A 121896-nucleotide genomic window follows, 5' to 3' on the forward strand; every position below is an offset into this window, starting at 1 on the left:
CCCAAATCCCCTGTATGGTAACAGATTAGTCTGCACAGCTGGTCCACATTGGCTGTGCTGAGACGGCCTCTAGAGTTACCTTGTTAAGGTACATTCCCTTCCTCAATGATAGTATTTATGAGATTTGTTTCATCCCTCTCGGCTGCTGACGGACCCACAGAGAGAGAGAGAGAGTAGGAATCTTTAAAGACATACTATGGTAACTTCACCATTTGATTACACATGGGTAATCACTGACACTTTGTAAGCACACACACACACACACACACACACACACACAGAGGAGGAAAAAATCTGAGGAATCCATCTGCAGATGTATTCATCTGAGTGTGTATTAACTTCTTATTAACAACACATGCTGTTTGGGGAGAGAAACTGATGTCTCATTTTTTGCGATGAAATGAAGTGATGGAATCTGCGCTGTGATGATGTCGGCTCTGTGTGTGTGTGTGTGTGAGTGTGTATGTGTGTGTGTGATATTTGATTAAAGGGGCTGAATGTGCTGTGTAGAGCTGGTGAAGCCTTTGTCCTCACTGTCATGCTGTTTGCTGTGGCATTATGTGAGCAAACAGATGGCATGACACCACTTACTACCGTCATTTGACCCTTAAATTGATAAACAATCAGCTCACATTCAACAATAATCTCAACCACTTTATTATTATTAACTACGGCTTTACTTATGTTGGGCGATATGATGATACACATTGCGAGAGGTTATAGATTTGCCAATCATTTGTATTAAAGCAGCTATAATGTTAATATCTCTCTGTGTATTAGGCCATTCAAATCAATATACTGGACTGCTTTATGGTAATTTATAGGGATTGTTTTGATTTAATATAGTAATTTGATTTCTGAGGTATTTATTCACAGCATTAGCCCAAATCATTTAGGCCTTTTGTGGTTATTTTAATTACTACTTAAAGAGAGTGATATCATATGAAAATGCATAAACAGTATAGATGGGAATCACCAAAGGCCTCATGATACATATTGTCACTATACTTAGCACTCAGTAGAATATTATTGCAATTTTAAACATTTAGCAATATGTTGAGCAATGCGAAAACATATATTGCCATATATATGTTTCAAATGGAAACAGTCTTCTCCCCCTTGCACGTCATCTGATAATACTTTCCCCATTGGTTAATAAAAAAAACTCACAATAAAAAAAGAATAAACTTGTATTTCTTACTTCGCTCGCCGTAAAAACAACTTTTGGGTTGCCAGGTTGCTTAAAAAACACACACAAAAAAACATGGGTTGGTCTGCACAACACCTGCTCCAACAGCAGCTGAAAATGCTTTTGTTGCTTGGATTTTTTTTAAAGTCTCCCTCACCTTCAGTGTACCCCTGGGTGTGTCAGTAAACCATGACATCACTACTGGGTGTGGTTACAGCAGGTGAGACAAGGTCAGTGATACAAAACAGGCTTGAAACATTCAACCACAGAGGGCAGTCAAACATTGCATTTTAGCCTGGACTTAATTTACTCTTCATTCACCAGGAAGATCCTTTGAATTGATTGTTTGACCTCCAGAGAGAGAGCTGAGGAGCATTTGGACCCAAATGTATTTATTTTTTTAACACTTACAACTTCAGCTGATGGTTTATTCAATGGTTTAGAGAAATGCACAACCTTAGATTGATAATATACTTTCTTTGTTTTTATTTTTTTCTCATTCATTGATGGTTAACAAAGTCAAAAGCCATTGCACTGTAAAATGTGACAAGTTGATCCTACTATTTTTTTTTAAGTTGTTGCAACTTAAAAATGACAACTGAAATTAACTTGTTCTTTCTAAATTGTGTTTACTGAGCAGAATTTGGGAAACTGAATGCCTTAGAATAATAAAGTAATCACAACAATGATTAGTTTGAAGGGATTATTTTCATGATTTGTATTTATATTATTTTCTTTATTTTAACAAAATGACATTCTTAACACCTTAAGACAAAGTCAAATAAAAAACAATACAATCTAAACAAATCCACTTTTAAGCTTGACAAAATAATCTGTAAAAATTTAAAGATAAATCTTTCACTTTGACTTTATTTAAGATTTCAACACACTTGAAAATAATAGCTGGATTTGTCAATGTCAATTTACATTGCAACTGCTTGACAAAATTAAGTAAATGCAACAAAATGTTAAGAATTTTTAAAAAATGAGATTTTAAAAGTAAACATAACTTAAAACTTTTATGTACATACTTTTTGCGAGGCAACCCGTTTTCAGTTGTTGTTTTTTGTTTGTTTTGTTGTTGTTTTTACAACTTGATTTTACAGAGCACTCTGTGAATAATAAGTCATCAAATCTGCAGTAATAAATCTTAATCAGTTCTATATGAATTAAATTCTTTACTGTACAGCTCTCACCTGGGAGACCAAATGGCTTTCTAACCCCCATTAATCTGTTTATTTCTGTCTACAGAACTTTAATAAACAGTTGTTTAACTTCCCATAAAGCCATTAATACAATGGATAGACATAAGCAATAACCTAAAATGGAGTTTAGAAAGAGTCCTGCCAACAGGCAATGCTCCTCTCTTCTGCCCTTATCTGTCGCTCACTCAGGGTCGACCTGCGTTCACCTGCTCTCTGCCTCTCTGAGGACATTCCAGCATGTAGTTTTATATGCATACCTGAGTGTGTGTGTTGTGTTTGTTGAGGGGTCTTGTTGACTTTGGGTGAATGGTTACCTCCTGGTGTTGTGTTGCGACAGGAACTGCCGCGGCCCGATCACGAAGCTGTGTGCTTATCAGAGAGAAAACCATCACGACAAGCACCTCGGCTGTCGATTCAGGGAGGTATCTGTGGTGATCGTTACTGACTAGCTGTTTTTGTGGCAGCGGAGGGGTTTCATGTGCTAATTATTGATCTTTTTCATGACCTGCATGTCAAGGAAGAAGGTGCTTCATTATTAATCATGAAAAAAGTGTTTCTCATATTTGGTGGAAAAATTGGAGTGTGTGTGTGTGTGTGTGTGTGTACGTGTGTGCATGTGTCCCTGTTGGCAGATGGTGATGCTTTCTCTCGTCACAGTGCAGCGTGGAACCTGCTCTCGTGTTTAAATGGTGATGAAGTTCAGGGTGTTTGCTTGTCATGAAAGATTCAACAAACTCTGTATTTTCTAAACAAACAATCCCACACTCCTCTTACAGAGGACAGAGGCTCAATGACTCTCTGCTACCGGCTAAAAACGGAAATATTCCTCATAATCTGACAACATATAATTTTTCCTGCAATATCTACTTATTACAACTAAAGCATGATTGGATGTTTTTCTGGTTATATTTAGGCATGCACAGCACTCAGTTAATGTTGGGGAATTGAGTTTTTCTCAAAATATATTCAGAGAAACCTGTTAATGCCATATCAATTTCTAGAAGATGTGATTGTATAAATAGGGGCCTTTTCATACAGCAAGATTAAATTAGAATACCTGTTAATCATTATGTCATTATGTTAAATCTTATAATCAAATATATGTGAGCTTGGTATAAACACCACCCAAAAACTTTTGCAACAACTAACATTAAATTGTAGCTCTATAATGACTTGAACAATAAACTGATGCTGTGTTTGATTACTGGATTGAGAGTTTTGAATTAATTGATATTTTAATAACATTTTGTCTTTTTACTACCAATTGCAATATATGAACCTGCGTATTAGCCAATACTCAGTATAAATCTGATACAATTGCCCTAAAAAGTCATTAAAAGCTGTATATTACTAACCTTAAAACTAAAGCCTTGCATACTGTACACATTGCCGTTTTAACGGTGGGACTTTACAAAAATATGTCAATATTGCTGACATCCTACCATGTAGGCTGCTGTTTTAAGATAAAGAAGTGTATTATTAAATAATATAGTATCGGATTGATGCTTAGTCTAGTATGCTCAGCCATACCCGATCCAGACTTGTAGGCAGTCTCGGAGGCATTTCTGAAACTGGCATCAGTATCAGAACAACTTTATTTGAACTGAAAAACTGAGCTAAACTAGACTGTCTCATTTTATCCATTGATTTTGATCAATTGTTTAGCTTTGTACATTGCTGTTTTTGTCGGCCCCACAGCCAAATCCAAAGATATTCACTAATGATTTCAAGTGTGCTAACAAATCCCGTTCTCAATCAAAAGTTTTCAAATACCACCAAGTGGTCAGCGATTTTGGCATCAGACAATGATGCCAAAAGCCACCTTTTGCTGCAACTATGATATAATATCGCCGCACAGCACCTTTCACAGCAGAATGACACATTGTTAGCCAGATTCCGCCTGACATGGCAGTAAGATACACAGGCAGGTGACGTCACATTATAATGCAGTCAGACGGAACCTGCTGTGGCAGTAGGATATGTCACTGGTCTGTGTGAGATTGAAATGCTGCCGGTAATGACATAATATAAAGAGGCTTCCCATATGAATCTTAAGCCAAACCATATTTTTCTAAACCTAACCACATGCTTTTGTTGCACAAGGTAATAAATTTAAATATCAGGTATATACCTGACATTGTGACTTAATTTTGAAAAAAGATTGGATGCATCTAACAAGCAAAACTGTACATTTCCTGTGCAAACAAAAGTGCATTTTGTTAAGACACAATGCCTACATGTAAATTGCCACTCCTTTGCAGAACATCAACAACAGCAGCAGAAGGATACCTAGTGCATTGTATGTAGACGTCAATGGCACTGACAAAGCGGCGATATTTGAAATCATCATGGCAACATTTGAGAAGCTCAAACTATCAAATGGTTGACAAATTACTTTTTGTAAATCATTAACTTTCTTTCAACGAAGAAATGTATTGACCCCTATAAAAATTACAATGAAACATGTTACACATTTTATTATTAATCAATAATAGTTTGAAATCAAACTGGTTGATTTCTTTTTCAAGATTGATGGACTTTTTACGCTAAATAAAGAGTTCAATTAGCTGACATGTTTTTTGTTGTTGTTGTTGTTGGTGGTGGGGGTTTTTTGGGGTTTTTTTGTAGTACTACTACATCACTGTCTACAGCTACTGTACACACATTGTGTTAACAAATCTCCAGCGTTCACATTGTCTCAATATTTTGCTGGTGCATCACAGCCTCTACAGGAAAGGTTAGCGGTGAAAATCAGGTCAGAGGAGGCTGTCTGTCAGCTGGACTGTTGCTTTTCCGCCCATATACTCCCCAAGGTGTTAAAACGGAGCTGACATGGGTGACATGTTAGCATGACATGTGTGGCGTCAGAAGGGGAGACACCGCTCCGGGGCGTCCGGCTGTTGCACCGTCTGAAAGCTTAAAGAGCTGAAGTTATGTGTCATTGTTCTAACATGACAGGGGGGATGTTGTAATGTGTGTGAGAAAGTGTGTGTGCCTATACTGTGTAAAGTCTAAAGCAATGTTAGTATTTTTTAATGAGTATTTATACAACCCTGAGGCCACTGTGTCAGACTTGAAGAGCTAATCTTTGATCCGTGTTCCTCCTTTCACTGTTTAAGAGATAATGTCACTGTGATGTTTTCTCATGTCATTTAGAGGCTCCAAATTTACACTTACATTGATAACAGGTTTTTCGAATGCGGAGGTAAGTTTTTCCTTCTTATGTCATTTATCAGAACAAAATCTTTAATTGTCCTTTTGATGTGAGACCCAGCAAACCTATTTAATGTGAATATCTGGGAAACATTACAACCATTTAGTGAATAAGACTATGAGTCTACAGCCATGTAAGCGGCTCTGTGAGGGTGTATTTAGACAGTGTTAGACTTTCGGATGAACACTAACGTCAACATACTAACACGCTTATGCTGAAAATGCTAATAGACTGATTTTAAGCATATTTAGAGTATAAGTATGATGATAACTTAATAAGCACAAAACACAAAGTCCAACCGATGATGGGACGTCATAAGTTTTACACATATTTGGTCATAAACACAATTTTACCAACACTACATAGAAAATGATGGGATCACCAATTGTTTGAACCAAATTTCAAGGCCATCCATCTAATAATTGAGATATTTGATCTTGAAAGAATCTATACTACCAAATATAGGGCGGGATTCCAGGCAGCTAATTAGCCAGAAGATTATTAGAAGATATTTTCCATGGTAGATGATGTATGACATCATGTGACATCACATCGCAGTGATGCACAGCCCAGTTGCCAGTACAAAATGTTGGCATTGTACCTGCCCACAAGCCACAGATACATTACATTTGTACGTCACTGATAATATCAATATATCAGTGTTTCTAAAGTTACTTCTCATTCCATGTATGTTAGTTCAGTTTCTTATCCAGCAGAGGAGTTAATAGCCGATGGCGTGACATCCAGGCAGAACGGCTGCCAAGCAGCAGATCACTGTTCAAAATCACAAACCAACAGAACCGGTTGTTTTTGGTTTGTTTGTAGTTAAGACATTGTACCACTTCCAGCAGCAATAGTGGCACCAACAAATGGTAGGTTAAGCCAAAAGATGATATTTACCCAATCATATCCAAGTGGTTTGTCCTAAACATAACAACACCTTAACCACAGGGTTGTAAAGAGGTAAAGAAATGTAAAGTTTCAACATAATGGGTACATTATATAATGTTATATACTTGTATATAAACTTATGGAAGCTGCAGGAGGCAACTTTGTACACAGACAGCTCCAAAGAGCAGCGTGAGGTAGTAAAAAATGTTACACCAGTACCCAAAAATCCTTTAATGTGATGTCAGGGGACTGCATACAATTAGCTTATGATCACCAGTCTGCCATTCTGGGATAAAGTGGAACAGAGTGGAACATGCTCACTCCCACTTAAGGAGTCAATCAGATTTCAGTCTGGATTTAATTAGGTCACTTTAAATTGGGGTCACCAAGGTCACTGAGGTCAATTTGACAAAAAAAAAAAAACGAAAAACAAAATCAGTTTTTAGTCAGTCAATTTGGCCGAATTTTGCAATTACAAATTGAATTTTGGCATCTTCTCTGCTTACAGAAACATTTTAGTTTAAATGACGCGTCATAAAGATGAGCTGGCAGACGATGTGTAGCGCCGCAGCTTCCCACTGCTGTCACTGTCTGAGTGGACAGATTTGTGAGTTACTGTTATCCAGAGTCTTAGTGAGGGCGGGAATGTTGTCCTTATCTGATCTGCATGTTAACATGGAGGAAACAATCCACTGTCAGCGGCTGCTTGTGTAAACCAGGCGTGGAGTGTAGGGCGAGAGGAAGTGTCAACTCATGCACAGAGCTGGCTTAAAAGTATTTAGTATTCACGCGAAAAGGTTTCAGTAAAATCAGCTGCTGATGTCTGTCATTTGCTGCTGAGGGGGTGACAGTAATATAAGGAGTTTGACTTTATTTCCATAGTATCCTCAAAAGTGATATGATATTTAATGAAAAGTCTAAGTATTTTTTAAGCAAAACATTGCAACAAGTCTATAGTCTATAATAGCAGACAAGATTGTAGTAAATGGAATATGTTTGGGTTTTGGAATGTTGGTTGTACCAAATGAGACAACTTTAAACTTCACCTCTGGAGCTTGTGTTGGGATTTTTTTGCTTTAGCAACTTATTTTTGAATATTGAGAAAATAATAAGTAGAAAAAGATACAATAAAACAATTCTTTGTTGATGCCCAGGACAACAAAAGAAAAGAAAAGGGAGCTAATATTTGGTGGCTGGCTACTTACAGTTAAAGTAAAATCAACATGTCTGAGCCTGAGCTGAGATTTCGACTTATTGCTAAACTGAGTGGTGTGTGTATTTTACAAATCCTTTTTGTTCTTTGTTTCAGATGATTGCGTCACAGGGCAATTTCAGTATTCAGGCAATAGGTGGAAAGTCCCTAAAAATTACAGTTTAGTGTAAATGTGTGTCTTTAACTTAATTGAACATCTTTAAAACAGATTTAAATGATTGCTCAGTTTGTAGGAAACAAAAGATCAGAGTTTTAAATAACTCCTTAGCGGCAAAAATCCAAACTCCTTAGACAGAAACCACTGTTATTCAGCTTTATCCCTCTTTTGAGATTCTTCACATGGCATCTGCTCTACAAATAGTTAAATATACTCTGTGATCCTGTGTAAATTTGGCCTAAAACAGCATAGTCAGCTTTCAACAGGCCCAGAGCTGTGTGAGAAAGTGCTCTTTATATTACTGCTGAGTGCCAGCTACCCATCACAACATGTCATTGTGAGAAGAGGCTTTTATCTATTATGGGCAGAAAGAGCAGCCATTAAAATAAAGTGTTGCTATACTGAATGTTTTCAAAATAATATTCAAACACTTGTATCATTAATTGGAAATTGTCATCTCCATTATTCCTTTGCTTTATGTATCTAAGCAACTAGCTAGTATTTTGTTTGTTTAGTTTATTTGACAAAGATAAAAAAGGCCTTAATTCTTCTCTGCCGATTCCTACCCCACCCCACCCCCCCTTCTTTTTTTCTTTCATTTTATTTGTAAAGCAACTTTGCTATTATTATTTATTTATTTATTATTATTATTATTATTATTATTATTATTATTATTATTATTATTATTATTATTATTAATTCAAACATAATTACAAAAATGTCAAAGACAACACAAGACTTATATTCATTTTGTTGCTCGATGTAAAGGTAATAGTAAGGATACCTGAGTCCAGATAACTAGACAACATTATTCTTCCAACAAACCAAAACAACACTTGGATCTGAGCTTCTAATCTAGCACCTGCTAATGAGTGCTTGCCAATTTTCTCTGATAACTTAAGATCCAGATGTTTACGAGGCTTTAACCAGGGGTCTGCAGGGGTCTCTTCCTCTCCAAAACAAACAAACTCAGTGATTTTAACCAGTAAAAACGCAGAATAAAGCAGTTTAACATTAATACAATTTGTATTTTTTCTGATACTGCTTGTCACAGAGGAGCTGCTAACTGCAGTGGCTGACGCGAAAACACAAAAATGCAAAAATGCAAATGGCCCTATCTGGTATGGTAGTGTTTGGTGTGTCCATTCTAGGCTACTGTAGAAACATGGCAGTGCAACATGGCAACCTTCGTGAATGAGGACCCACTTTCTACATATAAAAGGTTTTATTCTAAGGTGACAAAAACACATCAAGTCAACCATCACAGTGGACCTTAAAAAGAGCTACAATCAACTCCAGCATCTGTTCCATTTTGTTAATATTTTCTTCATATTTCTGCACGTCAGTTCCTCAGGTTTACAATTTAATGCTTATATAAGCGCTGCTGTTGACCCAAAATTCAACAACCACTGTAACAAGAGTAATAGTAATTTGTCGCGTCTGGATTTGCCTCAGTTACACAAGAGAGGCCATGTCTTCAGGAGGAGAAGAATGAGGAGGAGGAGGGTGTGAAGGTTGGCCTCCTCCCTCCTCATCCCTCGTTAGTTAGGAATTTGTTTACTCTCCGTCTAGAGCCGTGACCTGTAATGGACCACGAAGCCCTCTGGTCAACACAGGATTACCCAAGAGCCTCTCCTCAGGGCGAGGACCCTCACACACACACACACACACACACACACACACCTACACACACACTTCACACTGCGATAGGCCACCTAAGCCCCACTGATAACAACCATTACTAATGGCAATTAGCCCATTAGATCCTTGTTAATGCCCAATGACTTGGAGGTAGTTTGGGTGAATGAATCTGGGAGGATTTGGATGACATTGCCTATCTCTCTTTACCTCTTTGTCCTCTCTGTCTCTTTGGATAGAGATATGAATCCCTATTCAAACAAGAGCAAATGGCCATTTCCTCATAGTTTGTCAGCAGTGTTGTGGTTTTAGGAAGTTGGCTAATGAGTGATTTGAAGTTTATGACATGAATAAATTTGGAAATGAAGGCCATAAGCAGAAGATGAGGCACTGACTCTGAAAAACAATTAAGCAGCAGTTTCTTAAGCAGGTTAAAACCAGGCACAGAAGTAGATAAATTCAGGATTAAACTGGGATTAGAGCTAATTATAAATTAGCAGAAACAGACTCCTGATTTATTATAGATGTAGCCACAGCACTTAATTGAATAATTACCAAGAATTAAATCAACCCAGCAGTACTCAGACAGCTTCGCAGCTCCTAATGCCAATTTCCATTTTTAACAATCACTATTTAGCCATCAGCACATACACACTGACCACACTGCTGCTGCTGCTAAACACCAGGAGCCAGACTAGCTGAGTATCTAACCTAAGTACCTAGTGGTGATCTTTAAATTTTGTTGCTGTGTGCAGGGTCTCTGCACCTTGGGCTCCATTAGAGGACTTTGTGTTAATCCTGCAGGGATTCTGCCGTCCCCTTGCCGCCCCGGGCCTCTGTGTGGGAGATAGGACGGCTCAGGGATGGTATGAAGGCTTGGAGTGAAGCCCAAACACTGCTAAAATAACTCACCGGCCTCTTTTTTTTTCTCCTCTTTGCATCCCTCCTGTGAGCAAAGACAACACACACATACCTGTTTGATGAATGGGAGTTTCTGCCCGGTTTACTCTGCAGTGAAAACGCCTTGGAGTGACTCATTCTGCATACAAAAAAAAAAGAAAAGAAAAACCATGAAACAGCATGTAAATGTGGTAATGGGGATAGTTTTTGTTGCCATAAATACATAAAAACTGTAAGCAGTCTGTATGATACATGGAGCCCTTTAAATGCCAGGCTGCTGTCATTTCAGGTCTTGTTTTTTTTCCCAGCTGTAAAAATGTCTCCATAGACCTATTTTTGTACAAACCAGCATTGTAAGTGGAGAGCTTTTTGTTGTGTTCATGCCCTGATTTGTTTTTTGGCCTGAGGGATAACAGAAGTGTGAGGTTTTTGTTTTTTCTCTACTGTCTGCCAGCATATCTGCTCCTCCTTGGTCATAATTTTGACAGCTAACAGTACACCTCTGGATAACTGCTGTTTGTTTTATTGTGCCCAACAGTAAACGATACAGTTTTGAGCCCAAACTGAGAGCCATAAACCTTTAATTAATTCAACACATTCTGTTAAACCGAACCAAATCACCAAAGACTGTTTTCTTGCCACTAAAGCTTACTGGGTTTTTAAAACTTTATGTGATCGACCAGCATGTGACCTTTTTTAAAAAAGGGAATTGCACAGATTTTAAAGGGAAAACAAAGACAATAGGATGTCTAGTGTTGGGATATGTAAGGTTAAACAGTGGGCTAAACCCATGACAGGGAATAATTAGTTATTTGTAGCAAATAACATATTTAATAAAAAATACATGTAACTGTAATCCAGTCGAGTTATTGAGAAAAGATCGTTATTAAAGTACAGTTATGCAAAATGCCTGTGATTTTTTCTTTATTCTTTTTTTTAATGCAGAAAATAGTTTTGCATCTTTATGCTATGCAGGAATGTCTTCTTTTGGCAAATTTCCAAACAACATGGATCAGCGAAACTGTGGCAACAAATTTGATTTCAACATTTATGCACTTTTGGAATGTTCAGCCTACTTGTTTAAAACATTTGTTAGAATAGTAATCAAAATGTAATCAAATATACCAAGTTACATTACTTTGATGAAGTAATTTAAATAGTTACATTGCTTATTACATTTTTACAACTAGTAACTAGTATTCTGTAACCTATTCCAAAATAAGCACCCCAACACCCATAAAATTGTTAAAGAAGTTTGGCATTTTGCTTTTTAAAATGGCACTAAAAAGGTCACTTTACCCTCAATAATTTTCAGAGGTGGAAGACACATTTTATTTCAATAAAAGTAAGAAAATCAGTAAAATATTCCGTTACAAGTAAATGTTATAGATTGAACATTTTATCTGCAAAAAGTCCAAAAATTTTACCAGGAAAACGTAGTATCAAGAGTACTTGTTGTGCAGAATGTTCCCTTTAAAATAATTACTGATGCATTAATATGTGCCCCCTAATAAAAGCAAGGAACTAGCGGAGGACTCTTATTTCAGAAGTAAAGATATTAAGATCATAAACTGATGCTGAAAGGCATGAATTATTGCATAAAGATTCACCAGAGTGCAGGAATTTAGATGTTTCTTTCTTCTTTCTTACAGAGGAATTCATAGCATTATAATTTCAGAGTATTACAGTTTCACAGGCTGCACCTGAGCTGACAATGTGAGATATGTTAATTTTGCTGGATGGAAAAAGTGCTATTCACTGTTGACGCAATTTAGTCTGGGGTTAACTTTGTGACCTGACAGAGAGAAACTGTATATGTATAGAGGTGGACGCGGGGGGTGGAACCCATTGGGTGACAGCAGCCCTGTGACAGAGAAGTACCGACGGGTGGTACTGTTGCACGAAGTCAACTTTTACGAAGGGAGTTTCCCGTTAAAATGCAGCTCATTGGAAAAACAAGCTGTGTCTTAAACAAAGAGTAAACAAATGCAGATGAATAGGTGGCCTACATGTCTGTTTGGCAGGGCGAGAGGAGTGGCGAGTGAAACGCAAGACAAAAATGTTGTCAGACATTTTTTTTACTGTGTGCAAAGTTTGCTGTCATTTCATGCCAAGCGGTGGTGATGTATCATGTAAAAGTGGTCACGCTTTAGTCCAGAAAAAATGATTGATCCAGTATTTAGCAGTTACAGTGATGACTGAAGTGAGCCATTTTCAAACAGAACCAGCTTACAGAGAAAAAGTTGGAGATAAAAAGTTAAGTGGCAAAAATTCTCAGAAGTTTAAAGGTGTTAAAGGTAGACGTTGCACGGGGAACATGAAAGCATATGCATGCATGTAAATCATCATACAGCAACAGACTTTGGAGGAAATGCATGAACATAAAACATGATCAACTCTTGCACGGTGGCCTTACCATCCAGCCATTTACAACACTTAAAGTCACGATCAACTTTCTTGTGTACACTCTCCTGAGATGAAACTAATGCTGAGGAGGGGAAAAATGGTTTTTGAACAAAGCCCACAGTGTCTGTGAGCAGCCGTGGGTGCCGCTCTGTTTATCGAAGGACTTGGCTGTTGTCAAAAAGACAGATAGTTGCTCTTTGTCAACATGATTCTGTGTAATGACCCTCATTATTTATTTGGTTGCTGCCATGGCTACAGTTGGAGAGGCATGATGTATGGGGTTTCTCAGTGTTCTGACAACACCATTCTCTGTAATGACACATCCTGCGTTTCAGCAGGACTGTGCGCTGCATGAGAATCCGGGCATGAAACACACTAAGGCAACAATGGTTAAGCGGGGCTCTGCGTGACGCTTTGAAGTTCTTTTCATCAGAAGATTATCGACAGGAGAAGGAGGAAAAATAAAAGATTGCCTTGAAATTTACCTCAGTGTTTTTTGACACCTTAATTTAACAGAAATATTTTTCTAGTAACACAGAAATATCAAATAAACAACAAGAAAGAGCATTCCTGTTTTCTGTCCTGAAAACGGTTTAGTTTGACTGTAAAAAAACAAAATTGTGCTCATATGCAAACTGGTCAACAACACGTGAGCTTATTTAAGACTAAGACTGGATAGATTTTGTGGCTTTAGATAGTTTATTTTAATTATAAGTAACACTTAGAAAGTGTGATATGTAGTGTGTATTCTTTCTGAACTGCTGCCAGATCCCAGTGGAAGCCAAAAACTGACAAAGCACATTCTTCTTTACATTTTGGAGATAATTATGTGGACCTGAAAATTCTGCCGCTCTTCAAACACGGATTTCGAATGCTTTTGATCTCAATTTTTACTCTGCAAAGCTTGAAATTACATTAAAGCAAAGATGGAAATCATCAAACCTCCTCAGTAAAGCAATCAAATGCCAGTTTCCATGTCACACTACATGCATCCAGAATAAACACAAAAGCAGAACTTCCCTGAATCACTGGCATTACATGCAGCTGTAAAAAGTTCAGAGGTCAAAGCCTCAGTGCCCTGGTCTGGGTCCATGTTGTAACATCTCTACGCAGGTATTCTGATGTCAGGTCAGACATGATGCTCTGTGTTGCGGTGCTTCATCATCGTGCTGTGAGGCAGAGACGTTCATTTGACCAGAAAACTCTGGTCTGAGTGCGCTTTGATGTGAGCCTAATATGGCTTGTAAAAAGAGGGATCCTGCACTTTGAAGTGTTGCCTGACAATGTCCAGACACGTGTGTGTGTGTGTGTGTGTGTGTGGGTGTGTGTGTGTGTGTGTGTGTGTGTGCACGTGCACATGTGTCTGTGTGTCTGTGTAGTACTTGGGCCATAGTAGGTCTGCGTGTCTGTCATCCTGGAGTTATAAAAAGTGATGTGTAAACATTTGGAGAGGCCTGGAAAGAGAGAGGGGGGGGGGGTCTGGCAGGAGAGAAGAGAATATCTACCTGTCATAAAGACCGGCATTATTTGTGTTAGGCATCTTCCTAGTTTTTGTTTTTTTATTTATTCAAACTGTTACGTGTTGCTTAATGCATAATTTTAATTAATGCATAAATTTCTTTTGTTTCCCCTTGGGTTTTCTTTGTGCCCAAATTGAAGGTGCACATAAAAACAGATAAATGGAAATGTTTTTTCGCTCCATTTTCGATCCATTAGTCAGCAGTTTAGTGTTTCTGGTTTGTTAAAACTAGAACCTAATTTTTCCATCATTCCTGCCAGCATAATAACATTATACTCAACAAATTAATTGCTGAAATCTGGGAATGTGTCAACATTACTAAAAAGATGTCAGATGCAGCAAGAAGCAGGAGCTGAAAGGTATTTAACAAAAACCCCAGGTTAGCCAAAGTTAATCTGAAGACAAAACAAAGAAGAAGAATACATTTTTACATTTTAAACATCCAGTACAGTTTACAAAGTGACTTTTTATGCTACTACATGTGTAGTTTTTCTACACAATCAGGGATAAATAACAAAATCTGGAGTTTGCTCACTCTCAGTCTTACCTCCAAATAAAGTGGTTTAGATAATCTGGACCAAGTGCTCACAACCTGTTTGCACATTATTTCTTGTGGTGACACTTTGTTCCCAGATCTCATTAATTAAGGTGGTTGGAACAACTTCATAATATTTTCATAATGATAACAACAGTGCTAAAAGTAAGACAGATGTTTGTAAAAATAAATAAATAAATAAATAAAAATTTCCTTTAATAGCCTTACTTGGCTAATGTATTGCATTTACTTATTTACCTCATGCATAATGAATTTATTAAATAGTATGTATATAAAACAATGGCATTAACACTCAAACATGTACATATACTCCTATACATATATTGCCACTATCATCCAGCAACCCACAAAAATGTTATCTTTCCTGGAGCTTTACATTTGACATTTATGTTTTCACATACAAAAAATCTCACCTGCTTAAATTTGTCAAATTTTAAAGGGTCGTTTTGAGCTTGGCAATGACATACAAATCTTGATATGCTTAAACCTTCACTTGATGTGGACAGAAAGTCCAACAAATGGCACATAATAATTCAACACATGTAAACATTAAATTCTAAAAAGTCCAACAACAATTAATTGTTTTGATATATGATGGTCTAAAATAAATATATAAAACTTCTTAATGCCTAAACCAAGTGCTATTTTTGTTACTTTACAACTCAAACAAGTCTTAAATACACCAGGGATCCTTTCACTGTGTAATCAGCTTAAACAAAGATAAAGGGCGGTTACGACACACTTAAAAACCCAAAAGACCTTTAGATAACACATTAAAATGGGAGTAACTCGGCCTCTGCTCCGTGTCTTTACTGTTGCGTTATAGGAGACAAGATAAAGAGACAAAACCTCAGTATATCATGGCGTAGGGTGACAATTATTCTTAACAATTTGGTAATGAAACAGAAAATAAAATACTTTCTGTTCGCAAAAGTGTTAAAAACTCATCTTGAAGGAAAAGCGGAGAATAAAAACACACGTTTTCACGCAGATTTCTGACATGGGAGTTGGTGTTTTTGGCGGTTGTGGTGAAAAGGAGCTGGGGGGCTGGAGTGAATAGATCATGGTGTTAGTAAGGAGGAGGTCAGGGCCAGTGCATCTAACTCTTCTACTGATTGTTATGAAGGGCCATGTGTCAGCATCCACCCGACCACTTTATAACTCTTGGCCGTTCTCTGCGCCTCTCCTGCAAAAGGCCCTAATGCATTCTCTTTGACCCTGCCGGTGTAAATCAAATATCTGGCCTCAGATCTTGTTGAGCTGCACGGTGCAGTGTGTGTGTGTGTGTGTGTGTGTGTGTGTGAGTGAGAGAGAGAGACAGAGAGAGAGAGAGCGAGAGAGCATGGCAAAAGCTACGTGGGACTGAGAGAGTGAAAGACATAACACAGAGAGAATAAAAAAAGTAATAAAGAAATGTAAGAAAAACAAAGACAGGAGACTTTTTTAAAACACTTCTTACAGCCAGCAAACACATCAATATTATCAGTCATTATATATAAGTCCACTGCAAAGAGGCAATACGTGACAACTTGGAATAAGAGCGTGTTGGTACAGTTCTCATACCATAGAGACCAAAACCGGATTTTGTACCGGGCTGTAACGATGTTTATTTCTGCTGTAAAGTTGGGCATTTTAACATGGGGGTCTATAGGGATTTACTCACTATTGGAGTCAGCCTCAAGTGGCCACTCAAGGAACTGCAATTTTTGGCTCTTTAACATTGGCCTCAAGTGTTTGTATTTGCTCAAGAGTCTGGTTCAAAGAAGAGTGAAAAAAGTATACAAACAGAACTTTGCAATTAATGTCACAACTGAGCCACTGATGAAGTGATGGCAAAGCAAAAGGTGGAGAACAGCTACAAGCAATCAGTTGTTTGAGCGGATATCAGTGTCGACACTGGAGAATGTTAATGCCAGGTGTAAATGTAAGTTGATGGGAACTGCAAAATTGGATGATAATTCTTTTGCAGGTTCGTCACAACAAGCAACCACTTCCACATACAAGTATTCACATATATATGCAATATATTGTTAATATAGAAATATTTATCATAGCCATTTTACAGCAGACGTGTGGTTTTCCAACCTCTGTATACTGGATGTAAAGAGTTTAGAAATGGTGTGCCCCCCCACTTTGAATTTGGTGCCTCTATATACTATACTACTGTACTATACTATAATTGAACCCAGGATAAGCACGAGCAGTAAAGCCACCAAAGAGCAGCACTCTGAGAAACTCAAACTCCATCAACCAATGAGCTGATAGGAAGAGGAGCCCCTACAGTTTGATTGACAGATGATGTCATTATCTGGCAAGTGCTGAAACACAGCAAACTGAGCTGATGGCAAAATTAAGAAATTACATTGATGTGTATCATCGAGTAGGGCTTGATTTTTTTTATGTTGAAATGCTTCAAGCTTTACAACTAAACAGAGAACAGCGGCAGGTTCATATGTGCAGCTGCAAAATTAGAAGAAATCATCTCCAACACAGTCTGTCTCTTCCTGGCCAGTGTATCCAGTTTCTGTCCACATTCAACATCTGGGTCCATCAAACTCTGACTTTAATGTGCAATTTTTGTAGCTTTTTACACAATATATTCACAAATGTATCATGTAGCCACATCAACATATACAGCTTATAAAAGCTGGCCCCAACTTCCAGATAGTTGTCCAAGAGAAAAAGAAAAGGCTGCTACCTGAAATTTAACAGTAGGTGCAGATGAGATTATCCTCAAAGAGAGCAGCATTTTGAAAGACAAGGTAACAAGAGGCAAGAAATTGAAGTAAGAGTCAAGTGTATTTCCTAAATGACATCTCATTCAGGAAACAAACTCCTCAAGGACTCTAAGTTGCTAAAAATGTTTTTAGAATAACGACTTTGGCAAAAACAAAAAATGTTTGGACATGTTTGGATCTAGATTCTTGGGTATCTCCGTGTACTACTGGTCTGTAAGTTTGGGTGTGTCTTTCAATGACTCTCAGTAGATTAATACACTCCTGAACAACATGTCATGCACACAAAGCCCTCCTACTGAAACATACATCATACAGAATTTACTCCCAAAACAGGAAGGTAGCAGTGAAGCCATCACTACAGCAACTCTAATATAAAACTGGATAAACATATTAATAACAATAATGCTAAAAGCAACCTCTCCTGAGTGGTGGGTTTCCATATCATTATGTGTGTGATTGCCAGGGACTCCGCTCTCAACATTCCCAACATTCCCATGTAGCTCTTGACCCCTGAAAGCCTTAAATTATTAACATTCCCATATGGATTTAAACCCCCTGATCGCTGCTCGCAGCTAAATTTTTCATGTGTTTTTCATATTACCACAAGAATCACACAGGAGATAAATATCTATGTATAATTCACAGCCTTGTGTGTTTTTTGGTGTCTTCCTGTTTATTTGTCCTGGAAATATCACAAATCACTTACTAAATTTTACTTTTTGGAAGCCTGCAGCCAAAATACATATTGCATGCAGTGCTGTTTTCTTAATATGAGAGCCTCGAGCCAACAGGGGGCAGTAGTTTGCCTTTCTTTGCTGTAAAAACACTGACTGGACTCTGTCTTTGCTGCTTTTGTATCCAGCACCACTGACAGCACACAGGGCCAACTGCACAATGGGTTATGAATGAGCTCCCATTCATCACAATTAATCAGAGGGCCAAACCCATTAACTGTCAGGCGAGAGACGAGTTTGTCTTCGTAAGGATGATGGACTGTTCAAATGTATAAGACGGCCTCAGGTAGTCGAGAAAAAGTGTGTTTGAACAAGAGCTGGTTATACTTTATAATACTTTATTACTGAGCATTAACTCTTTGTGGGGTTTTTCACAGATGAGATGTTTTTTGTGTTTAAATATTTTGAAATTTTGCCTTGTAATTTGATTGAATTTTAATTTCCATCTATTCCATCTATTCTGTCTATTACTCTGTTGTTAAAATGGCATCACATCTGGTGAAGAGTGACTTATGACTTGTTTTGGACTTGAAACTCAAAGTTAAGACCTAGGACTTGTCAGTGTTGACTTGGGCAAAGACTTGAGACTTTCCTGTGATTTGAAAAACAATGACTTGGTCCTGTCTCTGCAAGCACTAAATATTCACATAAACACGTTTATGCTACTTTACACACTACAGAAACACATTCATACCACCACATTTATTTGATAGCCAATATTGTACAGATTTAAGTTGTAACCTTAAAATAATGGTATAGTTTAAACCACCAGTATATAAATTAGTTCAAATTAACTTCACCTCAAGCTACAACAATGCTACTTCACCTCAGTGCATCATTGTTATCAACCTTATATTAAATAATGTACTCTGAAAGGGTCATCCTGCTGGTAATGGAATGTATTTTTAATGAATGATTTATATACGCAAATGAGTATTTGGATAACGTATCTGCAACTTTAACTTAAGTAAATATCCTCAATACTTCGTCTTTCATGCAAAAAGCGTGGCAGTTAGTCGAGGTGTACTGCATGTTGCAAAGACATTCTCAGACCATTTTCCTCTGATCGCTCTTTAACCCAAACATTGTTTAAAAATGTGATGCAGTACAATATGATCTCAGTCAACAGGCTGCTGATAACAGTTTAAAGGGGGAAGTCGAATGTAAACATCTCAGTCAAGTTTGAAAGGACGTCTGTAACATGTCTGAGTGACCAAACTTCAAACCCTCAAAGTCCTCCTCAAACAAAAGTAAACCTTTCTCTTTTTTCCTTTTCTTTTCTCCTCACTTTTTCTCCCCCTCCATAACAAACACCACATAATGATTTTGGGTATCTGGTAGATCAAGCAGGGTTTTGCCGGCAGCTGTGTGGTGCTTGCAGGGTTGCCAAACCAAACAGAGGGGGGCTCCTGGAGTCACCTCTGCCCAAACATACACCTAATCCTCCCAGCATCGGCCAGAACGCAACTCCTGAGCGCACAAGACAGTTTAAAAATAACGGGGGAGGGGGGGCTTGTGGGGGACAAAGGTCAAATCTACAGAGGGATTTAAGGCCTTATCATTATCACGGAACAGCAGAGCCGAGCTGCAGCCCTGAGAAAGTGCCTCTGTGTCTAGCAGAGGACAGGAGGCCTCTGCATGACTAACAGCAGGCAGATACAGACACACAGTAGACATCCACTTCTTCACTGGTTCAAGTGTTTTCAAAGCTGCATGGGGAATTTTGCCTCAGAGAGAGAATCACAATTAAAAGCCCAAACATAAATCACAGGTATATTTGTGCCGATCTGCATATTTTAAAGAGTTTGACATTTCCTTTGCTAAAATGTTTGTTATTGTGCCGTGTCTTTGTTCTGATCTGCAAAGGGAGTGCAGATTCCAATTAGCTCTATGCTATGATATAGAAGGGTGCATCCAAGGGTTACATTTATGTTTTTAACTGTACATGGTCCCCTTTGAATAAATTACTTAATAAAATGTTTTGATCATTCATTAAATATAGGTCAACTGCTGTATTCACAATCATTATTGCTACCATTAGCAATCATTAGCTTACAAATAAAGCTAATGTAAATTTTATGGGTTTTTTTCACATGTGAACTATCTGAAAATCTATGGAAATCATGATGTAGTAAAATATGTTAATTTTTTCTTATTATGGTGTGATTTCTTACCAATTATGTGTACAATTATAATTTATAAAACACTTAATGTGCCTATAAATGTAGCATGTTGACATTAAAATAACAACTATTTAATAAACATGTAAAATGTGTGTGCACTTTTTGTTTTTTGATGTTTATCTCCTGAATTTTGGTGGTGGAGCGATGTGTTTGTTTTCATTAACTTTATGATTGTTACTTTAAGTTAAAATATAGAGAATAATGTGGAGCATGATTCCTCAGAATTATTTTAACTTTGCTTTTTGAGCAGCACACATGCTGCTTTAAACTAGAAGTATTAATTTAAAAGTATGCAATATTTTTGAGGGAAAATATAACAACAACAAAAGCAACCTGACGTGTGGAGAAAATAAGTTTAAGCTCGAATAACAAAAACTTAGAACGTCAAGATTTCAGCATTTTTAAAGTTGAAGAAAAAAATAACTGATAAGATTGTACAATATTGTAAAAAAAAATAAAACATTTTTAAAAATCTGTATGTTCGCTAGACCAACATGAGAAATATAAGCACATGTACTGTATAAATATCTGGTGTACTAACAGTATATTAGACTGATGGAAGTGTATGTTTTGCAAACTTTTAAAGTCAAAAGCCACAACACTTAAGGTTTTTTTTGTGTTGCCTTGTTGGATTTGAATTGTTGTCAGGATACAAAAGCCTCAGAAACAGCATGTAGAGCATCATAAGATTGAAATACAAGTAGAAATTCAAAATAATTAAATAATCTTTACAGCAGACTGATTCACAACATCCGAATGATTACAAAAATAAAGGCGCAGGGAAAATAAAGTCTATCAGCAGGTTTTACACACATCCTCCAGAGTTGAACACAATGCATCACTGTGACAGGTGGATATCTGATATTTAGTAAAAACAAATACGTCAAACCCTAAAGGAGACAACACGTTCACATGCTCATGTTCTAGTGTGTGTGTGTATGTGTGTCTGTGTGTGTGAGCTTCATGTTATCAACGATACTCGTGCATGAAGAGCACTTGAGGCCCGATGAAAAGCACTTGCACAGGCCATTGAGGACTGGATGAGAGGGATCCCTGCAGCAGTATCAGGTGTAATCAGTGGGCCTCAAAACATTGGCTCTGGGACCAGGGGAGGGACGCCTAGCTGCTGGTAGATGGCCGTGTGGGAGCAATACAGTCAATGGTCTGTTTTTGGCTTCTTTTTTTGTGGTAGATATCTGTATTAATAACAGTCTCTGCTGGGACGTTTTAGTACTTATTTATTAAGGTTTTCTGTGTGTCATTTTTGGTGGCATTAAATTGCATCAGGGACAATGTATAGACCATGACATGAAGTTTAAAACCTCACTGAAAACCAGAATGATTAACCTATTTTTAAGCCAAGTTGACTTACAGGGACTTTGATGAACTGTAATCAGCCAGCAGAGGTTCAAACTCTGGCTCTGAACCCAAAGCACGGATATGTTGGAAAAAAAAACATGAGGAATATGTCTATTACATATATATATATATATATATATATATATACACACATTTTTTTAAACAAAGTTAAGTTCAGTCTTTCAACTGATTTATTCAGCCAATTTTAATTGACTTACAGCATTTATTATTAAAAACAAACAAAAAAAACCCCCAAACTTTCAGCCTTTCCTAGGCCTCCCCCTTCCCACCAGGGCCCAATCAGTCCCACTTTTCCCCCCACTACAACACTCCTGCCAGTGAGTACTATTACCTTTTTAGGGCTTTTAAGAGACGAAAATGTGAAGCAATTGCAGACTGGAAAACGAATAACAAAAAAATAATAATAATAAAAAACAACAAAAAAAAAACCCTGAAGGTTCTGTTGCTGTAAATCGAGAGAATTAAAAAAAAACTCGGCATCAATCAGAGTTTTTTTCCTGCCTGATGACAGTGAAATCCCACACTGCTCCATTATAGTGAAGCTGCTGCACAACCTTAACTCCAACAAGTCGAGCAATTTGATTAAAATTGTCTGGTTTCCTGCTGTATTCAGCTGAACTGACCACAGCATGTTAAATCAAAACCTATGGACGTGCTGTCAATTTTATTTTCTTTATGAAATGTGTTGCAGGGCCAGTGTGCTAATTCTGCTGGGCTTTAGCCTCACCATGAGCAGTTAGCAGCCGGTTTATTATCACCTTGTTGTAGCTTAGTGTGTATACATACACTGTATACAAAGTTATTACAGACATGAAAGCACTTAAGCCCTCTGAAGGAAAAAGGGTGTTCAGAGGCTTGATAAAAAATCTCCGTTATTTCAAGGGGAGTTGAGGGCTTTATTGTTAGCTTTTGGCCACAAAGCTGGAGTCAGAGATGCTTTAAAAGAAAAACTCCAAAGCTGACCTTTAGGCCTCAATCAAAAACAGACCGTTTGGTTAAAAAAAATGGAGGGGAGAAGAATTTACCGCCCTTTTAGAGGAAGAAAAAGGACTTGGCCCTGTCTGTGGAAAGAGACTGAAATGTGCAGCAGAAAACAAAGGCAGGTGCGCTGCGGCAGATTTAAACCTCCTGCACCAAAACATCTGAATATTTCCAACTTAAACTGCTCTTGAATAATTAATCATTTCACTGCAAAGTCATATTTTCATAAAATAATTGTTCTCGCGCCTGCAGTCCATGCACTTTGAACCATAACTTCGTAATCCTTCGATGTTTTAATTTGGGGTAACACAAATTAAAAGGGGTTAGTCGGTCTATTTCCCTACAAGCAGGCTTCCCACAAAGCCCGTTAACTTTTCCATGTCAGCGCACTTATTTTGCCTCTAACTGAAAAGCCACGACTCCAATCTGAAAACTATTTGTGTCAGAGACGAACCTTTATGCGTCTTCATCCATTTTATAAGACTATAGTAGCAGCAGGAAAAACCGCACGCGACGTCGACACGAGTTAAACCTCGTGAGCTCATTTGCTTTGAATAAAAATCGGCTTTAATTTAAATGAGTCAGACAAGCAGAGAAGTAAAATCCGACGTTCATTTACATTCCGCTTGTTAATTTTCTGTTAAGGCCGAGAGGCTTAAAACGGCTTTAACTCTCAGAGGAGACACTTTTTTATCAAAGCAGAGAAGAAGTGTTAAAAACACATTTAGGTTGCTGTTTAAAACAAAGTCACTTGATAAAAAAGGATCTATAAGTTTAAATGACAAAGAAAACAGGAACGTAAGGGCATACAAAATAACAGACTATATCCAGGCTGAATTAGACCTATCTCCTAATTTAAAACGATTTTAATTATTCCCAGAACTTAGCCTAGAATAATGTTTTATTTACATTTATTTTAAACCCTTTTGAAATCGAAGGGGGGGAAACGTAGTGTAATAGGCTATTAAACCACGAACCGAAACAGCATTAATTTGTAAAAATCCGATTAGCCCTGAAGAAAAATAAATAAATTTAAATGTTAAATGTGAAAGGTTTATTCATATTGGTTCATGATAATAGAATGATAATATTGTGCATCCATTATTGATTATATGTTATTTGAAAAATATATACTAACCTATTTTAGACGCAAAAGAATAAATCTGAAATATATCCAACAATGCGTTAAAACTGTAAATATGTATATATTGTATAACAATAATATTTTTATTATTATTATCATTATAAAAAAAAGTCGGAGGATATTTGAAAAATGAATTGTTGTTCCACACTTGAACCTCTTAAAGACAAAGATTCCCCATGTTACCTAAAACGAATACCTCTCAGCCTCCTGACATCAAAAAACATCAACATGTATCAACAGTACAAATACTACACTAGAAAATAAATAAATAAAAGGAAAAAAAAACTCTAAACAGAAATTATGTGCTGTGCCAAGACACTCTTTGATTAAATATATTCCAAAAGAATCAAAAATACAAATTCTAAGCAACAACAACTTCCTCCTTTCACAGAAGCAGTGGAATACAGATAATCTTTGGTTAACATCAAAGAACAAAAACACATATTCTGTCTTAAAAAACGGGACACAAATGGCAGAAAACAGAAACCTTTCAGTTTGTTGGTTCTCACAGAAAGAAGAGGAGAGAGATTACGGTAGGACAACATGAGGCCAGAACAAGGAAGAAGATAAAAAGAGTGAAAAATATCAGAAGTGATCATCTAACAGGAGCCACAAGAGGCAGAAAATGTCACCTGATCTGATGGACACAGATCGATTTACAGCATTTAGACCACTGTCTCCAGCTGAGGACGCCTCACAGACATGAATCATCCCTGTGTGTGTGTGTGTGTGTGTGTGTGTGTGTGTGTGTGTGTGTGTGTGTGTGTGTGTCATGTTTGTCTGCTTTAATATTTGGCTCCTCTTAAATATATTGACATCTAAATTAAAACATCTTAACGGATGCTTTTAAGATGTAAAAATATTGTGCCAAAATTATTCTGCTGTGGCTCTAAATCATGGATGTGTGTTGTGATGATTAGAAACATTAAAAGTCTGCTCATGCTTCAGATATTTATCATTTAAAGTGCACGGACAAATATGTTGTGCTTCTCATTTTATAATCACAAAATCATGTTTTCTATCCCTACAATTTGAGCTCTGACGCTTGAAAAAAAATCTACTAGAAATGTAATTTTAATAAATAAATAAAGCTGACGTGCTATCAGGTCCTTGATTAGACCCATAACTGAAATCTATTTTTCCATTATTTCTTAGACATTTTGCAGAGATAAAAATACACAATAAATCATGTAAAATAAAAAAAAACATTCAACTTAGATGTGAGCTAATTAATCAACTAAAAATGAACAAATTCAGTGTAACTTTGTTTGTTCTGTTTATTTTTGCTTTGTGTTTTGTTTTGTTTCATTTCATTTCGTTCTTTTAATAAAAAATATTTAAATAAATTAGTCTGACTTCACCTTGCAAATTCAAGCTTTCCTTGTCTTGGCTTTTATAAATATGTAGAAAACATGGTTGTGGATCACTTATGAAGAACAGTGATGATTGCTGGAAAACATGCTTTCATGGGAGATACTATTTTGCTAAAACACTAAAACACTGCTAAACCACACTCCTGCAAAATACTTTACAGTGCAGTCACAGGAAAGAAATAAACAAGAAAAAAAATAAAGAGTAATTTGAATGATGTAATAAGGAGTTCAAAGCTTCCTACAGAGAGAACACACAGTGGTGCCTCCAAACAGGCAGACAGAGCGCTTTATAATAGAGTCCTTAGTGTCTTATAAAGCCTCGCAGGCTGTTCTCTGGGCCAGCAGAGCCATAAGCCTCTCTCTTGCTCTCTCACACACTCACACACACACACTACACACATTAAAGCTGTGCCTGGCTTCGATAGGGAGGCTTGTGCAGCAGATGTGGGGTCAGCCCTGCAGGGCCTCACATAAGGCCTTGCCTGAGCCCAGCTGAAACTTTTACTGCATTAAAGCCTCACGCTGGATCCTTTTATATTGTTTAATGAGTTATCAATTAAAGCAGCTATTAGATATTAATCCTAATTCAGACCGATAGTCTTAATGAGAATTATGAAAAATCTCAGAGATTAGCACGTGTGTCTGGGGAAAAGGCCACTTATGTGTGAAGAGGTTTATATGAGGAGGGAGAATGTGTTTGTTTGTGCATTTTAACTTGCTCACTTGTTTTTATGTGAGGGTATAAAAATCAAAACACTTCAGAATACCAGCACTTAAAGAGCAGCCAGAGTCTTTTGGGGGCTGTACACAAGATGTTTTTTTACTGTGCGCCTAAATCCTGTTGAGTTTCATAAGCTTTGAGAACACTTTTGAGATTAGGGGCACAATTAAGCACTATACAAAATGGAGAAATGTTTCGAAAATAAATAATGGAGGAACCAAAACATACACAATACTTTCTGTTCATTGTCATGGAGGGACCCTAACAATGCACTTTGTTCCCTTATTTCTCAAGCTAAATCTGTCTTTTGTCCCATTTTTGTTCTTCCTATGCCCATATCAGGCAAAATACCTCAAAAGAGTATCTACAGTGATGTAATTGCAAGAACGTTTTGGATTATCATTGTTTATCTGAAATTCATCAGTTTTCAAAAATTGTTTCTGTTTTTACCTGCGAACTAGTCTGTCAAAGACAGGCCAAAGCCCTCAGTGTGTATCTGACTCTGGGACGGGGCCTTTAAGATCACAGCTGCTGCAGAGCTGAGGGAGGCAGGCAGCTAATGCAGCCAATTACAGTCTAATCCAGTGATGAAGCATTGTCTCAGGGAGACAACAGAGCTGCTAAGTGGTGCTGCTAATGACAAGGAAGAGGTGGGGATCACTGCTGGATAATGCTGAACACCGATTCTTCATGGAGCATATGCAGAACAAAATGGAAAGCATTGTGTGATGGTGAAGAAAAGATCTGAATTCTGTTGGATACCGTTAACAGGAAGTGTGAAATGTGTAGAGAAGATATTAAGGAGATGGGAGCTTAAAACATTCCAATAAGTGTTTTCTCACCGCCATCAGATCTTGTAAAACCACAACTTTATATATCATATCTTCAAAATATTGTTCTCTGTTATTTCCAAAAAACAACAAAAGCCACCACACTTATCTGGTATTTTAGTTTTGTCTTCTTTTTTTGCAATTTAGGTTAAGTTTAAAAACATAAAGTTAGGGTAGTTTTTGTTTTATTTGGGAGCAAACTAGAGATATTGTTTTATTCAGGGGTCCAACTAATTTTAAAGCTTAAAAGTTAACAAAGTCTACTTTTTTTGCACATATACTCCCAAAAAGTGTGTTTTTTGTTTTGTTTTGTTTTTTTAAATGAGTATACAAATACCCACAAGATCAAATATGCAACATCATTTATTTTGTAAGAAATACAGACTTGTCACACACTACATTGAGCTTTTTAAATTTAAAATTTATATTTGTGCACGAAACCCTACTCACACAGAAAAGAGGCTGTGAACAAAGCGGCAATAATAAAACAAGGAGAGGTGGAGCTGTTGTGCAGCCTTCTGTTTTGTAATGTTGCTTTTTGAAAGGTAAGCATGTTATATTAGTTTACCTAATTTATATTTAGATTAAAATAAATTTTTAAAAAATCTCACGTGATGTGACACACTCTGGGTCCTCAAAAAAAACCTCACCTCACTAATATATGAAAGTGAATTGCGTGCAAAAGTGCTCTACAGAGAAAATGAAAGTATGTCTACGTACAGTGTCCACAAATGCACACACACCTCATCCAGAACATAACACTAACAATTCAGACATACTTACTAAGTTGCTAATTCAACAGGTTTTCTGAGGCTTAAGGGACCTTTGTCATGCGGATCACAACATAATGGTCTTTAGATGCATCAATAAGATTAGTTGCAACATTTCCACACTGTCCTGCTGGTACACAGCAGGCAGGCAGCAACAGAGCGCTGCGTTTGAACACGAGGCCACTGGAGGATAACTAATCACTGGCTTTGCATTAAATATTTTGTCTAATAAATGTGTTTAATAAATTTGGGAAATTTGTGGCAGTGGGAATGTGAGTGGGTCAGTATTTGCTAAAAAAAAAAGAAGAAGAAGAAGAAGAAAAATCAGTAAGTAAAAGTGTGCGAAGAGGGGCTATTGACAGGCAGTAAGAGACTCTCAATTAATATATAAAGAATGCCTTTAGAGCAAAATATTGTTTGTGATATTTTCTGGAATTATTCAAGAATCATTGTCTTTTTTGAAGGTTTGCCATTCATACAACACCCATAACAAGACATGGAAGCACTCTGCAGAAAACAGATCGATCTGTCCAAATAAGCAGGCTAAATCAAAGAAAGCAGATTCCTGCACTAAATGTATAGAAATAAATTATATATAGTGTCCAAATAATTCAAATTCCAAGTCTCCATGCTGCGACGCATCTGCTGTGAAACAAAGTCAGTGAGAACTCATCTGCAGAGTTGATGGAAACAATGGATGTGACAGTGCTCAACTTAAAGTAAAGAACTCATTGAGCAGAATTTGGTTTGCTAATACATCTAACCTTCTAAATACAAAAAGATCCTTTAAAAATGTTTGTATGGATTTCAAGCTACAGAGAAATGCTGGGAAATTAAAAATGTTGGTAAAAAAAAAAACACACTTTCAAAATTCTATTTAATCCATGTCTTCCATAATTCCAAAATAACATTGAAACATGTCAATCATATAATTATAATTAATTACAAGCTTAAAAATATGAAATATGCATGTAAAGTTTTAAGTTTTTGCTCTAGTCTATCCACGTCTATATTATGTTTTAACGTTTCATGCTCGGCTTCCAGTTCTGAACCAAGCTTTGAGAAATATTAATGCTCATACTGTATTTATGAAAGCATAAACATGTACTCCTAATTTGCAAAGAAGTTGTGTTATATCAATGCTGTTGATGTTTTAATTGTTACCTGCTTCATTTATTTATTTATATGCTACCCTATTGTTTCAATAAACTCCATCATTCTTGACCAAACTTTAACTGTATAGTAATGTTTATAATGTTGAAACAAAAAAAAAAAAAAAAAATGTAGGTACTTAAGAATGAGATCTTGGAGGCTTGACATTTTTGCCTGACAGCAACAATAACCACCTAAACTCATCTCATGACACTTAAAGAGATTTAGATTCCTGATTTCAGTGCATTGTTGTTAATTGTTTTAGGTAGTTGAGTCCTTCCTACTGTTACCAGCTTCAGGAGGTTAATCCTGCTGCCTGAGAGGCTTTGCGTGTGTGTGTGTGTGTGTGTGTGTGTGTGTGTGTGTGTGTGTGTGTGTGCGTGTGCATGTGTGTGTGCACGCAGACCCAGTACATGCATCTACTTTATCTTTCTCTATATGTCAGAACACCTATGAATTGCAGTCTTAATATATTGGCCAAGAACTCAAACTTACAGAGAGAAAACCCCTAAAAAAATTTAAAAAGTGGAATCTCCCTTTAAACATGTAACACAAGCTCAGTAATCATCCCTCGAAGTGCTTCCAGGCCCAGCACTGTACAATCAACTGAAATTTGCAGGAACGGAAAGCCCTGGCAGGGCCCAGGCTCCTGAGATCATGTCTGTTTTATTGGGGGATAAATGTTGCCATTGACATTATGGAGGGGGGAAAACGGAGCGTGGCCAGCCCAGCTCTAATTGGCTGCATTAGCATCATCATTGCTGTACGCCCGCCCCTCCCAATCTGGCTCTATTTCCTGCCATTTGATTGGCTGCATTGGCATTCCAGCACAATTTACAAGCTACCTCGGGGAAGGTTTTTTTCTCCCCCCTTTGCTACCTCAGTTTTTTTCCTTCTCTCTGCCAGTGCTTAACAAACCTCAGTGTGTGTATGTGTGTGTGTGTGTTTCTTGAGTCTGCTCCAACAGAGTGCCAATACAAAGAGGCTGAGAGCAGTGGAAGATATGATTGAAACCAAGAGAGGGAAAGAGAGAATTTGTATTTATGTAACACTTGGAAGGGAAAGAAAATTCTTCAGCTTTACATCAAAAACAGGACTGTGAGAGTATAATCTGATTCGCAAAAAGAAAAAACCTACAAGAATCAAGAATAGAGTAAAAAGCACACACATTGTCTGTTAAGACACTCAAAACATTACAGTATGCTTGGTTTTCGGCATTTACGGACCGTGTGAGATGAGCAGAAGCAACTCCTGTCATCCTCCACCTCAGTAGAATAATGATAATCCGGTTTTGTGATGATGGCAGCTTTAATGGACTCCCTGTTTTTAAAGTGTAATGTGTCTAAACATCAGCGTCACTGAGACCATTTCAGAAACATACTGTGTGTACACTGCAGTGAGGTACAAGCTAGGAAGGACTAATTACTTCAGTGCAGTAGGCTGCCATTTTGGTGCCTCTAACCCATTGTGCACTAATACCTCCTTCAAGCAATAACATATACACACACACACACACACACACACACACACACACACACACCTCAGCAGGTAAGCAGACAATCAGGAAGAGAGGTTATCAGTGCAACAGACAAAATTTAAATATATAAACAGATATACTTAGCCTACTGTCAGAGCACATTCAGTCATGTACACACACACACACACACAACTGCTTTACCTCCATCCCTCCCCCACTAAACCCACACCTATTCTCTCACACAAGCACAAAAAAAAAGCACAAAGCTTTGTGAATCATCTTTTTCTGCAGCCCAGCCATCTCTAATCCATGCACGGGGATTTAGGTAGTGGGCAGGGGAGGGAGGGTGTCTCCAGGGTGAGGGCTTCCCCGAGGTGCTCTCACCCCAGGAGAGGCAGCCTAATTGGGGCTGCTTAGGCGGTCTACCACAACATCCGCAGACAGACCTACAGGGGGAACTGCTTTTTACATTTTTTCTAACGTGTTAGATTTGTTTGGACCTCTTTCAAAATTTGTTTCATTGGAATGTAAAATTAATTAATGTGGTGCTTCACTGTCAAATGCTTCACTATTGCAGCAATGAGGAGCCCCAAAGCTATCAATATCTACAACATTGTCTGTTATCTGTGATTGATCTGTAAAACAAGTTTAAACCTGAACTTCATTAACTGTAATTCACAAATCAAACAGAACGTGTTACTTTACTTTCAAAATTAGAAGATACTAAAGAGCAGCTAGAACTCACTAGAACTCACTAGATCACAATTTTCCATATTTAGCATGTTCTAATGAAAAATATAACTATGAATAATTAAATGAAAGAGTCTACAGCCATGGTTGCGACTCTGTACTATGTATCCTTATAGAATGGTTCGTATAATATCCTCCAAATTATCCTCCCATGAATGACATTACATCCTCAGTGTACAGTTACGTAGGCCTACTTGACGGAAAGTTACTGTGGTTAGGTTTAGGAAAAGAAAGATGGTGAGCATGTGCCTTAAAATGACTCACTGAAAATTCACATGGTTCCATACATTGGTTTCCTTGAGTAGAGTTCTTGATTTTTTGACAGATTCTACTGCCTAAACCACTTGGGACCACTTCCTTCTTTAATCCTGCCAGCGCATCAGTCACATTAAATTACTTTGAAATTATGTGGGTTATGCACTAATTATTGTCCCTCCATTATGTAGGATATGTATGAATTTTGACGCATACATTTCACAGGAAAACATGAACGGTGCATGAGATCAGCCTGCTCTGTGAGGTGGTACTTATGCATAGCAGTGCTTTTAGCAAAATGGTAACATCTGCATATTAACATGCTCACAAAGCCCATGCTGATATTACACAGGTGTTACGTTTACCATGTTCCCCCTTTTATTTGCGTGCATTTGCATGCTAATATTTACTTATTAACACTTGCAGTCTGAAGCAAAGTGGTGGAGTGATCAACTGGCATTCCTATCCTGAGAGCTTGCTGCTAGCATGACTAAAAACTGCTTGATTAAAGCATTTAGTTTGATCAACCTGAAGTGACTTGATTTTCCAGATAAATATGTATATATATATATAAATTGATGTATATTGAAACAATATACATGTAGCTTAGCTCAGGGGGAAATCTTATCTGCACTAGCCTAATTGATAACAACCCCCTCTATCCAAATGTATATTTCTTTTCGTCACAGTTAAGTCATGCTGCTGTTGGATTTACAGCAGGGTCGTTCTGATGTTCTTGCCACATGTATATTCAATACGATGTAAGAAACTAGAATCAGATGTTTCAACAGTACACATAACAACAAATTAAATATGTGCCATAGAAAAATGATATTCAAATCAAGTCACCCTGAGCAATCTTATTAAGGTGCATGGTAGCTGCAATACCTCTAGAGTTACTTCATATGAATCAAATCATTAACGTGCATGTTACAAGAAGATGACAATGCAGGTTTTTAAGTAACACAAACGATGGCTGTGATAGTCTAAGAGGACCAGATTTGCATAATGTCTTTCAGACGCCATTTGTTGTTCATCAGCATTGGCAGAAAGTCTGAGATTTGCCACAATAAAACTCTAAATGTGACCACTGGCGATGTGTCTGAGGGGATGTTGGTTCTAAAAGCAGCGGCACAAAGTGAAAGCTTATTGTGTTTGGACTCTGTGTCTTATTTGGCTGCACTTCAGGGGGACTTGCTGTATAAAGAGGTTTGTTTTCTAAGTGCGAAAGCAAACACAATTTGGCGAAACACATTAATGCATGACCCAGAACCAGAATGTGTGGTTTTGGCACTGTAGCTGGACATAATTAACTTAAAACCTTAAGAAATGACATCCACATGAGGGACAGACATCAGAGAGCAACTAAAAATGGAAAGTTGCTTTTAGATTAAACTGAAAAGGATTTATAAACTGCAGGATTTAGAAAAATAACCACAGGAGGAAATGTGATACTGCTGAAGTCAGTTGTTACTTAAATTATGAGACAATAAATAAACAACACAGAGTTGGTGAACAAATTACTCTTCACTGACCTTTCACTCTCTACTTCACACTGTGAGTGTGTGTGTGTGTGTGTGTGTGTGTGTGTGTGTGTGTGTGTGTGACAGTCACACTGTGTGACAAACGTCAGCATCCACCTATTAAAGGATTAGATATTCTGCTGCTTCACAGATCAAAGCCTTGCCAAACTATCTTGTCTGTCCCAGTATGTCGCTTCTCCAGCCCAACATTTTCTTTATGATGTGTGATGAAGTCAGGCCAGGATAATAGCAGCAGAACAAAAAAAAATTGTTCATCAGCAATATGACATTAATATTTCCTATAAACTCCATTAATGTATGACTACAGTCTTACGACATGTATAATATATAATATAGATAGATAGATAGATAGATAGATATGTAATGCCACTTGAATTTGTTTTTTTTAATCAAAAATAATAAGAAAATGTTTTAAGTAACACACCAGCCATTTGACAAATGTTCATACAGAGCATATTATATATGCAAAGCACTTACTAAAAATGAATTGGATGTGCGAGCAGCTACAGCATGATGAATGGTTATTATTTGGGAAAGATTATGGTCCTCACTGAATACTATTAAAGTAAAATGTGACTTGTAGTACCGGGCAGAGCCATAGACATTCACCAATTGGTTTGCAGACTCCCACTTTAAACATAGATGTATATGGAGAGCTAGATACAGCGTTTGGAGCACCATACATTCATATGAAAGTTGCTATGAAGCCAAAAAAGTTCAACTGCTGTTTATAAAACTAACTGGATGATCATTAGTGATTCTGCACTGTGTGATCCATAGAACAGGTGCACCACAGACTCGGCCAACATTAATGGCCAGACTTTCCAAATGTTATCAGACCAAATCATATCTAGATAGTGAAACAAGGCATACATGGGGGTTCTGATGCTTGAAAAAATGTATCCACTGATTCCCACACACCTTCTTCGCCATGAAAGTCAATAGCAAATAGTCCTTTTGGGCCACATAGAATCCGTGACGGTATAATTACACTGTTTCGGCTTCAAAGCCTGGCGCACTTCCTGGGGGCCTGGTTTTGAAGCCTTGAGTTTGGCATTGTCTAGCCAGAAGTGACCACTGTTCGGAGAATTTGAACCTTTCTTTATTGTTTAGGTTTAGAGAAAAGATCGTGGTTTGCTTTAAAATGAAATTATTTCTGCTAGTGAGGACTCTGCCAGAAAGCCCTGAGGACTTAGTTCAACCATGTGCTAAGAAACCAAAGATGACCATATTTGGACAAATTTAAATGACTGAATAATATAAAAATTCAGCCCCTACAGTTGTCACAAATGGAGAAATTAGCTACAAAGACCAAAACTATTTTCTGTATCAGACTGTAAAAATATTTAATTTTTGACATGAGGATCTATGGAGATATATTTTATTTTGGTGCCAGTCCCAAGTGGCCATCTGAGGAACTGCAGTTTTTGGCATTTCTGTGTTGGCTTCATTTTTCAGTCCCAGGGGTCAGAGCTTGGAAATAACATATTATACTTAATATTTAACCAAAAAAAACAACTTTCATTTTGTTTACCTTAACCTTAAGGACTTTTGTTGCCTAAACATAACCACTCGTAGGATTCAAATTATGAATCATGCTGTAGTTGCTACAGGTGATCAAAGCTTTATGTGAAGATGTTAAACCGAGTTATGCACCCATCCACACCTAACTTTCTGCCTCTTTTCTAAATGGACAACTGCTTTGGTGCTGGATGTATATCGTGAGGTGCAAAATCGTCCAATATTGACATAATTCCAAGGAACACTGGTAGAAAAAGTCAAAGAGGAGGACATGGCGGCGGGGATAAAAGTCAGGTAGAGAGGAGGGAAGGGAGCGTGAGTCATTGAGATTATACAGGGGAGGAAGGATGGGAGATGGAGTCTGTAATTGGTTGCCAGGAGAGGATTAACCTGTCTGCCTCCAGCCTCTCCCTTCTACCTTAAACAACATGCTATATACCTGTGTTACCGTGGCAACTGTCTTCTCTCCCTTTAACCCCCCTGTCCTCCCTGCGGCCCCATCACGTTACAAAAAATATAAAATAATGAAGTCACCACCTTATCTTGGCTTCTCGCTCTCCGGCTTCATCTGTACTGCCTTCCACTCACGCTCTCCTAATGTAAATGATCAATCAATCTTGAGACTCAGTTCCCAACGAGGGAATTTTATTGTCTACTTGACCAGGTAAGCGGAACAGTGGCTACTATACGCTACATTAGCATCTGAGTTTCCTGACTCCTCCACCACAAACACTATAATTAAAAGACAGGGAAGGGCATCCCCTTCCTTTAATCTCTGGATTTATATGTGATTGACGCTTTGAGACTTCATACCACACACATACACATGTACACATCTCACACACACACCCACACTCCTAACCTCAGATGTGGCCGCAAGGCAAGCAGAAACTAGTTTGTGTGCGAAACCACAGCCAGCCAGACACACAGAAACACAGACAAACAGTTCTGTGAAAAGATGAGCGAGCCTTTGCGATGGTTCCCACCATTTCGCTGTATGACAACACACAATGGGACAGGAAATAACACCCAGACTACACACACCTTCATCCTGTATTCTGTCTGAACAAACACCTGATTGAGAATAGTAAGATTAATGGATGAAAGGTTTACTCAATAGCAACAATGAAATGTCTGACTAGTGCGGCCAAGTATGAGAACACAGGCTCATTAAATGAACAAACAGTGTAATTATGGCTCAAATTTTTAGGGATTGCAGACCTCAGATACCTATATATATTTATTAAACATTATGCCGATACACTGTGGGTTAAAGTTATACTATATACAATACAGATATAGTGTGCACTTTACAAAAAAACTATTGCTTTGCTCAACACTGCACATGCAAATACAATGTACAATAATCATAACTACTACTAGTACTACTACTACTATGATTATGATTATCATCATTGTCATTATTAGCTAAAATGATCACAAAAAAATTCAAGTACACAAATATCCCACACACATATATACACATGTACATACATACAAAGACATATGCACATTGTGACCAAAAAAATTCATAATTTAAATGCATAATCTTCAAATGAAGGTTTTCAAAGAGAATTCTCACTCTTTTTAAATCCCACTGTGTAAATTGCACTTTCCCCTAATTATTTATTCTGTAATGAATGAACTAATCATTTTTTGTTAAAACGACAATTGACAACTTTATTAGAATTAATTGTTTGAGAACATCATTTGATAATTTAATGACAAGCATAAATGATGGTCTGATAAAGTTAATGATTAATGTAGGATCTGACTGTGAGATAAGATTGTCCCCCCAAAATTGGGAGTAGAATCTGTTTTTTTACAAACTGATTTTTTTTGTTGTTTTTTTTTAACTTACTTTTTTGGTTGTAAAAGCTTGGGCAAAGCAATAAAATACCGTTGGTATAATATACATATCTTGCTTTGAAATGATTTTAGAAGGCCACCTGAAATCATTCTGTATAAGGACTGAAGCTTTTTGTGTTTAACCACAGTTTTTTCCTCCTGTGACTTTATGTCATATAAACCTTAACATGACTGCAGTGCATACACTGGCTTTCCTGGTGTGCTAATGGGAGCAGCTAAAGCTACACAGTGGCGATTGACAGCAACCCACCCATGAACTTCATGACTGATGTTGGATCAACTAAAGAGGCTACTGCTGATCCATGAAAGTCGGGCTTACCGGGATGAGTCTTAGTCATAACTGATAGTGAGTCTCTCTTCTGTTTTCCTGAGTAATGAGTTTTGCTCACCTGTGCTATTAAGAAGTGTCGAGGAGGAGGAGAGCAACAAATCTCAAATTAAACTCTTTACATTATGAATTTAATTGATTCAACTGATTAAATTATCATACTCTAATACCTAATTTTAATGTTTTATATCATAATTCATAATCAGTGACCTTCACAAGCTGGTTTTTCCCCTTTGTTTGGGTGTTTCGGTTTTGTGCATGTATGTGTGTGTGCGTGTGTGTACATTCATGTACATGCATGTACATACATGGGTGTACATGGGTGTGGTATGTAAACAAAGGAGTTTTATATTTTTAACTATTCCTTGCAGTTAGTACTTGATGTTATGCGTTGATATGTGTTAAATGCCGTCTTCTGCACTTTTTTTTTTACTTGTTGAAGAAATTAAAGAATAAAATTCAATTTCAAAAGAGAAATTTCCTCGGCAGGTAATGTTGTGTAATTTACATGCATCTTATCTTACATCTCAACATTTGCATCAATACATGTAGAGAAACTAACTTTATTTCATAGATTATACATGGATCACAGATGCAAACAAAAATTGCGAAAGTAAAAATAAATTTCCCAAAGCAGTGGTTGCCTTTTCTGTAAGGGACCCCTTCTCTATCACTAAGTAGTCTGATTACCCCTGACCATTGAAGTAACATATTTTGTGGATAATTATTTCTTATTATATTTAATGTACAACGGTAACTGTACAGAACAACTTCTAAACTGTATGATTAGCCCAAATAGTGCACCCAATAACTGCAGGAAGTTTGTGGGAAAAAAAGTGATTTGGAAGAATTTTGAGCCAATTATTTCCTGTGAATATTGCATCAGGGATGAGTTTTCCTGATATTTGAAGTAATGCTTCATACCATTATTTGTCTTTACTATGTTTTGTTGTTGTTGCTGTGTGTGTGTTTGTTGTTTTTTCACCAATCATACATACTTTATAGGCTTCTTTTTTGCCAAATTCAGCACTTTCTTCTCCTGGATACTTGGCCAGTGTTCTAGGAGCTCTTTGGTTGTTTGAATTGCATGCTTTTCTAATGAAGGATGGGCTGTGTAGTAGATGATCTGTAAATATAACTATTCAGATCTTCACTATGCCCATGAGAGATAATTTTTAAGTTTATACCTTGAATAATAATATAAAAATGACACTAAAAAGGTCCTCTTACAACCCTTAAAAAACGGGGAGGCAAGCTTGTGAACCACTGTTCTCGATATTTCAGTCATATTCAGTCGCTGTCATTTTGATGGCAAAGATGGTACATGAACAAACATGAAAATAAAGTTCTACAACAAAGAATAAAATCTTATAAAAAGATGTCTGTGGCTGAGCCTCAATTAAGCTGCCATACACTATTATAGCCTGAGCTGAGACAAACAGCAGAGCCACATACCCCATCACAGACCGGAGGATTATACGTTTTAAACAACATCTGTCTTTCCTTCTCTCCCTCCTCCTTCTCTCTCTCTCTCCCTCTCTGTCTTCAGTAGGATGGGATAAACCAGCCAATACACTTCCAGATCATAAAACATTATCTTGATCCTTTGCCTGTCTCCTGTGTATGTTGACAGAGATTACAAATTACCAAGTTTGTGTATTATTTTCCTTGGCTGCTTATGGTTTGGTTTTCCTGTGTATAACCAGATGTGGTTCACATCCCCGGGGCCAACTGTAGCTTGTGTTTTAAAGTTCTAAAGTGCATGAGTGGATGCCTGGAGGGAGTTGCCTTGTTGTGTGTGGTGATGCAGTCAGTCAAAAGACTAACAGGCAAACAAGCTGACCACTCAGTCAAATAGAAGAAGAGAAGAGACGAGAAGAGACGAGTCATGTCGAGACAAGTCGAGTCGAGTCGAGCCGAATTGAGTCCAGACAAGACAAAACAAGACAAGATTTGATGAAATGAGACGAAATGAAATGAAATGAAACGAGATGAAGACAAACAAGACAAAATGCAAATAATGTGCAATCCAAATATATACAATACAAAAATCAGGTTACCAGTATGAGTGATATATATGTTAGGAGTTGATAGATATGTTTGTATTGTATCAAATCTGAGGCAGTTAGTGTAAGAAATGACCAACTGGTGATCACACACATACTAAATACGGTGGGCTACATTTTGTATGTGGAATGATGCACAAGGCCTTTTTGCAGCAAGCTGATAATTGCTGTCCTTTGTTAAGGTTAGTAAAAGGGAATTTAAAGATCCAATTTCTAATGATTTGGGGAGGTTCTGCAGCATTTAGAGATGAGGATTGCAGATTGCAACCAGCTGAAACTCCTCCTGGTTAGATTTCCTGCAATGTTCATTCTTTAGGAGGTTTTTACAAGGAGCCAATATATTTACAGGTGATATAAACCACACACTGTATAAAGCAGTTTCAAGTTTTTTGGATGGTCTTGACACAGAGGGGCTGCTAACAGGAAAATGCAAATGTCCCTATCTACCTATGTCTGTAGACGAGAACCCAGAACTGCTCATACTAAGGTTACAAAAATACAATGATTCTTACTTTTCAGCAATGATACGCTAAAGAAAACATACTTATTATATTGTAATAGATAAAAAGGGGTTAATTAATTAATTCATTTCACCACCAAGTCACCCATTAGTGGCAAAATGGCTATTAGGCTCTATATTGTGTATTTTACAGACAACATATTGTTCTTTTTCCGGTCACTTCAGATCTAACTCAGTTCTTGCAGCTATCACAGGAAAAGCATCATACATCAAGTGTACTTCACCATCATTTACTATGAGCCAATAAACCAGCCACCAAAAACTTCTACAAAAACCATCACATAAACAAGACAATAGCTGAGCAAACAGTTATCACACAACATTAAAAAACAGTAATCTGAAGTGAAGAGAAACACAGCATGCATCGAACAAACAGTCAATCAGCTCAACAGACAACAAACCAAACCATCAATCAGACCACCACATTGCCAACTGACCAAAACACCAACCAAACAGCCATTTGGAGCGGAGGCGACCACACCCACACACACGCTTGGGTTGTCAACGTGTGGTCTTAGACAGAAACCACCGAGCCACGTTTGATGTTACAGTGTACAATTAAATGATGAAGATTAATTACATGTAGACCTGGAGGAGATTATGTGTATGTGTGTTGGTTTACTCTAATGTATGAATATTCTGTCTCTTTTCTGGTGTACACAGTTATTTTGCCCATTCCTTTTTGTACCCAGGTTTGTCTTGGACATTAAAATAGTCTCAAGAATTTTTGTAGTTTTTTTTAATTTTTTTTGTGTCGGCACACTTGGAGTTTATAATATAACAGACATTACATGTTACCTAAATTACTGTCAGTGTTGTTTTCTATGTTAACATTGAGAGACTATATGTAATCTAAGTAAATGTTTCTATGTCTTTATAAATTGTTTATAATATGGAAATAAAAAGGTTTTAGAAACAAAATCCCACTTAAACAAAAGCTGCAACACATTCTCATCCCAACCCATCAAATACCATCGTTTTGTTATTGGACATATCAAAATTGAACTGGCAAAGCTGCTGTATTTGACAATTTGGGAGTGACCACGGGCTGACCAAATCTGAGTTCTGTATCCACCAGTGACCATTACAACATAATAAAAGTCATATTGCCATTTAAATTTAAATTTAAATCATAAAGTTTAAATTTAAATACAGAGTTGCAAAAATGTTCAAATGTGAACCACTTAAAAAAAATGTAAATGCGGTACATGGCTGAATAAGGAATTTGACAGTCACCAGGTGTTCACAGGTGTTTACAAAGATTATTGTATAATTGTTTATTATGTAATGTTTTGCAGTATTGTTTCCTTTTCTGTGAAAAACAATGCAAATATATTTACATCTGGTTTACATAGCTTTAGAAAATTCAATTTATATAAAAATGAAGGTGGGTCAATTATTTGCAAACAACTGATGGAGAAGGGGTGGGATTTAATAAATTTTCAGTTCTTTTTGGGTACATCTGAATGTTTGTGAATGCTTATAAGTCGATTATTTCCTTTCCTTTTTTACATGTTTGAAATAAATTTCAATTCAAATTCTAATTTTTTAGAATATTTTTATGTTTTATGTAAGGGGGAAAAGACTGCATTAGCATGTACTACAACTTCATTTTAGAAGAAAATTTGTCACATAAAAAGAAGAGAAGGGTCAGACGCACTTTAAAAAGCACATAGGCTACAATACCATGAGCTATGTGTTTGTAACAGAACTGGAAATCAGACCTCCAAATCTGTCATTGTCAGTGATGATTAGATCTACCAGTCTGAGCTGTGCAGCAGAGCAAAGTTTAAAGGTAGGGATTATTATCTGCACTGCCACACCTGCATAAAGCAAACTAAACCACAGTTTTAACTGCCCAAAACGGTACAATAAAAGCATAGACAATCACTTTAGAATTGTGCAGCATCGCCCTTTCGATGATGACTCACTCGTCTGTCAGTTGTTTCTGTCAGATCTTAATCAATTTATCACCACTGTCTTATGAGAGCGTCTTCTGCTTAAAGAGTTTTAGTACAGCCAAGCGTGACCGCCAGGCTCAGACTGAGAAAATAACACCTTCTATGCAATCTTTCACGCCTGGTTTAACATTACTGACAAAATGCCATATCTCACACAATCATCAGATAGTTTTGTCTCACAGCAGATGTGGAATCCAGTGAAGCATGAGATACCAACTTCTGATGATAGTGCTGATGATGCGTCGCTCTCCCGCTCTGTTTAGATGAACGGTAAATTGCATCTTATGTCTCTTTGGTTATGTTTGGTGTCCTGTTTTAGGGGAGCAGAGAGCTGTGTGAGGTCCAATAATGAAAAATGGAGAACAAATAAGTCTCTCTCTGTACAGCCAAACTTCTGTGATGGTTTCTGTCCCTGTGACTCCATATCTAATGTAGATATACAGCCTGAACACATAGTGCACCACAGCAATGCATACACTCACAGAAATGCATGTATCAAATGACTTAATATGTGTGTTCAAAAAGATTCAAACTGCAAGTTATTAGTTATCAACTAGCTTCAGTCTTGTAATGTGTAATGACTGGACACATGCTCCATACTAATAAAGGGAGGCATTTCACCAAGAGAAGAACATAAGGGTCTGCAAAATTCAACCAAACTGCTATAACTATGTGAGCCAGTCAAGGTAACACTGCCATCTTACAAACTTCAGGTATGGCAGATTTGGTACGATCATAGTAGCAAAAAAAAACAAAAAAAAAAACAGCCAAATCGAAACCATGAAAGCGATTTGGAATATTTTTCTGGTCAAGTTTGTGTTAGCTTGTCTGTACTTCTTGTGTTACTCTGCTGTCTGCCTCCAAAACTTTGATTTTGGGTTTTGGATGTTGGGTAATCTGCCTCTGGATATATTTCAGCTTTGACCAGCGCCTTTATTGAGGCAACGGTTTAAGATCACGGACTAAAATAAGCAACAAAATGCTGTACACTGGCCTGAAATGGCTTACCTAACCATTGAAATTTGGACCTTGGAATATCTGATTGTTAGATTTTTAATAATGAAATAGGATATTATGAACATAAAAGATCTAACTGCAGGTATTTCAGAACAACAAAATCTAATATTAGATACTACCCCCAAGGGCCGACTGGACGCTACCATGAGACATTATTGCCTCTCGAGGTACAAGTGGTACTGCAAGACAAGAAGGGCCGGTGCTAGCTGGTTAACATGCCCATTTCAGTGTTCACTGTAAATTCTCAAGATGCTGGGCTGTCTGGCTGGCCATCTTTCATCTATGGAAAGTGAAAACTACCAGTAATAGGAATAATGACACTATTAAATCACCACATAGTATTTCTAGCCCTGCATCATTAGCGGTATTATCACAATACTGCAGGTTTCATGGGACAAAAAAGGAAAACTGCATGAAAATAAATATTTAAATGAAATAAATTACAAATGCAGGCAATGCTACAGAGGTAGCAGCCCCCTGGTAAGGTGCATCCATCTGTCATATTCGTGTGATTTTCCTTGACGCTTTGATCCATTCAGCTGTTTTTTTTGACCAGTGCACCTGTTAGGCCATATGTTGCTTTTAAACAAATCACATATTAAACTGCTGATTGGCTGTTAAACAGTTGCTCAGTTGGTGTTTGCATTAGTAATGCCATACTTCAATAATGAAATCCCTTTTGTTTGGTTAATGTTGTCAAACACCTGTATTAGCACTGTTATAGCAGCTACTAACAGTATCAAGGCTGTATAAATTAGCCATGTATGCCTCAATGAGCAGAACCGTGTTGTGAAAATAAAAAAGTCATGCCGAGAGTCATTGTGGATACAAGTGCTAATCAAATGTTAATTCTAACATTATTAAACACAACATCCGTAATAGTTACTAACCTCTCCCCTGGTTCCTCCTGCAGGCCCTGCCCTGTTTGATGTTCTGGATGAGAGGTAGTGTTTGTTAATGTTGCCACTGCAAGCAGAGACCCACCAAGTCAGCACTGCCACAGGTTGGGTCATGTCTGACTGACTGTGGGTGGGAAGCATCACTGAGGAAATATCTGCGGAGAGATGAAGGACAGACAGATATTCTCTGTTTAGTGTTGTGGTCTTTGTGTTTATTCAGTACCAAACTACTTCTGCTGCAAACATGGCTAATATTTCTAGCACTACAAATGTCACTACTTCAACTATTGCTGCCAATAATACCACTCACATACTGCTTTTACTTTCAATTTGCGTTTTGTCCAAATGTCTGATTTTTTTTCAATTCTAGAGGACACTTCAGCATGTGGATGAGGAGCCAAGGATCTAACCACAAACCGTATGATATCCAGTTTACCTGAACCATCCCACACCCACTGCTATGGTGTTGTATAATACTAACTTTAGTGCCACACTATGATATTGATATAAAATACAGTATTAGGCATTTTTAAAACAAGGTTTCTATAACTATCATTATAGATATCAGATTTATATTCATGTATTTCCATTTTTTCCAACATGGCACATCAATTTAGGACAAAATTGTTTTGAACAGTCTTGTCACCATTTAGACTAGTTTAGAGGCCACTAAAAGTATTGCCCCTCATATTGATAGTACTGCATTGCTACGACCAGCACTACTAACATTTCCTTTTCACTTTGTTATTGTTGATGTTGTTGTAGTTAATGTTGTTTTTGTTTGTTTTAAAGAATGACAGCAACATGACACATCCTCTTAATCTCCATCAGCCCTGAGTCAATGTCCACATCCTCTTTTTAATTCATAGCTTTTACAACCATAAGTGATAATTATTACTGTGCCAAACACAAATACTGTATTTATGTTTGGTTATAATAAAATGCATTTTTTGCAATGCACAAGTTACACATCATAAATCTCCACATATAATACAACAGAGCTGTCATACTGTACACACGCAAAGTATTTATGTATACTCATACACATACATAAACCCAAAGCTAAAATAACCAAAAAGTCTGAATGCATTTCCTTATGTCCTAAACTCTGCAGCTGTAGTGGAGGTTTACAAGGGATATTCAAAAAGGCTCTCCCAACCCAAGTAGATGTTTTTCACAGACACACAGATGGTCCAACAAATCTTCTCAACACTAAGACATCACACTGAGCCATTGAACCAGTTAGTGTACGTGGAAGGAGCAGCTTCCATAAGAGAAACACTATACCATTACATCTGCCTGAACCACTCAGCTTTTGTAATTTTTCCACAGTCATCACAACTACTTATTTACTATGACTGTACAAAACTTATTGATCATATCACTGATATTATGACTCTCTTATCAACCTAAATTTAGGCTACTTATGTCTCAGTTTGCATGTAATGAATAAATACTGATCACCTGTATGGAAAAACTGACATCAAACCAATGTTGAGTAGCGCTGATCAATAAGTCAAAAGTTCAGTTCAGAAGATGGGGTCAAAACACAACAACATTTCATAAAATATAAAACAAAACATTTTCAAAAACTCTACTCTCCAAGTGTTTGGAGAAATGTTTTGGGGTTTTTTTTTAAATGTTGTAGTGATTTGAGAAGTGCTGTTTTGTTTTCTGAAATGTTGTAGTGTTTCCTGAAATGTTGTTGTGTGGACCCTCAGGGCTGCCGTAGAAAACTGTTTGATGCTCAGACTTTTAGTAATCAGGACTAACATCAGTAGGATCCTGTACTGGTTATTATTGTCCCATTTATTTTAAAGGTATTCATTTTAAAATGTTCAGGTTGTAAAATGTTTAAATAATTACTCCGTCATCTACTCACAGCAGTTTGTAGAATCACGCAAACACACACACACACACACAATAAGCATAACAAATAACTTCACCTGCTGTGGCCTCATTTGCCCCCTTGCCCTTTACAGCGCAGCTAATCCACAGATACACCAGAGATCCCTCTATGCATTCTCCATGAGTGGAGGTCCGCAGCTCTGAATACAAGCAGCCTAACGGCCCCCTGTGAGACCAGCCTAAACAAGGGAGGCTGAGCCTGTCAATTACCCCCAGGAGTCTGTACACCAAAGCATATTGGATGCTGCTAACATACACATGCACACCACCATTCTTACATGTTGGCAGTAGAGCAGTGGCATCATGGATATGTATGACACATGCGTACACACAATCACACACCCAGACAGCTGTGATTTCCCCAGGTAGCTGCTCTAAGCCTGCACATGGAGGATTTGTCGGAGCCCTTGTTTAACACAGATGTCAAAATGAGAGCAGCACGGCACAATGGGAGAGACCGAAGGGGGGTTGAAGTTGATTTTTGACAGAGATGTTGATCTCATGCTGCTTTGATTGACAAGAAGACAAGCCCTCAGTTTAACCCTCCATGTCTGACAGGACGTCTCCTGAATGATCAAGTGGTAACAACTCAATTTAAGCAGCTGTTCATGTTCAAGAGGTTTCATGGGGTCAAAGGGGGTTTTGCATTTGAATTTGCCACAGTTTTCGGTGTCCCCCTGGCTTGGCAGGTTGCATGCTGGGAATTTTTAGCCATGCAAGCAGCGTGACTAACGACCAAAATGGATACGAGGCACAGCAACATGCAACATGTCTGCAGCAGCGTACCTGCAGTAGAGTGCATTCGTTATAATCAACTGAAGCTGCAACACTGACCATAAAAGCCACACACACGTGGGGGCATTGCATGGCTAATCTTTATTTTTTTCTTCTCTACACTTGGCTATGCAGCCCACAAATAGGTAAACACTAAATAAACTTGTTTAAAAAATGAGTGCAACCTGTTTAAAAATGTTTTTTAAAAAAACAACCTCATTGTACCAGAGACAATGCACCACAGCAGAGCACATCCATGCTCATTATATTTTGGCTTTAAGGATTGCAACATCAGTCTTTGGGTTGGTCCACCACTTTGGTCCAGACAGAAATATCTTAACAACTACTGGATGAATTGGCATGAAAATTTGTAGGTATTTGTCATTTGGTTTATGTCACACCAGCAAAACTAATGACATTCCAATCATACTTGTGCCAAAAGTAAAGTGATGCAGGAATGAGTCCTAAACTTGAAAATGAGTTCGAATTTTTGCATTAAGGTCCATGGTTAACACAAATGCAAGAGATTTTCACGTTTTGTGCGATGAAAAAAGTATGTCAGTAAATACCCCACTCGTAAATTTTGAAACTTGTGTTTGTCTTTCAAAAAGCAGCTGCTGAAAAGTGGCTAAATGAGACTGCAGAGTAATTTTATTTTATTTTATTTGAAAAGGGACCATGTGCAATATTAAACATAAATGTTGCCATTTGATGTACAGTACCAGAGTTAGCTTTAATCAAATTTACATCTGTGCCATCATAATGAACACAGCTTTACAGACTTGTTTTGGCAATGCTAAGTCATGTGACCATAGTGTAGTTAGTTTATAGCCTAACATTAGCTGTCATACATTAGCGATTGTATGTGCACTTCAAAAATAATAATTTTGAAGATTATCTTGCTGAACAAAACAAGTAAATGGCACACTGTTGTTTGCCTCACAGCTTATTGTCTGCAATAATCCAAACTCCAATGGAAAGAATGCCTTTAGGTCTTTCAAAAGGGAACCACTGCGATACTAACTGATGATGTTAGCTTTTAGCTTCACTGTACCTAACAGAGCCCTCAGCATGGCTGTAGACTTGTTAACATTTGTCTTTGTAGTTTTTGGTTTGTTTGTTTGTTTGTTTTTAATAAAAGTTATTAGTCTAATGAGAGTGTCCTCACCAAAACAAAAGAGGATTTCTTTTTTTTAATTTTTCTATTTTCTTACTAAAACAAACTATGTTTATTTGCAACATCAGGGCAGGAAGCATGAATGCTTGTTGTCCAAAGCACATTAGAGTCATAAATTTAACATTTTATCTTTAATCCCTTGAAGCCTGGATCGACATTAGTTTCTTGTGTGGCATTGAGGTATCTGTTATTAGGTTGTTAGATTTTTTTTTTTCAAATGGGATAATATCTTAGAATAAGTTAGAATTACAATTTGCAGGCTTCAAATGGTTTACTTGCTTGCTTGCTTGCTTGCTTGCTTGCTTGCTTGTATATGCCTATCCTCATATGGAAGAAAAATGTGACTTTTCTTCCTTTACCTGTAAAAGATTTGTATTTGTGTCTTTGTCAAACAGGTAGAAAGTTTTTGACCTGTTACCTACCAGGCTGCTATGAGGAACTTTCACTAAATAAACTCCTCTGACTGTCTGGAGTTTGGGACACATGAGAAATGTCAAAAAGAAAGATGTAATCTCCTCTCCTGAACCTGTCTGCTTCTTTTTGGTTAGACTTGCAAACAAACAGTGCGTGGAGGCAAAAAAAAACTCAGGCCCTCGGGAGGGGAAGACAACCCAGACAATGATTGGCAGCAGCTTAACAAAGCACCTGTCTGACAAAGACAGATAGACGGCACACACAAACATGCAAACAAACACCAGAACCTGCCCTGTTCAATGCCTCCACAAATGAGGCAGAAAGAGAAAAAGTCTTTAACTCGCTGCTGCCCATCCAAATTGGAGTGAAAGGAGAAAAGGCGAGGAGGAAGCATAACAGCGCAAAAAAAAAAATGAGTGTGGGAAATTATGCAGGGGCAAACAGAGAGCGTTTCTGTGAGAAGAGAAGAAGATGGGGTGACATCATACTTAAAGCCCAGAGATGGGGCTTGTTAGCAGGAAGCTCTATTAGGTTTGCCTCCTGCCCTCTTCTCCTTTGTCCTTCACACCTCTCCCCGCCAGGCCTAAATTGGCCTCCAGAACTCCACCTGACTCCCCTCCCAGCCTGCAGCGCTCATGTATATGCATCTCAAATCCCCTCTGGACACGGGCAGATAGGCAGACCAGGCGTAGCACTGGGTTCACCTAACAAAAGCAATTTGGCACGATTCACCGTTTGGGTCAAGCACCCCGCGTGTTCCCCCTCAATTGTTTTAATCAGACCAAGGTAGCAGGAACGAGAGAGCTTGGAGGCACCTAAAGGCACCTTTCCTCCTGGCCATTATCCTCCGGTGGGTGAATTGGGGATGTGATTGTTAAGAGAGACGGACGTGACAGCCGTCTTGTAGACGGGTCAATTAAGGGAGACTCGAACTTTTTAAGGGTGAAAGATGCATATAGACATATATGTTTTCAGGGAAATTAAAGGACGAGTTTGACACCAGAGACATGGAAGTGATTGTCAAGAGGGAAAAACACTTGTTAAATGGAGACCTTGACATTTGTTATTGGAGTTGTTAGAGTTCTCTGGACCAGACAAATTATCACACAGTGAAGTAAAGTTTTCACATTCGTCCATTGGTTCCTTTAACCCTTTGAAACCTGGATCGACCACTTTCAAACATTCAAACGCCTTACAGAAGTATTCAAATCTCTAAAACCTGAACAAAATGGTTTTCTTGTGAAATCATGGGGGGAAAGGCAATTAGCAAATTGGCAAGAAATTATCTGCAAATTGCTGGGAATTAGTAGATGTAGATTTTTTTTAAGACTAGGAAAAATTATGTCCAGAAATTTACACTTATTATTATCACAATTGTATATTTAAATTTACTGTATACTATTATTAAGATATATTGTAAACTGTTAAGTATGCTTTTTTTAAAACATCAGCACCATTATCATTTTAGCACCAGTATCAGTGAAACCCAAATGATGTCTAATCCCAATTTTGACAGAAATTACATAATGTAAGAATATGTATTCTTATCCTTAACTCTTTTTTTAGTGAGGATTGCTTAAACTTTCTAATTAGGATTCACTAAACTCTCTTAACTGGCCAAGTTGTCATAAATCACTTGTTTTAGCCTGATGAACACCTCCTGTTCATGAGATGTATTATTAACATACTCAGCACTCCTAAATTAGCCACATAAAGCTACCTGTTCAGCTCGGCGTGCCAAACAGGAAGCTCGAGAAGTACATTCATTTCAAACTGTAAGACAGTGAGGCGATGTGTGTATTTTTCATCCTGTGATGTGTGTCATTTGCTTGGCTCTCATCCTGATGATTCAGGTCAACACAGAATAAACAACAGCTGACGAGTCAAAAGAGGATAAAAATGCAGATAGATTCCACTGATCAAAAAAACAAAACAAACTTTCATGTACCGAGGCAGCCGTGCCCAAGATTCACCTTCACAAGGACTGTAAATGTTTTGATATCTGAAAATCCACAGGTGTCGATTCTTCGTAGTGTAAGCTGTCACCGGTTAATGTGTTTGATATCTGTTTGGCCTCAGGCTGCTCTACTTGAATCACTACTGACAGACAACCTCTGTGTGTAGATTTCAGATCCATATTTTGACGGGTGAAGTTTGACAGCAGCAATATTTGTTCAATGATAACATGACATTCACTTGACCTCATTTGTGATAGTAAAGTTTTCCGTAAAGCTTCTATGACTAAAATACAAAAACCGTCCAGAGTGCTTCATACTCTCAGAGTCAGTCTGTGTTAGTGTGATGTATTTACACCATACTCACAAACACAGCGGTAAAAAGTCACAAGAACAACACAAAAGTATCTGCAGTGGTTAAGGAGGTTAAATTGATCTGAAGTCAGACTCACATTTATCTCTCTTAAAGTCCTGATGTTGTGATTTAGGATGTCACTCGACACTCGACGGCTGCAGCTGAAATATGACAGCAGTTGTTGAGTTTTGGGTAGCATAAAGATCCAAACACTGATAGTCCAACTGACAGAGGAGGAGAGGTGTCTGTAAGATAGTATCTGGTGCAACGATCAGTTTGATCATCAGTGGCACCCTCAGAAATGTTTCATAGGGCTGGCCAGATGGGGCCTCTGATAGTCTAGGGGTGGCACACTGAAACCAAAAGTCACAAACGAATTTCAGGATCTATTTTGCTATTGAAGTTTATAGACTTGTTGAAAAATATGCTAGTATGAGAGTGAAGGAATTACATACGTTCATACTGTGGGTTCTTATTTTAACCACCCAATTTCACTCCCAGCTCGTCAAATACTATCACACAGGTGGTGGCATTAGTGGCATTATGAGATGCATGGGCCAGTGGTATAGAGGAAATAGACCTCTGGACCCCAGGAGCCCACTGATTGTATCCTATGTGAAACCAAAAGTCAGTTGAGTTATTGAGTTATGATAGATGAGCATACAAGCACAGTTAACATTTTGAGCACCAATCCTATTTTAATGTGCTATGTATCTGAAGGCAATTTCATTGGTATTAAATAGGCTGGTTGTCCTTTTCCTTAAAAAAAACCCCAAATAAACAGCTTTAATCTGATGGGGTGCATTTATTGTGAGGTACAAAACATTTACTGGGATTAGGCCTACTTATGTCTGAATAAAACACACGGGCCCTTGTTGATTACTTCCGTGACTGGGGGTCATTTGGAGCAGCAGTCATTAGCCATCAGCGTGGCCCTCCCTGACCACCTCTCGCCAGCACCACTTTTAACCATACAGGAACATTATTACATGTCATTGTATTTGTGACAAGAAGAAGCATTTATAAAATAAAAAACACAAACTTCAAAGGACACTCTAAAGACAACACTGACACTTCAAAGTCCCGAAAGCGTCAAGTCAAAACAAACACCAGAAAACCTGCAGTAAGAACAACATGGGAAGCCATGAGTTGACCTTTAAAACAGACTTGGCACTACTTGTTAAAGTGCTACAGTTGTGGAGCTCTTACAGTTTGCATTGACAGACGAATGACTCATAAAGAAGTCTGAGAGGCAGACGTCGACCATGCATGTCCAGTAGAGCTGCATGTTACTCAGAGAATTGGCACAGACCATTTTATATAACAACGTGGGAGGGTTTGTTTGACAGCTAATCGTCTGTACCCTTAACCACGAGCCATCCTTCATCTGTCAGCAGGTTAGGAAATCAGACTAATCTTATACATGTGGATGGCACTGTTGATCTGTTATGATCCCCTGACTTTTACTCTAGCACCACCATCAAAAGTTTTCCAAAAACTTTTGTTTGAAGACAAACATCTACAAAACTATTGTCATCCCTATCGGCTTTAGTTGTAGTTCATCAGAGAACCATATTTGTAATTATCATAATTATATATTTAGTCATTTTTTCTCTCTTTTTTTATTTGTTTGTTTGTTTGTTTGTTTTTATTCGATGTGTTTTGGTTTTCCTGATATCTTGACAGGAATCACAATGTAGCCATGTAACATTTATTTATATTCCTATATTAAACAGTATTTCTGTACCTAAAATATAATGCAGTTTGTGTAGAAGTGACTGTTTTTTATCCAGAGTTTTGTTTTATTTATCTAAGATTAAGTGATTTGAATACAAAGTAACCACAAAAACATAATTAACAAACTGTTGCATTTGCACTAAATGGGTGAGGCCTAAAAATAAACTCAGCATACTATTTGTGTCATTCACATTTGCTCAGTTGTAGTTCACTCCACCCCTGTTTTCTTGTGTAGGTTCAACACTAATGCTGATTTTAAGCTGCACATTTGACTCGACTACAACTGCTTGTCGAAGCTGTGTACGAGCAGAACAGTGTTATGTAAAAAAGAAAAAGGAGGATGATATTTGAGAGGGGTTATTACAAGAATCTGTCTGTCTGATGAAGTGCAGATGGCGTCTCTGTGAATAGCTGACAGGCTACCGTCCATGTCACAGGCAGAAAACACAAGCCGGTTTAACCTGTGGAGAACCTGCAGGGCAGACTATACAAGGAATATGTGTGCTGTATAAATTAAAAGTCACAGAGATTATTTTAGCAGTTTGATCACAAGTTTCAGAATAAAGGAGATTTGCTTTTGGGAATGCTACATACACGTTTTGGGAAATATCCATATATAGCTTTAAGTTTATGCCAGGGAGAAAGTAATTGTTAACCCTTTAAAACCTGACCAAATTGGCTTGATTTACTTTCTTTTTAAATGGAAAGAAGGCAATAAGAAATAAAAGAAGTAATGACCCCAAAATTAGCAAGAAATTAGTTACAAGTAAAAAAAAAAAAAAAATTACCTGAAAATTTCAAGAAAGAAAATTAAATTAAATTTTAAAAAATCTAAGAAAGTAAAAATTAAAGTTAATTTTTTTAAAAAATGTGAGGTATTATAATTATAAGTGTATTATCTCCATAGTGGGTTTTTTCTGTCCCTAGATTTTTTCCCCATCATTTTTTAAAACAGTTTTCTAAATCTCCAAATTTCTTGCAATTTCTTTCATAGTTACACATTGTCTTTTTTCCCCATGTTTTTGAAAGAAATGCTCAGGATTCAAAGGTTTAAGTACTTGTGAAAGGGATGATGAATATAAAAATATCATTGATAATACTTGTGCACCCTAGCAAGTCAAAAAATCCCCCAAACATCCAAAAACCTAGGAACTTCCTACATTTATAGAAACATCCTTAAATACAGAAACATCCTAAAATCCTAGAAATGTCCTAAAAGCTTACAAACATCCTAAAATCTTCAAAATGTCCTACAATCCTAGAAACGTCCCTAAACCCTAGAAACATCAAGAAATCCTAGGAACGTCCTAAAATCCTAGAAATATCCTAAAATCAGAAAAACATTCCAAAATCTGAGAAATGTCCTAAAAATTCTAGAAATGTCCTAAAATCCTAATAACTTTCTAAAATCCTCGAAACATCCTAAAATCCTAGAAATGTCCTAAAATCTTAGAAATATGTGTGAGAATGCTGCAACTGGCCCTTGGCCCCTGGCCGACTTTTATTTTGCAAAAATGTCCCTCAAGCAAAGCAAGCTAAGTATCCCTGGTCTACAGTATATTTGATGTGTTGTTGATGAATGCACTGAATACAGTTTTACTCATCATTCCTATTAAACAGAAAACCAAACTTTCACAAAACTCTCTCTGTCTTCTTCAAAAGTGACGTTATGTTGCAGTTTAAACAGTCCCGCCTCTCTGTTCCTCCCATCAAAATAAACTGCCTTCCTCCGTCCAGCTCATATCTTACTGGTGCATTATGTCCCGCCCCAACATTACACCACTCTCCTCCATTATTATTTTTGCTGATTTGTCTAATTAACATTGGACATAGGAGGAGCATGGCAAACCCCAGAGACGGCTGAATTTCTCTCAGCCTGACAGGCTCCCCACTCCTTCTAAGAAACTTTAATTTCCTGATTCGATCTCCTCAGGCAGCAGCAAACTAACAAAAGATCATTTACAGTTTTCCGATGTCATGAGTCATTTGGGTGTGTTTTTATTTCCGTTGCTTCACAAAAAAAAAGTTCAAAGCTGATCACTGCGCTTTGTCTTTGCATGTGCACGTTCCTGCACATTTCCATTTGACTGTGTGCATATCATAGAAAAACACTAACGTCACAAACTCCTACATCAATGTGTTTCTCTGCATGTGTGACAATTAAACTCTTTTCATGTCACAGCAACATTTCTACTGACACGCATATAATGCCTCTCGTCCATGTGTGTGGCTGTGTGCGTGTTACTGTGACTCGATTGACAGGTCACCCTGCAGGGTATTCTGTAATGCTGAGAAGGGAAACACAGACAGTGAGAGAGACAGTGAAGAGGACTGGAGGGAAAACGTATGTGGTGATAATTGCACCGTCCTTCACCTCCTCTACTTAACCGTGACACGATGTAGATCAAAATCATTCCTGTCGCTCTACAGGAAGCACTTTCTGAGAGGTATTGATGGTTAAATCTAAATTATCACAGGAGGCTGACCTGTAGTTTGAAAGGAGCTCCATACCATGATAGTGTTTTTGAGTTATTTTACCCTTAGGATTTCTTTCCTACACTATCAAACTTATATCTTTTATCATCAACTTAGAGTAATACACTGTTACCTGATTTAAAGTGAAATTAACTTAAGAAAATGGTCTACTATTTCTAGAACAAAAATTGGACATGTGCTTTTAAGCCAGCATGGATGGGAAGTCCTAAAAAGGCTCCAAAAACTGGATGAGTGAATATCTACAATTGCATAATCTCACTCACTGTATTTAGTCTGTGGCTATAAGCCTGCCATTGGCTGGTTATTTAGGCCAGTATCTGTGTATCAGTATCAGTATAAGATATGCCTGCTTTGTTATTTAGTGAGCAACAACTTGTGAACACAACTCAGAAAAGCAAGACGATGTAGCAGGACTCTCATGGTCAATGTTAGTCTGTCTGTCAAAAGTTGATTTGCCTCATTCTTCCAAACATCTCCAGTCACGCATCACCTGAATGAGATTGTTTTTTGCACCAGGGGTCTGATCTCAGACCATCATGGCTTTTCATCAAACGCTAAACTTTCTGTTGCAGCTGTCAAAGGACCTGCTCTCCTCCCAGACAGTTTTCCCAGTTAAAACACCAGCAGCACTAACACCCAACACTGAGCCATTAAATTACACCAACAAACACACATCAATGTTGAAACGGCTTAACTCTGACATTAAACCCATTATGACCATTAGGTAACATTAGCCTTGTGACGCTGACAGTTAGCCATGTCACTGTTTGTGTCTCCTACCACTGTGTAAAGCACTGTGATCTTGCTGCGAAAGACTAACAATTTAATAATAATTGGAAAAATCTGCTGATAAAGATCACACATTGTGATCAAAAGCTTTAGAACTGCCGATGGACCTTGTGGTGACTTTTTTTTTTTTTACCTTGAAGGGTCTGGAGTGTTGTTTTGAATCTTCAGCAAGTCAAGTTGAGTAATTTTTTTACGGTGTCAAGAAACAAGAACAGTACTGCTTGATACATCAAGTGCATACAAAAAAACCTATGATATGACATCAGCAAACAGTTCAATACCATTCAACTCAGCGGCATATTTCAAGTCTTGAACTTGGAGGCATTTCAGCACCAATTAAATTCTTCAGTGTTTTACACAAGCACGCCCGTCTTAATCTTTGCGAAAAGCTTTCCCAACTCAGCCAGAACTCATTACCCTCTTCTGACTTGTCGGGGCTATCATCATCCCTCATTACATCCTTGCAGCGTGTAGTTTACCACGTGCAGCTCACCAGAGGGTTACAGGTTCATGAAACATTCACCAGCACGCTACATTTACTCCCACTTTCCTACTGTAAACACAATGAGGGTGTAAAATATCCCTATGAATCTTTCAGAGTGGAAATTATGCGGGCTGCCTGTGGGGCAGATTTCGTCTAAAGACTTTTTTTTGGGGGGGGGGTGGAGCTAGTTCTGTTTTGACTCATCAAACAACATGGTGGCTGATTGAGGCAAACCACAACTAGAGTCAGTACAGTAATTACAGGTCGTAAATCTCTGCTGTTTGCAAAAGCAAATGAAAAGATTTAACCATAGTTCAACACATCAAAATTGTTCTCGGAGAAGTTTTCCTACTTCCAGCCAGAAGGCTTATTGAAGATCATTTACCCTGATTTCACGCCATGATACTTCATCCAGCGTTCTGCACACTTGAGGAGAATCTAAAAATCTTTGGCGACATCATACAGCCAATATTTTGCTATATCAATATCCCAAGATTGATTCAGAAAGCCCATTTTAATCTCCCCCTGACTCACCTCTGGGCCTCAGCCCAGATGCTGAAAAACACAGCTATACTTTACAGTGAATTTACAAACTATTAAGAACATCTTTCCAATATTGAGTTGCAGCCTCTTCACATGCCCCATCCAAATCTTCTTAGGGCTCGAAAATCCTTTTATAAACTTCACTTTTTTGTCTCCTTCCCTTCACGCTGGAAGTGGATTTAACAGGTGAAATCAATAGGAAATAAGGGCTTTCACCTGGATTCAGGGGTCTTTTGATTTCATGAGAACAGCATGTTGTTTTTGTGCTCTCTGTGTGGATACAACAAATAAGCATTGTGTGTGGAGGAGGAGAGCTTTTTGGCCAATGCAGAGTGTGTGAACAGTGCACTTTGTTTTGACTAGCATCGTGAGAGAATTGTTGCCCTGCCAGTGAGGCAGCTCATGTGTGTTGATGGAGGCAGGTTAAGAGTGTCAGTGTTGCGTCTCGCTGATGCCCTGCCTTAACTGTTATTACTACAGCTTTTCAAATGCTCCTCTGACACTTTGACACTCCAATTGTGCCGGGACGAAAGAGAGTGTGTAAGCATGTGTGTCTGTGTGTGTATTCTGGGTCCATTTCTATGTATGCACATGCCTGTATGCATGCAGATTGTGTGTGTGTGTGCGTGACCTTTTCTTGTCAGTGTGACCCTGTGACAAACAGGTGAAACATTTGACCCAAGGCTATGATGTCACCGAGCGACATCTCCATTGTTTTCTTGCAACTCGGATTTACCTGCCTTTCGAAGGCACTGAACTCGTACTAAATAGTTTGGGAAGTTATTACTGCCATTAGCTGTGTTGCTGTTGTTGGACTAGATGAGCTCTGCTGATACAAACAAGAGTCAACAGGATTTGTTTGATGTTGCTGTAACTTAAATCAAATTCGGCTTATTTTGAATAAGCCTTGTCAGTTCATGTTAGTAAAACCAAGCCACTTAGTGACCAACTTGTCAGCCCCAGCTGGGAATCTGACTCAGTTACAGCACAGCAATATTGATCTTTAATAAATCCACACTTGAGTTGAATTACTTTCTATAAGCCTGAAAGTGTGTAAGAATACTGACGGCTTCATGAAGCGATAATACTCACTATGCACCAGAAACTAGAAAGCATTTTTGTGGGTTTGATAATAAAAAAAATAAAAAAAAATGGAGCAACAAACTCTACATAGAACTACACATCAGAAAAACTTAATTAAATAAATAATGAAATGTCCTTTCTGTGCCGGCATTGCAAAAAATAAAAAGGTAACTGCTATTGTGTTTGGGTCCCATAATTAACCGTCAACATTTTGTAGTTCTGTAACTGATACTACAGCACTATGTTTAGATATTCACATCACAAAATGTCCTCACTTTTGTCTTCTTGGCACAAGTAATATGGACCCTTGGTATGCATATTATAAAAAATATATTGGTATTGCTTTGATCGCTACAGGGAAGTGCATTACAGTCCTATTTATATTGGTTAAATGAAACGTTCAACCCATCAGATAAAATCTATAACAACATATGCTGTAAGAGTCAGGACATATGACAATTTCATGTGAGTTTTATGGCACAAAGGGCAGCTTCTGATGCTATTGGCTGATATCATGAATGTGTTGTCCATGGATATATATTGAAATGTTTAGTTTCCAAACTGTAATGTAATATGGCAAAACTTGGTTTTTTTGGGTTTTTTTTTTTTTAACAAAGGTTTTTATTCACGTCTCAAGCTTCACCTTCTGTACATACTGTTTGTCTTACAGAGACATTAAAAAAAAAGAAAAAGAAAACAATGAACATCTCGGCAAACAGGCACCTTGATAATACACTAATACACAAAGGTTCAAAGCACACTACAATGTCAGGTTCAAATAAGATATTAGCGGGCTCCACCTCTTTTCAAACAAATCAATAGTAAGATTTAGCTTTGCCGTTATTTTTTCCATTGTATACACCTTCACTATTCTTTCCTTCCACTGACATACTGTGGGAGGTAGCGGTTTATACCATAATACGGTTATTATTTTTTAGGCCACCAGTACAAGTACTTTAAAAAGATACATTTTTTCTTTGCTTAACAAATCGCATGGGAGCATTCCAAAGACAAAGGCAAGTGGGTTCCACTCAATGTAAATACGTAATATATCAGAAAGTTCCCCCCTGATTCCTTCCCAGAATGTTTTGAGTTTTGGGCAGTCCCAGAAAATATGCGTGTGTGTTTGTTTTTTTTAATACATTTATTTATGTTCTTTCTTACTTATTATGAACTGGGTTTTTTTTGTGCCATGGGGGTAAAAACAACATCAAATCTGATCTTTTGGTGGGCAGAATAAAGGTCATGTTGTTACTTAAATCAAATAACTATATTTTCATTGGAGGCCGTTTTAAAGTGAATCATTGTACCATTTGAAGTATTCATGGTAGACGAGATTTTGGCTTTTGTAATAACCCAAATAACAAAAATCTATTGCTTTTGAACAGATCCTAGTTTTTGGCAGCCTTAAATGAGCACTACTTCCCTTGAACCCGAGACCAATACAGGTTAAATGTCAAAGTGGTATGTCAGCGACTCAAAGTGGCAGGTTAATTTCCATGACATCTAGACATTAAGGGACAGTGTTGGCATTTTTGTAATCAATAGTGGATTTACTAGAAAAACTGTGTAAAAAATATAACATTAGAAGAGTACGTGGGCGGAAATTTATTATAGCTATTAAAGAAACCAAAAACACGCTGCTGTGCTGTTAAATCTGAATGTGAAATATAGTTTTTTTTACAAACAAACAAAATATTCTTTCTCTTTTTTTATAAAACCACAAAGGTTCAAAACTTTGAAAGCAAGTGCTGCAGATTCTATTTTAGCTTAAGATATGGACACGAACCTTAAGAACACGTTTAATTATTTCAAAGACATTTACAACATAAATTGATGCAAAAAAGGCATAATTGAGTGAGAAAAAAAAATCACCAGAATGCAGAAAATTATGCTCAAAGTTTTCTGGTGGATGCCCCCCTTCCCCCATTTAATATGTGTCCCTTTAACTGTCTTCAACAAAACCTGTACCCTTTAAACAGCAGATGGACAGCAGGACTTCGACTCCCTTTAAGGTGGCATACCTGAGTTGGTGACATTAATCTGGCATGTGAGCTTACAAAGAAAACAAAGGGTGCAGGAGTTTTGATACACATTGTACACTGCCAGTGTTGCTTTAAGGAATTCTCAGACTCAACAAAGTCAACCATGTTTCAAAAAACTCCTCATTGATATCTGTCTGCTTCACACTGCAGGACTGAACCACCAATCACATTAGATAATAAACCACAAACCTTTATTATCAGCAATGGTGATATTCATCCTGTTGCAACCTTTAGTTTGAAAAAATCCAGAACATGATGAGCAGGTATTACAGAGTAATAATGGCATCATCACTGTCCTTTTTCAAGAATGCATATTTTGCAGAACATTATTATTGTAATGACACTGCTTGATAAAAAATGAATCAAAACTATTTTGTCTAAACACTAATTATTCTTTAAGCTGTTCAAACAGACAAAGAACCATAATCACTGAGTCTTTTCATCTAGCCATTGATCTAAAAATCCATCATCTAATTACAAACTAAAGAGCAGCTCAGTGTTGGTACAGTTGCAGTTAGGGGAACAGTGTTAATGTATCATCTCAGGGACTTCTAAGGGTGGGCCATATTTACTATCTTGCGATAATACCCTATCATCAATTCCCTTTGTACTAGCGGATTGTGGAGGCTCACAGGATTACAGCAGGCAGTTTCAGTGAGCTACATTTACAGGTGTAAGATCAGCTTTTGTCTGCACTTTGTGTGTGTGTGTGTGTGTAGCCTGTGCGAAGGCTGCTAAGACAGTGAAGCTGTGTGTTTTCCTCTGCTGTTGCTTTAAACACACAGCCAGGACCTCAAGCTGAGCAGTGAGGAAACCAAAATCTCCCCAGAGGGAGTTGGAAGCATTCAACAGGGACCCAGATGTAAACTCTCTCTTCCTCAACACACCGTGTCTCCGTCCTGTAGCAAATTGGCGGCACAGTCTCTTGAAACAAATTCAAAGATGCAGCATCTTCATGTTTGGAAACAAATCTCCGCATAGGTTCATAAACAGAGGTCGAATCTCAAGCAGCGAGGAGACCGGATTACATCTGCACTGCACCAAATCCAGCCAATCCCCACTTTAACCCCCACATCCCCTCCTCTCCTGTATCGGCTTCCATCGCACTCACACATGCTGACCAGGATGGCTCCTAACAGACTAATGAGGGCCACTTAGGTGTCAGCATTAGGCTTAGATAGCAGAGTGACAGGGCGAGGACTTACAGTAAGTCCACTGTAAGTCCTTGCTCTCTCGTTGTATCTCTGTCTTTCAATCTCTTTCTACTATGTTTTTTTTCTGATTTTTCCAATTGTTCTTCACCATCTCTGTCTCTTTCTATTTTTTGTTTTTTTTTCACTTATTCTTCCTTGAATTCGTTGTTTCCCTCTTTCTTTTTGTCCTCTCTCCAGTCAGGGCTTACAAAGGGCTCATAGGGAGTCTGTGTGCAATGACTTCAGTGGACACGTTTGAATAATTCAGGTGGGACTTCACCTTAAAATGCTGTCAAAACAACGGTGTCGCTGTCACACCTGTATCCCCCCTGGATTTACTCCACAATCATTGTATCACAACATCTCTGAATTTCTTAATAAAAAAGATGCAGAAGAAGAAAGTTTATGTGGAATGACTGCATATGGATAAAAACTATAGATTTTAAACACAACCATATCAGGCAATTTATGTATTTTTACTATAAAAAAGTGACGTTTAGGTGGATTACACCAGGAGCCGAATTATCTGCAGAGGTGTTTTAAAAAATTGTTTTCTCCAGTGCTCTCGTCAGAGCGGCAGCTGCGAACTATGGTTATGATGATGAAAATGCGATTGGTCCTATCTAGAGCCAGTGTTTGATTTGTCCTTTCTGTAGAGACATGGCAGTGGCATATGGTGAACTCCCGAGATGAAGATCCACTCCCTAAAAACACAACAATTCTATTTTTAGGTGATAAGACACTAACGAAAACATTTATTTTATTATATTCCATTTCTTTAATGTTTAATTGTTTTATGTGTTAAATCCCAGTAAAGTAACTATAGCTGCGAAATAAATGTAGGGGAGTAAAACATACATTATTTGCCTCTAAAAAATAGTAAGTTAGAAGTATAAAATAACAAAATAGAAGTCCTTACAGTGCTTAAAGATTGTACTTGAGTACAGTATTTAACTAAAATATTTCACCCATGGCTAGATCCTATAAAATGTAATACTCTCATTACTGAGTAATAGATGTTGAGGAATCTCAGTTGCAAATAGTGTGAGATGTTGTTTAGTCTCTTTGTTAGATATAATTTATGTTCCCATTTCTATTGTACAGCAACTTTTTTAGATCATAATTTTTGTTTTTTATCAGGGTTATAAAGCTCAAGATGTAGCAGCGGGTTACCAGCTGGCAGCAAATGTTGACATTTCTCTTTAATCATGTACAATTTTCTCTTTAAGAGAGAAAAGCAACCTAAGCAGGATCAAGTCACACACTTATGGCTCTCAAAAGCCTGCAGAGTGTGACATCAAAGGGAAACGAGAAGTCACAGGGAAAGGCAGAGCTAATGATACAGGTATATAATCAGTTTTAATTATATGTGTGGTGGAGAATCACTATCTCGCGGCAACCATCTCCTGCAGCCCGACAATTGTTGGCACAGGAAATCAAAGTATAACCTCTTCATGAAGTTAAGGTTCAGCGAGCAAGTTTGACGCTATCGTTCCTTAATGCTACATAAATACAGCGTGATTGAAAAGAACCAGATCACACAAATTTTCTCACAAAAGTAATTTAAGGTGTCATGTGGGACAGAAGACCTCTCTAATTTCAAAAGCCTTGAAAAAAACAAAGCAGTTATTCTGCTGCACACACAACATCAACCGTCATACTGCTCACAACTCCCAATACGATTAAGCGTAACCCCTCGTTTTATTTTTCTTACATAACAAGACCTGTCAAAACCTGCATGTTGACTCTTTAGGTCTGACATGTGCAGCCTTACACATGCTATAGGCATGTTTCTCCCAGGCATGTTCTTTATATTTTTGCTTGTTTAAACCAAAAAGCTCCACAGAAATCCTGCAGAATGGATACAAATTTGCACTTTAGCCCAAACACCTGGCCTCTAGACATGGAGAAACAGTTTTCTCCTCTCTGGTGGTTGGACATCATGACAAATTTACTTTCAAATTCACTTCAGGCATGCAGACATTTTTCATATGACTCTGTTAGCTCAAGTTGTTGGTCATTAATCTCGAAATGTAAGACCCATGGAAAGCCATTTATCTAAAGATTCTGAATGATAACCATCCACAGGGACCCATGTCCAGACATGGAAGATGTATTCAGACACCTTACTCCAATACAAATACTGCAAAGCAAAATACTCCATTATTCTAGAGTCTTTCCTTCAGTATCTTATTATTTCACTTGTCTTGACTAACACTACTTTCAGAAAAATATACTCAAAGCAGCTGAAAACTTGGAATTTGTTGATTTTTGGGGCACTTGGCAGTTGCGCAACATGCTGTTAACACACCTCTCTTTGCACATATAGCAGACATGGAGTGACCTCAGCTTTCATTTGGAGCTGTGTTTCTATCCACAATACATTTCTATTTTAAAATGCCATCTCAAAATGAAAACGATGTCAGTGCGTACAAGCTTTTTAGCACTATCTAAGAAATAATCTTCAACCATGCTAACAAGCTGCTCAGTCAAGCGGCAACCTATGACGTTCTAGGTATCCATGTGCATCAGCTGTTTACGCTCTGGATGCCGTTATGGGGATGTCAACAAATGCACGTGGTGGGAAGACGTCATGGTGGGATGACACAACCCGTTACAGTAATGTAAAAAAAATGCTTGTGTGGTGCGATGAAACAGCACGGTCCCCATGTTCACACAACACAACTGTCACATGGTTTGGATTAGGCAGCAAAGTCACAAATGGTTTGGTTTAGCCAAAAAGAAGCAAATGGTAAGGTGTAGAAAAAAAACACACACACACACATACACACATCTACACGGGAAGCAAACTCTGGATTCTCACACGAAGGTTACTTATTTTTGGGACCCATCTACCTCCCAACCTCCAGTCATATAAGCGCACTTGTGCATCTTATACTATGTGGTTACCGGCTGCGTTATTACTTGACGCTGTCCTTTAACGCCACCGGTTCTGCCCAACCACTTTATCATCTGATGCGTTCGTTGCACGTTGTGGACATGCAAGGTAGCCTATAAAGACACACTCTCAAGCCAAAAGCATTGACCTAGTGGCGCTACTTGACGAGTTCAGAATGAGAACAGATTGCACATGACAATTCATGTAAACTGGGCATGGGCATGCCGATATCAACAGGAAGTAGGTTGTCAACACTATGTTTGGTTTATTACAGAAAATACAGAATAAGACCAGAGACTTCTTTGCTCTGACAGATGATGAGGTGGAACTGTTACTAACATAACTTGAGTATAAGACAGTCAAGGCGGAGGAAAACTGATCAGGAGTTGTTTCAATGAAAATAAGGTGACATATTACCAAGAGCATTATTCATCGCTGGAGAAACCCATGTCCATGGAATTAATAAGACCCAATTGGGAAGTTAACATGGGTGTCTGCATCCCCATTTCTTAAGTCTTTTTTTTTCCACCCACCCAGGCCAGCGGTGTTCTCAAAGGTCTCCTATTTAGGGATGGATGCATGGTTCATAAAAGAAAAGTTATGCATTTTAAAACAAAAACATGTCACCATGGATGTAGCTGTCTCTGTCTCCTCTTTGATGCTTAAAACGCCCTTACATGCCAACATACACTTATTTTTTCTGTCTTTATCCATCTGACAGAATCCACAGATACAAACACTTGAGCCACAAAAACACATGCACAGAGAACAGAACCAGATTTCACGTGCACCCTCTTCCACTTCTAAGTTGGGTGGATTTTTCTGATTCTGTTGAGCTTTTGGGGTGCAAAGAACAGCTTTGATGTCACCATATATCTTCTTGATCTCTCTGGCTCCACTCCGGCCTCTGCTACCTTCAGGTTTTACTTAGAGCACCACCAAACGTCTAATTTAAGGCCAGGCTTATGGAAATTGGACTTAATATACTGCTTGCCCCTTTCTCCCTGAGTACCTTAACAGTCCCTCTGACTTGGGGAACATAATTCACCACTAAAGGTGTTTGGCCAAAACCAGGATTGAGAAATGTGATGTGATGTCTGGCTACGTAATGAGGATGCATTTGAAAATGTTAAAATAGAAGTATGTCAGGATGTTTCCAGCTGGTTGTGTATTTTTCTGAGATCTTAACAGAGAGAGGTGGGAGTTTAAGTACAGTCCTAATTTTAGCAAATAAGCACCTTGCTTCAAAAGCACTTGAATATTTTGGATTTGTTTAAGACGATTGCTGCAGTGAATGAGTAGTTGTATTAATGATTTATTCTAAAGTAGAACGTTATAATTTGCATGGGAGAAAGCAAATAAGGATTTTACATCAAGAAAGACTTTGATATTAAAAAAATACAATACCTTAAGTGACATGTATTTTGGAGAATAGTAATTAAACATTGACTTAGTCAACATGCACAAATATTCCAGTTTTTGCTCTTTAACTAACATGGCTAATAGAAATGAATATTTCACTGATATATCCGTTTACATGCAGTCGTGCATACGCCGAATAACGTGCCCAAACATGTCATTTATCAAGTCAAAATGTGGAAAAGTGGAACAGCTGGAGCTGTTTGTGGCGTTTTGCTTGGTTGCATCAAAAAATGGATTCTTTAAATGTTTGACCCCACCTCAAAGGTCAATGTTGCAATTCTCCCACATATCCAGAAACATGGTGATATCCAAGTCTTTTATAATGTCTAAAATTCGGTATGTATTTCCTTATGACCAGAAATGAGGGCTTTTTTTGTTGGCATACATCTCTACCCCAGCCTTGCTCAGTGATTGTTTGTGTACAATGCATCCATGACAGTGTATAGAGCTGACTGTAGACAGGCAATATTTCTGTATTCCTCTTTACAGCCATGTTACACTATGTTATCAGGTATTTATTATACCAACAAATCTACTAACCCATACAACCACATAGGTCTTTCGATCCAACCCTCTAACACGACCCACAGGTGCTTTTCCTAAATTAGTGTCCCTTCTGGTTAGGTTAGGTTAGGTTAGGTTAGGTTAGGTTAGAAAAGGAAGATGGTTTCAGTTTTTAAAAATCTGTTTGTTACATTTTTTTTTATAATGTCACAATGTGATATTAAGTGTCCAATGTGATGTTAAGGTAAACTGATCATGAACATGTTGTTTGGTTTCACACAGGATACAAACAGCTTTACACAGGATGAAAAGTCCTGTGTTTGTTTAACCCATCCATCCACCCCAATATCATCCCGACACTGACTTTGTCGCCCCTTATACTAGCCATCTGACAATCACTGCCATTACTCTATGGCCATTACACTGTTCCACCAATAAACGTCAATATGGTTTGTAATAAGCTACTTACACAAGTGACCATATAGTGTCAATGTCTTGATAGGACGATCACAAACAACCTATTTGGATGCTTCGGGGAAGTTATAATCGTTGACAAATACATTGATGAACAAATATCTTACTAGGTCTCTATTCTCATTCACTGCTGCACGATATAAAAACCTTGAAACTTACATAAGCTAGCATCAAAGTGAACACAAAGTCAGCATTTTTTCTCTCAAATTTACATAGTTATGGAATAATATCATGCAGATTTTTTACAGTCATTCTGCACTACTAAAATACAGCTGATGGACATGGAGTGGACATGGGAGTTCAAAGTTGTACATTTTGCATGTTGTCATTGCTCAAGTACTTCCTCAAACACTGTGCTTTACAACAGCACAACCAATGAGCGTACAGGTCTGGCACTACACCAGCCTATGTATAAAAGAGAAAACAGGAGACTTAACATTAGTAAGTGCTATGAATGAACTCTGAACAGTTCATTTATGTATTAAACCATGATTTGTGGTTCACTGTATATCTTCTCTGCCCCACACCACAACCCAGTTATGCAAAGGGTGATCTTTTATAGACAAAGGCAACTGATGTGCGCAAATGCTTTGCTTTGCATCAAATCACCTTAACAAAACATGTGCACCAGGCCAACGGTCTCTCATCCTCTCTGTGCATTTGAATAAAAATGTACCTTGACACTGAAAGAACAAGAGCGAAAAGAAAAAAAGAAGAAGCCCTGAAATGTAAGCTCGTCTCTCCTTGATATCCCCACCAATTTATTCCGCCTGTCTGTCAGCACTGCCATCCATCTGTAACATGAAGACAATGATGAAGCTGTCTCTCATTCGGCAGCTGTGGCCTCTTGTCAGGAGCCGAGCAACTCCTTTGCATGCGATGCGAATGTCCCAGCGTACCTTGCAAGCGGGGCCAGTTTTCATATTAAGCAGGTAAAGCTGGTTGGAGACAATCAGTAGTAGAAGTGTGAAGCTAGTTGTAGCGGTAGAAAAGGGAGGGGTGAGCATGAATAATTCCAACTGTGCTTCTGAACAGTGTTGATATCTGCATACAACAATGCAATCAGCCCAGCCCAGAGCAGCGCAAAGACAGGTAGACAAAAATGCAAGTGTGTGCATCTGAAAAAATGCCCCGAAACCACTGACGTGCCAAAAAAGGAGGAACAACAATAAAAAACGCACCATTAAGGTGACACATCCCCTGTGCAGGAAAAACAACAGCAAGGGTTTGGAAAACTAACAAAAGAGCAGCAATTTATTACACCTACTAATGAATACGCCCAAAGGAAGAAAAAGTGCACACCTACTGTAGCAATGTGTCTGAGAACAATTGCCACATCCGCATGTGCTTAAGTCCGCAACAGTAACAAATAGGACATTTGGAGCGTTGAACTTTTGTTGACCTGTATTTATTCAGAAGGGTTTGCCGTCTCCTTGCTGCACTGCTTCAACATTTATACAGTATTTTACACATTGTTTTCTATTGTTCTGCACTGATATTTGATTAATACACAACTACTTTGTTACTTACATCAATAAAACCACAACTGTGCGCTGCTGACCGTTGAGCAGCTGAGCGCAAAGGCTTTGTTCAAGGGCACCTTCATGATGTTTATAAAGGGAGGAGAGAGATTTACACTTTCCTGCATGAAACCAAAAGCCAAAACACCTGTTTTGTCCTTTGAGTTTATCACCACATTAACATTATCCGCCTGCCTTCTCTTCAGCTATTTAAATGTAATATCACATTAAGTGCTAAATGTCACATACTCAAGTTACACTAGGACATAAAAAAACATACTTTTAGTGACTCAAATCATTATTCTTCTCCTGAACCTAACATAATCAGAACAGGAGCTACAAGCTACAAACTACAAACACAGGACTTTCACCCAAGAAACTGCTGTGTGTGTCCTGTGAAAAACCAAAAGTCAGTGTTAAGTCATTTTAACAACAAAGAAGCTTAGCTTATGTTAGTAACAGACGTATTTACTTTAAGATAAACTATGATCTTTATTATTAAAACCTGACCAAGTAGTTTTGTTGCCTCAATAGGCATGAGGACATGTTGAAAAGCTTTGGTCAAGGGCATCTTCATGATGTTTATAAATGGAGACGAGAGATTTACACTTTCCCTCTCCTGCCATGATTTTCCAGGTGGAAGATTTACACCCCAGCTTCCAACCATAACCCTACGTCTCACACCCTCCAGTCCTGCAAATGGCCCTTTGAGATGGCGCAAACATACTGACATAACACCTCGTCTCATCTGCCCTGCTGAGGCTTCCCACAGATTTTTGGGGATGTACAACTTGCCCTCTGACACTTAAAGGAGGAAGTGGTGATGGATGGAGTCCGAGCAACTGACAAAACTGATGAAGACATTTTCATCAACCGGAGGAGGTGTCTGTCTGGACCAGGGAAGACGACACCCAAGGGGATAAGTGGACTCTCCTCCACAAACTCAACTGGAGCAGAAATACTCTCCAGTGTGTACTTCAGATGACACAGACACTCATGCAAACAAAAAAATATAAGACCAACTATTTCCTGTGCACAAATACACACTACACAAATACATGTTCATTGACATCATAATCTTCTTGACTAGAGGGGGAACCCTTGGAAAGAACACTTTTATTGACTGTCCAAGGTGTCTGCTTCTGCTCATTACAGAACCACTCAGAGATCTCAACTTAAGAGCAAAGAGATTTGTGGGAATCAGAGTAGGTCTTTAGGATCTATTTTAGTGTACATGTGTGTTCAGTCATAAGTGGAAACTGTCAGAGTAACCTTGGGTTGAGGGTTAAAGAGAGGCCAACACTGAGAAAGGTAAAATCCGCTCTCATTCCCAGGTCATCAAATACCAATGTTTTGTCACATCCCTTTTGAGTCTCATACCAATGAGCAAGGCATCCTTTAGCGTCTGTATGTGATGCACAGCTGTCTACTTGGTGAAAAGCAATGTAATGTGTGGTTAATATTGTCAAACGGTCGCAGTTAGATTTAGGCCATGAAACTTCTTGGTTAAGTTGAAAAAAACATGTTTTGGGTTAAAATATCATGAATCATTAATCAATAATCTGTGTTTGTTTGACTCATCCAACACACCTACCTTGAGTTTGTTGCTTTTTATACTACGTCAGTTGTTTTCAGCATCCAATAGTGCCGTGGATGGGTTTACATTGGAGTTAGTTGAAAGCACAGACGCCAAAAGGTACCTTCAGTGTTAGTATTACATGCCAATGGGGCCTGGTATGAGAACGAGCTGAAATTATTTTGGTCAAGTTAGTTGTTGGTGTTCAGGAAAAAACACTGGGAATATACCTTTCTGTCTTTTCCAATATTAGCCCACCTGCTCATGAACCGCTAATATCAGAAAAACTAAGTCAACGAAACATCTATTGAATGGACTGCTATAAAATTCAGTGTATACATTCATGCTCCCCTCAAAATGAATTGTAGTAACTTAAGTTATACTATATATTATTAAGTGCCACAATCAGGTCAATTTGTTAAATACTTTGGCTTTTGACCAAATATTTGCAAAACTAGTGGCATCAGTGTCCGTTGGGCTTTGTCTTTAGTGCCAATTAGCAAATGTTAGCATACTACTACTCAAAATTAATTGGTGAACATGATAAGCAATACACAGTATCACAAAAATGTTAAAAATGTCTTTGCGAGCATGGCAGCATGTTAAAATGTCTTCCTACAAAATCTGACTGCATAGGTTGTTGCATAGCAGCTTATAACGATTCATATTTACATTTATTGTTAGGGGGTGAATTCTAGTGGCCAAAGTTATTATGATGAGAACAAAGGAGGAAGTCAGGTGATGCAGTAACAAGAAAAAATACAAAAACAAGAAAGACTTAGCAGGGAGAAGGTCATGATAGGTCAAGCAAGCACAATACTTTAACCCAAAGTTCACTGTTTGTGTCCTGCATGAAATCAAAAGTCACCATTGATTTATCAAAACTTAATATCACATTATGTACTTAACATCATGTTGTCAGATTACACCATGACATAATAAACACACTTATTTTAACCCTAACCACAACTCTTTTCCTACACCTACCCTAACTAGAAGGAGTGCTACAAAAAACAAGCACGGGACCCCCACCCAGGAGACTGCTGTTCATGTCCTGTGTGAAACCAAAACTCAGTTTTGAGTAAATTTAATTACCTAACATGGTATGTTACATTGGCAACAAACATTTCCAAACTATGATCTTTTTTCAAAACCTAACCAAGTAGTCTTGTTGACTAAAATAGGTATGAGTGCGTGTTGATCTCCTGGTACTGGTAAAGACACACATTTAGGAAACACTCCTATGGGCCATATTAGATGGTTTAAACAACTGACTTATGTGGCCTTATAGGATGGAGGACTTGTTGTAGCATGCTTATTCTAGCATTTAGTATGTTGGCTAATTCTTCACATGGACACTTGTCTGATAATGACCTTGCAGTTCAAAAAGTTTTTTTGAAGCTTGCAAATTTCATTGTGCAGACAACTTTTCTTTTCCCAAAAAAAAACCTTCATTGCTGATTGTGTTAACTGTGCCAAAATCACATCAGCCCACAGCTGGTCCTGGGTGGTGGCTATGTGAACAAGTCATATCTATTAAAAAGGTTATCCCAGTTGGGTGAGGAAGACCTTGACTACATAGAGCCCTGACCTCAAAAAGCAGAGGCTATTATAGCAGCATGCTAATACACATGGATTTGGAATAGGATGTCCAACACTAACATATGGGTGTAAAGTTCAGGTGTCCACATACTTTTGACCATATAGCAGATAGACAGACCTCTGACAAGGTCACAGATGAAAAGGCAGACAAAAGAGACAGAAGAGGCTGATTTATTGATAACAATGTGGAGACGTGATGGATCTGGGCATCGAGGGAGCATTCCTCCCCGAGCAGACGTGACGGAGAGACGGCGAGAGAGAAAAACAAAGATGTGGCAAAGAGCAGAACAAGAAAGGAAACAGGAGAGACAGTCAGACGTGAAAATCACGGCAAATGTTTTAAGGTGAGAAAATGCAGTGATGACAGATGAGACTAGAGGAAACAAAAGAGAAGAAATTACAAAAAGAAGAGGACAAGGGGATAAAAGGCTGGGAAGAGAGAGATGACCAAAAGGAGAGAGGGGATTAGAAAAGTTGCAAAAGAAAGAAGAGACAGAGGGAGAAAGAAAGATCACAAGGGAGACAGAAGTGAGACAAAATAGGACTGACACAGATAGACGAGGAAGGGGAGGATAAAGAAAGAGAGAGAGGAGGAGAAAAAAAGGGGGGAAACAGCTTTTCTAAGCCTGCCAGGAGGAGAGTGCCAGCTGTGTTTATCTGACCTTTGACCTCAAGGCCACTCCAATCTCTACAAGTCTGACTAGCAGGCACACACACACACTCATATCCACCCCACAGTTCAGATGCAAACAGTGGATTATTGAAGCTCTTTTTTACCTGATTAAAACAGAAAAGGTTAGACCCACTGGCCAAGTAAGAGACACACCTGGAGGAAAACTATCCAGTCATTTCCACTCTTTTCCTTAATATTAAGACATTAATATAGTTTACCGACCTCACCAAACACACAGTTGTCTCTGTCATTGTTTTTTCTCTAAAGTCTTTCTGCTTTTTTGTGCCAGAAAAGTAGAGTAGCTCCCTAATCCTGCAGTCCTGGCCTCTGGCAATCAGCTCCTCTCAAAGGCCAGACGCACACAAATACACACTTACACACACACAACGTGTAGGCCAGATCAAAGCCTGACAGCCTCCACAGACCCCCACTACACACTGAAATATGTCTCTGGGCCTCTTTTTTTTCTCATTTTTCACCATTTCTCCTCATCTTCTCCCTCATTTCTTGCCCTCTCATCCTTTATCTTCTCTGTCCCCAAACCTTGTGTTTTTGTCCTCTCTCCTAGTTTTCTTTGTCTTTAAGCTCCATGTCTCTCATTCTGTCCCTGTGAAATATGTCCAGCTGGACTGGGCTTCTTCCTCCTCAGCACTCAGCTCACCAGCCCAAGAGAGAGAAGGAGAAGCAGCTGGTTTTACACAACACGAGGAAGGGATGGATGGATGGGGGATTTGGGGGTAGGGCAAGGAGGTAGATGGGAAAAGAGATATGGGGAGTGAGAGATAGAGAAATATGGGAGAAGGTGACGGAGGAAGAGTTGGAGATGGCGAGAGACAATGGATGGAGAGAAGTAGAGTAACAGGAGATATTTGCTGAAGGTAGATCTCAAATGACTACCCAACTCTATACTAGATGAATCCACACTTCACAATGTACTTTTAAGTGGTTTCATGTGCACATACAAAGTTTTACATTTTAAAACATAAAAATGGCTGTAAATAACACTGGAGTTTTGCTGAATTGTTCCATATCATGGGGATCATATTTTTTATTGATTTACAGGTAAACATCAAATCTTTGTTTTTAATAGAAAAATATTCCAAATTGAAACAGTTTAAAGACCATGCACTGTGCATGCTAGTCAGCTGTCACACAATCATGACTTACTTGGACAGCTGAATACAACAGACCTATCACAACACCTGCGCTTTTCTAACTGTAATAAGTCAAAAAGGCCACCATAAAAAAGGACTGTTATTGGTTATATGTAAATGTAATTTTGAGGAAACAGAAAAAAATGAAAACTTGCTTGTTTGTATGTTTTAGGGGTGTTGCAATATACCAGTATTGACAATAATCATGATTTAAAAAAAAAAAAAAAAAAAAAATTATAGAATTTATGCACATACGACATACGCCTTACACATAAGACAATATCGTGTAAATTATCCCATGCCTCTTAAGTCATTTAAATTTCCATTCTCACTTTGTCTCCCTCCAATAATGCCATCATGTTGCAATTTCACTAAGTTAACTATGTGTAATTGCTCTTTTTGTACACTTTTGTACAGTAATGATTAAAGACTAAAGAAGTTATGTTTCATTTTTCAATTATATTTTGCGAAAACACTGTGGTTAATGTTCGGTTGGGTTCAAGCACAAAAACCACTTGGTTAAGGTTAAGAAAACATCAAATTAAAATACCCAGTTTGGTCGCCACAAACACAGCTGTTGCTAAAAACATGTCGCTATAAATACCTCCTCCTGATGATAAACTCATCTCATATGTGATCTAAAACACATGACTGTAAAAATCTTTATATAATACATATGAAATGTACAAATGTAACATATTCATAGTTTGCAGAAACGTACAATGGCAACATATTGCTCTGGCGATTAAGCTGGATACATTCATTAATTTTGTCAGCATTTTAATTAAAAAATGTAGGTAGGCCATTGTTACTTTTTGGTGTACCTGCCACACAGGAAGTTACATGTTTATCATTTTGTCTCTGTTTTTTTTTATAAAAAAAAAAAACATCAAATACTCATTAGAGCTCCTGACGTGCCGAAATCAAGCACACACAGAGGTAAAGATAAGGATAAGCAGCTGAAATATGCAGACAGGAACCGGTGATAGGGTTAAAGCTAAGTGCTCCTCCTCAGGCGGCAGAACAAGCACTTTGTTTGGTTTAAACACAACACAAACTACATTGTTAGCGCTGCCAACAACAACAATCATGGCTCGAGAGAAAAGAGCGCCACCTCTCACCAACATTAATTCCAAGAAAAAAGAGACAGCATCGCCCACGCTGTCCTGAATGAAAGAAAAAGCAGAGATCTCTGAGGATTACCACATTAAACTCACCCTCACTCACCACAGATGAGAACACTGACTAAACATTTGGAGTCTACAGACATCTTTCACATCATTTAATCACATCTATACTTAACATATTAATTTGGCATTTGAGGATTAGTTCAGTAAATTACAGTGGCGACTGTTGATTTCTATGATAGATAGAGTGCTTTGGGTTTTAGCACACCCGTTCTGGGAATGAGTCACAGCATTATACTTCTCAGACTGAGACAAACAGAGATTACTAGGCTTACCTACTGCCACACAGGTAGACACTCTGTCAAACACACATGCATGACACACAAGGACTCACACACACAGCAGCAGACAGAAGCTAAAGCTTTAAGATACACACAATTAAACACAAGCAACAAAGGCAAGAAAATGGATCCAATTCTGTTGCAATCAATTTCAGGAATAAAATCTGGAACTGCCACTTTGCTGCTTTACTGATCAGAACTTAAGGCGGTGTTTGAGTTTAATTCAGCCTGTGAAAAGAGCCTTTGTATCACTTCCAAAGATGCATCAGTGAAAAATGTAGTTTTGGCTTTTACTGTCATATGAAAAACATTTTGCAACTGTGTGGTTTTCATAAGCGTCTGCAGCTTGAGTAAGAGGTGTATATTTCAAAATGAGCATATGTAAGCCTTTTGATTCTGATTAATTGTTTGTAGATGTTATAAGAAACAGACAGAACAATGTACTTTAGGCTTATAGATATGATACATTTGATGGCTTTTTCCCCTTCCCACATGGGGCTCAAGACAAAGCTGCAATATTTAAGCACAAGCTGCCCTGCAAAAAGAAATTCATGTGCAATTTTTGAAACATGAATCTGTTAAAAGTCTGAACAGAGAAAAATATACAGCATTTATCTTGAGTTCTTGTTTTTTTTTGGGTTTTTTTTACTGGCAGAGCAATCTGTGTTAGAAATTGTTCAACATTCCTACCCAACAGCTTCATAAAACTATCTATAAAACCTGATGACATATTACGGTGCACATTTATAATTCATTCTTTTCATGGCTGAGTAATGTCCTGTAAATTAATTTTTCATTTGAAGCTAGGACTGCATGCCAGAGTTTCTTCTATTATTGGACAGGTGGGGTCATCCTGCCTTACTGACAAGATTTTTACTAGTCTGAGTTTAAATGAAAGTTTTAGTGTCCCGAGATGATCTCAGTGTTATTCAGAGCATTTGCTGCCGCAGCAATAATAATAAACATCTGGACGAAACAGATTAATATTATTATTTATTATTATTATTATTATTATTATTATTATTATTATTACTATTAACATTATTGTTGTTGTTGTGGCCGTTGCTGCTGCTGCTGTTGTTGTTATTATTATTATTGTGCAATAAATAACTTTAAATTATCCTGCCAGATTTTGCACATAACCTTTCAAATGTAGTGTTTTATATACTGTAAAAAAAACTATACAAGCAAGCATAGTCATAGTGTAAAGGATTCTCCTTTTAAATGAGCTAAAAGCAATTAAATAAATAAAAATAAGTTAATATAGCATATATATGCGCAAACATCTGTTCTCCTGTAGTGTGTTTTACTGTCATATTCATTTACTCTATATCCTGTGAATCGTGTACATCTAGGCCACCATACTTTTTTCCAGTTAAATTCCTTAAATTCCTTCATTGTATCAAAATAATTATTTGATTTAATGAATGATAATATTTTTTAGTGTAATAAACACAAAAGAGAATTTTTTTTTTTGTTTACATTTGAAGCCCTACTTAAGATGAAACACATTTTTGATATCACAGATCATCAACAGAATAATTCCTGTACTGATTAAAGCAGCCCTTGCCACAAATTGCCGAAATATCTGTATGGTGTGGTCTATACATTTTACAGCATTTACCAGAGCAAACAGTTTCTAAAAACTGTTTGTTATCACATGACCAAAGAAACTTCAGTCACATGATAACAGGTGGTTGTATAAGGAGGGGGATCTTGGTTCGAACATGTTTTGTGGTGTTAAATGTGGACAGTTTGCTTTATCTTTCTTCTAGCCGTGGATGATCACCTGTCATCTGTTAGATTAATATTAGGTTAAAATGCATCTTTATTGAACTCTAGTGGGGAAAATATGATTGATAATTTTAAGATTTATTTGTCAAACTGTTTCCCAGTTGAATTTACTTTTAGACCATTGCGCCCATTATGTCTGCATGACACCATATACTGCCGGCTACAGTAAGTCAGTGGGATGACTCCATAATAAATGTGCTTGTTTGAGTGACGGTGCTCAAATTACAACACACATACCCTAACATATGTAGACAGACAAAGAAACACACACACACACACACACACACACACACACACACACACACACACACACCCTTATACACAAACACACACCCCTCACACTAAACCCAATTCCACAGCCGTCTACTGCGTACATTGTCTGCTGCTCCCGAAAACTACACAAACCCGCCCACCAACAAACACAACAGAGGCTCAGGGTCAAACACACATGTGAACACACATACATTTATGAACACACACATGCATGTGCATAACTACACACAGAAACCTGTGAGGATGTATTAACCATCACACGTGAAGACATGCACACCAGTATGAGTGCACTCCGCTGTAACACAAACACACACACACACACACACACACACACACACACACTACACTGGTGGTCCCGCTTGGAGAGGAGCTAAAGCTCCGTCTCTTTGTCTCTCGTGGGAGGCCGGGACAAAAGCAACAACCTGACAGGTAAACAAGCTGTCATGTTTGGGCAGACCTACCTGAGAAAGGCTCTCACCCTTCACAGCCTCACCCGACACACCCTCCTCCCACCTCTCTCCCACCGTCACCAGCTCCTGTCTGCGGCTTTTCCTCCTTGACGTTCCTAACTGTGCCTCCTAGTCTACGTCTCTTACCCGATTTTTACTGTAGATGATATTTGATTATCTGAAGATATTTGTTGCATATTTGTAATGCAACCTATCTTACCATACTTTAGGATACTATGCCTGCCTTGACTACTACTTTTGACTCTATGGTGCGTCCGATGTGTGTGACAGGTGTCAGTAAATGATGCAACGCTTTGCTACATGGAGACTTGGCAAGACAAGATGGCAGAGTCTGGACCAAGTCATTGTTTTGCAAGTCTCATGTTAGTCTCAAGTCTTTGCACTTAAGTCCCAAATCAAGTCCCAAAACAAGACTAACAACTCCCAGGGCAAGAGCCAAGTCTTAAACTTTGAGTTGCGAGTTGTAAAAGTCACAATGCACTTTCCAGCAAATGTAATGCCTTTTTAACAATGGAGAAGAAATAATTACTTTAATGGAAGTCTATTGTTTTTGACCAACACATTTTGCATACTGCAACTGGTTTATTGTTGAGCAGAGATTAGTTTTAATGCAAATTAAATCATCTCTGCTGTCATTTTTTCCAACTGGTGCTCAGGAACGTAATGTTAGCTCTTCATGGTTCTCTCCTGCAACAGGATGCTGTCGGATTGATTCAGACAAAGTGGATCTGGGAAGTTAACTAATGACTTGCTGGGAATAAATAGTGCTAACATTAGTTGATTTCAGGAAATAAATTGATGCATGGCATTTTTTTAAATAACATGGGCTACTTTAAATCTTTGGGCTTGGGGAAATATATTTTCGGTCAAATGGCTCAAGTGAAGTCATGAGTCACTGATGTTAAAGTCCAAGTCAGGTTGCAAGTCTTTTTTGAGTTTGTCAAGTCGAGTCAAAGGTCAAATATGTGAATTGAGTCTGACTCCAGTCCAAATCATGTGATTTATAGCCACACCTCTGCGAGATGGTGCTTGATGCTTTCACAACAGCCAAAATTTGATTGTGTTCATTGTTTCACACACCACACAAAAAATCTCCTTACAGGATGCAGAAAAGCAGGCAATAAAGACATGTTTCATAGGACAGAAAAAGAGCAAAGAAATTTCAGACTGAATTGCTACGCAGCAAGTATTTGTGCATAATGTCATGCAAAGTGACTTAAAGTTTATCCATGGTTGGTAAAAGAGGTTAATAAATGTCATAGATGACTTAATGGCCCTTTCAAAATGTATCAAAGGCTCTAATGCACCATAATGCGCCTCCAGACCACAGAGCACAGAATTTAAATGTTGTTTCTGAGGTTTTTCTACCCAAGAATAACATTTGTACAGCGATGCTGAATATAAGGATTTTTTTTCCCAGCAGCTTCAGTTCGAAATTAGCAGCATTATGTTTCTATATTGGACAGATCTGTATTATTTTTATTATAATGAGTTCAAAATTCTTGGGTATGTTTTACTTTTGGCATGGAACCTGAAATGTATCATCCTGATTAACAAATATCGGTCAAACCAAAATTATCAGAGCATTAGGCCAACGACATTTGGTTTGATATGTGTATAACACACCTCACACAGTTATCTTAAGTGCGTGCGCACACACACACACACACACACACACACACACACACACAACCACTGAAGTAGCAAATCCCTGCCAAGTCCAGCCTTTCCAAACAATTCAAAACATTTGGGAATAAAGTCCCCTAAGACTAGAGTCTAACAAAAGCCACCCACACCTGCTTTATCACTGGAGTGTATTTCTAGTGTTCCCCTCCAACTAAACATTTGGGAACTAGTTTGTTCATCGCAGATGTCAGATGGTGGAAGATCACGACCACAGGGACAGAGAAGGAGGGAGGGGGAGATACGACCAACAAAACAGACAATGAAACACGGATAAAGAGTGCACAGAAAAAAAGAAGCTTGGGGAGAGATTTGTTGACCCAATTTGTATGTGTAATAATAGAGCTTAAACACCTTTATATTTTAGCAAGGTAGGACAATATTATTTAAAAGCCATTACATATATAACAAATTCTTTTGCTTGCAGATTTAATTTCATTTATGAGCAATAAAATGTTCCCTTGTTCAATTCAATTCACAAAGGAGTTTTTCTGCTACAACTTTACTTGGTCTGGTATGACCAACAGTAACCTTAGATAAATTTTAATGTATATTATTGAGTCAATTTGCAGACTTAAGGACTCCTTACTACTTGTGCTTCTCTTATTCCAATTTTTAGCATTAATCCTACTTGTTGCATGTTCAGAAAAATAAATGACATAATGAGCTTCTTCTCTATAAAGTGTCTTCTGATCTGAAGCTTCTCTCAACAAAACAACATCATTAGTCTGTGCTTTCCAAAAACACTGCAAATCACTGCAGAAAAATAAATGCGTTCAATGATGCAACAATGCTATGATTGAGGTTTAGACACAAAAATGACTTAGTTAGGTTTTGGAAATTTAACTTTTTGGAATAAAACAGTACATGAGGGAGTTTTGTCATAATGGTAACAATATCAAACACCTGGTTGAGGTTATGTTAAGGAAATATGCCATGTACTTTAAAGCAGGAGAGCTTGCTACATCTCCCCCACCTCTGGGAGCGCTCTCCTCAAGTCTCCTTTTCACCTTAATCCTTCTTCTGAATGCAGAGTTTCTTTTTTTAGCTCAAGCATCTACTCAAGAAATTTTTCTTGGACACCTAGGATTTTCCGCTAAAGCTCCCACCATACTCAAAGTTGCTGCTCCGTTCCTATGGTTTCTTATCTCTCCCCACCTTTCCTTTTTTTCAAATTCTTTTTTTTTTTCAAACTATCATCACACATAGTATCAGAAGAATACATTTGCAGATCCAGATGAAGCATTGAGAATACCGAATATATAGAGACAGATAGAGATGAAGCATTGAGGAAACAAAATAGTGCCAATCAGAAAAAGACTACAAAAGCAAAATAAATCCAATGTAAAATAAAGTCAAATTAATTAATTAATCTTTCCATTTCACTTCGGTTGGTTGACATCAAACAAATGAATCACTTCCTGTGCGCCTATTTGGGGAAGTGGCTACAGTCCTCCAACACCACAACTCCTGTATACTGAGAAATACAGAGAGCTTTCTCTAGTGACAGTAGGCCTTATCAGAATGGTGTTAACTCTTTTGGCTGGACTTTAATGTCACTGACTGATGTCACCCACTCTAATTTTAGCTCCTAAAACTTTAAATACCTGTGATTTTAACCATTTCAGAAAAAAACAACAAACAGTGTCATCCTCTTGATGGGGGCTTATTTTGTTCTTGAGGACAAACAATGTATTTTGCGGTTAAATTTGAAGGACTTATTGAATCGTAGACTGCGCACAGGTCAGAACTTTACAGCAGAGCCAAACTGTATATACAGACGAAATTCAGCTGATTCTATATTGCACTGGGGGCCAATATAGTGATATCTGTACTTAAATATGCTCAGCTTTGCATGTTTAGTATGGGTGCCTTTTCATGACTTTCTGATATAAATTCATAGTACAGTATTAACTCAAACTATTGTGAAGAATATTGAAGATAAGGGTTGCAAGAAAGAAAATTGCATAATTTAATGCTTTTTTGTAAGCATAATAGACTTTCTACACTACAGCATTTGGGCTGTGCTTCATGATAATCACCAGCAAGAGGTCATAGGTCACTCTTTTTATTGGAAACTACATCATCAGATAAGACTGACAGAGGAGGAGCTGTAAAGACACAAGAGCCAAACGCTGCATTACACGAGAAGCCATGTGAAGGCGTTTGCGTGCGCTGCTGTGGGAAAACACTCTTTCCTGACTGAGGATAACCAGAGTCCCTGCAGTTCCTCCTCCTCCTCCCTAACTCCTCTTTAACCTGGTCTGCTCGGTCAGGCTACTGTGTGTATGTGTTTGCATTAGTGTGTGTGTGTGTGTGTGTGTGTGTGTGTGTGTGTGTGTGTGTGTGTGTGTGTGTGTGTATACATATATATATATATATACCTGTGTTAATCCATACCTGTGTCTGCGTGTCTGGCTTGGTGTGCAGCATGGGAAAGAATGAAGAAGATGAAATAGAGCAGAGGGGGAAATAAGTTGCTCCCTTTGGAGCTAAAATTTATAGAAGCTTCGCATTACCAACATTTGAACAACATTTGGGCTTAAGTGCAAATCTTAGCCATTGAAAAATATGATGTTGATGCCAAAGTTGCCATATTTTGGATTTTTTTGTGGTGGTTCAAAACTGGTTTTAAAATTCAAAATCAGTATTTGGATGACAATAGGCATCTGGTACAAATGCAGCCATAGATCAAACCTTTTTGCAAATCATAGTTATGATAGTCCTATTTCTTTATGGACAGTTAAATCATCATACTGCATATGCAATGCTTATATTTGAAGAAGTTTAGTATTTATGAGATTCTAATTGATGAACTTAAAAAAAAGAAAGAAAAGGTTTTTATTTTTCCACAAGTCTGTTGCTGCTTTAGAGGGAGTCTTCAGAAGAAGCTCCAGGCCTCTCTGCACTTTTATTGGCCTTGCTAATGACACAGTTTGAGCGATTTTTATCAGAAACCAGAACGTGAGAAGGAGCTAAAGTGCTTCTTGCTAAAGACTCATGTACAGCTTTAGAGCAGCACGTACTGTTTTATCTGACAATCAAGATAAAACTGCCACAGTGAGTTCACTGCTTCAGCTTTTCCCACTCTCCATTCCCATACCTGGATCATGTGGAATTCCCAGAGAAGGGCAGTAAATTGTCCAGCGGGGCGACGTTGTCCTCTCCCTCCTGAATACCTCTGACTCTGAGAAAAAGAGACAAGAGAGGAGGCATGTTGAGTTTCACCTACGTGTCCTTTCTGAAAAACACATACATCACTTTTTTTTTTCTTTTTTCTAAGGGAGCATGTGAGCCTGAGGTGGAGCAGCGTGTGTGTGAATGCATTCAGTCCACGACTTTCTCAGGCCAAACAACTTCCCAGATCAAGTGAATAGGGAGCGCAGTGCTTTGTAAGAAATTAAATACATTGTTGACCTTTTGTTGATGGACAAACATGGCTGAAGTTCCTGAGCAAATATGTAAAGGAGGCTCATTAATCCTCAGCGGTTTCTCTTGATCAATATGTGATGTTTACTTGCCGCAGAAAAGTTCGAACCTCGCCAAGAACATGTCACCTTGACTGGCTAGTGGCCAGAATGCTGTTTTGATGTATCAGCCACTATGAGAGAAATGAAATCCACCAGTGGTTTTATAAAGCGATGCTGTGGTCAATTCAGGACGTTATACGTCAGTTCTCTGAAAGCTGAGGTGTAAGTCAATGTGCCGTATGCATTCATTATTGGATCTGAGGCCTATGTTTAAATCCATAATAGTCTGCCATAAGTGTGATGGTGCTTCAGGTTTTCTAATCTTCATAACTCAAGTAATAATGCAGCAAAACTGTGGAAAACAAGTGCTCTAACAAGATGCACAGTGGACTTTTAAGTACAAACATTTTGTCTATTTATCACAAAAGCAACGATCCTAAGCTCAGTATTTCAGTATTTTGGGTAATATGCTCATTCACTGTGATGACATGACTTCAGTGGATCACTGGGACGCCAAGAAATAACACCTCGAAATCCACAAATTGAAGTTTTTAAACTTTGGTTTTTTGGGTGTTTTTTGTTTTTGGGGGGGGGATTTGATGTGTAAATGTTGTTTGATCTTTAAGCAGGCAGAGTTTATACCACAAATGGTTGGAGCTTAAAGCAAAATAGGTTTGGACCTACCATCATTTTTTATTTCAAGCCTGAAATTGATATTTATTTATCACGTATTAGAAAATATTTACAGAACAATTTCAGAATTGAGCTTCAGATACATACATTTTTGATCACAAGAGTAAGAGAATGAACACATGCCTAAATGAGGATTTTCCTTACTCACTAGTATGGATATTGACACATTTTACTCCGTTAATATGCGTAAAAAGCATATTATCCATACTGGATGCTCATGTCATGCAAGAATTCGGCTCAACCCTTTTAATAAGTAAGCTTTGGAGGAGCTCGTAGGTGTTTTTTTTTTCCCTTCAGGCAGAACTGGGCTAACCATTTCCCCCTATTCACGTTTCTTAGAGTGATTAGGGTGACAGCAAAGAGGACAGAAAAAGGATTTGCTAGAATCGGTAGAGCTCATTTGTTCTAACATTTTTTGTCCCTGAGACAACACTGGAAAAGGAGTTGGTGTATTAGCTACTTTCACTCCAAATTCATTTCATTTGAGCACAACAGTTGTGACCAGTTGTTGCTGTTACTAAAATTTGATGCACATATTCGCACGTCAAAAAAATAGCATCCTGCAAAAACACACTGGAGAGATTTTATATCCCATTTGGCCAGGGAACGCCTTGAGATCCTCCAGAAGGAGCCAAAGGATCTTGTTGGGGAGATGAACATCCAGGTTACCTTGCTTACTCTCCAGTCAAGACAACTGGACTCAAATACACAGCAGAGCATCTATAGATGGATGGTTGACTTCTGAGGGGGCGGCACTGTAGAGCCAAAATAAAAGGTGAAAGCTATCCTTCTATCACTTATTTCAGTTTACACAGTTCTTGCAAAATAAAATTTGCAATGCCAAAATTTTGCCTATTTGCCACCTGTCGTGACAAAGTGGGAAGTAAATGTTTCTTACTTGTGATTTGCTTTTTGTTGTTGATTTAGCAAAAAAGCAACTAAATACTTCTTTTTTTGCAGCAACATCTGACAGAATCTCACTGTCCCTTTCTGGTGTGACCATTAGAGGAAGTAAGAGGTAACATGAGGCAGCAGAAGCTGCACAATCACATTTTCCTACTGTTTGCATAGCTTGAATAACCTATTTTTGAAAAGGTGAATCACAATTACTCACCATACCTGCAGAGCCACCACAGGCACCTGTGGAACAGGTACCACACTGATTCAATTCAGCAGAATAAACCAGCACAGAGCCAGCAGTAAATGACCTCAAAGCTGCAGCGATACATACATGTGTGAGTGCATGTGCCTTGAGGACATACAGCTGTACAAGTTGGGGTGTGTGTGTGTGTGTGTGTGTGTGTGTGTGTGTGTGTGTGTGTGTGTGTGTGTGTGTGTGTGTGTGTGTGTGTGTGTGTCCATGCACATGTATATGGGAGTGTGTTTATAACTGTTTACACTCTCTGGGTTCAAGCCTTTGCTCAGCCTGGTTCCACTGAGCAGGCAGGTACACACTGACAGGCAGGGAGGCCGTGGCAGCTTCTTAATCATTTCTCCCTCCTTTTTGTTTCTCTTTTGACAGTCCTTCGCTCTTGTGTGACGGCCCACATCCCCGCCCCGGCCTGCTTCCCTTTTCAGGGCTCCTGAAGCGAGACTACTAATGCACTTGCTGCTCTCCCTACAGCCTCACCGCCTCGCCCTGAGCTCCAAACTCCCATGACAGCGCAGGACGCTCACTTTGTCTCCTGTGTTTGTCCAAAAATTGTTTCAATATGTATTTTTGGGAACGGTAATGTTTGCATAATAAATCTTTGTGTCAGGGGAATACAAAGAGAGCTATAGGTCGAAACCTGGGTGGGTCGGATTGGACACTCTCTCTCTCTCTTTTCCTGGTTTACTCTCCACTCTACTTTCCATTCTCTCTCTCTCTGCCAGGTTGTTTTTCCAGCCTGCTGTCAGTAGGTTTATATAGACATGTATCAGGCCCAGTGCAGAGGCTGGAGCTGCCTTCCTCTGAGTAACCTTTGGCAGTTCTCATGCCCTACATTTTGCTACCTTCACATGCCCATTCAGAGCAAGGCACTGAGAATCCGCAGAGTTATACATCATGCTATAAACATTTTGTTGTCACACATTTCTAACATGATCCATCGCCTGTGGCCATGTGCCAAAAAATCCAATTATAGAGCTATGTGCTGAGTAAGCTACGAGCTCTTGGTCCATCTGCCAAAAACAACATATCTAGAAATCACTCCTCAAGTACAATGTCATTATATTTAAACTGATCTCTTGTTATGGGAACCCTTTACAAAAGGCCAAAGGGATTTTACAGACACTCTGGGCAGCCCTGATGAAGTTCAGTCAAAAAGACAAAGAGGGGAGGGAAAGTTATGCACCTCAAATGATGAAAAAAATGGACATGCTTGCCTCTCTCAGCCCAAAAACAAGGAAGTGGAGCAGCAAAAACTGACATAGGCAAGAGAAATGGAGAGATTTGAGCCAGAGAAGAAGTACAAGATCTTCACAGCAATAGCCAAAAAGTCATTATGACCTCCAGCACTAACTTAAACATCAGCTTTACTAAAAAATAACCTTAACCAGATAATAATCTGTCCATTTCATGCTGCTTATCTGAACCTCCATTTTAGTAAGAATCTACAGACATGAGGTAAAAGTTCATAGGTTTGTTAAGAGGTGCATGAGCCTCCACATTCAAATGACTATTACAAAATTAAATAATATGACTTCTTTTTTTATCAATCTTCCACCTATATAGGTTTAGCTAAGTTTGATGCAATTAAATCTTCCTCATCACAGCAAAAGTTTGATATTTTCAGAAATATGATTGCTTTCTTTCTGGCAAAGTTTAAGATGAAAGATTGACACCACTCTCACATTTGCCTGTTATATACGTCTATAGTCAGCCACCAGTTAGCTTAGCTTAGCATAAATACCAGACCCTGGGGCAAACAGACTGGCTCTGTCCAAAGGTAGCAAAATCCAAAAACTGCACATCTAAAGCTCACTAATTAACAAGTTATGTCTTGTTTGATTAATCCCTACAAAAGCAATGACTCAGGGTTATGTGGTTGACTATTTCTTAGCTCTAATGCAGTCACTTTCTGGAATCTGCTGGTTGCTTTGCAACTGCGTTGCAATAATCCAGCCTATTTCTTGCCACAAAACAGCAAATTATCATTTTTACACTTTTGCTTTTTAGTTAAACAAACAAAATGTTACATGCTAGTTATTGAGCAAGCCGGACACTAAAGGATTTGAGCCCATTTCTGAACAGACTTTTGATGTGCACAACTCATTTTATGCTCTCGCACAAGTGAAGCAGGGCCACGAGTCGAATCCCGAGGTTTTTGCTTTTTTTCTCACTTGATCAATTGTACAGTGTAGCCAAACCAAGCTAGTTTGCAGGTGCTGCTAACTTTCTAACAAGCTCAAGATTCAAGATTCAAGATTCATTTTATTGTCATTTCCCAGAGCATTCACATGCACAGAATGAAACAAAATACCGTTTCTTACCGGCTCCTATCAGTGCATTTTAAAAAAGGCAGTAATAATATTATAAAAACAACTATAAATATAATAATACAAACAATATCAAATTGCTAAGATAAAAACTAAACAGACATATCAGACACACAAAAATATTTAAAACACACAGCATCACAACAGTTTAGCAGTAAGTTCAAGCAAAGTTGAGAAAAGTGCATGAGTGTTCTTTGTAAAGTGCTGTTTCAGTCCAATTGGAGGTTCATCTTGACAGGTGGCTCGCCTGTCAAGGGATGACTAACTGTGAACCATACCTCAATTAGCAAACAAACTTCTACCCACAGCACCAGAGCTTTCAAATTAATCTTTACGGACAACTGTCAATAAACAAAACAGTCCACAATAGCCGATGGACCATTTTATTTGCTAAATTTCACACTTTCAGTGTGGGCACCTTAGTCATGGTTTGACAATCAGACCGCACAGTTTCTGCACATAAATCATGAATTTTGGTTTAACATTACAAATGTTTTAATCGTACAGTGGGAATTGGAATTAAGCAACAACGATTCTAAAATGCACTCAAATCATACAGTGTATGCCCAGCTTTAGCCAGAATTTGTTTCCTTGGAGCCAGGCTAGCAGTTTTAACCTGTTTCCAGTCAGTATGCTAACCAACTGCTGACTGTAAATTTATATTTTACAGAGAGACATCAGAGTGGTGTGAATCCGATCGTAACTTCCACAAAGCGAAAACATGTAAATCCCAAAATATCAGACAATTTCTTTAAGGTTTGAGAAAAGATCCTGATTAGGGTTAGAAGAAACCGTAAACCAAAGAACAGTAATGTCATGCTACTTTCGTCTTCACTCCTCACTGACAACACTGTTATTCGTGCTACTGAAAGTTGTCCATTACAGGGAAACGTAAAAGTTGGTCATTTGAATGTTTGACCAGTCAACCGGTGCTGTCTGTTCTCTGATGTGCCAAAGTGAAGTTTATCCCTCAATAAAAACTTGGAATTTGAGGTCTCTTGGGTTTATTCTATCAAAAGACAATTAATAATGAGGTAAGGTGGATCTATTTTGCTGTTTTTATTGCTTAAAAATCCCTTAAATCACCCAAATGTGATTGTGAAAAGAAGCACGCGGCCTACTTGAGCCTCTTCGCTACAAACCCAACAGTCAACAGCCTCTTGTAATCAGAGCAGCCACGTGACCTTATGGTTTTTATTGTCCCTCACTGGTGACAGAAGCAGACTGAGAGGGGAAAGGGGGGGGGGGGTTTCCTTGATGAGCCAGAGGCTGGATTGAAAGCGGGGAAGCAGGGGAGGAGAGCGTATGGTGATCTGAGTGGGACGACGAAAGGCTACGCTATCCCAAACACAGCCTAGTGCTGTAAGCCTCTGCCATAAATCTCCGAGCTCGCCGAGCCACAGCCAAGCTTGTTCAGTGCTGTGTGCCGCTCCAGAGGCCAGAATCCAGATGTTGGAGAGAGACGGTAAATAAAACAATCTATCAAAACTGAAGAACCAAAAAGAAAAAAAAAAAAAAGAGGGGAGTTTTTTTTTTCCTGCAGATGATATTGGAAATCTGTTTTAAGCAATTATCAATGAGGCTGTGTCCAATACAAACTGCCTCAGTGAGTGGAATCAGTCCTTTAATCCCAACTGGGACAACACACATATTACAGCAGCGTGCACTCCATGCAGCTCAAGGTGTTTCTGAATACAAAACAGGCCTGTTCCTCTGGATTAGTTTTTATCATTTATAGATGCAGGTGGATTGAAGGGATAAACAGATATGGAAACCTCATTGTGGAAAAAATATCCGCGGCTTAAAATCTCATTGTGCTGAGCATAGTGATGGTTTATTGTTTAAGACCTCTGCCTCTGGACATGAACTCCTGCTGGCCCGGGACTGAATCCTGGAGGACCTATTTGTATCCCGTGTCCCGGCTGCTGTTTTGTCTTTCTCAGCTTTCAGTTGGTGTGATAAACAAAACACGGCAAAGGGGGCGGACTACTCAGATTCCAACTTCACATTTTAATGGTAAAGCTCTTGGATTGCCATGTCGTGCCACAGAGGAAGCAGAGAATTGGGGGATTTACAGCTTCTGTAGTAGGGATTTTTATATAAAACACACGTGTATGCCCATTTTATCTTGCCTCAGTCTCAGTTGTGAACAGTGAACAGTGAACAACAGATTAACCTAATCTGCCCAAATGAACTTCTGGTGTCAGGTTGAAGTAAATCAAGTGGCAGGAAGTGGAAAACTGAGTGCTCGTTTCACTATGTTTGATCTCTGGCTCTTTGCTTTGGTTCATACTGGGCTGATAAACACAAAAACACCATGTGCATTTTAAAGACGTCACATTACAGGATTTTAGGGATTTCTGGGTATTGAGGTTCACTGAGTTTTTAAACATTACCTGTTGCTGCCATTTGGAGCCGCCACCGTGCACAATAGCATGGTGCAGCCTTGGTTCTCAGTTCAAGAATTGGTACATGAAGTGATATTCTTGTGGTTATAAAATCATAGACAGATCAAGCAGATAGTTTTCTGTTTTTTTGTCTTTGTTGGAGGGTTCTTAATGCACCCAAATCCCCCCTAAAACACAGACAGAGACTAAATTACCTGAATTATGTAGTTTGTGCTTGTGACTATATCACAAAGTACACATGATTTTAGTCTTGCAAATGACTTGATCCCTTGTCTCTTGGAAACCTGCCATCACTGTAATATTCAACATACATTCTGTTGAAATGGTTTCACATCAAACGGAAATACTCTTGATGTCTTGGGCAACATTTTTATACATGTTTGTCCCAATTTCACTCTGGTATATTTGGTATCTTTGGGAATGTTTGTGCCTTGATCTTGAAAAGGATCCCTTGTGAGGGACCCCTATCACTGAGTAAACTCATGCCTATGTCACATATTCTATGGTTATTTTGCATTATATTGGGTGCATATCAATAACAGTACAGAAGGACTGATAAACTGTACAATAAGCCAAAACAGTGAACACAATAATTGTAGGAAGTTTGTGTAAAATAATTTTGGTGCATTTTGAGCATATCTGCTCTAACTATGGAATCAGAGATGGGTTTTATTGCTGGTAACATTTTATACAATGTTACCAGCAATAAAATGTTACCAGCAATAAAACCCATCTCTGATAACATTGTATAAAATGTTACCAGCAATAAAACCCATCTCTGATAACATTTTATACAATTCTCTGTCTGAATTGGGGGTTTTTTTATGCTTGTTTTTTTAACAGCCATGCACATTTAATAGGATTACTTTTGACAAAGTCAGTGTTTTCTTCTCCCTCACACTTGGCCATTGTTCTGTCAGCTCTTTGGTTGTTTTTAAACTGCATACTTTTCTATGCAGGATGGGGCTGCTAAGCAGAAAGTCAAGGCTCTGTGAATATGACTTGTGTTCAAGTCTTCACCATGCCCTCATTCGGTAAGATTTTCTTTCAGTTTATGTTTTGAATAATAATCTAAACAATAAAAATTACAATTTAATGCAGTTTTTTAAAACAGAAATAATGAAATGCTTTGCTATAGGCCTACTGTATAATATTTTTAAAGGTTTTCTTACACCGTTTAAAAACCAAAAAAGGCCTTGGGGCCCCCAGTGAAGCTTTGGCAACTCCTAATGGAGGATAGCAACCAGGTTGGAAACCAGTCTCCTAAGAGACGACTCTAAACTTCAACTTCAACTGTGCTGCATTTTCACACCAGTAGTCAATAAGTGAATAATGAGTGAGTGGAGTAAGGTTGTTACATTTACACTGTTACATTTAGTGTTGAGACCAGGAGTGTTAAGCCACTAAACGTCTCCTGGATTCATCAAAATCCGACCAGAGGAACAATTTCTTGAAGAGATGATAAAATCTAGAGTGAAAGAAGATGATACTGTATTGATAACTTGCCTGTTTTTACTTATTAAGTCAAAGAAAGTAATGGAAATGAAATATGTTGGCTTGGTCCAAGTATGGTACTCAAGCTGCCCGTTTTGGTGGTCGCCCATTTAAATGTTCCACCAAAAGGAAATATCACTTTAGCCAGCATTAGGTTTATGCTCAGATGAAAATCTGGAAGCTGGACGTCCGCTTCTCATCAGCACTAAGCCAAAGAGGCCCACCGAGTTTGGATTAAGTGGAAAAAAGGGATGATGCCTCCTCTTGAAATGATGATCTATGCACCAGACCTGTTTACGTTGGTAATCTCCGAGCCCTGCGCAATCAAAACATCACTAATTTCACTGCCGATTGGAAACTGTGACATCTGCGTTTTCAACACACTTCAAGGGGGACTGCTTCAAAGAAAAAAAATAGGCAACTGGGAAGCATCCATTCCTCATAATAGCCCCAGTGATGAGAGGGTGACTTCATCCTCGTCCCCTCACATGTTTTGAAGTGGATGGATATCCATAGTGGAAACTTTATGCAGTAAATATCAGGGCTGTCTTTCTAACAGACTGTTGTGTGTCTGTCTGGGCAGGCTGGCTGGTGGAGTGTTTGGCTTGTTGACATGCAGGCGGACTCTCCGGCTCTGCACCCAGTTAGAAACACGGCTTCAACGTTACAAAGAGGCTTTCCATCCTGTCGAGCTGCCCAGCGTCAAGCTCACAAAACCCTCCTGATTGATTCTACAGAGTCTGGACGACATACAGTTCAAAAGCACTTCTTCTGCTCTTCGCTCAGCGGAAGCAGGCCTTACATACTAATGCCACCAGCTCGGCTTTATTACAGTTGTCCAGGATGGGGAGCTCACTGGTTGAAGAGATGAAGAACATTAAATAGAAGTCCTCTTTTCTTTGGGTTGGACCTGATTTAAACAGCTGATTCTTAGATTAACATGATTCAGAAAAACACATGAATCTGCAAGTGTGTGATGCTTGTGTGTGTGTGTCCAATGTAACACACACACACACACACACACACACACACACACACACACACACACACACACACACCTCCAAACCCTTATCCTGAAGGGGTGTGAGCTTGTTTTCCAATTTTCTTTGCAGTGTGCATCAGCCCTGCTGTTATTTAGGAATAACTATTTACGCTGTGGGGTGGGTGACCATCAGACAGGTCCTGGCCACAGACACACACCTCCTCCTCCTCCCCCTCCCACACACACACACACACACACACACACACACACACACACACACACACACACACACACACACACACACACACACACACACACACACACACACACACACCAAACGGGCTAAATAATCCCTCCACCTATTTACACAGGAGAGATGAGGCCACGGCCTCACCTGCAGGGCACTACTTAACTCCTCGAGTCACTCGTTGAGTAATCACAGCATTCTCCTACCTGCCTGCCTACTACCTAATTATAGAGAGTGTGCGTACATGTGTGAAAGACTCATTATTTAGCAATGCAGGCCTCACAGGTAGACAATTACACTGATTTTTGCATATTATTGCTATTTTGTGGATACAGTTGCTAAGGTGCTGGGGTCAGTATCGCAGCCTGCAAGAACACACTTGTAATGTGGCCCCAATTAAGCAGGATGACCTGCATGCTTTAGGCTTTAAGTGCAGACTTTTTGCATTTGCAGCAATTGAATACTGTCACATTATTTGGTCGAATGTAACTTTTAATATTTAATTTTAGATGTTACAAGTGTTTGTAGCTCTCTTGTGGTACAATTTAGTTAGATTTTCACTTTATTTGACTCAAAAAATGGTTCCTGACTATGGCTGATAACAATTAATCAACAACTGGTTCATCTACTGTTAAGAAATTAATCGAACATGTGATATTTAATCAAATAATCGATCAGATATGCAATGCTGTATGCAATATGTCACTGTGAGCTTTGATTGTGAAAAAAACGCATTTGGTATTGTTTGAAATCACGAACGTTTTATGGTGTTTGATTAATCGATCGTTCATTTTACCAATAATCAGTTAAGGAAAGTGCTTACATATGCAGCCCTGTTGCTGACTATAAATGTAAACATCTGGTTGTTCCAAAAATCTGGATTTTTCGTGCACAGATTCAAGCCTCAGTCTTGCATCACTGCATCTCACCTGGATGCGCAGTGCGCATATTTACACTTCCATTTTGTTACAGGAGTAACCCGATGTACTCCTTGGAAAGAAAAACAGCTGACGTGAGGATAGGTGAGAGAGCCTCCGAGTGTCTCAGAGAGGCACCATGGGAAGGAGGCCTGTCCGTGTCCTGGAGGGAGGCCCGCAGCTCCCCTTTAATCCCTCCAGGATCCCTCTCTCAGAGCCCGGCTTTGCTTCGTGCGCAGCTCTTGGCCGAGTTAAAAAGGAAAGTGTAAGGGTGGGACAAATTTCACACTTTCTCCCATGTCTCAGGCCAAAAGAAGGAGCTCGTAAACCAAAAATGTGAAGCTGGAAATATTCTTTGCCACACAGACGCTGTGGTGGTTTAGTGGTGGAACTGGCTTGTGCGTGGGCTGCATATTTTGGCCGTGGACGTTTAAAAACCGGCCTGGGAGCGCGTTTTTGTCTCTGTTCAAAGATCAGTTCTGCAGTTGAGATGGTGATAAGGACATGAAAAAAATCAAAAGACCTACAATAAATGAAATTATTCTTTAAATATTCTATTGTGTGATTTTTACATGCATGGATTTATTTATTAAAAGTCTTCATGTCTGATCCTGTCCGCCCACGGCTTACAGTCTAAACCCACTTTAATCTCGGCTACTTGTGGCCTACTTTGTTACTTTGCCTTTTAGGCTGGGTTATCTATTAACAGCCGTGCTGCAACGCTTTAGATTTGACCCAAATCATTGGTTTATTTGCTGTAGCAGAAGGATTTATAAAAGTGTTGTGTCTCCGTCGCTTTCGTTGTGTTTTGTTTCTTTGTGTCTCTCTTTGCCATCGGAATATTTTTTTAATCCAGAAGATATTATTTTCTAAATTGTTTTACTTTTTAACGCAAGAAATTCAATTCAGCCCTGTTTACAGCATTTAAGCCCAGAACAAATGGAATGTTGACGCAATTAAATGTTTTGATACCAAAAGCAGAAAAAAATGTATCTTAAACGTGCTTGTAAATATTCATATATGAACAATTAATTGTTGAAATAATCATCCGTTGACAAGGGCTTTACAATGTAATTAGACAGCCCTCAAACAATCTGCAAAAACAGCTGTTAATAGCTATAACGACACTATTTAAAGAAATGAACTGCTGCCAACCGTAGGATTAAAACATTGTGATTTTTCGTGTGTGAGACGCACATTCAGAAACGACGCTGGATAAATGAGTAAATATATTAGCTAAATCTAACACAGTAAAAATAATAATAATTAAATTAAATTAAATAGGCTATCAGATGTGTGTTTCATTCCTCAACATGTGTGAGACGGCAGATTATACCTGAGAAGAAATTATCATCATCATTATCACAATCGTATTATTATTATTATTATTATTATTATTATTATTATTATTATTATTATTATTATTATTATTATGTCGCATTTTTTTCCATGTCCAATGCAATCTGTGTAAATTTAAAGAAAAGCGGCTAAAAGGTAGCTTGCACACAAATGATGAGCTCATAAAAATTCTTAAGCCTTAACATTTTTCACAGCCGCTGTCACAGCTCACATACAAATAATAGAGGACAATATGAGAAACGTATTGTTAAAATCATACATTTAAATAAAGCGGCATTATTATTCTTATTATAATTATAATAATAAATTATTATTATTATTATTATTATTATTATCATCAGCAGCAGCGGCACCGTCATCATTGGGCTATATGTTTGAATTTTAGGTATTTTTAGCAATAGTTGTATTTTTTCTGCTCCTTGCTCATATTGGAGATGAGAAATGAGGATAAGAATAAAACTTTGAATTGAATATCAGAAACTGAGATACATTTTGGCATGAAGACAATGAAGGTGAATTTGAGGGTTGAAATTGGGGTGAAAACGTTGTGGAATTCGATGAGGATTAAAAAGTGATGAATCTCAAATCAAAAGCACTGGGATGGAGAGGAGATTGGAGGTGCAGGAGGATAAAGAGGATGACAACGGGGGGAGGTGGGAGGGGGTTGTGGCGGCGGCGAGGGGCGGAGATGGGGGTTGAGGTGTCGTGACGTCACCGCGAGGCGTGCTGCAGAGCGCTGGTGAAGAAAACCAAAGCATCACCGAAGAGACGCAACCAAAGCGTTGATTATCGCGGACGCAGCGTTTACGCGCAGCCGACGCATAAAGTGGATTTACTGAACACCTGCATGGGGAAACTCTGAGGCTTTATTCCTTTTTTCTGTCGTCTGCCTCTGCTGGGGACCAACTGGTGAGTAAAACACACACCTCGTCTGTCGGGTTGCTGAATTGTAGCTCGGGGGATCGGTCAGAGGGCTGGCTGGCATCTCCCTCTTGGCCGTTTTATGCTTCAGATGTAGCAAATATGAGTCATACAAAAGCCCTTGTTAAGAATGATAAAGAAATAATTAGCACAGTCCATTAAACCAGTGCATGTTGTCAGCTTGTCGGGGTCAGAGAGGCTGTAGTGGCCGTAGAGAGGCCATGAGACCGAGGATATGCAGCTTTACGCACATTTTTGGAGTTAAACAGCAGCGTCTCTGGAAAATATCAGTTAGCAGCCAAAACACAGTGAGTGCTATTCAGGGTGTTTGAGCATCATTGTCAGCCAGATATAGAACGAAGACCACTTTATTATTTCCAAGTGCACTCCTGCATTAATCTCTGACTGACTCCTTAAATGAACCAAATGAATATAAAGTGCAGGCTGGTGCGCGCCACTGAAGCGTGTGAACACGGAGGACAGAAGAGAGCTGAGCGAAGATTTACTGAGGACAGAGAAGCAGCAAATGGATTCCTGTAGATAAGAGGGGATCTGTGTGTGTGTGTGTGTGTGTGTGTGTGTGTGTGTGTGTGTGTGTGTGTGCGCGCGCGCGCGCGCGCGTGTACACACTATCATGGCAAAGGTAAACTTTGTGATGTTGGGTTAGGGTTGTTACTGAGGGTCCAAAACATGGAGCGCTACATGGAAATGTTTCATAATAAAATAGAATGACAATTTTAATCATGATGCATTGGTGAAATGTTTTGGGTTACTGCTTAATAATATTTTTTTATTGTTGTGCTTTGGCTGCACTGCCTTGGATTCATTGCTTGGTGGTGGTTATATATATATATATATATATATATATATATATATATATATATATATATATATATATATAATAAAGTGTTTGAGAAGAAGACAAGGACGCAAAGAGAATTTTACATTAATTCAAAGTTTGCTGTGTAAAAAAAATGTATGGCAAGATCACTGATTGTTGGTTTTGAACGATTAAAAAAAAAATTTTAACTGTATATTATGTGTATCCGAAAAAAAACAGAGATTATAATTTTCGCACTGTTTGGTTAAAGTGGGTTAAAGAAAGTAAAATAAATGTATACGACTTCTTAATTTAAAAAGTGTGATAAGCAGAAAATGTTTCCTCTAATGTAACTTTCTTCTTCTGATTTTCAGGTAACTGGAATGGAACTGAATCTGTCAAAAAATGTGATTTCTTGTGGGGACCCAGGTATGACTTGTTCTCTTCACAGCTGTTGAATTATTATATTGAGAAAATCACTATAATTTAAAGCAAAAATGATGCTGCAGTCTAAGGTCGGACCTACTCTTGATTTTGGCGCAATGTCAAAACTTGTTTTTGGTAAATCTCGCAGCATAAAAGCTGTGCGTGTTCACAGACATCTGTTTTTAGACGCAATATGTTCGATATGTGATGAATTAATGCGCATGGCATTTACGACATGATGATATGCGGAAATATCAGATAATGAAATGCAAATGCCAGCGTGCGGACAGAAAATGAAAGCAGACTGAAACAACATTTTCAGCAATGCAGCATATAGTTAATGTTTATTTATTTGCACACCGTCTTCTGCTTTATTTGTGTGTGTCTGGTTTCTGATGATTAATTCCTTGTGAGTAGTTTTGCCTTTGAACAACAAAAAAATAGAAAAACAACAAGCTAGATAAACAGCAAGCAATAAAAAAGCTTGGAATGGATATTGTTTCCAAAAGCAGAGGTTGGCATGTAATATTTTTTTTGTAATACTTTTTTTTTTAAAATGAGGTTTTCTGTGAACCCGGATTAAGTCCCAACCCAAAAAGCGTCCAATGTGAAAACTTTGGAAAAAATCCACTGTTTTTATGACATTAAAATGCCAGACATACACGTGAGGCAGAGACTGTCTGTGTACAATCCTTTTAAATGTACTTTAGGAAATACTTATTTATAATAATAATGGTGCAACTTCAACTTAAAGGTTGGAAAAAATAATTATGTTAAAGTAAAACCGACTGAAAGAGGTTTGGACCGTTTGGTTGGAAACTAAATGGAGCTTCATTAAAGTTACAGTGGAATCTATGTTGGTAATAAACATGTGCGTTTTATTGTTTTGTTTTGTTTTTCTTTTCCTCTTTTTTAAATACTCTATGATTCGTGACTAGGGAATTCTTTTTCATGTGTGACTTTTTTTGAGGACTAATTCCATCTGAAGTCACCATTTTTTATTTTTCTATAAAACCACAATAAAGCGCTGCTTTTGGGGAAAAACATACTGTAATGTACAGTATGCATGCCGAACTGGCTTAATCCGAAAAAACGGCATTTTACAGCATTTTATAGCCGTTTCTTCCGAGTCTTCCCTGTGATGGCCATTCGAGGTTATTGTTTTATTTACACCTGCGTCCCTTCTGCCAGGTTGTTTGTTGGCTGTGAGGCTTCAGGTCAAACAGGCCTTGGACTAAGCAGGGAAACCATCACCAAGGAAATAATCAGCTCTGTACTTCTCCAGTTACCCACCGTGTCCTGTTACATCTCCACTGCTGCCCTGCCTTTGAATCTGCTCGCCAGCTTTAATTTTCTATATGCTTTGTTTTTTTCGCCCCCCGCGCTTCCAGCTTTACGTTGTTTGGTTGCTTTACAGTTAGGAGAGTTTTAAAAGAAAATACACCCGGACTGTATTTTTATGTGTGTTTGGTGTGTGATTAACGGCGGTCGCCGAGTTTGTTTTCACTTCTTGGAGGAAAAATATGAGTGTTTGCATTTCCACTGGCCTTTAACCTGTCCTGCCGGATGGAAAGGCTTTTTAAGTCATCCATCACACGCAAGTGCCCTCGAGAGCAGAGGAGAAGCAGGACGCGGGCAGGGACGCAGGCTGAGGAGGCTGGGTATTTAGATTACCCCCATCTATCAGCCTGTAATATCTGCTGGAGGACAGAGGAAGGTAGAATCACAGGAGCCCCTCCATGGAAAATCTCCATGTGCTGTAAATCCTTTAATATTCCTGTGGGGAATTCAAGGGTCAGTGGGTTTATTGTGAATTTTATTCTACGGGTGTTGCTGTAATATTGATGTAATATTAGGAAAAAGTATTTTTAAACAACAGTGTCCAAGTTGTAACTTACATTAAACTGACCTGTATAGGATTCCCCGTTTTAATTGATTTTTGTTACCCTAAAGTTCTTTAAGAAAGACTTAAATTCTTTTTTAAGGACACAGTTACACTACTGCTTTTAAAATCATCTTGCATTGACCCGAGCAGAGCCATACATTTCACGCAGTGTCCCTATACCCCCAACTAACGCGCACCATTTTCACTTCATTCAGTTTTCCCAGTCTGCATAGTAAATACCACCTGCTGGCACAATGGGATCACCAGGTCCTCGAGGTCACTTTTTACAAAATGCATCATTTATCATTCACAGCGCATCCCACTTCCACTTACTACCCGCTTGGGCCAAACGCCGCAGTTCAGTTTGTCTTTTTTTGCGCCAAATATCTGTTCAAAACCATTTTACGCACCTGCCCACAGCTAAAACAATGAGAAAACAGGTAGGCAACAGTGGTTCTCTGGAAGAGAGATACAAGCCTGTACTGCGCACAACAGGCCACCATGACGCATGCTGGAGCTGGATAGTCTAACAATGACATCATTATGATATAAAAAAAAAAAAAAAAAAAAACACTTAAACTACTTAATTCAATTTGTAGTTAGTCTGATTTTTTAATACGGTACGCCTTTTATTAATGTTCAGGAATATAATACAGGCCCTTAAATGAGCCTCATTATCTTCGGAACACGCACTGTGTAGAAAGAGGTTGAACAAATATAAAATGGAAAAAGCCAAGTGATTGTTGAGAGCTTGCACAATTGTCTTTTGAAAGGGCCTTCGGGGGACTTTTCCAGTCTTACAGGGATCTCATGTCAGAAGTCACTGTCATACAAAGGCCAAAAATGCTCGAGACTGGCGCCGGTGACAGTCCGAGCCTCAGACTGAAGGTGAGGCCTGAGCCGGTGCGCATTTACCCGACACATGTAGTCTGCAGGCCGAGACAGCGAGTCAGCAGGTCAGCCGCTCTCATGTTGCAGGAGAGACTTAAAGGTAACAGTGTGTAAGCAACAAAAATGGTTAAATTGACATAATTTGTTTTGCACTTGGTTTTCTGTTTTGGCGTATATTTGCGCAAAGACACCGTAAAATATGTCTTGTGCGTCACTCGCGATCACTCGAGCTGTTTTTCCTCAAAAGGTTAATTTTCCAGTTGTGCTTGGACTCATTGGTTGTTTCATTATTTGGCAAAAACAGTGCACTTAATTCAAGAGAAACATATAGGTTTAATGGAGACAAGTTTATGTCTCCATTGGCAAAGTTTGCCTCATTTTTAGGGGAGAATATATTATTTTAAGACTTTATAGAACTGCAGAAAACTATTCAAGCCTGAAATTTGGCTGTTGGTCAACAGAGCGCAATCACACTAAAAGAGAGCTTAGCACACACAAGGGTCAATTATACTATAAGCAGAACACGTAGTGTGTCCGGGAAAATGTTGCGTGAAAACACACACAACATAAGTTCTTATAGGTTTTAAATAAAAAAATAAAAATAAAAAAACCCATTCCTGCCCTCCCAGGGTGCAAAGATGCACCAGATCTGCTCATATGTGATTAAGGTCTCACCTGGCGCCAACCTGACTACAAACTAATTAAAAATAAGACGTTTGGCCCACGTGCTCCAGCAGGCTGCTGCGTTTTCTAACAAAGAAATTAGTTTGTAAAAGAAAAAAAAATGAACTCATTTCTCCTGCAGCTATTGTAGTCTATTACTGCAAGTTTTTTACTGCATGTTTTACTCCAGTGCAGCACACACTGAGATCAGAAAGTCTACATCTGGACGAAGCTCTGCACTTCTCCACACAGGCCTATGAATGTTCATAGGGGTTACAGTGCGCTGGGAGTGAGCGCACGCGCTGAGCATGCGTGCGAGGGATGACAGATTCTAATCAGACCAGAAAACACTCTGATAAGATAACATCTGATTGGAATTTTCATTTTCAGATTTTAGTTATAGCTCTTCCACAACTCGAAATGATACCACAGGGCTTGATTGGGTTCCAAATTGACTCTGCTAGCTCACATTCAGTCTCCACAGCCGTCAACTACATAATAAACGCAATCTCGCCTATTCTGTGATGACGGCGCGCCTGCAACTGGTCACCACTGCCATTTGTGCGTCAACAAAACGGGCTGAAGGCAAACGTGTCACCGTCAGATAGCACAGTTTTTTGTAAACAGATTATTATTTCGGACCATCAATCATAATGTGTAATGTTTTGTGTAATGTATTTTGTGATGAGAGATTAAGATCTACCACTGTAGTAGTCAGACCATTGAGTTTAGAAGTTGTTAATCATGTTTATATCACGCTGTTTGTGGGGAGGTGCAGCGCAGAGGGATGCGCTGCTGTCAACAGATTATTATTCCCTAATTTATTTGCTAGAAAAAAGCCTGGTGTTTGTGTGTGAAGTAATGAGCGCGCTGTTGTGCCTGGCTTTTACTAGTGCTGACTGTTTGTCAAAGTGAATCAATGAGCTGATAGAGCGACACTTGTCAGTTTACAGTGCGTGTCCTTATTCATAAACACAATAATCTTCATATCGCCGTGCACTATTCATACTGAGAAAAAAACAGTAACTGGGCAGGCCCGTGTTAGATGGCAAATGTTTATTCAGCTCAGTACATATCCGAGGCATACATTGTGTGGGTGCGTGTGTGTATAAGCGCACCCAGCTGCGCTGCGCTGGACACATTTCAAACATGCCTGCACGAATAAAAGGTCCATTTTACTCCTAAAGAGCAAAACGCTGCACTGCGCGCTCCCGACAACCGAAAAAAATCAAATGAACGCTGCAAAAAATGTCTGATGAAATGAACCACACATCCAGCCAAATACAGAGCCTTGTATGCATATTAACAATGGCCAGTAAATCCAGTTGCTAAAAAATAGCCTAATTGGGTCAGAAAGGACGCTTTTTACGTTTTTACTTCACTTAAATTGGATAGGAGATAATTAATTTGCGTATGTACACCAAACGTCTGATAAAATCACAGCCTTTTTAAAAAAAAAAAATGCTTTAGCTCGACGTCAGACTTGTTTGGGTGGATGTTTTCTTGCAGCGGGCAGGCTTAGTGGGTGGGACTCTCATTTTGGGGAGGTTAAACGCAGCAGATGGGTGGATCTCATGTGTGGGTTGGCGAGCCGGAGCTTCCTCGCGGTCACAGCGGGCAGAAGCTTTCCCCAGCAGCGGAGAGAAGGAGAGCGCACTGGCCGTCACTGCTGTAGAGGAGGGAGAGTGGGCTGTGTGATTTTTTTCCCTTTAACACTTCGTGGAGGAACCTAACTCTCGTGGAAATCCTCCCTGCACGATTCATCCTCTCATGTCGTGGTGTGTGTCAGGCATCGGGTGGATTTTTTAGCAGTTGAGGTGAAGCTTTGTGCACTCCCGGGATTCACCCTCGTTTCCTCTTTGTACGCATCCTTCTCTTCAAGGTGGGATGAATTTGGACAGAATCGCAGAGGCAGTGAGAGCACCGCCGCCCCGCGACGTGGCCCCCGCGTTTCATTTACCGAGAACTCCAAACAGCAGTCGAGAAACTTTAGAGAACTCAAGCAGCGAGTCTTCAGACACAGAGTTGGCAGGTACACAGTCAGAGTGCTTTCAGCAACTCGATTCTTTCTTCAGAGTGCAATAACAGTTTATTTTACGCACGTTTACGACGGGCTTCCACAGAGGGGCTCAGCTGTTTAACACTACGAGAAAAGGAGACTAAATTTACTTGTGCCCCAGTGTTTGCTTATTCTCACTGCAATGACGATTTATTTCCGTGTGTTACGATGCAACGTGCACATAGATAAAATGCATGAAAACACATTTGCAGTAAATCTTAGTTTGGTCCATTTCTGCTGTAGTTTTATGCGCATAAATGCAACAGAAGAGAGGAAATAATCCAGTTTTGGTGCAGTTACACCCCATTTTGTTTATTACGCTGGCTGAACCAAACATTTGGCAGGATACCGAGGGCTGTCAGGGAAAAATGTGCAGAGCAGCCTGGCCTGCTGTCAGTAAATGCATTAAAACAAACTATAAATATTCAGCCCATCCACCAATCTAAACTGAAAGCCAGAAGGTCTCTATTAACAATTCTTGGAGAAGCTTTTTGTTCTTCAACTTGGCCACATTTTTAGAAAAATTCTTCTCTGTTTCTCTCCATATGAGGAAGAAATAAGAAACACGGGTGGATGTCATTTTTTAAAATTATTGATGGGGCTTAGAATAAAAAATAATGTGTCTTTAAGTTGCTTTTTATTTTTGGCAAACATTCAAGAGGCTATTCCCTTTTTTTGTGATTAACCTTTGCACGTGTTGACCCGTCAGTTTAATGAGGCACTCTTGTTAGGACACGAATACGAGATAGCAGTTGTGAGATAAGAGTGGGCAGTCGTAAAGAAAGTAATATTGATCTGTCAGCCTAAAGCGAGGCACATCCAAATGTGTTTGACAGAATCGATGCAAAACTCCCAGACATGTTTGTAAATATTTGGCTGTAATCCGTCACTTCTCTTCTGAAGCTTATTTTTCATGAACAGCTTTGTAAATACTTCATTTATAGCTTTGGTGTTGCTTATTTCATACTGACAGGCCTTTGCTGTTAAAGTTGATACAAAGTTTTAGTTTTGGGGGCTTTTTTTTTGCACGTTGGAGCACCGAATTCCAGTCTAAAACGAATAACTTTTAGGGTGAAAACCTCTTTAGCAGTGTTTCTCATGTTATTCACAGTAACATATCTGTAGCATACAATGACTTCGCCCCGATTTATGATCTACAGAAAAGGAGAGGAGCGCCGAACACAGGAGCGATGACGGGAACGCGGACGATCCCAAGAAGAAGAAGCAGCGGCGGCAGCGGACTCACTTCACCAGCCAGCAGCTGCAGGAGCTGGAGGCCACTTTCCAGAGGAACCGCTACCCGGACATGAGCACCAGAGAGGAGATCGCCGTGTGGACCAACCTGACCGAAGCCAGAGTCCGGGTAAGAGGCCAAAAGGCAGGCAGCCGGCCGCGCGTAACGCATGCCTAAAGACGATTTGGCAAATAAATTAGAGCACTCTGGGTTAGCGAAAACCTTAGCAATTGCCTAAATGAATGAAACAACTCCAATACACATGAACTAAATAAATATTTAAATGTTTGGCAAAATACCCGAAATTAAAAACGCTAAGAAAATTAACAAAGAGTCATTCTAACATTAAAAAAATACAAAACTCACAGAATAAACGGCTTAATAAAAGAGTAACACGGTGTATAGGTGTGCTGAATTTTACTATTTATTACTTGCTACAAATACAATTTTAGGTGCAAAACTACTACTACTTATTTGCCTTATTTGAGCTACTTTTAAAAAGACACTGCGGACAAATAGCCACTGACAACAACAAACACAACAAAACGCTCTTCTAACTTCTCCATTTAATTTCAGGACAAGCCGGCAACAACATCCTTATCATAAATCATACTATACGTGGTACTGAAGTGTCGCCTTTCCCCCACCGATTTTTTTTTGTACTGCTAACTGAATGAAAGAGTGAAAATCCAGCATTTTCATAACGGAGTAAATTACTGCAATAACTTTAAATAACGCGGTTTAGAAATAACGTGTGATAGAATTCAAAGACACGCTGCAGAAAATCCTTTGACAAAAACCTCGGAGATTTTCTAGTGTTAACACATATTAAGTTGCAGTCATCCCTGACTGCTGCGGTGCATCCAAAAAAGCAAGTCTTCCATTATTAAAACAAGTGCGTAATTCTCAACACCGCGCGCACTTCTCACACAAGTATAGCCTATAGGACCAAAAACGTTCGCGTCGACACGTTTCATGTTAAATATTTAGCAGAAATACAAGCTGTCGTTAACTATCTTGGATCTGTTGGAAATGACATCTCTGATTGAGGGTGTATCCGCGCTGCTAATGGAGCCAATGGAGGATTTGTCTTATGATGACATCATCACCACGCTGGACCCTTATTTGTCCCCGTGGAGGAGACGGTTCATGCAGCTAAATCTACCTGGAGCTTTGCAGTGAATAGGAACAGCATGTGATTATAATTATTTGGGGAGGATGTTTCAGCGTCAGGACGATATATTTTATTAACTGGGGGAATATTTGATCAATATCTGTCTCCTGTGAACAGCTTTCGTCTTTAGTAATTCATGTATTTGAATTCTTGTTATAATAGCGCCCATTTACAGTGGAAAATAGCTGACCCACTAAGTTGCTTTTTTTTGTCCGGGTGACTAAGCATTTTGGAATCATCTCAATACGCGGTTTTTACACACAGGTATTTATGCTGGCTGGCATTTTCTCTGAGCAAAAAAAAGTGGATGCAAGAAGCGTGTGTTAAACACAATACAATTGCAGTTGGTTTCATTTACAGCAATTGGCGCCTGGCGGGCCGTCCTTGCAAAATCCACCGTCTCAAATTGCATAAAAAAATGCATACAGCTATTTAAAGTGCAGAGGGAAACGGGTTTTCTTCTTTCAAAAAAGTCTCTAAACAAGTTTAGAGTGCTGGATTTTTATTTCTGGGGCCAAAGAGGGTGAATTTAAAACAGAAGAGTCTTTTATTTGGGGGGAATAAAAAGAAAACATTGTAAAACGCGAGGCGTCACACAGCACTGCCAGAATGTTTCTGAATCACATCTGAGCATTTATTAAAATGTTTTGACATTTTAAAGTGTTTGGACTTGACCTTTTAAGGTCATCAGTGTTCAGTAAAGATTGACAGATAATATATTGAGACTGAATGTGGGCTTAGCTATTTTAAATGTTGTTTAATTAGTTCTCGTGATGTTTTTTTGTTTTGTTTGGGGTTTTTTTTCTTTTTAATGTTATCATAATTTTGTTCCTCGGTAGAGGAAACTGCAGCCCCACACTGCGTGTTTCCTCGGCAGCTCTCTGTCACATCGCTCTTGTCTTTGTGGACAATTTGTCCGCAGCACCCTGTTCCCTGCACGGCTATAAATAGGCTCCACGGGCCCGTCTGATGATTCTACTTGTAAACTGTTTCTACTGTGAATTAAAAATGACTCGCAGAGTGCCGACTAACGGATATTTTGTCAGGTTTCGATAAGGCGTGAGGATATCCAGAAGTACGTGTCTGATTCATTTACAGTCATGCCCTGCGCCACTTTGATTCATGTTGTAAACTTGTTGGTTTTATTTTGGGATGTCTGACCTACATACTGATTTAATTCCACTGCTAGAAAAGAAGCAATACAAAATAAAATAAATACTCTGAATTATTACCGTTTAAACACTCGCACCCTTGTCTTGAGAGTCAAAACGCATTTATGTTGTTACTGTTGTTTTGTTTGAATTGGACTGATGTTATTTACAACAATGTTTTCGAAAAAACTTAATCAGATTCATTCGCATGAACTCGTGCGCAATTTTTTTTTTATCTGTCGTGATATGAAATCACACATTTCAAGACAATTTTTTTAATTTAAAAAACACACATGGGAATATCATGGACAAAAATAGGCTAATTATCCCTTCGCATTTAGCAGAGTAGCTAAACAACTCAAAACATCTGTGGCTTTAAAAATAAGGCTTTTATAAATACCATATTCTAAATAAGTGCAAAAAAAGTTTTTAACTACGAGACTCCGAGTTAGCAAGTCACCTTCCACAAATATTAGTTACAGTTATATTCACTTCTTATTTATAAGTTATTTGGAGTTATTAAAATGAGGAGTTTACTGGATGAATTTAAAGTGTAAGTCTGTACTGGACTCTATAGTGCAGCAGCTGCTCTTCTAATTTAAATGTAGGCTCCCGATGCAGAAAAAACGGACTGACTGTGAGGATTTTAGTGGTAAAGGATAATTAGGACCAAGTCCAGTTTGATATGTTCACTATGGAAAAAAAGAGAAGAACTCTGTAATCTCCACTGAAAACTGATTATAAATTTGACTGGCAAAAAGTGTAATATTCTACATTTTAAAAAGCACAAACTTTTTTTGGTCACCATTAATCTGACCATGAGGCAAGTAAGCCTGTGTGTGTGTGCTTGACTTTATTTTATTGCCGTTTACAAATTGCTGTAAACATATTCTTTGGGGGCACTAAACCATGGCAGAAATATTATTCTTACACTACACAATTTATTACATTTAGGGGAAAAAAATACACTGTAAAATATGACAAGTTCCTTTTACTTGAACAAAAGAAACCAGTTTCCGTCGTTATATTTACTTAATTGTGTGAAGAACTGTGTGCATCTTAAAAATGAGAAGTTTAATTAAATCAATTGAAGTTTTAGCAACACCAGTAAACCAAGTTCATTGTACTAAATATCTGTATTGCATTACAGTCAGTCATATTGTATTTTCTTAAATGTGTTAACGAAACAGAATTTGCACATCTCCTAATTTTATCATTGCCATAATCCTCTTTGTGATTACCAGGTAAAATCTTGGTTACTGAAGTTAACACTTAGAAATATAAAAAGGTAATTCCACTTTGAACTTGCACAACTTCACATAATTAATTAAATAAAGCTATTTTTTAAGTAAACTTAATGGGATAGAAAGTAAACATACATTAAGATTAATATTTACTTTTTCAAGGCAGTCGGTGTCTAACATTATTTTAAGTATAAGATCAATTTATCAGATCTCAGTGTACAAATGGAAACTTGGATTTGTTTAACATAAGATGCTGCCACTACTTGTGACATTTGGAGATTTGGGGCAATAAGACAATAAGTTAATTAAGTGTTCTTAATCTAATGGCAAAAACAAAATCAGGACGTATTTGGCAATTTTGCATGGCCTGTATTCCCTCACTCATTCTTCAAGTGACTCACACTGTAAAATCTTACAGGTTAATATTATGTAAAATAATATTGGAAACCAATTGCCTTTAAAAAAAAAAAAAAAAGTAAATAGAACTTTTAATCTTCATTTGTGTTTAAAATGTAATTGTTTAAGTTTGCTATTGTAAAAGAGGATTATGGCAATGATGAAGGTAAATGTGTAAATTCTGTTTTGTTAACATGTTTAAGAAAATACAAATATGATTGACTAGCATGCAAACACTGATATTTAGCACAGGAAACTTGGTTTATAAATGTTGCTAAAACTTAAAAGGATTGTTTTAATTAAACTTGTCATTTTTCAGTTGCAACAAGTTTTTTATATTTAATAAATAATTGGTTTCCTAGATTTTGTTCAAGTAAAACCAACTCGTCAGATTTTACAGTGTATTCTCCCCCTAAATGTCGTAAACTGTGTAAATCGTGATAGAACAATATTTCTTTGATTGTTAAGCTTGCTTATACCGGCATATTACAGATATTTAGCACAGAAAACATGGTTAACAAATATTGCTAAAACTCATTTTAAAGCTGTAACAACTTCACAAAATTAAGTAGCCTAAATATATTAACTTTATTTTAAGTAAAGAATAGATATAAAGCAAACATAAATTAAGACTAATAGTCATGTTAACTTGAATTTTAACTTTTTTCAAGGTAATTGGTTTCTTTTTTTCTTGTCTGTCCTTTTTTTTTTTTTTTTTTTTTTAGGTAAAATCAATTTGTCAAATTTTACAGTGCAGGTGCTTCTGAGTCTCCACAGTACTGACTGTGTGTGTGTGTGTGTGTGTGTGTGTGTGTGTGTGTGTGTGTGTGTGTGTGTGTGTGTGTGTGTTTGTCCGCCAGGTGTGGTTCAAAAACCGCCGGGCCAAGTGGAGGAAGCGCGAGCGGAACCAGCAGATGGACCTGTGTAAGAACAGTTACCTGCCGCAGTTCAGCGGCCTCATGCAGCCTTACGACGACATGTACCCGGCGTACACCTACAACAACTGGACCAACAAGGGCCTCACCCCGGCGCCTCTGTCCACCAAAAACTTCACCTTCTTCAACTCCATGAGCCCCCTCACCTCGCAGTCCATGTTCTCTGCGCCCAACTCTATCTCCTCTATGACCATGGCCTCCGGAATGGGCCACTCCGCCGTGCCGGGGATGCCCACCCCGGGCCTCAACAACATCAGCAACCTGAACGGGATCGGCACGTCCGGCATCAACTCAGCAATGTCGTCGTCCGCGTGTCCGTACGGGCCCCCCGGCTCTCCGTACAGCGTTTACCGGGACACTTGCAACTCCAGCTTGGCCACCCTCAGACTCAAATCCAAACAGCATCCAACTTTTGGATACAGCGGCCTGCAGAGCCCCGGCTCGAGCCTGAACGCGTGTCAATACAACAGCTGACGGGCCAAAATATGTTACAAATATAAATAAATATATATGTGATAAACGGACACGGTGTCAGAGCTTAGCTGCGGATGGGGGAAAAAATCAAAGACAACTAAACTGGATTAGTTGCAATCATTTTTCAAAAAAAAAAAGAAAAAAGAAAAGAAAAATGGATTATGCGGGTTATATGTGTTTACCAATGAACTTGCACAGCAATTGAAATGTCCAGGTTTTTTTGGATTTTTTAAATGATGAAGACGTGTTACATTGCTGCATTGTACATATATAAATGTAAATATATACAGGCCTAACATATGGAAAAGACAATGGGATTTTTTTCTTCTTTTTTTTGTGCTTGCTTGCTTTTGAAGACTGTCTGGGGGGATTCTTGACCTCAAAAAGGATTTGCAAGAAGAAAAAAATAGTGTCGAACTTATCATCAACTCAATTCGAAAAAAGAAATCCTATATTGTAGATATTTTATACTGCTTCTGTGTGCTTTCTATTTACCGTCTATGCAGGGTGCCACCGGCCCGTTTGACGCCTCCCGTTCAGTGACTTTACTTTGAAATGTTTTTTTGTTTCCATTTTGTTTGCTGAAATAGAAAACCCCGCATGTTTAAACTTGAGTGAAACGTGTTTTGTACGATAATGTAAGACTTTGCAGAAGTAAGTTCATTAGCCTAAACTGTATACAAAAGGTGATTCAAAGTCCTCGTGTGTTTATGGTAACATGTTTGTTTGAATAAACTCCAGGAAAAGAGAGGTTTATTTCAAGTATGTTTTAGAGGAGTCTTTGTTTAACGAGAGAAACCGCAGTTTTTCCCCCCAAAGAGGAGCAAAATGAAGAACATGGCTAAAGTTCTGTAGCCTATTGATCTACTCACTTTAAAAGGATTATCTCAGAATATTAAGATTTTTAGGGATTAATGGGACTAGCCTGTAGTTATCTGGGCTTTAACTACAAGATTTTATTATTTTTAATTTTTATTATCTTGAAGCGTATTCCTGCATTATTGCTTTTTTCCCCTCACTGCATTGCACACAAAATTGCACTTTCTCTGCGGAGGGAAGTAAATCCACCGGAGTTTATATGCATCTTGAAAACTTCCAGACTTTTATATCCTTATATAGTTCCTAGGAATAAATTGGATCATTGTTTAAAGCCGTTTTTTAATATCATGGGTCATTGTAATTAGATGAATATATCCAATACAGTAAAGAGCCTTACACCCGTTTTATTTTATGATATGTGCAAATATATTTATTATTACTTGATTTTTGCTCTCATTTTATCATTTTAGCACCACAAGATTTAATTTGGAGTCGCTGGCTGAGGTTTGGCAGGAGCCTTCACCTTTCTAAATGGGCCTATAACCGACTCCCATTTTATGGCTCTTGGTGTGTCTCTGCCTCAAATAATTATATCCAACCTGAACATTTTAAACTAATTACAGGATTTAAGAAAAGTGTACTATATGTGAGTTGAAACCACTTTTTTTCTCGTTTTTTTAGCTGCAAAAAATGCGAAGCTGAGTGTCTCAATATGCGTAAAACCCCTGAAAAAAACTGCATCTTTCTTCTTCAGCGACCACTCCACGCCGTGTTTGCCCAAGCGCAAACAAAATGAATTTAATCAATACCATATCTTGTTTTCTGACACCTGCAGAAATCCCCATATCTATATTACTCACCGTTAGGACTGATATTAGCGCGCGGCACAAATGCAGCAGTAATGACTGTGTGCTTTAACTGATAGTGCTCTGTGAGGGGAGGATGTTAGGATTAGAGGCAGCACTTGAATAAACCATTAAATGAAAAACAGGCTTCTAATGACTAATAAAAACAGTTTATGACAACTCAGGAAATATATGACACAAAATTAATCACCTCTCTGTAATTATCTTAACTATCAAAGGTTGACTTATATTAACTTTGGTGTCTTAATGTAGTCCTCTAATATTTTATCATAGGCTTCAGTGTCATCTGACACTCAAAAGTGAGTTTATGGTGAATTCATGGTGGATTTTTGGTAACTATTTTTATCTCCACTTATGCGTCTGCAATACTCTGAAGTGAGTTCAAATAAGGTGCCTTTTTGGAGTATGTCAATGACTATAATATTCCACATAGTGTGACTGACAATCAACAGTTTACTTGACCACAAAATGGATTTTTAGTAATTGTTATAGTTCCTATATAATCAAATGATATATTAATTTGTAGCAACTTAAGTTCCTGTTGAGCTTACAGTACCCTTTATAGTAAAAAAAAGAAGTCTCCTATAGGGACTATGATTTAATATTTTACTATAACATTTAACATTATTTCTCTTTATTATTCTCTTTTAATGGATTTTTAATATTCCTATCATATTTTGCCAGCATGTGCTGGTCTAGCACTCAAAAGTCAGTTTCCTAACCTTGATGGTGGTTTTTTCATATTTATCCTCCTGCCTTAACAATATTTCTATATTAATTTATCTTTACTTGTATTGTGTCTGTGATACTGACAAGCGAGTTTAGGTTAATATTAAGTGCCTTTTTGGAAAATGAGCTGAATAATATCTCTTTAATATTTTTCCATAGTCTATCTGACACTCAAAAGAGTAATTCAGGTGTTTTGTTTGTAAATGTATCTCCTTCATTGTCTCCATTCCTATAATCATTTTTCCTGTAATATTTTACCCTAACTTGTTTGTGAGTTTACCTATAGGTGCGTTTTGGGGATTTTATCTCCTAGACGGTTTATATCATAATGTTATTACATTTCATAAAAATTATATTAGCCACACAGCTGTTACTATTTCTGTAACTGTAACTCTGTGACAAGTTTAGCCTACTGAAGCTCTTTTGTCATTGAGGTTCACCATTCATAACAAGTCACAACAGTAACATCAGCAGCGCGCGCGGCTTCAAATTCTTTCCTTGGGCGCGCCCACGCGCACGGAGGGGCAGAGCGTTTACTCAGGGTGTGCATGCGCACCGGCTGTAATTGCAACTGTCCGCTTTGATTTGGAAATGTTTGACGAGAAGACAAAGCGCACAAGAGGCTCACGGTAATTCGTAACGAAAACAAAGCGCGCACCTTGTCGTAAATGTCACGTCACCCATAATACTTGTTTCTGGTTATAAATAACAGCGCGCGGCACCGTGAACGCGCCTGAACCCGGAGGGCAAAGTTCAACATGCTGCTTTATAACCGGTAAATATTTGAACTAGTGTTTCTCTGGTGAGGATGGAAGTCCCCACTTCTCCTGCATTACTATAAATACTGCAAGGATATAGAATAGAATAGAATAGAATAGAATAGAATAGAATAGAATAGAATAGAATAGACTTACAGTATGTAACCACGTGTGTTGTGTGGGCGAGTCTGTCCACGTTTATGTGTTTAACAGTGGAAATCAGGATTACTGAATTATTTCTCTCTCACACACTCACTCACTCACCCACTCACTCAATCTCTCTCTCTCACACACACACACACACCACAAAAAAAAAGTGTTGGAAAAAAATATACCAAGTTATGACATTACTAGGCCTAATTGGATTATTTTGATTGTCATTATTATTCTATTAATATATTATATTATTTATATTCATATTTATTTATTTATTTTTAAAGGGAAAACATTCAAATGATAAGATAATTGTTAGCTGCAGCACCACAATAGGGTCACAGCAGGGATCTGCAGTCAAACTGGACGCACAATCAATGCAAATTAACTTAAATCAAGACATCGTGAAACAGAGATAATGCAGGACTTTAAAATGTTGTCACAGACATTTACTGATTAGTCATGTAGCTCAAAGAGAATTCAACCAGCAAGCTTTGGTTTTTACGACATTTTTATGTGTCCTTTTGTATTTTTATTTTGTAAATAACCACACTGGCTTTACATGAGGCCCCTTTAGAATTCATCGGTGCTCCTCCTGACAACATGAGCATACTGAGGGGCCCGAAAGTCCCAAAGTCCAAAACTGATTTTACTACTACTTACTTGTAGCTTGTTATTGAAATCTCAAGACTTTTTTTAATTATAATTTTTACAGTGCTCACATGATGCTCAATTCTAAATAAAACTGTTTTTTTTATTAATCAAATTACAGCAAACTGAAGCTGAGCGCAATAGGGCCCTGACACACCAAGTTGAACGTTGGCAATTGTGGACAATGTCATGAGGTTAAGAGAATCTGTCACCCTAATTTTTGTGATGTCTCCCACATAGTTGGCCCTCATGTGGCCTTTTCTGATATCTTTATTTGGCCAGTCAGCATGTTGAATCTGATGTAGTGACATCGGGGCCCGTTAGTGTATTAAATCATTTTGATTGGCAGTTCAGTAAGGAAAGCAAACAAAGGTTTGGGTCAAGAGATAGATAGATAGATAGATAGATAGATAGATAGATAGATAGATAGATAGATAGATAGATAGATAGATATACTTTATTGATCTCAAAACTGAGAAATTGGGATGTAGCAGCACCATGCAGTAAAAACAGAGAATAAAGAGCACACATTATTAATAGAATAAAGAGGGCCTGAGATCAAAACAAAATATAGGATCCTATTTGAAGCCACTGAGAGTTATTGCTCGCTGACGCACGGTAAATGTCCTTTGTTTTTTAACATCAGGTTGTGTTTTTAATTTACTAACTGGGGATCTAATGTCTTGAATTCTTCCTGCGAGTCTTCCTGTTTCCTTTTTGAATGACAGACTATCATCACTTGCTGCTATGGAGAGTTATTTCCTTTCATGCAGGAGCAGAACGAGCGTGCTCGGCTGTTAACTGTAGCCTTTGCAGTGTGCTCAAGTGCAACTTTTTGTCTGAGTCACAGGCAACATGAGGTGACACAACAGTCATCCTCCTTGGCCACAAGGTCTTTGATTTAAACAAAGTGTGTCTGGGCCTTTAGGAACTGGGTTGGACAGGGGGGCCCAGCAGCATATCTTTTGCCATGGGGCCCCCTGAGAGATTAATACGGCCATGGCTGAGGAAGTGGGCTATGGTGAAAATCTAGTAAAGAAACCAAGAGTCAAGCAGTATTTGCACTACACTTAAAAGTTGCAACAAAGAGACAACACCACCCACCCTTATTAAAGCGACAGAAACACAAGTATATATTTCATCAAAGTGTCCGACACGCACAATTTAACAAAATACCACCCTGACATAATTAAAAGGCAAAAACTTGTATTTGAAGCCATTATTTGAATGTCACTATGCTTCAGTGGCCGACAACTGAATAGTCTATATAACCCCGCCCATCTGGTGTACCCTAATTAACAAAACAAGCACTGCTAAACCAAGGCCTTCCCTCAGCTATGACTACAATGCTGCTCAGCTTCTGATAGTTTTCTGCTGCTGCCTGCTCCCTGCTGCAGCCAATCCGATCCTGAAATCTGCACTACAGCTGCTGCATCCCATAAACATATAAAGTCCCAGTTTAGATCCAAACCTGTAGTTTATTCAGAGGCATCACCTAGACTCTATAATATCATAATACTGGCCCTGGGATCAAACAATAACAGCAGTGGTCTATTAGGACAGCACCAGACTCAAGAGTGACAGTTATCTCTGGGTGTAAACAAAGCTGCTGCCCCCCAAAAGCAAGACAGCAGCCCAAACAAATCAGTTCTATGTGCTTTACATTACTGCTGACCATTTTCTAAAGCATACCAGTTGTTTTTGAGCCTTATTAATGCGTTTCCAGTGGAGAAAAAATGCATTTAATCCAAATGCTGTGCACAAAAAAAAACTCACAGTGATGTAAAATATGTTGTTGAACTTGCTGCATGGTCCTTTACAGCCTCACAATGTCATCCTGGACGACAACACCATCGCTTTTACACTCACATGGATGTTTTTTCACATCTCAGACTTGCAGAGAACTAAAAACACCATTACAAGAAGGTGAATCAACAGGCTGAATCCTGAACTTCTGCTCACGTTTGATTGCTTTTGGATTAATGTTGCCATGAAACTTGCATCACAAACAGTAACTCAAGATGTTGCATGTTTTTGCTTTTCCTTGTTTCAAATGCAATACGGGTTATCGTATGTCCCTTTAAAGTTCTCACTGAACAGAGAGCACACACCATGAAGTCACTGTTTGTCTCTCTGTCTCCTGATGTGTGTGTCATTGCGGTGAAAGCTAACCGCGGCTCAGGGGTTTTAAGTTTATGGCAACTGCAAAAGGTGAGTGACACAAGACTGACCAGTTCTAACTGAAATGTTCAAATACAATCACCATGCACCACAAGTCACATGACTCTGGATTACTTGCCAAATATAAACGCCAATATATAAAGCTGTGTTGGGTACAATGTGCATAAGCTTAAGACATCATTTTGCATTATCAATATAGCAGTAAGGAAGTCTATAGTAAGACCAGTGCAGCTGAATATGTACATCCTCCAAGAAAGTGACTTGATCATGAAATGGCCAAAAGTATGTGGACACTCCATACATTATGTTTTTCTGGGGCTGTTTTCCATATTTTGGGCTATCATTCAGTTCATTCTAATGGTGGAAATCTTAATGATGAAGCACACAACAACAGTTTGGGAAAGAGCTTTTCCTGTTTCAACATGACCTGCAAAAAGCCAGGTGCATAAGGGATATTTTCCCAGTTTGGCATGGAAGAACTGTCAGCCTGGCTCCAAAATCTTGTGGAAAGTTTTCCTAAAGAAGAAGAGCCCAATCTAGCAGTATGAAAATGACTGTGGTTTTGGAATGAGATGTTCAACAATCTCATATTTGCTGTAATGTTTCAGTGTCCGCATATTTTGTTCAGTTTTGGCTATTCGGTATTGATACATGTATCATACCATAAATCAAAACAATTCAAATGAAACGCATATTTCTTAGAATCCTGCATGCACGTAGAGGACGCACTATATTTTAGAGATACATTTCTCCTCACCAGAGTATTCTGAGCAAAATAAACAATACAAATCAGCTTTTCAATCAGCATAAACAGGTATTTTCTTGAGGATAAAACATTCAGTTAACAGTGTATGAGGTACCCCAAACTAATGCTAGCAGAGTCTTGTCATATATCAATTTATCAATAAATTCTACTTTCATGAAGATTTTAATGTCCAGTTTTTGTTTGTGCTGTGTAGTAAGAGACTATTAAGCCGAGTGCTCGGATAAAACAAGCTTTCAGTACAAATTATGTACTTTTTGCAGGTAAACAGTGTCAATACCCATACTCATGTTGAAAGAAAATTCTCATTGGGGTAGATATGCTCAGTCTCTAACTCTCGTGATCAAAAAATGACAAGAAGCTCAATCCTGAGATTCCTCTGTAAACAGCTATCAAATACATTTTCAGTTTAAGACCAACCCACAAAAATCCTACAAAAATGATAAATCATTTTACCTGTTCAGCTGCAGCAAGAGAACCTCCCACATTCCCAGATTTCATGGGGCTGGGCCTCATATTTCCCATCAGTCTGAGTGGTATCCGCTTTAATCCCGGTCTGCTTGACATTCTCAAGTCTTATATTCCATCCTGTGAAAACAGAGTAATTAATTTTACTTTAAGAACTGAAGTCTTTGATTTCTGTATTTGTAACTGCAAGTCAAAACTAGGTGAATGTGACCGTACACTAAACTGCATTTAGCCTTATACAGCAGTGTAATGAAACCAAGTAAAATGCTTTGTAAAAAAGAAAAAAAAATTTTGTTTCAGTAGTTCAGTATTTTTGGAAGTATCATGAACTTACCTTGAGTTGGGTTTTATTTCTGTATTTCAACTTTTACTTTTACCCCACTGCATTCCCTAAATAAAAATATCTACTTTGACTCCACTACATTTCCTCAAATCATCTTACTACCAAATAGGGAAGAAGGGGAGGAAAAGAAGAGGGGATGGATGAATGAAGGAGTGGAAGAGAAGAAAAAATGGATTTAGTTCTTTAAAACCTGAGACTTTGTTTTTCTTCATGTGTGATGACTGCTCCATTTTTAAGGCAGTGTTTGTTACAAAGAAATAAACTTCATATTTCTAAAAATTCTGACAGCTTGTTTTTTTAATTAACAGTATTTACTTGTACTTTTACTTTCAATATGGCATGGCAATATAGTAAATTTATTGACATAAAATTACTTTTGATACTTACAGTAGACACCAGACACACTCAGTCATCTGCACTTCCACTAAAGTATGACTCTGATACTTCATCCCCATCTGGCCCAGGAGTGTCATCCTGTATGCAAAACATATCACACCAAATTCAATTTAAAAGTCTTATTGGCAGACATTTGTCACTCATAGCACAAGATTTTAAGCTTTCATCATTAAAGGAGACTTTTTTTAAAAAAATGTCATTAATAAAATACACACAGCAGTTCTTATTTCTTCAGAATCTCTTTTTGATTTTGATGAAGACAATAAAGAGCAGAGCATGCAAGGTGAGCTGAGTGTAGCCTCATATGTCTGTTGTGAGGGCAAAACAGTCTCACCCTCATATTTCCCACAGCCTTCTCATTTACAGAATATATCAATGTCATTTAAATCACATAGTAAGCACACACTGTGCAGGTATCAACACTGCTGAGGTGAGCATTTTGATGCAGCAGCATGCCTGACAAAAACACACACACACACATTTAAAAAATGAACTGGCCTGTGCTATACTTAATAAGCCAAGTCAGTGCCTATTTTAGCACAGAAGTGATTGTTGTATAGCAAACAAAGCATTTGATGCTCTGTGTGTAATCATTTGAGTTTGTGCAGCAGAGGAGGATTCATGAGTCTGCACTTCTTGCAGCCATGGAAGTCAGTGCTCCACAAAGTTCAAAAAACACACCACCAGGTGGGCCAGTAACACAATAAAGTGTGTTTGTTGTAAATGTTTGACAGTAAATAAAGCACTTTTTGCATATTTGTGTTTTCAAGACTCTTTCTTACCTTTGTTGGTGATGTTCTTTCTGGTTTCCAGGCAAAAGTATTTCAAATGGATTCCCTCTCTTTCTATACTTCCTGGTTCTACCATGTTTGAATAAAAAAAGGGGGGAACACCATGTTTGATTTTTTTCATGAAAGATGTTTTTCTGAAGCTGGTGGTCACATATATGTTTGACAATATATTTTGACACTGGCGATATGTAAACAATAGTGTATAAATAGTAAATATCTATGTGACCAAAGTGTCTGTCTATATGTGCATGGTGAGCCCCCCTACAGATGGCGCAGTCCACTCCAATTTTCTGCTTGGAGAGAATAAAATGGGTGGTTGTGTGAGGTGTGTTGTACTCCAGTGCAGTGGGTGGTGACAATGGGTTTGTTCAAGCTGGACTGCGCCTGGCCTGGACGAGAGCAGGAGGAGGTGACAAAAAGCTGCCATCAAGTCGGACAGATTTCTGACTTTTCCCGCAGCCTTCAGTCTGCACAGGAAATCATAGAAGCACCCACACCCTGTTAGTCCTATTTATTCAGATCTTATCAAATTTGTTTATCCATCTGTTTACAGTCTCCAATTACTGTATTGATGGATAATGTAAACTTTTCAAATGTTATACAGGCGATCTGTGATTTCTGGCCAAAATGCAGCTTTACAAGAAATGTTCAGCAAATTGCAAAATTTAGCTGATTTAGATTTTTTTCAAAATGTCTAGAGAACAGAATTTTTATCATAATCACATATTTAAAATGATATCAACGAATGATTATCTTTTTCAAAAGCATTTTTCTTCAGGTCATTTTCTTGTCTTTTTTGTGGTTGTTTTTTTTAACTTTCCTCTTATTTCATTTTAATAGTCAAAAGTCTTAAAGAAGCAGGTCACTTAAAGGAGCAGCGCACCTGCACTGTCAAAGCACACCTTTATTTTTTCCTTTTTGTGCTAATTTTAGGTAATTTTTTTGTACTTCTCACTATTTTTTTTTGTTAATTTTGGGCTTATTTCTTCTAAAGTTGCTCATTGTCATTGCCTCATGTTTTGGAAAGAGATTAAGCCAATTTGAATAGTTTTCAAGGGGTTAAACTATCTATGCAACCCCCACAGTTTCCAACAAAATATTAAAAACCAACACTTTGCTCAAATTCTTCCTGGATAGGAGCATCAGCCAAATGTCCTCTGCAAATTTGACCTCTTCTCCAATATTTCACTGAATTTTGTACATTAACTATATAACCTAAATCTGCTGAGTATGTTGAGCATGCACCCAGAGTTCAATATGTTATCTTAATAGTTCCAATATTAACAGCTATAACAAGCCAACATCAATGTTGTGCTGCAAAGAAACCCACTTTGATTTATGGAGTTGAAGATTTATTACAAAATACTGGATCACATAGTCAAAGGAGCATTTGGCCAATAACTGCATGCTGCAGCAAGCCAAAGTACAACAGCATGAATTACTATAATTATATGTGTCCTGAGAAAATGATGTAATTACCGCCAAGACTGTGTCTCAGTACCGCAGTAATTCTGACAAAGCTGACACATGACAGTCATTTTGGGATTAGTGACGGTGCTGAGTCAAACTGCAGTGACTTCACGGCCCAGTGTTTTTGTGTGAGTCTGTGCTTAAAACACACTAAAGAGAGCTGTGGGTGGCTGAGTAAAGAATGAAGCCTACTGTACGAAGGATCTGGCTCAACATACTTTATTTATTTTGAAGGAAGCCAATTATCTGATTTAACTCATCAAAACCCATCAGCGGCAGGTGTGCAGAGTTACTGTACCTTCATAGTAAGGAATAAAAAATAAAAGCCCTGAGCTCAACTGTTGCTTTCTTTGAAACAACCACTTTACATAGAGAATGCTGGGAAATGTAGGAAATCGCCAGTAACAGCAGGCTGGGCATGACAAAAAAGTGGCTATAATAAAAAAAGTAATATAGCAACTTCACTGTACATGTTCAAAAGTACATGGACACAGGAACATCACATCGACATGTGATTGAATGTGATTCAGACTGAATAATCTCATTACTTTTGGATGGATTGCCATGAAATCTTGTGCAAACATTCTGGTCCTCAGAGGACCTAGCCTAATCATTTTGTTTAACCACTGAATTTTCCCATAGTACCACAATCAGAGGTTTTTGGTGAAATGTTTTGGAAACTATTGGGTCAATTCCCATGACATTCAGTGCAGGTATCAACAATACACCTACAATGGAGTAGGTCAATCCATCAGTATCTCTCAGAATGCACTACTATCTGGATAAATGTTGTTAAATGTGGAGTAGGTCATTCTGTTAGGTATGAATCTCTCTGAGAATGGACTACTACCTTTTTAAATGTAGTCAAATGTGGAGTACAGTAGGTCATTCTGTCAGGTACAAATATCTATCAGAATGGACTACTACATGTTCAAATGCAGTTCAATGTGGAGTAGGTCATACATACATTTACTACATATCTTTAAATGTTATAATTACGGTTGAAAGTGTCAACAGAAATAAACAAGTTTGCCAGTTTCACATATCTCAACAATTAAAATTAACCATCACTGAAAGCGACTGTTGTTAGTGTAACATGGTGATTTTGTTTATATTACACACTACATATTTTTAGAATGGTTCCTTGGTATATAAAAAAACTGGACTCAATTTGACACTACTAAACAGCCATATAGAACATTGCTTTCCTGTAAAAAAGCTATGTCCACATATCTTCTACAATTTTTAGATAAATTGAAGAATTACATGTCCCTCCTATTTTATATGTCAGATAATGTACTGTATGTGTTTAAAATCCTATTGGACTGTCATAAAAACGTATCGCCACAAAGCTAAAAACAGTGTTTTCTTAACTCAGGAAAAGTTGACCATCATAATGGATGTCTGTATTAGGGAGCTTCTCTGTTGCTGATACTTTACTTCACTCTGGCATCAGCATAACATCCATTACCATGATCCCTCATATCCCAGAGAAAATGTGTTTTCCTTTTTACAAAAAAAGAACTACAGACAACTTGTCTTTTAAATGGAAGAAGACAGCGTGAAACTGCCATTCATCAGCAAAACAGAAAACAATATGTTTCTGTTAACACAGATGTGAACAGCCAGTGATCGACCAGTAGTTACCGCCACACCACATGGGAAATGTAGGACAAACGGGGTGCATTTGATCAAATAACAAATGCCATACAAATGTCTCTGCACATGTTAAGCTCCTGGTTGCTTTTTGGCATCAAGCGCACACTGTGATTACTATCAGCGGTGTGTCTGCAGTGAATCCCACAACAGACGGGCCCACATGCTAAACGCTGGCCTGTGCACTCGCCCTGGAGACTCCAAAAGCAGACTTAAGTCAAGATTGACTTTCTATGACCTTGTTATCTTTATTTGGCAGTATCAGATTGCAACTACTGGTCCCCCAACTCTTCCCCACATGGCCAGGGAGTGAAACTGTGATTCACACACTGGAGGAGAAATATGGGCCGCTATCACGCACAGCCGCTACTTGGAAAAAGCCCAGAAAGCCTCTTTCCTGCTCTACTTGTGGTTTGTTCTCTCACTTACTGATGACCCCCCCATTCCAGTTCTCTCTCTACTCTTCTGTCGCTTTACACTGGGGAGAATTATTATTTTTCCATCTCAAGGTCTGCACAAAAAAAGGGAAAAAGGCATCCCCCACCTGGCCCATCCCACTCATCTATTCTCGACTCATTTTCTTTCCATTCTTCTCTCCCCGTCAGTCTTTTACTCCCCTGCAATCTCTTCACCCCCCTCAACTGCTTCTTTCTTCCTCATTCCTTCCCCTGTCTGTCTGTCTTTCTCCCTCTGGTTCTCGTGTGTGTGTGTGTGTGTGTGTGTGCATAGGCTTTGGACTGCTGGCGGTGCAGAATTAGTAGGTGAAGCTGAAAACGGATTAAGGAGCCAGAATCCAGGGAGTTCACTAATGGGAGGGCTGGCTTGGCTGCCTGCTGCTTCTGGCCATCAGCTGAGGCCAATTATCTGAAGGGGCCACATCTGGCCTGGTCTGGCCCAGCTTGGCCTTGTAGGAACTGGTGTCTGGTCACTTAAAAGTTTCCCCCTCCTCCTCCTCCTCCTCCTCCTCCTCCTCCTCCTCCACCTCCTCCTCAGAGGACAGATGATGGTGGCCTAGCAGCTAAAGAGGCTTGTAAGGCTGAAACAATCACTCAATTAATCCACTTGTTGACTGATAGAAATTAATTAATAAACAGCCTCTTTGATAATCATTTAAGTTATACATCAAGGAACATTTCCAGACATTAACTGGTTCCAGCTTTCCAGATGTACAGTGGCTGAGACATTTTGAATGAACTGCATATACAAAACATTTTGCAAACTTGAAAATCACAAGCGTATTAATGGAAGACAAATGTAAAAGCTGCAACAGAATTGAGCGTCAACGGATGTTGACAATGAAACAGACTGACTGGTTTTGCCGTTGGAATATTATTGCATTAATATTAATTATGTTTATGTACTCTGCCATATAACATTAGGCTATCATGAAGCTATTTTGTCATTTAACTAACATTAGTCAATCAGATGATCATAACCCAAGCTGTACCTATGTATGGAGGCATAGCAATATTAACGCTGATTTATGTGAGGTCCCTGAACACTTTTGATAAATGTTGTTCAACAGAAAGTAAACAGCCGTGCTTCATTTTCAATTAATGCTTCAACGACAGGTTTTAAGTCATCTCCAACCAGAGAACCATTTTCAGAAATATGAAAGAATAACGAAATTGAACAACATTGCTCAAAGTGACAGTAGGCCTAATCATAGATAGCTAGCAAAAAACATTTCAATTCAAATGGGCAAAAACCTTCCTCTTTCATGTGTCGGCAATAATAGTTGGTTATTGCGTTTGTGCTGGGGCTTTTGCATTTATGTTTCCCATTAATGTGCTTGTGTTTTCAAATTGCAAATGTTTGGGGTATGCAGTTTTTTTCGGAGCATCTTGGCCGCCGTACAAATGTGAGGACTGGATTGTGATGGACCAAGTGAACAAGGCATTTTGTAGACTAAATGATAAGTAAGAAACAAAATCACCACATTAATTGAGGAAAGAAAAGAATTTGTTGCAACCCTAGCAATGAAAAGTGAGTGGTTCACATGCACTGCCTCAGCTGATGACTAAGCTCTATACTACATCTTTTTTTTGGTTAATTTTGATCTTCATTAAATACACCTGAGTGTATACAGAGAGAATAGTTTCCCGTCCTCTATTATAGATCCAGAAGATTCAATTAGTTCGCATCAGCTAAGGACCTGAGAAGTGCAGCACATCGCCTAATAATTGTTTGTTTTTCCTTTTTTGGTAAGGTTTTTGGACTTAAATCCACATTTTGGGAAATATACTTCTTCGTAGATGAGTTAGATGAGAACATCGATACCTCCTTCATATCTGTCCATTAAATATATGATGACAGTCAGCCGCCAAGTTTGAGATCAGTTATTATCTGTTTCACCAAAGAGAGATTCACCCTCTAAACCACTCAGATGGTTTCACTTTGGTTTCTCCTCTTTCCTGCACTATTAATCATCTTACAGCCCCTCAGATGTATCTTGTGACCCTCAGGAGTGGGTCTGACCCCTAGACTGGGAACCAGTGGATTAAACAACCTAACTGTATACACAGTATTTAAAAATAGCTACAGCTCAAGCAGCTACAACAGTAAAATAATACGTGCACATTCATGCATCACTAACAATCTAAAGTGTGATATATTCAAGAGACCATTTTCTGTAGAACCACTTTTGCAACATGCTACTTACAGTATTAACTTGTACCTCACTACTTTCAAGTATCTGAGTACTTACCACTTCTTACAGGATTCCTACACACATCCTTCAAACATCAATAAGAGCTGCACAAAGATGAAGGTCTTATCATGTTGGTGTGCCCACCTACTACAATACACAAGATACACAGGACATTACATTCAAGAGGCAAAGTGGTTTGACTTGATACGTCTCGCATTGTTTCCAGCCTTGCAGTTGTCTTCCAGAACAAAAAGCAGTACGACTGGTGGCTGTGTGGGTCAGTGTTGTGCGGTTTAATACACAACAGCTGCAA

General features: G+C 38.4%; 1 protein-coding gene and 1 long non-coding RNA gene across 5 annotated transcripts; one reads left to right on the forward strand and one right to left on the reverse strand.

Moving 5' to 3' along the window:
- Positions 1 to 43098: 43098 nt before the first annotated feature.
- LOC148187249 (uncharacterized) lies at positions 43099 to 115846 on the reverse strand. Of its 2 annotated transcripts, XR_015778971.1 has the most exons (5): positions 115799 to 115846; positions 115008 to 115094; positions 114266 to 114397; positions 80670 to 80753; positions 43099 to 43256 (listed from the first exon to the last, which is right to left on the reverse strand). It is a non-coding gene; the product is annotated as an uncharacterized LOC148187249 (long non-coding RNA). The 2 variants fall into 2 exon arrangements; XR_015778970.1 differs by lacking the exons at positions 43099 to 43256; positions 80670 to 80753 and adding an exon at positions 99441 to 99891.
- pitx1 (paired-like homeodomain 1) lies at positions 93378 to 107639 on the forward strand. Of its 3 annotated transcripts, XM_042499206.2 has the most exons (5): positions 93378 to 93525; positions 94732 to 94786; positions 100105 to 100254; positions 101442 to 101644; positions 106341 to 107639. In XM_042499206.2, the coding sequence occupies exons 2-5, from the start codon at positions 94741 to 94743 to the stop codon at positions 106887 to 106889; spliced, it is 948 nt and encodes a 315-aa protein (XP_042355140.1). In that variant the 5' UTR covers positions 93378 to 93525; positions 94732 to 94740; the 3' UTR covers positions 106890 to 107639. The 3 variants fall into 3 exon arrangements, with proteins under 3 accessions (XP_042355140.1, XP_042355139.1, XP_042355138.1); XM_042499205.2 differs by lacking the exon at positions 100105 to 100254 and having other exon boundaries at positions 93379 to 93525; XM_042499204.2 differs by lacking the exons at positions 93378 to 93525; positions 94732 to 94786 and adding an exon at positions 99847 to 100000.
- Positions 115847 to 121896: the final 6050 nt, after the last annotated feature.

This window comes from Plectropomus leopardus, chromosome 15, assembly GCF_026936395.1.
Source record: "Plectropomus leopardus strain MGB_pleo_1.0 chromosome 15, ASM2693639v1, whole genome shotgun sequence".
Lineage (NCBI taxonomy): Eukaryota > Metazoa > Chordata > Actinopteri > Perciformes > Serranidae > Plectropomus > Plectropomus leopardus.

Bases quoted from the DNA above. Each gene is read 5' to 3' on its own strand.
- pitx1 (XM_042499206.2), top strand. From the start codon at position 94,741: ATGGAACTGAATCTGTCAAAAAATGTGATTTCTTGTGGGGACCCAG. The intron at 94,787-100,104 runs GTATGACTTGTT...CTTCTCTTCAAG, and splicing joins GATTTCTTGTGGGGACCCAG to GTGGGATGAATTTGGACAGA. The intron at 101,645-106,340 runs GTAAGAGGCCAA...TTTGTCCGCCAG, and splicing joins TGACCGAAGCCAGAGTCCGG to GTGTGGTTCAAAAACCGCCG.